This window comes from Talpa occidentalis, unplaced genomic scaffold (genome assembly GCF_014898055.3).
Source record: "Talpa occidentalis isolate TD23 unplaced genomic scaffold, MPIMG_talOcc4v2.1 talOcc4.12, whole genome shotgun sequence".
In the NCBI taxonomy this organism is placed as follows: domain Eukaryota; kingdom Metazoa; phylum Chordata; class Mammalia; order Eulipotyphla; family Talpidae; genus Talpa; species Talpa occidentalis.
In genome coordinates, this window is record NW_023601212.1 from 98,166,866 (window position 1) to 98,298,871 (window position 132,006).

At 51.2% G+C, this 132,006-nt stretch overlaps 2 protein-coding genes and 1 long non-coding RNA gene across 13 annotated transcripts; 1 reads left to right on the forward strand and 2 right to left on the reverse strand.

Moving 5' to 3' along the window:
* The first annotated feature begins 67,943 nt into the window (after positions 1–67,943).
* On the forward strand, positions 67,944–120,623 carry USP7 (ubiquitin specific peptidase 7). 7 transcript variants are annotated; one of them, XM_037507619.2, is made up of 31 exons: positions 67,944–68,046; positions 93,580–93,684; positions 99,541–99,739; positions 101,353–101,491; positions 102,099–102,187; positions 104,397–104,505; positions 105,373–105,503; positions 105,966–106,020; positions 106,981–107,061; positions 107,147–107,237; positions 108,393–108,475; positions 108,958–109,067; positions 110,412–110,568; positions 111,863–112,007; positions 112,297–112,427; positions 113,221–113,355; positions 113,646–113,747; positions 113,892–113,997; positions 114,555–114,647; positions 114,737–114,804; positions 115,078–115,178; positions 115,979–116,132; positions 116,554–116,621; positions 117,048–117,156; positions 117,244–117,321; positions 118,066–118,166; positions 118,839–118,938; positions 119,460–119,579; positions 119,714–119,785; positions 119,889–119,979; positions 120,313–120,623. In XM_037507619.2, the coding sequence occupies exons 1-31, from the start codon at positions 67,965–67,967 to the stop codon at positions 120,417–120,419; spliced, it is 3,312 nt and encodes a 1,103-aa protein (XP_037363516.1). In that variant the 5' UTR covers positions 67,944–67,964; the 3' UTR covers positions 120,420–120,623. The 7 variants fall into 7 exon arrangements, with proteins under 7 accessions (XP_037363516.1, XP_054549824.1, XP_054549827.1 ...); XM_054693849.1 differs by lacking the exon at positions 67,944–68,046 and adding an exon at positions 81,224–81,242; XM_054693852.1 differs by lacking the exon at positions 67,944–68,046 and adding an exon at positions 81,258–81,276.
* Positions 87,885–89,563, reverse strand: LOC119241944 (uncharacterized). Its single transcript, XR_005124403.1, has 3 exons — positions 89,299–89,563; positions 88,621–88,771; positions 87,885–88,190 (listed from the first exon to the last, which is right to left on the reverse strand). It is a non-coding gene; the product is annotated as an uncharacterized LOC119241944 (long non-coding RNA).
* A 5,531-nt stretch (positions 120,624–126,154) lies between the features above and the next one.
* LITAFD (LITAF domain containing) lies at positions 126,155–129,888 on the reverse strand. 5 transcript variants are annotated; one of them, XM_037504574.2, is made up of 5 exons: positions 129,685–129,885; positions 129,428–129,474; positions 128,337–128,399; positions 126,973–127,117; positions 126,155–126,312 (listed from the first exon to the last, which is right to left on the reverse strand). In XM_037504574.2, exons 1-5 carry the CDS (start codon positions 129,699–129,701, stop codon positions 126,204–126,206), a joined length of 381 nt encoding a protein of 126 aa, XP_037360471.1. In that variant the 5' UTR covers positions 129,702–129,885; the 3' UTR covers positions 126,155–126,203. The 5 variants fall into 5 exon arrangements, with proteins under 5 accessions (XP_037360471.1, XP_054549925.1, XP_054549927.1 ...); XM_054693950.1 differs by lacking the exon at positions 129,428–129,474 and having other exon boundaries at positions 129,685–129,888; XM_054693952.1 differs by lacking the exon at positions 129,428–129,474 and having other exon boundaries at positions 128,350–128,394; positions 129,685–129,887.
* Between the last annotated feature and the right edge of the window lie 2,118 nt (positions 129,889–132,006).

Below are 132,006 nucleotides of genomic sequence, written 5' to 3' on the forward strand. Positions count from 1 at the left end.
TCAGTCAGTCTGGCGGTTCTGTTCCCCACTCTCACCACCACCACCACCATCCCCTGCCCCCGCACCTCTGGCCTGTATCCCAGTTCTTGTATGCATAAATAATAAATCTTTAAAGAAAAACAAAACTGAAACTAAGGAAACTAAAGAAAATATAGATTTTACTTAATAATAATGTGTCAGTACTGGTTTGTTCATTGTGACAAAAACAATAATAACGTCAGATACTTATGACATAGGAAAATCAGAGAGGAAAGTGAGCGTGGGGTCTGTGGAAAATCTCTGTACCACCTTTTCAATGTTTCTGTCCATTTAAAGCTTTTCTGGAAAAAAAAAATCAGAGCACACCTAATGGTAATAATTTGTCCCCTTTACGAAAACATGTGTTCTTGCCTCTGGCTATAAGGACACAGGCTGTTCTGATTCTGTCTTCAGGAAAGATGCCCATTTGGAAGCCGAGCCCAGCTCAGGCACGCAAGGTCACGGGGAAAGCTCTTGGCTGAGCTCGGGATAAACACCAGCCACACTAGTCTCAGTGAGCAGCTCTCAGTGTGTCTGTGTCGTTTCTGGACCTGATTTATCCTGCCTGGGAAAGCCCCAAGTCCTGAGGGACTTTGGGTTTGGATAAATATTGGGAGATTTTAGTGGATGTGTCTGAACAGAAAAATCTTACTTTTTCAAACAGGTGACTGACTGCAGCCTTCATGACAATGCTTGTGCATCATCCAATCAGACGTGCCAGGCTGAACAGCAGCTTCAGACGTTCAAGTGACGTGGGGCCTCACGTGACACCCACACACCGGCTTGCAGGCATGCGCTGGTGTCCAGCCCCAAGAAGTTGCTCCAGCAGAAACAGCTTAGGATATTGACATATTACTAGAGAATAACCAACCTCCTTGGACTTGATGTTAGGGTCTGTGAATTTTCTTATCAGGAGATATTATAGTTGAAGAGCTTAAAGCAGAGGATAAGTTTTCCTGTGAGCATTCTCAATCATTTATGTACATTGAAGTTATTTCCACAGCAATAAAAATAGCAATAGGTAACAATTTTTGCACATGTGGCAATATGTTTGTTCTTTTTTAAATTTTTTAAAATAAAGATTATTTATGCATACAAGAGCTGGGGTGCAGGTCAAAGGTGTGGGGTGTGAGCAGATTCACCAGAGACAGAGTGGGAAGCAGAACAGGCAGACTGACTGAAATACACTGCTGAGGGGAGCAGAGGGCGAGTCAGGAGAGGTCTGCTGCGCCATGTGGGTCAGCTCCTGGCTGGGGATCGAATTCCTGTTGCAGTGGCTGCGGATAGCTTCGCAGTGCTGTGTCTTCACCCCTTGCGCCACCAGGGAGGCCACCCTTTTTAACCTTTTTTTTAAAAGAGGTTATTTATTTATTTGTGTAGAAGAACTGGGGTGTAAGCCAGAGGTGTGGGGTGAGAGGATTCACCAGAGACAGGGTGGGAGCAGAACTGGCAGAATGACTGAAATGCACTGCTGAGGAGAGAAGTTGATGAGATAAGAGAGGGAAGCTCCTGGTGGTGATGGGAACTCAGGCCATAGAGGTGGGTGGGCAGTGACAGCTCTAAGGCCTAACCCCTAGGCCACCAGGGAGGCTCTGTTCCCTTTTTTTGAAGAAGTCCTGTGATCCCTGTCCACACAAAACTAAGTATTAAGGGGCATGAATCATTCTGGATGCAGCTAGGCTTCACCCACACCAATTCAAAAACAGAGAAAGTGCCAAAGGCCCCAAATACTTGGCTTTTACCAGTTCCTAAGCAGACTTTTAAAATTCATGGCAGAGATAATAATCTTGAAAGCCAAGGCTTTTTGATTTGCAAGATTTGCAAAAGAGAGGCTTCTTTTTTAAGTTCTTTACTTGGTTTTGAGTATCCAAGGTTTAAATTCAAAAACAAATCTCTGAAGGAATCTTGGAATAAAGCTTATGCCACAAGAAATAGCTGCCAGAGAACCCATGAAAAGTCAGGTTATCCAGTCAGGGAGACCAAAAAATCCTGGGAGGAAAATTAAAAATTCCAGAAGGGGGCCTTCCCGGTGGCGCAACAGTTTAGCACTGGGTTGCGAAGCTACCCACAGCCTCTGCAGCACCGGTTCGATCTCTCGCCACCGGGCAAGGGTCCCACATGGCGCGCAGACCTCTCCTGCCGCCCGCTGCTCCCCTCAACGGTGTACTTTGGTCCTTCTGCCTGTTCTGCTCCCCGCTCTGGCTCTGGTGAATTCTCTCGCCCTCCCGCACTTCTGACCGTACCCAGTGCTTGTATAAATAAATAAATAAATCTTAAAAAAAAAAAAAAAAAAAACTTCCAGGAGGCCTCCCTGATGGCACAGGGGTTAAAAGTCTCAGCACTATCAAGCTATTGCCAGCCACTGCAGCATGAGTTCGATTCCCAGCAAGGGAGCTGATCCACATGGCGCAGCAGACCTCTCCTGTCTCCCTGCTGCTCCCCGCAGCAGTGTATGTCAGTGGATCCACTTGTTCTGCTCCCCACTCTGTCTCTGGTGACTCCTCTCACAACTACCCCCACCTCTGGCCTCCACCCCAGTTCTGGCAGGCATAAATAAATAAAAATAAATCTTAAAAAAAAATTCCAGGGAACTGTGGGTAAGAGGGTAAGATTGGAGTAAACTGGAGCTGATAACATGACATTGAACATATTTCTACTACTCTCTCTACTTCTGTATTAGCTTTTCAGATTTTCCAGAATAAAAATGTTGCTGTTTGTTTTAATGTGGAAGCCAGGAGATCAGCAAGGTAGTCGAAACGTGACAGCAAGAAGCCATCATACCTGCGCAGGGTAGCAGTGATGAAAATGTTATAGGGCAACCCCAATATAAAATGGGTTGCCTGACTGTGGGTTCTCACCTGCATGCTTAAAAGGGACTTATTAATACTCCATTGCAGGCACGAACAAAAGGTTAATAAAGGGTTTATTTACAAGGGAAGGGGAAATGAGGACATGTACAACTCAGGGAGAAAAGAGGGAGATAAAGTTTTAAATGAGTCCTACCCTGGAATCCCTATGGCACGCTGTGAGCTGGCGGAGAGCCAAGAGCTGTGAAGCCAAACGAGAGAGACCCAAGGCCCACGTGTCCGCTTTTATACCAACCCTGGCAGCTTAACTCCACCCTCAGGTCCCAGCAACCCTCTCTTCGGTGATGATGGGATTTCTCATCCCCAATGTCTTGATGGCTTTGGTCTGGAGTGGGGGTGGAGCCCCCAAAGCCTGTGTGGGATTAGCTCAGAACATCCTTTCCCCCTACCAGAAGGATGGAAGAAGTCAGAGAGAGGGATGGATTCAATCTGGTGGTATCCCACTGGGTGGTTTCAGCATCATCCTTTAAACCCCCACCATTGTCCCTCTTCCTTCCTTTTGACAGCTTTCTATACCTGACACTCCAACCCTGGGGAGAGAAAATGATGCCGGTTAGCCCTGGTGACCAGGGTATAGCCCTGGGCCCCCTATTTTATTTTTTAAAAAGATTTATTTATTTTTGCATACAAGAACTGGGGTGTGGTCAGAGGTGGGGAGGTGAGAGAATTCACCAGAGACAGAATGGGGAGTGAGCAGGCAGATAGATCTACTGAAATACACCGCTGAGGGGAGCAGCAGGTGAGACAGGAGAGGTCTGTTGCACCATATGTGGGTCAGTTCCCTGGCCAGGGATTGAACTCATGCTGCAGTAGCTGGAGATTGCTTGATAGTGCTGAGACTTAGCCCCTTGTGCCATCAGGGAGGCCTACCCTGAGTTGATTTTAAAAGTCTCCTTTACTGCATGGAGCAGTTTGCAGCGGGCTGGCTATGGAAATGGGACACGTCAGGCGGCACTGTGGTATTCCAAGTACTTTAGAAATATTCTCATTTATTCCTCAAAGCAACCCTGTGAAATGGGGGTTATTATCATTTTGAAGAGATTGTGACCAGAGAAGGTGAGAGGTGTACCCAAGGTCACACAGCAATTACTTGTAAGTTTGCCAGAAAAAATACAACATGACATGACATTGAACATACTTCTACTAAAAAAAATTATTCGCTGTTTATCTGAAACTCAAATTTAACTAGAGGACCTGTATTTGTACTTGCTGAATCTGGCACCCACCTATCCCAAGTTGCTGACCAGGATTTGAGTCCAGGATCTGACTCCAAAGTCCTGACCCTTCCTCTGTACTTTCGTGACTCCAAGGCAAAGATTTGCTCTGATTCACTTCCCTGTCCCTGTTCATCACTCCACTGGGGTGCTGCAGAGAGACAGCCAATCCCCAGCAAACATTGGTTGAGTGAATACATGTAGGTACACACGCACATGCAGGGGGACATGCAGTGTCAGAGAATTGGGGATTCATAGAGTGAACCTGTTATGGTGGTTAAGAGCACAGGGCCTGATACCAAATCCCTGGGTTCAGATCCTGCAACCTCCCCTTACCTACCAGCTATGTGATTTGGGGCAAGTCATATAAGAGCCCTGCACCTTGGTTTCCTCATCTGTAAAATGGGGATGATCACAGCAGCTCTAATAATAGTACATTCCTTATAGGTCTGTTTTGAGGATTATTAATGAGTAAACTTGTGCAATGTTATGCATCATCAGGAAATGTTGACTATGACTGGGGGTCAGAGTAAGATAAAGAAGTAATTAAAATGCTGAAGCCCTCCACACGCTGCCAAGAATGCATAGAGAATTTCTTCCCAGAGTGGGAACTCACTCCCTGACATCCCTAGGCTGGCTCGGAGAGACAGGCTAAGGTAGGGGGTGCAATACATATGGATTCCATAAATCAGTGAACCAAGAGAAGAGTGCCTAATAGGAACAGAATTGACCTCTAGAAATAACCAAAAAGAAAAAGAAAAAAAAATACCGTAAAATCAAAACTATGTCAGAGAAGGGTGATCCTACAATGTGACAATGAGTCAAGCATCATTTATTGAGATGATTGCATTTGAGACAACTGTTTGATTGGTCAGAAAAAGCAAAAAAGATTTTGGCGGTGGGAAACCATAACAAATATTGTCATAAAGGCAAAATTAGTACAGATCTTAAATTCCAGAAGTTACAAAACAGCCTGGTGAGGTCATTCATGCCTAATTATAGTGCCTAATAATTATCTTGACTAATTAGAGCAGAAGTTTGGAGTATGTTTCTATTCCCAGACATTGAGTCACCAGTAACCCAGAATAAATCATTTTGCTCTATTTGTGTCTTGTATCATCCACATGAATGGCTTTATTAGTTAATGGTTGGAAAACAGCATAATTTGTGTATGTCAGACCTATAGAAACATGACATCAGTATGTTTTGTATGTTAGGTTCATTTATTTAATTATTCAACTATGCTCCACATGCACTTAATATTTACTAAGCCCTTACTTTGAGCCAGACCCTGAGTTAGAAGTTGGGGGTGCAATGGTGAACCAGAGGGGGCCCTGGCCTCATAGACTTACAGCCTAGTGTTGAGACAAATGATAAATAAATACAGGAACAGCCTCTGCAGTGCCGGTTCGTTCCCCAGCCACCAGCGAGGGTCCCACATGGCGCGACATACCTCTCCTGTCTCGCCCGCTGCTCCCCTCAGCAGTGTATTTCAGTCAGTCTACCTGTTCTGCTCCCCGCTCTGGCTCTGGTGAATTCTCTCACCCTCCCATGCTTCTGACTGTACCCAGTGCTTGTATAAATAAATAAATAAATCTTTAAAAAAACAAAACTAAGATTTATGAAAAAATTAACAAAAAAATAAATAAATACAGGAACAGATGAAATAATTACAAACTGTTATGTGCTATGAGGAAACCTAATAGAACTCTGCCATAGATGCAGCTGGAGGGGGTCTACTCTTGATGGGTGATCATGGAAGACTTCTTAGAAGAGGTAATCACCAACTAAGACCTGAAGAATAGGGAGGAAACAGCCAGGGAGACAGAGAAAGGGCATCTTTGCCAGAAGGAACAGAAAGTGCAAAGCACGAAGTGAGAAGAGGTTTTCATTTAGAGCACCCTGGAGAGTAGTGAGTCAGGACAATAATGTGAGGGCAGGACCAGATCATGCAAGCCTGGGAGGAATTTAGAGTTGACCAAAACCTATTACCACTACTTCGTAGGCACACGGTGGGACTACATTTCCCAGAATCCATTGCTCTTTGGGGCACCCACGTGACTGAATTCTAACCAATAGAATGCGGCCAAATCAAGAATTTCTTTTCCAGACCACCTGTGCCTAGCTCCCATGTGGTCCTCCATGCTCCCTTCTCTTACTCAGCTGGCTGGAAAAGATGGAACCATGAGATGGCAGGAGCTTGGGTCATCTAAGGGACTTTGGGTCTGGAGAACCACCTGTTCATTTTGAACTTTACAGCAATAAGAAATAAGTTCCCTGTTGTGTTAAGCCAGTGAAATCTGGGGATCTCCACTATACAAAAATCCCTTTAACAGACTGAGCTCAATAAAATATGAGAGTAACTTCTGCCCCCGCCCCACAGCTTTCAGACTCATCCTAGCAGAATGGTGAGGAAGGGACCATTGCCAGATAACGCAGGCTGCCTAGCTGCTCCTGGATTTCGAGCAGCCATTACTTTAGCATGAGTGTGCCCCATCTAGTATTTTACTTCTTAAAAAACGAGAAACCCAGACCATACTGCTACTGAACATGACTCACTGTTTATCTGAAATTCAAATTTTACGGGGCATCCTGTGTTTTTACTTGCAAAATCTGGCCACCCTGACTTTGGGGAGGGCCTGCGACTGTGGAGGAGAAAGCCTGCCTGGAGGTGGTGCCCAGCGGGAAAGGAAGGCGAGAGAGGAAGCAAACCCCAGCCGGCAAGAGCAGTGACCAGTTGTGAGGAGCACAGACCTGGGTGTGAGCTGCTCTGCCGCTGATACTGTTACAGGGCAGCCCCGATATTGAACGGGTTGCCTGGCTGTGGGTCCTCACCCGCGCGCTTACAAGGGACTTATGAATACTCCACTACAGACACACACAAAAGGTTCATAAAAGGTTTATTTACAAGGGAAAAGGAAATAAGGAAAATGTACAACTCAGGGAGAAAATAGGGAAATAAAGTCTTTAATGCGTCCTACCCGATCCACCGACCTGGAAACCCAAAGTCACTCTCAGAGCAGGCCAGACGCTGCGAGCTGGTGGAGAGTCAAAATGGGGGGACCCCTCCAAAGCCCACGTGTCTGGCTTTATACCAACCTGGCTGCTTAACCCCACCCTCAGGTCCCAGCCACCTTCCCTTGGGTGGTGATGGGATTTGGAGTTCCCAGTGTCTTTGGCTTTGGCCTGGGGTAGGGGTGGAGTCCACAAAGCCTGTATGGAATTAGCTTTAGGACATCTTTTCCCCCTAACAATACGACCTCTCTGAGTTGTTTGCCATTCTGCACCTCGGTTTCTCCGTCTGTAAAATGGGGCAAATAATTTGTGTTTGATAAGGAATCTGTGAATCGATATTTGTAAATCACTCAAAGCTTTGCCCAGCAAGGATTACGCAGGGAAGGGTCCCGGAGGTTACTGATGCTTCACTGATGCTTCACACATCCCGGGGCCAGCCTATCTGCACTCACCTGCGCTCACCTGCGGCTTCTCTGGAGATGGTTCCTAGTTCTCTCAGCGCTTCTCAACGAAAGGGCCTGCACCTCTCCTCGCCTCCGCCCGGGGGCGCTCCTGGCTCACCCACGCATAAGCTTGCCCTGGAAAAGTAGAGAAAGTTCAAGCCCCAGGGCCACCCTCAACCTGGGAGGCTGGAAGTTGGTGGATAAATGCCTCAGATGCTCTGCCCTCCAATGGGGCACTGCCTGGGCCTCCACACAGTCTCTCAGAGGGAGCCCCAGGGAAATTGAGCCTAAGTTGCGCAGCGCAGCAACCTGCTGGTTGACTTAGTCTTTGTTGGTCCTTCTCTATCCTGTCTCATTCTCCTCTCTTCCTGAAATCACCTCCTCACTAGAATGGAATCTCCAAGGGGGTAGGAATCTTGTTTGATTGGTTTGCTACCATATTTCAGTGCCCAACACACAGTAGGTGCTCCATTGATAGTGATGCGGTGAAGGGATCATGCAGGGTAAGCATCTCCAGCTTGCAGGTGGGAAAATGCAAGCTCAGTGATTTCCTGATGACTCATGATCAGTAAGTGGCAGAGACAGAATTTGAACTCAGGGCCATAGGGTGGGGGGGTGCAACCCATTAATGGGGTAGGGGGGAGCTTTCCTTCATCAGCCTCCAATACTGGCTGAGAAGACTTAAAAAATTAAGGGCAGAAAAGCGATGACTCATCTCTTAGGCAAAAAATAGGCGAATCCGGACCTGGAGCTGAGTCATCACTCTGCTTTCCTTATGCTGACTCATACCTCTAGTTCTTGCCCCTATGGCCTCCTGCCATGCTCATTGCTAGGGTGAGGCCAGGGACTGAACACAGACAGGGAACCTTCCTCATCTCAACTCTGCCCTCTGGTCTGGGATGGTGCGTCCCAGACTTAACCACAGATGTACATCCAGGCCAACAGTCTCCAGAGACCTGCAGATCTGGATGCAGGTGTCCCAGGCCTTGCAAAGTCTGGGTGTTGGTGGTGGGCACCCCTCAAAGAGCTCTGCTGCTCTCAGGTTTCATGGGTGGACAGCACCAGCAGTAACCCCAGAAACCTCCCTTTGTTCATTAGTGTCTCCGAGTTCTGGTGTTTTGCTTTGTCCACTATGTAATTGTCCCATATTTGTCTTTGTTGCCCTGCCTTGCTTTACTGTACATCATGCTCTCTAACTACTCCCATTTGGCTGTAAAGGCAGCATTTTGTCTCTCCCTATGGCTGAAGAGTATTCCGTGGGGTGGGTCCTCCCTGGTGGCGCAGGTGTTAAAGACACAGCACTATCAAGCGATCGCCAGCCACTGCAACATGAGTTTGATCTCCGGCCAGGCAGATAACCCACATGGTGCAGCAGACCTCTCCTGTCTCCCTGCTGCTCCCCTCAGCAGTGGATTTCAGTAGATCTGCCTGTTCTGCTCCCTGCTCTGTCTCTAATGAATCCTCTCACCTCCCACACCTCTGGCCTGCACCCCAGTTCTTTTATGCATAAATAAATCTTTTTTTTTTTTTTTAAAGAGTATTCCATGGTATGGGTGAACCACATCTTCCGGATCCAATCTTCTATTTAGGTGGCTTCCACGTCCCAGCTATGTAAACAACGCTGCCACAAACACTGCACAGCATATGATCTTTTTTCAAGTTGATAGTTTCATGTTTTTAGATTGATGCTTAAAAGTGGAATTGCTGGGTCATACAGTATTTCCATTTGGTATTTTAAGGTCAATCCAGATCACTTTCCAAAATGACTCTACCAGTTTACATTCCCACTAACAGTATAAGATTCCTCTGTCTCCACATCCTCTCCAGCACTTGTTGTTAGGGGTCTTTTAATTTTTTTTAAAGATTTATTTATATATGCATACAAGAGGTGGGGTGCAGGCCAGAGGTGCAGAGAGTGAGAGGATTCACCAGAGACAGAGTGGGGAACAGAACAGGCAGACTGAGTGAAATACACTGCTGAGGGGAGCAGAGGGGGAGACAGGAGAGGTCTGCGCCATGTGGGTAGCTCCCTGGCCGGGGATCAAACTCATGCAGCAGTGGCTGCAGATAGCTTCCCAGTGCTAAGACTTAACCCCTGCACCTCCAGGGAAGCCCCAGGGGGCCTTTCTAATATGTGTTGCTCTCACAGGTGTGAGATGATATCTCATTATGGTTTTGATCTTCATCTCCCTCAATAAGAATGAAGTTTTTCCATACATCCATTAGTTTTCTTTATATTCTCTTTGGTGAATTGTCTATTCAGAGCTACTGCCTATTTATTAATCGGGGCATTTTTTTTAATTTGGGGGGTATTAAATTTGTTTAATATCCTTAATAATTCTATGGTTTCTAAATCCTTCCACAGAAGGGCATTCCAGTTCTTCAACCTACTGCCAATATATTTTTTAAAAAGTCAGGCCTAATGTTGAAGTGCTAATACAAATTTTTGATTATTATTATTATTAATTATTTTAAATATGGCATAGCAGACCTCTCCTGTCTTGCCCACTGCTCCCCTCAGCAGTGTATTTTAGAAGATCTGCCTGTTCTGCTCCTCACTGTCTCTGGTGAATCATCTCAACCCCCTCACCTCTGTCCTACACCCCAGCTCTTGCATACATAAATGAATAAAATAAATATATTTTTTAAGATTTGTTTATTCATTTACACAAGAACCAGAGTACAGGCCAGATGTGTAGGAGAGTGAGAGGATTCACCAGAGACAGAGTGGGGAACAGAACAGGCAGACTGACTGAAATACACTGCTGAGGGGAGCAGCGGGAGAAAAAGGAGAGGTCTGCCTCACCATGTGGAACCCTCACTGACGGCCGGGATCGAACCGGCGCTGCAGAGGCTGTGGACAGCTTCACAGCGCTGCGCTCAACCGCCTGCGCCACCAGGGAAGGCCCAATATAAAATAAATATTTCTAAAAAATAAATAAATAAAACAAGGATAATATTTCACTGGGGACTATATCCAACAGAATTCCCCGCCCACCATATCTACTTTCCAAGGTGATATTTTATAGGTTAATTTCTTTAAAAATACAAATTAAAAAAAAAAAACGAGAGCCATGTTTTGCTCAGGAACGCTCTTGTGCCCACAACATTTAGTTAATTTAGAGCAGATACTTGAGTTTGCCAAATTTCAGATGCCAGAATACTCATTGTGAGTTTCAGACAGTCCAGCGCTGGTGATTTGCATCTCCCTGGAGCTTGTAGCAGCTTGCACTGTTCAGAGGCCACCTGGCCACCACCCCCTTCTCTCTCAGGTGACTCCACAGTGACAGAACATTCCTGTGGCTAAGCTGCTCGGCCCAGCACAGAGCTCCCACAAACCCCTGGGTACTGCAAGTTTCTGTTTGATAAATTCTGTTGCGTCTACAATCATATCGTTCATTTCAGATGCTGCTTTATTTGTTCATTTCTTTCTTTTTTAAAAGATTTATTTTTATTTATGCATACAAGAACTGGAATGTAGGCCAGAGGTGCAGGGGGTGAGAGGATTCACCAGAAACAGAGTGGGGAGCAGAACAGGCAGATTGACTGAAATCCACTGCTGAGGGGAGCAGTGGGGAGATAGGAGAGGTCTGCTGCACACTGTGGGTCAGCTCCCTGGCCGGGGATCAAACTCATGTAGCAGTGGCTGGCGATAGCTTCATAGCTCTGAGACTTTAACCCCTGACCTATCAGAGGGGTCCTATTTGTTCATTTCTTAATCTGTCTTTTTGTTTTGTTAACATCTTTTCCAACTTGCTTCAAGTTGATCTGCACACAGGCAGTGTGACTGGCAATCTGGAGAAAAAAAGCCACTGCCTATTACAGTGAGTTTTCCAACTTTCTGGAACAGATTTCCTGCCCACCAGACATTCATTCCACCCGTTACAATCTGGGTGGCTACAGAGGGTTTTTCTACAACAGGTTGAAACTTTGGCCAAACCACCAGGGTGTCTGCTTGCATCCCTGGTTGAATCCAAAGCTTTGTAAGCGTCATCATCACTTTCATATTCTTGGGGAGGGGGTTCCCAGCCACCTGTTCTCTTTTTCTTTTGTTAACTTGAATAACAAATTGTATATCTTGGCAATTAACCCCCGTCAGTGTGTAATATGTGAATATTTTCTCCTATTCAGTAAGATCTTTTTAATCAACTTATGTTTTCTTTTGCTGTGTAAAAGATTTCCAATTTGAGTTCATCTCAAGTGTTCATTTCTGCTTTTATTCCCCTATCCATAGGGGCTGAGTCTCCAAAGACATCTTGATCGTTGGTGTCATGAAACCTATCGCCAGTGTTTTCATCTGTATTCTTTTATTGTTGTAAGTCATATCTAAGTCTTTAATCCATTTGCAGTTTATTTTTGCACATGGATTTAGGCAGAGACCCAGCTTCATCCACCTATCCTGAAAGGGGAGGAAGTTGTAGCCTCTCTCATGATGTAGTTTTAGAAGTTATCTCATGTCATTCCCCCTGTATGCTATTAATTGAGCCCTTGATTTCAGACTTCTGGCCTCCAGACTGTGAGAGAAGACCTTCCTATTGTTTGACACACTCAGCTTTTGCTGTGAAAACCCCAGGGACAGGGCCTCCCCTGGTGGTGTAGCGGTTGAGCGCTGGGCTGCAAAGCTGCCCGCAGCCTCTGCAGCGCCAGTTCAATCCCCGGCTGCTGGGCGAGGGTCCCACATGGAGCGCAGACCTCTCCTGCCACCCACTGCTGCCCTCAGCAGTGTGCTTCGTCAGTCTGCCTGCTCTGCTCTCCCCCCTGGCTCTGGTGAATTCTCTCACCCTCCCACGCTTCTGACTGTACCCAGTGCTTGTATAAATAAATAAATAAATAAATCTTTAAAAAAAAAAAAAAAAAACCCCTAGGGACAGAGTCTGCGTGGAAGCCAGGAGGACAAGACCCTCCAGCTTCTCCTCATCTGCACTCTGAGTCTGTTTCCTTACCTGAACAATGAGGGTATAGGATTTCCTGATTTCTAAGATCCCTTCCATCTCTGGAATGCTTTGATACATCCAAACACCAAAACTTAAAGTCCATTGTCTTCTGGATGTTCTGGGATGGGACTCTGGTTCAGATATAAACATCTGGCCCTTAATTGTGAAGCTGATCTTTCAGGCTTTGGGCCCTGAAAATGCAGTTTCTCCCAACTAACTTTGTTTCCTGGTTAGAAACATTTTCAAATTATTAGGACAGAAGGAATGTAGAGGCTATTTTTAAAACAAAAAACAATAGCAAAGAGTAAAGTGTAAAAGAGCAGTCCCCTGCAGTCACCAATCCCACTCTCACTGATAAACATCATGATAGTTTGACATTTCTTCTCCTGTTTATTTCCATGAACACATTTGACAATGTGTATGTGGGATATATATTCTACAAACAAGAATGTGTGCAGTGTGTGTTTTTAACCATGAGATCATGCTCTTTTAATACCTGCCTTGTTCTTATCAGGGAGATCAGGTGACTGCGGCTAGGGTCGCTGTGCTGCATCACTCCAGAAGGCATCTGTGTAGAGAGGAAGCATCCCAAGAAATACTCAGGCCCTGAAGGTTCAGCACTGTGGACAGGGACACGGCTCTCCTCCATTCCCACTCCTGGTGGTAAATTGTTGGGGTTCATGATGGACAAAGATGACGAAGATATAGACATTGCCTTCAGGGAGCTCACAGTTTTATGGAACAGGTAGATGTGTAGTTGAAGAATGACTTAATAGTTACATGTAGATTATATTCTTAGTCAAAAAAATGTAACAATGGCGGTAATGGTCAACATTTACCAGGTACACTGTGGAAGCACTTTGCTTGAGTCATCTCAGTTAATTCTCACGACCACAACATGATGGAAATCATCTTACGATCCTATTTCACAGATGAAGAATCTGAAGCTCAGAAAGGTGAATAAGTGGGGTCAAGGATGCATGTTGCCCTCTTGGAAAAACTCTAGATGTGGGATTTGGGGAGCAGATGCCAGTGACCAGCGATACATTCAGGCAAACAGTGGGGCGTGGGGTTGGGGGCTGGGGAGTTAAGCTATTCTTGCCACGATGGATTCGTCTTGTCATTTGGCTATATTTTTATTCATGCAACAGTAAGGAACTGCAGCCGAAACTCGTTTACTACTTTGTTGCAGGGACAACAAGCATGTGTGTCTCCTGGCCCAAGTGACTGTCATGTCCTTGGGGAACATGGCCACATCTTGTATTGACTCTGTGTCTGTGGAAGCGTCTAGGGGCAGGGCTGGGCCCTTGTTTGGGGAGTGGGTGGGCTTGCTGGTTTATTTCCCAGAGGGGCCCTCTCCCGGCTCCTCCTTGCCCCCTGCTGTCTGCTTTCCATACTGCAGCCAATGTATCCCCTAACAAATGCCCCTCTGTCCTCTCCAGACATCCTGACTCTTCCTTGGTGGAGTCCCACCATCCCTGGGGAGCAGTCAAAGCCCCTTTCCTGGCCTTTAGGCATCTATTTGCATGCTGACCCTGCACCCCAGTCAGCTCCTTGTTTTTCTCCAACAACATGCCCTTTGCAGGGCGTGCGCCATGCTGCTGTGGGTGCTCCCACCCCACCATGGTTCAGCCTTGTAGAGCCAGCCTGTCTCCTGACAGGGAGGTGTTCCCCGAGGGAAGTAGGTCTGCTTTCTTTGGTTGCTGGCAGGCCTCTGGCTGATCACACCAAGGACCTCTGTCATTGTTCCCCACCCCTCCTCATAGCGGCAGGTGTCAATCTGCAGATGCCTCCCTGGAGCTGCCAATCACTCCCTGAAATCACAGTCTGAAATACAGCCTGACTTCCTTGGGTGGCTCAGTTCCCGAGAAACTGGGTTACGGTGCACTCTAGAGACCCCAGCCTCCCACCACCTCGTCTTCCCCTCTTACCCGTCCTGCTAAAATTCTTCCAAACTTTGTCTCTACAGGTAAGTGTGGAGACCTCAGCTCTTGGCCAGAGCCTGTAGGGTGCCAAGGAAAGCTGAGCCCAAACTCAAGCCCCCGGAGGACAGGAGCCCAGCAAATGCCAGACCTCCCTGCCGAAGCAGGAAAATAAGAAGTCGGACAGGATCAGAACCGTAGGCTCTGTCTTCTGCTTGGGCTGTTGCAATGAGACTACCCTAGTCTGGGTGACTTACTCCCAGCTCTGGAGGTGAGAAGTCCAAGATCAAGCTCCCTGCAGATCTGGTATTTGGTGAGGACCCATGTCCTGGTTCACAGCCATCTCCTGTGTCCTCACGAGGCGGGAAGAGAGTCCTGGGGCTCCTAACCCTAGCCATGACCTAATCACCCTCATGACCTCTGACTTCATGACATAATCACCTTCCAAAGGCCCCACCTCCTAATGCCTTCACATTTGGTGGTTTGAATTTTAACATATGAATTGGGGGAGAGGACAAACATTTAGTCTTTATCAGGCACTGGGAGAGCCTCCAAGTCTCTCTAGTGGAAGACAAAGACCTGGTTTCCTGAGGGGACATGTTAAACTTGGTCATCAAAGAGCTATGGTTACATGGTCAACATCATGGATCTTTAGGAAAATGCACGTCATAACCACTAGCCCCACCCACCAGGATGGCTAGAATGAGAAAATGAAAAGTAAATGTTGGTGGGGCCGTGGAGAAATTGGAGCCCCACTATTGCTTGTGAGGATGTCAAATGGCGCAGCTGCTGTGGAACCTGTCTAGTGGTTCTGGTGGTTAAACGGAATTGCCATATGGCCTAGGAATTCCACTTCTGGATATAGCCTCAAAAGAGCAGAAAACTGGTCCTCAAGTGAGTGTGTGTACATGTGTGTGTATAACATTACTCCTTATCACAGCCAGAAGGCAGAAGCAGCTCCATGTCCATCAAAGGATGAGTGGACAAGCATCTCTGCAGAAGAATATTACTCAGCCAGAAAAAAGGAATGGCATTCTGAAATACACTATATGCGGGCAAAACTCAAAAACCTTATGCTAAATGAAATAAGCCAGACACAAAAGGTCACACATGGTACCATTCCATTCATATGAAATATTCCAAATAGTTAAAATCATAGAGACCAAATGTCTGTCTGTGGTTGCCAGATGCTGGGGAGGGGAGGCAGTGAGGAGAAACTGCTTCATGGCTACTGTAAATTCCTGGATAACCTTATTTTTATTTAACCCAACATATTCTAAATGTTGTCATCTCTACATATACTTGGTATTCCAAAAATTATTAATGAGATATTTTACATTCTTTTTTTTCCCCATGTCAAGTCTTAAAATCCCATGTGTGTCTGACACCATCACACACCTTGAATCGGGGACTCCCCAGCTTTCCAGTGCTCTTCCGCTGCATGTGGCTGACGGCTCCCATGTACCCCCCTCCCAGGGAATATTTAGGAAATCTGAGGAGTCTTTTTTATTTCCACAGTTGTTGGGGAGCTGTAGGCATGGAGTGGGCTATAGTCACAAATGCAAAATATCCCAAGACAGTGCTAGAAAGTAAATAACTATCCTGGCCTCCCAATGGGATGTTCAAATCTCCCACTGAACATTCAAGAAGGAAAGGCTTGTGCCTATGTCTCTTTTATGTATAATCAGAAACTGCCTTTTGTATTGATCTATTGCACACTGGGTATTCCAGGAAGTTCACCGCCATGTAAATCTGGGAAGATGTCACTAGTGTTTTGTTTGCAATTTTACCAGGAGTCACACACCATCCTGGAGACTCATCTCCAGAGCTGATATTTCAGCGCCTATATAACAGCCCTGCCAGCTTCCCTTTGTACACCCAGCTGCTTCTGGAAGTCCTCTAGTGTTGTACCTTTGCATTTACTCATAGACATGCATATTTTGTTTGTTTGTTTTTTTAGCATAAGTGATGTTCTTTTTATTTTTCCTTTAAAACTTGTAATTGGGCATTACATTGCTTTTTAAAAATTACATGTGGTTGTGCCTCTCTGGTGGCGCAAGGGGTTAAGCACCGCACTATGAAGCAGTCCATAGCCTCTGCAGCATGAGTTCCATCCCCGGCCAGCCAGAAAGCAGCCCACATGGCGCAGCAGACCTCTCCTGTCTCTCCGCTGCTCCCCTCAGCAGTGTATTTCAGTCAGTCTGCCTGCTCTGCTCCTCGCTCTGGCTCTGGTGAATTCTCTCACCCTCCTGCGCTTCTGACTGTACCCAGTGCTTGTATAAATAAATAAATAAATAAATCTTTAAAAAAAAGAACCAAGGCCAGGTAGAACTAGGTCCTTGAGTGCCACCTTAACAGCTTTGAACTTAATCTCGAAGGCAGCAGTGAGCCATTGGAAAGTTGTTCTTTGTGTTGTCTATTTCAGAACTCCCATGTCCAAAGAAGCGCTGTAATTTTCTCCACTTTTCTTTTTTTCTTTTTTTTTTATAGAGGCATGTTTTATTTATTTATTTGTTTGTTTGTTTGTTTATACATGCACTGGGTACAGTCAGAAGCACGGAGGGTGAGAGAATTCACCAGAGCCAGAGCAGGGAGCAGAGCAGGCAGAAGGAGCGAAGTACACTGCTGAGGGGAGCAGCGGGCGGCAGGAGAGGTCTGCATGCCAATTTTCTCCACTTTTAATAAAGACTTTATTTAAAAGTAATTTTAGACTTATTAGAGTTTGCAAGAACAGTACAGGGAGTTCCCATAAACCTTTCACCCAGCTTCCCCTAATGATAACATCTTAAATAGCTACAGTCCATTTACAAAACCAGGAAATTAACATTGGTATGATGGTATAAACGCAACTTTATTCAAGTTCACCAGCCTTTACCTGCATGCATGTATGTATGTGTGTGTGTGTGAGAGAGATTCCATGACAGCTTGTCATGTGTATGTAGACCATCAGTACAACCAGCATACACAACTGTCCCATCACTACCAGTGTGTGTGTGTTTAAGACAATTGTGTGCTTTCCTGGTGTCAAGGTAATTGTGCATTATTTGGGAGGTCATAAGAATGATTTAAAATATTCAGCAGCTCATTGTAGAGATTATACAAATAAGAAAGAGGGCAAGACAAACAAGACACGTCTCTTTTTATTTCCTTTTGACCACAAATTTGGTCTAATGTACTTTTTTTAAAAAAAAGATTTATTTCTTTATGCATACAAGAGCTGGGGTACAGGCCAGAGATGCGGGAGGACTCACCAGAGACAGAGCGGGGAACAGAACAGACAGACTGACTGAAATCCACTGCTGAGGGGAGCAGCAGGCGGGACAGGAGAGGTCTGCTGCACCGTGTGGGCAGCTCCCTGGCCCGGGGATCGAATTCACAATGGAGTAAATCCTTAGTGATTTACTGGATCACTAAAGAGTCTTGTTTTGACCTGGACAGATAGCACCAGATTGCCCTGCCAAGGGATTGTGCCCAACCACACTCTCTTCCAGCACAAAATGAGGGTGTCCCTTTCCCTGTAAGCCCTCCACCCTTGCACTGTGGTTGTCCAGTAGAAATGCAGCACTCCGAGAGCAGAGGTTGTCAACCTTGGTGCACATCAGTTTCACCTGGGACTTAGAAGTCAGCAACCAGGTTCTGGAGTAGGGCCCTCCAGGGAGCCCCAAAGCTCCCCCTCACCACCAGAGGGCGCCCTTTGAGCCCCTGGAGCCCAGGAAGCTTGGGAGACCAAAAAGAGAAGGCAGGTCGTCATTTCAGGTCCAGGAATCCAGACATGCTTTGTCATTGACCTCTATTCCTGCTTCCCACACCTGGTGAAGCCACTCCTGAGTCCTGAGAATTCCTACCTCTATGCCAGAGGAGATAACACGAAGCGTCTGATCTGTGGGGAGAGCAGAGGCGGTAAGGAGAAGGAAAGCATTCCAAACAAGGACAAAGGCACAGAGAAACTGCTGGCATTAACCCCAATTTTATAATGGTACTTTCACCTAACAAGTTAACATGGGGGCTGTAACATAATAAGGAGAGGAATCACCAGTAAAAAGGCAGTGTCCATTGTGTTGGGACAACTGAATATCTACATGCAAAAGAACGAGGCTGCTATATATAAAAAAAAAACTACTTCATGCTACATATAAAAAATCAACTCAAAATGCATGAAAATCCTGGACATAAGAGCTAAAAGCATAACCCTCGCAGAAGAAAATGTAGACATACATGTTTGTGACCTTGGATCAGTTAATGATTTCTTAGATATAACACCAAAAACACAAACAACAAAAGAGGAAAGGGGATACATTGGAAGTTGTCAAAATTTTAAACATTTGTGCATCAAAGGACATTATCAAGAAAGTGAAAGGACAACCTATGGAGCTGGAGAAAATATTTGCAAGTCATCTTTCATAAGAGCCTGGTACTTAGAATATGTTCAAAAATGGTACAACTCAGGGCTTCCCTGGTGGTGCAGGGGTTAAAGTCTCAGCCCTGCCAAGCTATGGCCAGCCACTGCATCATGAATTCAATCCCCCACCAGGGAGCTACCCACATGGAGCAGCAGACCTCTCCTGTCACCCTGCTGCTCCCCTCAGCAGTGCATTTCAGTCAATGTGCCTGTTCTGCTCCCCACTCTGTCTCTCGTGAATCCTCTCACCCCCACAACTCTGGCCTGTACCCCAGTTCTTGTATGCATAAATAAATTTTAAAAATCTTACAACTCAACAACAAAAAGGCAACACCTCGATTCAAAAGTGTGCAAAAAACTCAAGTAGACTTTTTTTTAATATAAATTACTGTATTTTTTAAAAAGATTTATTTGTTTATTTATACAAGCACCGGGTACCGTCAGAAGCGCGGGAGGATGAGAGAATTCACCAGAGCCAGAGGGGAGAGCAGATCAGGTGGACTGACGAAGTACACTGCTGAGGGGAACAGTGGGCGGCAGGAGAGGTCTGCGCGCCATGTGGGACCCTTGCCGGCAGACCGGGGATTGAACCGGCGCTACCGAGGCTGCGGGCAGCTTCGCAACCCAGCGCTCAACTGCTGTGCCACCGAGGAGGCCCTCAAGTAGACATTTCTCCAAAGAAGATGTGACAACTGGTCAGCAAAGCGCTGAAAAGGTGCTCAGCACCATTAGCCATTAGGGAAATGCAAATCACAACCACAAGCTAGTACTTCACACCCACTAGACTGGTACTAATTTTAAAAGTGGAAAATAACAAGTGTGGGCGAGAATATGGAAAAATTGGAGCCCTCGAGCATGGCTAGTGGAAATGTAAAATAGTGCAGCTGCTGTGGAGAACACATTTTGGGAGTTTCTCCAAAAGTTAAACATAGAATTACCATCTGACCCAGCAGTTCCACTCCTAGGGTAGACCCAAAACACTGAAAACAGGTGCTCAAACAAATACTTGTAAGTGAATGTAGCTAGAAGGTGGAAACAACCCAAATGTCCATCAAGGGATGAACAAATTATGGTACATATATGCAATGATTGAGAAAGAGGATGTACTGACACATGCCACAACATGGATGAACCTCAAAAACAGCGTGTCAAGTGAAAAGTAGTAAAACACAAAAGGCCACGTATGGTATGATTCCACATATATAAATCTTCCCAAATAGGTAAGTCTGTAGAAATAGAAATAACATTGGTGGTTGTTAGGGATTTGGAAGAAAGGTAGATGGGGAGAAACTGTTTAATGGGGACCTGGTTTTCCTTTGGGGTGATGAGAACATTCTGGAACAAGATGGAGGTGATCACCACACAACATTGTGAATGTGTTACAGGGCCCTGCTCTATAACAAATGCACCAAATGCCAATAGATTATTCACTTTGAAATGGTTAACCTAATGTTAAGTGAACTTCCCCTCAATCAAAAGAGAAAGAAAATTGTAATTCTACCATAAAAGACAAATGAAAAATTAGGCGGGCTAATGGGTAGGTAAGTAGGCAGCTAGACAAGTAGGTACACTGTCTGGGTAATTGAGACCCCAACCTTACCCTCCTCTCATTTGTCCATTTCCAGAGCTTTAAACCAGCACCCCACAAAGAACCTGGCACATAATAGGCGTCTATATATGCCACATGAGTACATTAATCTATAATGATCCCCGTGTACTGACCATGATTTTGAAAGCAAGTTAGCAATCTACTTGGCCAAACTGCCGGGGGTTGAATCTCTCTGACATCTGGCAAGTTAAAGTTCTAAGAACCAAGCACCCCAGTTACCTCTTCTGCAAGTGAACTATGAGCGTCTTAGTAGCCAGCCCCTAAGCTGGCGCCCAGTGCCATGTACTTCCTGCTGCTCATGCCTCTGGACAGTCTCCTTCCCCTCTGGGAAGAGCTGACCTGCATGACCAATAGGCTACTGAGGGTGTGATAGTGTGTAAGTTCTGCAAGTGGGTCACAAGACACTGCAACTTCTGCCTTGCTGTCTGTCATCCCCTGCTCTGGGGAAAGCAGCCACCATGTTGTCAGGACACTCATGCTGCCCCGTGACGACGGCCATGTGGTGAGGACCTGCCGCCTCCTGCCAGCACCCAGCATGGACCTGCCAGGCATGCAAGTAAGCTGCTTGGAAAGAGATCTCCCGGCCCACATCAGCCTTAGAGGAGCATAGCACGGCCACGTCCCAGCTACAACATCAGGGGAGGCGGGAACTGGAACCACCAACTCAGCAGCTCCTGATTTTCTCACCTGCAGAAACTGAGATAACCAGTGACTAAATTGGGGATTATTTGCTTTGCAACCATATATGTGCTACCGCATCATTTTATGAAGAGTAGACGTAATAATATGTGGAATATATGTGTTTGAGAATGGGCTTTACAAACAAGCACAGGGGATTAGAGACCCCTGGAGTGTGATCGGGACCAGGGGCCTTCAGACTGCCTTGACAAGTAAGTGGCTATTGCTCAAAGTGTGCAGAAATGGTTTAGGAAATTAAAGGAAAAAGGATTGCCCTGTGACTTGACATCAAAATTTTGCCCAGAAATATGGAATTATTTTGGCTGGCAAAAAGTATGTTTTGTGAAAAAAAGAGAGTCACCATGTAAAACTCAAGAAACTGTTTAACATCAAACCCCTCCACATTTCCAGTTTTTCTTGAGAATTCCTAAGATATAGCAACACTGCCCACATTTCCCCTGGTGATGAGCAGCTAGAATTCAGTAGCAGCTGCCCCTTCCACAGGAAAGGGGTAAGATTCTAGTTCACCTCAGTCCACACTCCACCCTACAGCTCGCCCCCACCCAGGCTGAGATTAAAATTTGAACACACTTATCATTTGAGCATTTCAGTTACTCTTTTGCTTTCAGCAGGGCAATATTTCTGAGTATCAAAAATGGGAAAGTTAGATCAAAAGGCTTTTTGGCATTTCAGTATTATGCCTGAATACTATATTATGCATCGAAAGATTACTCAGGGCTCCCTGGCATATAGATCCATGAACTTACCTTTTTGAACTTTAGATATGTGATAACACTGTCAGAACCTGATAAGACGAGGAGGGAGGGGCGTGGGCATGAGGGGAGAATGGAAAGCCAGGAGATTCTCGTGCTTTATTTGCATCATAGACACAATCTCAATCATCAGGAATGAAAGAATGTTCTGGGAGATTCTAGAGAAGGACAAACTGCTCTTGTCTTCAGATTCCCAGGACGGCCAGTGTTCTTGGCATGCATGGGATCGTGTGACACAGAGACATACCACCCCCACCCCCATACTTCAGGCCTACGCCCCAGTTATTGTATGCATAAATAAATGAAATAAATCTTTAAAAACAAATAAATAAAAATAAGTAAAATCTTATTGGAAAAAATACCTTTCAATTCAATGATTCTTAGGCATATTAACACAAACTTGTTGGAGAGGGGAAAATGCACTGAATCAAGCAGTTAGAATTTAATGCACATCCCTGAGCACAAGTTCGATCCCCAGCCAGGGAGCAACCCACATGATGCAGCAGACCTCTCCTGACTCACCTGCTGATCCCCTCAGCAGTGTATTTCAGTCAATTTGCCTGTTCTGTTGCCCACTCTGTCTCTGGTGAATCCTCTCACCCCCACACCTCTGGCCTGCACCCCAGTTCTTGTATGCATAAATAAATAAATCTTTAAAAAAAAATCCCTGGTGTTTAGTGATGTTGAACACCTTTTTATGTACCGATTGGTCACTTGTGCATCTTCACTGGAAAAAAAGTATCTATTTCAGGGGCCTCCCTGGCGGCGCAAGGGGTTAAGGAGTTCGATCCCCGGCCGGCCAGGAAACAACCCCTATTGGGTAAAGCAAACCTCTCCTGTCTCGCCTGCTGATCCCCTCAGCAGTGTATTTCAGTCAGTCTGCCTGTTCTGCTCCCCGCTCTGTCTCTGGTAGATCCTCCCACCCCCTGCGTTTCTGGCCTTTGCCCCAGCTCTTGTATGCATAAATAAATAAATCTTAAAAAAAAAAAAAAGTATTTCATTCCTTCGTCCATTTTTAATTGGATTATCCATTGTTTTTGCTATGGAGTTGTGTACGTTCTTTGCATATTTGGAATAGTAACCCTTTACCAGATATATGATTTGCAAATACTTTCTCCCATCTCCTTGGTTGTTTTTTCATGTTGAGGCTTCCTTTGCTGCACAGAAGCCTTTTGATTTGTTATAGTCCTATTTGTTTTTGTTTTCATCACCTGTGCCTTTGACGCAAATAGATGTTTTATTGTGTTGAGGAATGATTGTTAAAATTACTGCATATGATGACACTATTGTCTGAAGTCCAAGTGGGTATCTCCCTGGCCAGGGATCGAACTCATGCTGCAGTGGCTGTGGCTGTGGGTGGGTAGCTGCATAGGTTGCGGGTTTTATTTTTTTTTAAGATTTATTTATTTATTTATTTATTTATTTATGCATACAAGAGCTGGGGCACAGGCCAGAGGCGCGGGAGGGTCAGAGGATTCACCAGAGACAGAGCGGGGAACATAACAGGCAGACTGACTGAAACACACTGCTGAGCGGAGCAGCGGGCGAGTCAGGAGAGGTCTGCTGCACCATGTGGGTTGCTCCCTGGCCAGCCCTAATAGATTGTGCTGCAGAGGCTGCAGACAGCTTTATAGGTTGCGTTTTAACCCCTTGCGCCACCAGGGAGGCCCTGACAAGATTTTGTTTTAAAGTCAAGCAGGCAACATGTTAATTTTAATATTTCATGCCCAAAGTTCTTTAGCAAGTTTTCTTGACTTTCCCTTTAGTGGCACGTAGATACTACAGGAGGTGATAAACACATTAATCATATTTTTATTAGTATGATTGGTATGATTTTGTTAGTTTTTCTAATACTTTAGAATTTTTTTTTTAAATCTACAGACTTTTTTTTTTTAAAGATTTATTTATTTATTTATACAAGCACGGGGTACAGTCAGAAGCGCGGGAGGGTGAGCGAACTCACCAGAGCCAGAGCGGGGAGCAGAGCAGGCAGAAGGACCGAAGTACACTGCTGAGGGGAGCAGCAGGCGGCAGGAGAGGTCTGCGCGCCATGTGGGACCCTCCTCCGGTAGCCGGGGAGCAGCCAGGGATCGAACTGGCACTGCAGAGGCTGTGGGCAGCTTCGCAACCCAGCACTCAACCGCTGCGCCACCGGGGAGGCCCTACTTTAGAATTTTTTTCTTGACACTGTGAGATTGCATAAATACTTGTTAGGATTCTTTTATCTTTTTATTGGTATTGATAGAATGGATGAAATCTCTAGCACAAAGCATGGCATAAAGCAAACAGATAATTGATGTTATTTGTTTCCTCAACAACCCCACCTTCTTCACAATACTCCCCTTCCCTAAAAAGTTTGTTTCTGGTAGTTGGAAATATGCTGAATTTATATCATTGTGATTGTTTTCAAATAAGGAAATACATATTATTATTTTTTGTTAAAAAAAAGTCAAACAGACAAGCCACTGGGAACAGGGTTTATTGTTACCTCTGCATCAAATTAATGGCTGTTAAAGATGCATTAAATTGTCCCTTTGATCTTGTAATTGCCTTCTGCTGGGTGATGCCTGCTTCTAGAACTGCAAGTTTCTATTTGTCCCTCCAACCTAAAGAAAATGTGTTTGTCTTGGAGCGAAGTTCAGGCGATGACAACTCACTCAGACCTGGGTTCTGACTTGACCATTTTGATCCTAGATTCGACTCCCCCTCCGGTTTTAGTTCCTTTTATTGGGCAGCAAAAAACACACACTCTTCCCTTTTCATCCCTGATTCCTGAAAACAACTTAATGTGATGCCAATCAAATTCATTGATGACTCCTTCCTGCCTCCCACTACAAGTCTCCTGACTTCCTTTTAAGTGACTTGAGATGATTTTTTTCTTTGACATTTTTTGCTTGTTCTGGGGTCATAATATTTCAGGAGAGAATCTCTGTAGGTCACTTGGGGGAAGTGAATAAATATGAGAGTGGTGGAATTTTAAGCTGAATCATATGTAATTGACTTTTTGTAAATCAAAAATAGCTGACTATTGGCAATTTTGCATGCTACCACTTAGTATTTTCAGATTCTGGAAAGATCACAGAAAGAACAATGTTCCCAGCTTCTGGACACAGGCAATCAAGGGCTCATTCAGTTAGAAATTGTCCCCAACCCCCCAGCAAGCCCTGGAAGGGGACTTGGTAGACATTGAAAGGCTTTGTAGTCAGTTTAATGTAAATGAAGTCTTGGGTGTAAATGATCCATTTTCATCAAAAGCAAGTGCTATACTTGTTAGGATTCAGACATAAATGATCTGGGTACCTCACCTTGACAAGCAGCTAAAATAGCTTATCCAAGAAAAGAGCATTTAATAGGCAACTCTATTGAAAATGGAGCCAGGCACTACTAAGTGCTTTGTCTATTGACTCATTTAATCCTATAAAGTAGACACTGTAATTAGTATGAGCTTTAGAAATGGGGAAACTGAAGCCCAGTTTCCATGGAGAAGTTAAGTGACTTGCCCAAGGTCATTCAAGGAGTTAGAGTTCAAGCAATTTGGATATAAAATCATTGCTTAACCATTTCCCAGGCAGCCCTCACCCTCTTCCTCCCACCTCCTGTCATCTCTGTTCCCTCTAGGAGGGTCATTCATTCCACAATTATTACATAGGCCCATTGTCTGCACCTGGCTTTGTGGAATGGTACAAGTTCCCCCTCCCGAGGTCTAACAATTTCATATTATAAACAGGTGAGTAAACAATTACTTTCATCTCCCACCCAAACCCAATCTATCACATATAAATAGGTGTTAAAAAATCATGTTTCTTCAAATACTTAATGACATGGGGCTAATGTTTATAACAGATTTTTCATTGTCAAATAGCACTTGCTCAGTATAACAAATTCAAACAGTTAAGAAGTAAAAGGTTTTCCTCCAGTTTTCCAATTCCATCATCCTAGAGGTACATACACTGTTGACATGCTGGTGTGTATCCTTCCAGACACTTCTCAAGCAAGTATGAAATAACAAATATAAAGTAAGTTGTGTCATCTGTGCATTTCACTTACATAGGCTGACTTTACCAGATGGACATTTTAAATAATGGGTGTGATCAAAACTGTCTTCCCAGCTTATGAGTCAGGGTGAGTTAGGGGAGCCTCTCCCTTCCTTGAGTGTGATTCTAGAGTTTAAAGACCTGTGCTTTTTATGGACCACAACTTCTTTTTTCAAAAAAAAAAATATTTATTTATTTATACAAGCACTGGATACAGTCAGAAGGGTGAGAGAATTCATCAGAGACAGAGCGGGGAACAGAATAGGCAGACTGACAAAATACACTGCTGAGGGGAGCAGTGGGTGTGGCAGGAGAGGTCTGCCACCATGTGGGACCCTCGCCCGGTGGCCGGGGACCAGAGCTGCAGAGGCCGTGGGCAGCTTCGCAACCCAGCGCTCAACTCCTGAATGCACATTGGTCACTTCCCTGGTGTTTACCTGGGGAAGTGAGGATTTCCAAAGGGATTTTGACTATGTGCCAGCTTAGTTTTGCATTGCCACTTTGCTAGATATTGCCAAAGAAACCCAAGTTTCTTGTTGAATTTTAGGCCTTCAAACCAAGCTCCCAATCACTATGAGGGAGAAATTCTGGGCAAACAAAAAATCTCTTCTAAGAAGAGGCAATTGGGTTTTCCAGGGACAGAGATCACTCAAGAGAAGCCTTGACTTTTTTCCCTCTATATGTCCCGCGGGCATTAATTTGCTGTGTATATCACAATTATTTTAGTTAACACAATTATTTTAGTTCTTGGATGTCCCTGCACTTATTGCCATCAGTGTCCTTCTCTGCCATACCTAGGGGCACGTTGGTTAAAGTCCACTTCACACTCGTGAGAACACAAATCTCTCTGACCCTAACCAGTGTGAGCTACTACTCCATGGGGGTAGGGGGAGAGTTATCTGCAGCTCCCAGGAGCATCTGTCCCAGGTGTGTCTGACTTCCTTACTGGGCTGGGTATTGCTGGTTGCCTGGAGGCAGAAAGTCGGGGGAATCACCAAAGGAAGATACTTTCAAGAGTGATGAACATATTTATTATCTTGATTAAGTGACAGTTTCATGGGTGCACAGATGTCAAACTCATCAAAATGCAACTTAGAATATGTGCCACTGGGCCTCGCTGGTGGCGCAAGGGGTTAAGACTCAACAACCTATGAATAAATCTACAGCACTAAGAGGGGCCTCTAACATAGACGATGGACTTGGGGTAACACTTGTGTGCCAGTGGTTAACAGTGGAGGGGCACATGAGACATCTCTGTACCTCCCCCTCAATTTTCTGTGAACCTTGAATTGCTCGTTAAGAAATTAAGTCGATAAAAATACAAATACCAAGAAGAAAACAAGATTTCTTTCATGGCTGATGTGACCAGGTGCATCTATCAGACAAGGTCGCAGACACCTGCGGTATTGGGCGCCACCCTCCTTGAGCAGGAGCTGTGTGTGACTGGGCCGTTCTTCTGGGCTGGCGGCGCAGGGACAGCAGGGCCTGACCAGTCCCTGCAGCTGGGCTCAGGCGGGCCTCGCAGCCCAGGGACCGGCTCCTTCCTCCCGTGGCCACTAGAGGGCAAAAGGCCCGGTGCAGCGCGGGCTGCAGGATCGGGGCCGGGCAGGTGATTCAGCCGCAGGGCCCTCCCTGCTCCTGGGCAAGGAGGCAGGTGAACACCCTGTCAGCGCATCTCTTGGCATCTGGTACAGCCAGGCGAGCGGCGGTGGTTCCAGGAGACCCAGAGGATCAACTTGGGGCAGGGGGTGGGGTGGGGGAGGCTTTGCTCCCCCAGGCCTGCGTTCCTGAGCCTTGACCCCAGGGTGGCTGGACACCCTCGACCCCTCTGCAGACAGTCTGGCGGCGTGGGGAGCACACAGGTACATTACCGGCTACAATAACCCTGTAATGGATCAGGCAGCGCTTCCTGGACGAGGCTCGGTTTTCATTTACTGTAAGCAGTCCTGCTCCTCCGAGCAGCGCGAGAGCAGGAGAGGGGCAGGCATGGCTCGGAGTGTGCTCACACCAAAGTAGCTGCAGCCAGAGGGGCCAAGTCGGCCTGAGACCCACCGGGGCCTCCAGGAGACAGCGTGTGAAGGAGGCATGGCCCCGGGAGGTGCAAAGGGCCTGGGGCCCCGCCTTGCACAGACCTGCCTTCACCCCAACTCCCCCATCTACTGACCAGCCGCTCTGGTTACTTCCCTCCGGAGGCTTCACCTACATCTTGAAAGTGTGGTGATAAATAGATTTCTATTCACTGGACACTTTAAGGCAATGTCTGTGGAATGCAAAGGTGTTCCCAAATAGTCTGTGCAATTGAAATCAAGAGTTTATATTAGATCCCCAAAAAGAAAGTGGGGGTGATATTAAAGACAGTGGTATGAGATACTGGTCTCCTATCACTCGCCACTCTCGGTAGCTAAAATTAGACAGTAGCTTGAAACATCTGTTATCACCACCCGGGCCCTGCCTGTGGCTCCCCTCGCTGGGGTCTCACCTGATGGGCACAGAGAGCTGAAGGATGGACACTGCATCTCTGCACACGTGGAGGTGACCTTACCCTGGATGCCTGGGTGGGGAACTGACTCTGCCTCCCCTATCATGGTGACTGCGGGTGCCAGCAGCACCCTCAGTGAGGGAGAGAACTCCCCAGACAGTGAATTGCAAGGCTCGTGGGGAGACCACAGGGAGGGGCGGAGGAGAAACAGAGATGGTGCATTAGCGCCTGGGGCTGCTGTAACAGCCCCCCGCTGGGGCTCTGAGAAGCACACATGTTTTTTATCTGACAGGCTGGGGGTCAGAAGTGCAAGCTCAGTCTCAGTGTTCAAATCAGAGTATGGCTGGGCTGCCTTCCCTGTGGGAGCTTCTAGAAGCCACGTCCACTCAGTGCCTGTGGCTCCTCCCAACCTCTTCGAAGCTCCTCGCGCCCTGCTCCCACCACCCCAGCTTCTTATCCTTCCCTGCTCCTGCCCCCTGCCACACCATTGACCCAGCAGGGTAGCCCTGCATCATCTCCCTCAGGACCCCTGCTGAATGTATCCCCTGTAAAGGCACCTTCTCTCACTTGTAATGAATTACATTATCTAGGGTAATACTTTGAGACTGTGTTCACCTGCAACCCTTCACATACACAACTTTTTTTTTTTAAGATTTATTTATTTATTTATACAAGCCCTGGGTACAGTCAGAAGCGCGGGAGGTTGAGAGAATTCACCAGAGCCAGAGCAGGGAACAGAACAGGCAGACTGATGAAATACACTGCTGAGGAGAGCAGAGGGCACGGCAGGAGAGGTCTGCTGCGCCATGTGGGACCCTCGCAGGTGGCCAGGGATCGAACCGGCGCTGCAAAGGCTGCATGAGGGCAGCTTCGCAGCCCAGCGCTCAACAGCTGCACCAGCAGGGGAGGCTCCACAACTTTTTTTTAAGAATTATTTTACTTATGCATACAAGAACTGGGGTACAGGCCAGAGTTGTGGGGGGTAAGAGGATTCACCAGAGGCAGAGTGGGGAGCAGAACAGGGGGATCTACTGAAATCCACTGCTGAGGGGAGCAGCGGGGAGACAGGAGAGGTCTGCTGCACCATATGGGTCAGCTCCCTGGCCGGCCAGGGGGTGATTGGGACAGGCAGCCTGGAGGAGGTGATGTGGAGAGAAGAGGTGGGGTAGCCTGGAGGAGGTGGGGTGAAGAGAAGCAGAGAGCTCGGAGGCTGGGGAGGAGGGTGCATGCGGAGGCTGCCGTCTTGAGCTCTGAGATCAGAAGTTCTCAGGCAACCTCTCAGCTCAAAAATGGGTTAACATTGCACTTCTGTTGTTGACATAAACCTGACCTCAAGATTTTATTGTCTTCATAATAAACAAAAGGTGAAGCTTAGGAGCAGCTCACTTGGCCCTCCCTCCTCTTGCCTCCCGGCTCTGACTCTAGCATGGCTTCCTGGCTGCCTGCTTGTCCACCTGCAGCAGTATCGGTGCCTCATAGTGCTGAAACTCAACCCCTGGCACCACCAGGGAGGCCCCCATACACAACTTTTTATTTATTTTTATTTATTTTTTATTTTATTCACACACAACTTTTTAAAAAGTTTGTTTGAGTAGGGTGTCTGTCACTTGCAACCAGAAGCATCTTAGTTATGATAGTGTGTGTCAGTTATTACAATTCACCCTTTTCTCCTGCTCTGTGAAAATGGGTCTGGGACCTTTTCAGTATTTTCCCTGTGGTGTGGGCACTGCAGCTTTGTCTGTAGAGGGCGCTGCAGAGTCATTTCAGGAGCAAAGGATTTTTCTGCGTGGTTCCTTGTACTCACCTGGCAGGCTCTTGGCTTGTGCCTAAATATTTCTCCAGTGTGCAGTTCCTGCAGTGCCCGGGGCCAGGCTCCGCCCAGCACACACCTGGGTGGCTTTGTAGAAAAGGGCCTCAGCCTATCCAGTGTCTGGCTCCTGCACTGCCCGTGGCCAGTGGCACCCAGTGGCCAGTAGCTTCTCCAACACCCTCCAGCAGTTCCATAGCAATTGTCCCCAGCTCCCCTGAGGCTCCCGGTGTGTCCAGTGCCTGCCCCTGCAGCACACATGGCTCTCCCAAAGTCCAGCCCTTTCCTGTGGGCAGTTTCTGCAGAACCCTAGAGAGCAGATTTCTGGCAAGTTCCAAAAGGCAGGTTTCCAGAAAGGTCCACTGCCTTACCAAAAGCGCTGAAGGTTGGGTGCCTCTTCCTTGGGTGTTCTATCCCAGCCCTAGGCTGTTGTAAATGAGAAGTTTAAATTAGAAGTCCAGCTCTTCATCACCCCAGCCCTATATACAACAGTCACTTACCCACGTTTCAGTCCGTGATGGACCCACAGGTGAAGTTGTTCTCATAGGCTGAGTCATCTGGCTGTGTGAGATCACACTCTGACATTCGCATGACAAAATGCCCTAACAATGCATTTCTCAGAATGAGTCCCTGTGGGCAAGTGACACATGACTGTAGCTAATCATTTCTGAAGTTGAACTTCCACTGTCCTAATTGCTGTACAAATTCCCTCTCCTGGCTGGAGCCAGGCTTAAATGTTGTGTGTGTGTGTGTGTGTGTTTGTGCACGCGTGTGCACGCATGCAGGCATTTAGTGACATAGGAAAGTGCTAGTTTTTATTTTCAATTTAAACACTTTTACAGGGGCCTCCCTGGTGGCGCAAGGGGTTAAGTCTCACCACTATGAAGCTATAAGCAGCCACTGCAGCACCAGTTCAATCCCTGGCCGGGGAGCTGACCCACAGGGCACAGCAGACCTCTCCAGTCTCCCTACTGCTCCCCTCAGCAGTGGATTTCAGTAGATCTGCCTGTTCTGCTGCGGCCCACTCTGTCTCTGGTGAATCCTTTCACCCCCCATCTGGAGCTCTGGACCCCAGCTCTTGCGTGCATAAAATAATTTTTTTTTAATAATAATAAAAGTAAAAAAAAAAAAAAACCACTTTTACAGTGGTTGAACTTTTTAAAGCCATCACCTATCCCCTTTGCAATGCTGAGGTCATTAGGTTGGAAGCAGCAAGGTTAAGAGGCCAGGCTTCGGAGCTGGGTAGTGTGGGGTCAATTCCAGTCCTGCCCTTTACTCCCCGTGTGCTCAGGGACAAACCCCTTAATTCCTTGGTATCCCAGTTCCTGCTTCTGCAAAAGAAAGGTAATGGTAACCCCCATTTCCTGGGGAGTTATGTATGCAAAGTCCCTAAAAATTTTAGCTGCTATCAGGTTTTAATGCAAATCGGGGTGAGAGGAAGGGGGAAGTCCTGACGGGGAAGAAGAGAGAAGTTGGGGCCCACGGGCTGCAGGGAGCAAGGAGGTGTGAGTGAAGTGAAGCATGAGGGCTCCTGGGACGGGAGGTGGGAGGAGAAAGGGGGTGATTGGGACAGGCAGCCTGGAGGAGGGGGCGTGGAACTGGGTCTCAAGGAAGGGGTGGAGAGAAGCAGAGCTCAGAGGCTGGGGAGCAGGGTGCACGGGGAGGCTGCCGTCTTGAGCTCTGAGATCAGAAGTTCTCAGGCAACCTCTCGGCACGAAAATGGGTGTGACACTGCACTTTTGCTGTTGACGTGAACCTGACCTCAAGATTTTATTGTCTTCATAATAAACAAAAGGTGAAGCTTAGAAGCGACTTCCACCCCTTGCCTCCCGGCTCTAACGCTCGCCGGGCTTCCTGGCCGCCTGCTTGTCCACTGCAGCCAGTTTGGTGCTTTGGAGCCTCAGCTCCACTTTCTCGGCAGTTTTGGCCTCTTCCCAGAAAATTGGCCCAGCCCACCACCCCCCTTGGGGCCTTTCCTGCACCCCCTTGTGGGGGTCATGCTTGCTGTGCTCTTAGAGACAGCCCTGGGGCTTGGGGAATGTTCACCATGTCCCTGCGAGTGTTAAGGGCCCAGAAAGCCAGGCTGTAGTTTAAATGTTGTGCATTTGAGATAAGAGGGTAGACTAAATCTAATGAAACTGGCTTGGCGCACCCAGTGTGAAATAATTTGGAGCCCCTTCCTCCCAAATGTTGGTTGCATCCTAAAGTTTCCAAAATAACCAGATCAGGAAAATATGTGAGGCTCGGGAGAGGGAATGTGGTTTGACGCCCCTGCAACATGTATGTCTTTAGGACATAGAAGCGGTTGCCAATTTTGATTCGGCCTAGTGGGGATTTATATACACTGAGTCTTCAGGAATGAAGATGTTAGGGGGAAAAGGATGTCCCAAAGCTAATTCCATACAGGCTTTGTGGACTCCACCCCCACCCCAGGCCAAAGCCAAAGACACTGGGGACTCCAAATCCCATCACCACCAAAGGGAAGGTGGCTGGGACCTGAGGGTGGGGTTAAGCAGCCAGGTTGAAATAAAAGGCAGACATGTGGGCTTTGGGGGATCCCCCATTTTGGCTCCCCGCCAGCTCTGGGAGTGACTTTGGGTTTCCAGGTCAGCGGATCGGGTAGGACCCATTAAAGACTTTATTTCCCTATTTTCTCCCTGAGTTGTACATTTTCCTTATTTCCTTTTCTCTTGTAAATAAACCTTTTATGAACCTTTTGTGTGTGTCTGTAGTGGAGTATTCATAAGTCCCTTGTAAGCGCGCGGGTGAGGACCCACAGCCAGGAACCCGTTCAATATCGGGGCTGCTCTACAACAAAGACTGCTCCATCCTGTCCCTGCTCCTTGGAACTGTTGACAATTAAATGTCACTGTGTTTGGACCGTGTCTAGGTGTGTTCTCCAAGAGGAACAGCAGGAGCCAGGTCTAGGTGTTGCCCACTCCTTTTAGGGAGCCGGCAAATAATTTGCTTTAAGAACAGAAGAAAAATGAAATATAATCCCACCTGCTTTCTATTCATCTCTGTACCAACTTGTCTATTGTCTTTGTACCAATAGAGTCATAATTTGGGGGATTTGGAGGAAGTACCCACAAAATTCATTGTATGTCCCTGACACTGGCTGGCACAGGCCAAGTCTCGGTCCATGCGAGTTGCTGTGTCAGCCTCATGGTGACTGCAAGGAGGGGCCACTCCTCTGGGCGCAGACATCACCAAAGGGAAGTGCAGAGGCAGCCACAGTGATGACAACGTGGACCAGCAGGGGAGTGGTGAGGACAAGCTCTGTCTCCTCTGCTCCGCCAGCACCCTGCCTCTGCTGCTACCCCAATTTTGCAGGTGAGGCAGTAGAGGCCAGAGCAGGCAGGTGGTTTGCCCTGGATCACAGGGCTCTTGGGAGTGTGTGGGGCTTGGGTCCAGGTCTCTGGGATGCCAGTCGTGCGTTCTCCATGCTAGGAGGCAATGTCATCAGAGAAGAGAGAAAGCCAGGGGAATTTAGATCCGACCATACAGATGACAGCTGAGGAGGCTTCTGGAAGGATGCTGAGTGTCCTGCAGGTGGATTCATCTGGCAGCAGTTCCCGAGGTCCCAGTGGGTTGGCACAAGACTCAAAGGGATATGCGAGGAGGTGGTGACAGGGCCGTGCCAGACAATGGTAGGATTCAATCTGTGGAAACAGCTCGTGGGGGCACAGGCTGGTGCAGTATTAACAGGAAGCACTGCCTACCCAGCCGCCCCAGGAAATCCACCCCTCTCCATCCCTGGGTCTGTGGCAGGCACAACGCTCTCACCCCCCTGGGGGCCCTCACCGCAGCTCTGCTGGAAATGACTTGGCTGTGACAAATGCTGATCCAGTCAACAGACATGTGCTCCGTACCTAGCGTGTACCAGGCGGCGCCTGGGGTACTGAAGCCAGCCAAGTCCCTGCCTCTGGGGCTAATGTTCAAAGGAGGGAATGTGCTCCCCAGGAAACGGATAAGCCAATAGGTGATAACAGATGGTGGCCGGTGCAAAGAAATCAAGAGACTTTTTACAGGAGAGGCAACAGAGATGACTGGTGGTCCCCCCAGATTTCTTCTTTCATTTAAAGTCATAGCTCCCACAATTTGCAGCTGGACGCATGGCCATGCAGCATTTCCCAGGCTCCCTTGCAGCCAGTGTGGTCATGTAACCAGGTTCCCGCCAAGGGGGTGGAAGCTGAGGAGGTGTGTGCCACTCATGGGAAGTGTCCTAGAAAAGCGCTCCTGCATCCTTCCAGCCACAGAGGGACCCGCCCTCTCTCAGGAGGCCACCTGGAGGTGAAGTTCAAGCAGAGCAGAGCAACAGGATAGGAGTCTGGGTTCTGGACATCACAAAGCCCCCTCCCAGCCTTGCACTGTCCACTATCAGCCTTTTAGATGACAGAGAAATACCTCCCTGTGGTTAGGAACTTGGAGAGGGCTCACTCTAGGTGGACATCTAGGAAGGCTTCATGGAGAAGGGGACATTATATCCAATAGAGACACATTGAAAGCATCAATGCCATTTTCTTGTCTTGTCTTTTTTTTCAAATGCATGAGTCTTTTTTTTTTTTAAGATGTATTTATTTATGCATACAAGAACTGGGGTACAGACCAGATTGCAGGGGATGAGAAGATCCACCAGAGACAGAGGGGGGAGCAGAACAGGCAGACTGGCCGAAATACACTGCTGAGGGGAGCAGTAGGTGAGACAGGAGAGGTCTGCTGAGCCATGTGGGTAGCTCCCCAGTAGGCTGGGGATCGAACTCATGCTTCAGAGGCTGTGGACAGCTTCACAGTGTTGTGCTTAATCCCTTGCGCCACCAAGGAGGCCCTCGATGCCATTTTCAATGTCCTAATAGTCACAGTCACAAAGTAAGAAGAAACCAGTGAAAATCATTTTGGCGATCTATTTTGTTTAACTCAACATGTGTGACAGTTTGTTTCATCTTGTAATGAATTGATGCAATCTTTTACTTTTTGTTCATGCTGAGTCTTTGAAATCTGCTGTAAGTTTGATGCTAGGGCACATTTCATTTTGGACCGGCCCCATTTCAAGTGCCCGGTGAAGGTGTGGCTGGGGGCTTCTGTGCTGGACAGCACAGGCCTAGGAAGAAGGATACCAAGAGCATTTTTTTTTTTTAAGTAGGCAGTAGGATATTTTATTTATTTATTTATTTATTTATTTATTTATTTATACATGCACTGGGTACAGTCAGAAGCGCGGGAGGGTGAGAAAATTCACCAGAGCCAGAGCAGGGAGCAGAGCAGGCAGAAGGACCGAAGTACACTGCTGAGGGGAGCAGCGGGCGGCAGGAGAGGTCTGCGCACCATGTGGGACCCTCCTCCGGTGGCCGGGGAGCAGCTGGGGATTGAACTGGTGCTGCAGGGGCTGCAGGCAGCTTCGCAACCCAGCGCTCAACCGCTGCGCCACGGGGGAGGCCCACCAAGAGCATTTTAAGCTAAGGAAGTCCGACTGAACACAAAGGATCAGGATGAGAAGGGTCAAGGCCAAGTAGCAAAAGTCCTCACTTGACAGAATCTTCAGCAAACACAGGCTCAGCCCAGAAGAGGCCTGGCATGCTCTGATATTTTGAAAGTTTTCTAATTGTGTACAAATCTCCCTCCCTTCCCTCCCCTAGTAAGTATAATGCCAGGATCCACCAGAGTGAGTGATGAGTCAGGCCTTCTAGATTCAAATCTTTGCGTTGAGTGGGGAGGGGAGCAAAAAAAAAATCTCTGTTTTCTACTACTGTGTGACCTTGGGAAAATTGCTTCATCTCTCTGTGCTGCAGGGTGGTGGTTGTTTTTTCTATCCCTAAAGCGTGGGTGAAAAGAATAGAATTTGCATGGAGGTTGTTGCAAGGAGTATATATTAAATTGTCAGAACAGTGCTGGACTCGTGGGAAGCATCCACGAGACCCTGGCTATCGACTTGGAATTACTTTCAGCTCCTAAGTTAATAATGTGCAAGAAGAAACAAGTAGGAGATAAACCTATTACCATCTGGGTTTGCTGAGCTTCAGACAGGAGAGGGACGAAGGGAGGTGAATGTTCCAAGAATGTAATTCGTTTAAAGTCATAACATAAGGAAGTGGGTGGCAGTGCAGCTACAAAAGAAAACTGGAAAAACTTAGCCACCAAGACAAATAAACCAGGAAAGAAATGGACACAGAAGAATAATGACTACTGTCTCTGCCTGCAGTTTTTATTCCTAAGTTTGGAAATTCAAATGCAGATAGAAGCTGAACTGGTTTTGCAAATGAGTGAAGCAGCTTGATTGTGGAACAATAGGGAGTGACCGGCTCTGTGGCAACAACTTTCTCAACTCGGCCAACTGCAGTGGGTACTAACATGCCTTTCTCCATTTAGCATAGTGTTAAGAGCATTTATGGTTAGAACCCCATAAGCTGTGTGACCTTGGACAGGTTGCTTAAACCTTCTGTGCCTCAGTTTCCTCATCTGTTAAGTGGGGATAACTATTTAAAAGAATAAACAGGAGTGGGCCTCCTTGGTGGCACAGTGGTTGAGCGCTGGGTTGCGAAGCTGCCTGCAGCCTCTGCAGTGCTGGTTCTGTTATAGAGCAACCCCGATATTAAACGGGTTCCTGGCTGTGGGTCCCCACCCGCGCGCTTTAAAGGGACTTAGGAATACTCTACTACAGACACACACAAAAGGGTTAATAAAAGGTTTATTTACAAGAGAAAAAGAAATAAGGAAAAGGTACAACTCAGGGAGAAAATAGGGAAATAAAGTCTTTAATGCGTCCTACCCGATCCGACGACCTGGAAACCTAAAGTCACTCTCAGAGCTGGCCGGACGCTGCGAACTGGCCAAGAGCCCAAAAAATGGAGCGCCCCCAAAGCCCACGTGTCTGCCTTTTGTATCCACCTGGCTGCTTAACCCCACCCTCAGGTCCCAGCCACCTTCCCTTTGGTGGTGATGGGATTTGGAGTTCCCAGTGTCTTTGGCTTTGACCTGGGGTGGGGGTGGAGTCCACAAAGCCTATATGGAATTTGCTTTGGGACATCCTTTTTCCCCCTAACAGTTCCATCCTGGCTGCCGGGGAGGGTCCCACATGGCACGCAGACCTCTCCTGCCACCTGCTGCTCCCCTCAGCAGTGTATTTCGTCAGTCTGCCTGTTCTGTTCCCCGCTCTGGCTCTGGTGAATTCTCTCACCCTCCCGTGCTTCTGACTGTACCCAGTGCTTGTATAAATAATACTAAAACTAACAATCCTCTCACTGGTGTGATGAGAGGTATTAGCACAAAAGTCAGACAGACCCATATCTGCCACTTAGCAGTTGAGAGACTCATTTATATTACATAACCTCTTTAACTTTGGTCTTCCCAAATGTAAAATGAAGGTAAATATTTACATGCACCGGTCAGATTTTTTTTTTTTTTGGCTCTAAGGAACAGACATTTATATTAATCATAAGAAAAGGTATCATCTTACACAGCAAAAATTGCAGAGGTGGGGTGCTTCCAGGAAAGATTAATCCAGAGGCTGACCCCGGTTATCAAGGACCCAGAAACTTTCCATGTCTTTCCAGGGGTCCCCCTTCAGGCCACAGTGAGGTTTCTCCCGTGGTTGCTCTATGGTTCTGGTGATAGTTGAGGCCACAAGCCTAGAAAAGCACATCCAATGAGCAACCGAGAGGCCTGCCCTGCTCATCGGAGGAAATCCCTTCCTTTCAGTGTAATTGGTCCAATTGAAGACTCACAGCCGCCCCTTGACTGAGCACCCATTCACTGGGGCGTGACTGAAGCTGACTGGCTTAGGCCTGGGCTCCTGAGCCAATGACAGGCCCTAAAACGAAAGTGCCAGTTGAAGCCAATCAGAGCCCAGCCCCGGGCTGGCCAGGTCGGCCTACCCTCAGTCAGGTGGGGTAGGCTCGGTGAGGGTGGACTCCAGAAATTGCAGACTAGATGCGAAGTAGGCAGCCAGTGCACCCCACTCTGCCTCCCGGGGTTATCAAGAAGATTAAATAAGAAAATGTCTTTGAAGCACTTAGCACAGAGCCTCACACCTCTTATTAGGCTTATCTGTGTTGCTAGTGGGAGCTGGATTGAGTGCACGGAACTACTAAATTGGCTTCCAAAGGAAAGAACAAAGAGTACTGGCAGGATCGATTTTTTTTTGGGGGGAGGGTACTGTTAAAAGAGAAAGAGTATAAATATTCCTGACCATTTGCCAGGTATCAGGTGCCTGTGGACAGAGGCCTGAGCTTAATCTGATACGACAGCCAGGAAAACACGGAGCAGAAGCAAACAAATGAAAGACTGATCCCAAGTGGGGACCACCGAGGTGTCTTCATGTGCAGATCATGAAACCTGGACTTTGGGGTCCTTACTGTGTCCTCCTAAGCCCTGGGAGGTGCCCTAGCGACTTCTTGCTTCATGCCCCCCCTCCCCACCCCCCACCCCCTGCTACCCCTCCCACCACCACCTCTTTCCCTGCTTTTTTTATTAGGTCACATGTCAGCAAACTGCAGCTCCTGGGGTGAATCTAGCCTGCTTTTAGTTTTCTAGCAATTTTATAATTATAATTCAACTTTTTTTTTTTCCCTTAAGGAAGGCCTCTCCAGAAATGACATAAACTGGAGGCCCCACAAAACGCTCCTCACGGCTGTGAGTACAAAGCCAAACCCAAAGAATTTAACAGATGGTAACTGCTGGGTGAAGCCAAGGGGACTTCAGGGCAGTGAGTTGGTGCCTGACTCTCTTTGGAGGGATGTTCTCTCCATGTAGCACAAAGACCGCTGGTAGCTCAGGACCCCGGCCTGGCAGCCTCGTTACAAAGAGAACTTTCAAAAGGGGTTAAGATGCAACCTATCAAACTGTCTGCAGGCTCTGCAGCACAAGTTCGATCCCCCACCAGGGAGCTACCCACAGGGCGCAGCAGACCTCTTCTGTCTCCCCACTGCTCCCCTCAGCAGTGTATTTCAGTGGATCTGCCTGTTCTGTTCCCCTACTCTGCCTCTGCTGTATCCTCTCACCCCCCGCACCTCTGGCCTGTACCCCAGTTCTTGTATGCATAAATAAATAAATCCTTTTTTTTTTTTAAACAGAACTTTCGCTGGCCAACATCTACCTATTAGTCCTGGAGGAGACTCAGATCTACCCTACTGGGTGCCTGTCTTGTGAGACAGTCTGGTGACCAGGAGGGTGGGCTGCTCTGGCCAGCCTCACCCACCTGCAAAAAGGAGAAAACAGCCCAGCACACAGAGATCCCCACGGAGGAAGCTGGGAGGAGGGAGGTGAACATACGCAATGGTTAACTACACGATCTGGTCCCCGAGGGACCCAACCACGTACCCCATCCCCGTGGTGTTACCCCTGAGGGTTCTGTGACCCAGAGATGGACATGTCAGTTTATACAAGGTTATGCATGCATCAATCAGTATTATGAAATCATGGACCTGATATAAAATAATCCTACCGCCCGTATACCTGGGTGTTATATGGGGGAGGAGAAAGCAGTGCGTTTGATATGGGACAGGGATTCCCATCCTGGACCTTGTGACCCAGAAAATTGGGAAGGGCTGGAATCAAACTGTCTAGCTGGACTCTTTTAGGGCACGTCAAAGGGATTTCTTTAATATACCCGCAGAGGCTCCTCCTTGTGGAAGCTACTCTCACAGCTTTCCTAAAATAGCTACAGTTCAGGGGGTGGCGGTGCCTGTGTGCTCATCCATCAACCACGGAGAATCAAACGTCATTTTTCGTCACTACCTCCAGGGCTTCTGGCACTACCCGCACGCCCCTCGGTAAACTGGGTATCATCCTAATCTCACCTCCGGGGGTGTTGGGCAAATGTGTCAGCCCAGGAGGGTGGCAGCTGTACCAAATGCTGCCTCCATTGTGAGGCGTCTGCCTCAGCGGGACTGCAGCTAGCTTCAGCAACAGCGAGGCCTTGCTCTAAGGATGCAAAGCATCCTGCAGAACGGAAAGGTCTCAGGAGGGTCCAGAAATGGAAAGCCATCAGAAACGCAGGCTGGATTTGCATTTCAAGAGCCTCTTGGCTCTGTTTCTCACTGCAAGGTGGATCCATTCTTCGTCTGCTCCCTGAGCACCCCCAAGGACTGACAATTCCAGGGCTTAGTCGTGGTTACACCATGTTTTTCTCTTAATGTCTCTTTGTGTCAACTGGTAGAAGATCTAGGGTGGCCATGGATGGTGAGGCAGGTTCCGTGCTACACAACAGCCTCTCAGCAAGGAGGCATGAGGGCTCATCAAGTGGGGTGTTCAGACCCAAGGCTGCATCCACACAGGGTGGTCTTCCTACATACACTTCACACAAATCTGCCATGCAGGTGGCACCTAAAATGAGCTGTTATTTGGGGGCATCCTCCAGCCACAATCCTGGATTTCCCCCTCAAGCAGCTGCTCTTTCCCAGCTACTTGGGCTTCACTGGGATTGTCCATCGAGGTGCCAAAGGGGAAGGTTGGCCAGAGCTCAACCTGTCTTGGGATGTGACTCTTCGGGCCTCCTTGACAGCTGCAGTGCCTGGACAGACTTTGGATCCTACTTCTGGCATGTCCTGGCCCCCTAGTGGAGGCTTGGAGCTGTGTGATTAGTCTGCCTGATGACCCATGAGTGGATGGCCCATTTAGCACTTTCAGCAGCTCCCTTGTTCTTCAGCGCTGCTTCCAGCAATGTTCGCCTGGTCCCCGAGTCACTGCAAAGAACAGAGACTGACACTTAGTGATGGGCACCTGGTCTGAGCAAAAAGCAAACCATTGAGTTCTGGGGTTCACTTGTTACTGCAGCAAAACCCAACCTATTCTGACTAATACACTTCAAAATGTGCTAAGTCCCCTTAGTCATCATGCCCAGGGCAACCTCTGCACCAGGTTTGGTGTAACAAACCTTGTCACCTAAACCACACAAATGTATTATTAAACAACATGGGTCTCAGATTTAGCTTCAAGCTAAAATGCAATTGTCAGCAGGGTTGTGCCTTTCTGGAGGCTCTAGAGGAAAACATGTTTCCTTGTGTTTTCCAGCTTCTCTGAGGGCTGCCTGCAGGCTTTGACTCATGGCCATCTTCAAAACCAGTCGTGACCAGCCAAGTTTTTCTCACCTTGTCCTGTATCTCATCTGACTCCTCTGCCTCCCTCATCCTTCTTAGAAGGATCTTTGTGATTATGTTGGTGTCACCTGGCTAATCCAGGCGAACAGCCCTTGCTTTTTTTTTTTTTTAAAGATTTATTTATTTATGCATACAAGAACTGGGGTATAGACCAGAGGTGCAGGGGGTGAGAGGATTCACCAGATAGAGTGGGGAGCAGAACAGGCAGATCTACTGAAATGCACTTTGAGGGGAGCAGTGGGCAAGACAGGAGAGGTCTTCTATGCCATGTGGGTTGCTCCCTGGCCGTCTGGGGATAGAACTCGTGCTGCAGTGGCTGGCAATAGCTTGATAGCGCTGTCTTTAATGCCTGCACCACCAGGGAGGCCCTACCAACACTTGCGGTAAAGCCAATTGATTAACAATCCCAATTCCCTGTGACATGGAAGGTGACACAGTCACAGGTTCTGGGGGTTAGAATGTGACCTCCTCTGAGGGTCACGAACCTGCCCCCCACAATGCCCCCTCTGGGTAGTGCCCTTGGCAGCTACCCAGCAGATCTCAATTCTATCAACTCAAGAAAAAGACCGGGCTCTCTTGACTGCCATCAGCTGCCCTGTGACACAGACTGCACGTGGCCATCGCTCCATCACACACTGGAAGAGACGAAAGTCAGTGTGACCCCTGCAGAGGAGAGAGGGGGCTGCCAGCCAGCGAGCTTGCTGTTGACGATCTCCATGCCTGAACATTTGCAGCAATAAATCTGTTCTCTTCTGGGTGGTGCTGTGCTGAAAACAAACCTAGTGCTTTTGGGGCCCAACTAGTACCAGAACATCCCAGCCCCATGCAGGAGAGGTCTGCCACGCCATGTGGGTTTCTCCCTGCCTGGCTGGGAATCAAACCCATGCTGCAAAGGCTGCAGACAGGTTCACAGCGCGGGGCTCAACCCAGAGAGAGTGAGGAGCAGAACAGGCAGATCTACTGAAATACACTGCTGAGGGGAGCAGCGGGGAGACAGGATAGGTCTGCTGGGCCATGTGGCTTGCTCCCTGGCCAGCCGGGGATCGAACTCGTGCTGCAGTGGCTGGCGATAGCTTGACAGTGCTGTCTTTAACCCCTGCACCAACAGGGAGGCCCGACCAATTTCCTTTTCCAACTGCTTGGCATTGAAGGGCCTCCAACATAGGTCTCTGCTGAGGCTGGAGAAAAAGACACAAGGGCTCCTGCCAACTCCGTGTCCTTGGCAACATCCAGCTGGGGTGCATGGGCTCATCTTCCTGTGCATCATATCTGAGGGAACCTCTCACAGGATGCCACCTGTTCAGGGTGTCTGGGTTTGTATAAAGGCAGCAAGCCCTGGCCATTATGCACTAGAACAGCCTGAGTTCAAATCCCAGCTCCACCTCATACTAGCTGGGTGACTTTGGGCGGGTTATTTTTTTCTACCTCTGAAAAACAGAGATGATAATTATATCCTGTCTCCTGGGAGTGTTGCGAGGGTAAAAATGCAAATGTGGATGCAAATGTCATGTAAATGTGCCTAGTAAGTCCTAAATAAATGTTTGCTTCTGTTTTTAATGTTATCTCAATAGGAGTGATAGCAAATTCAAGAGTCATATGTTTTCTAGACCCAGGTGATCCCATCTGAATGTGGATAAAGAGAAAGTGAAATTTATACCCAGGTTAGCTAACCCCATGTGAAATACAAAAATTGTATTCCTAGGGTTTCCCAAAGAGAGGCCCCAAACCCACCTCTAAGAGAGTCGGGGTATGTGTGTGTGTGTGTGTGTGTGTGTCTGGAAGGGGAACTGGTAGAAATTCCAGGTGCTGGGCCTCCCTGGTGGCGCAGGGGTGAAAGACAGCACTGTCAAGCTATCGCCAGCCACTGCAGCATGAGTTCGATCCCTGGCTGGCCAGGGAGCAGCACACATGGCGCAGCAGACCTCTCCTGACTCGCCCACTGCTTCCCTCAGCTGTGTATTTCAGTAGAACTGCCTGTTCTGCTCCCCACTCTCTCTGGTGAATCCTCTCACGCCTGCCCCCCCACCTCTGCCTTACACCCCAGTTCTTATAAGCATAAATGAATAAATCTTTTTTTTTTATTTTTTTATAGAGGCATGTTTTATTTATTTATTTTATTTGTTTGTTTGTTTTATTTATACATGCACTGGGTACAGTCAGAAGCGCGGGAGGGTGAGAGAATTCACCAGAGCCAGAGCGGGGAGCAGAGCAGGCAGAAGGACCGAAGTACACTGCTGAGGGGAGCAGCGGGTGGCAGGAGAGGTCTGCACACCACGTGGGACCCTCCTCCGGTGGCTGGGGAGCAGCCGGGGATCGAACCGGCGCCACAGAGGCTGCGGGCAGCCTCGGAACCCAGCGCTCAACCGCTGCGCCACCGGGGAGGCTCTAAATAGATAAATCTTAAAAAGAAAAGAAAGAAACCCCAGATGCTAGGCCCTGGTGGTGACCAAGGAATCGGACTTTTCAAAGTTCCTCAGGGATTCTTGTACTTAACTAAATTTGAGAACTACTTGGCAGAGAACATCAGCAGGAGAAGACAATCTCCATCTGTCAGTGTCTGGGATGCATGAGCATCCTGCCCAGGGCAACCCTGGGGGCACAGGCTAGACCCACACCCTTCCTTCTCCTGGGTGATGCTGCCTCGAGGACTTCTGATGGCAGATGGGCCAGAGGAAGTTGAGTGATGGGTCAGAACCAGCTCAGGTCTGGTCCTGTTAGGGAAAAATGATGTCCTGAGCTAATCTCATACAGGCTTTGTGGACCCCACCCCCACTCCAGACTAAAGCCATCAAGACACTGGGAAAGACAAATCCCATCACCACCAAAGGGAGGGTGGCTGGGACCTGAGGGTGGAGTTGGGCAGCCAGGTTGGATGTAAAAACCAAACACGTGGGCCTTGGGGGGCTCGCTGTCACTCGCCTCCTGGCTTCACCGCTCCTGGCTGGCGGCCAGCTCTCAGAGCGCCATTTTGAAATTCCTGATCGGCGGATCGGGTAGAAGTCATTTAAAACTTTGTCTCCCACTTTTTTCCCTGAGCTGTACATTTCCTCATTTCCCCTTCCCTTGCAAATAAACCTTTTATGAACCTTTCGCGTGTGCCTGCAGTAGAGCATTGATAAGTCCTTTTAAGCGCGCGGGTGAGGACCCACAGTCAGGCACCCCGTTTTGTATCGGGGTTGCTCTACAACATTTCGATCAGGTGACGTCGTGGCCTGTCCTCCAGCAGCTCAGCCCAAGCAGGTCACAGCTGGCCCTCGGGACACCTCCAAGGCTCTGTGACCTGTTGCCACCTTAGGAGGTGACAGGCAGGGCCGGAGGTCAGCAGACGCCTTCTCTCTGCCATTGGCCTGTGTGCCTCTTCCTCTCTGTAGCTTCTCAAGACTTTAAGGATCAAGCAATTTCCAGCCAAGCATCGCCCCATTCCCAGTGGATTTGGATGGAAACTGATGCCATCAAGCACAATTCCAAGGGAAGAGCCAGGCTGGCCAGGGAGGACTCACTTGTGGGGGTATGGCAGGCCTGTGCTGTCTCCAGATCAGTAGCACTGACCACAGCACGCTGAAAACATCGCTGCTGTGGACATGTTTCCTCTTGTCATGTGTCTGCGCCTGGCTCGGTGATAAATATGTGAGCTCTTTGAAAAATATTTTGAAAGGGTCAGTTTCAATGAGAAGGTGGGTAGAAGGACAGCTTCTCCTCCTCCGCTGGGATTGGCTCAAGCTCGTGTCACCTACGGGTGGGTGGCACTAGGGGTGGGGGAAAACCCTGCCCCAGTCTTTCCTTGCCCCCCCGCTTCCTGCACATCCCAATCTCCACTTTGTGTCCCCCCCCGACCCCCCAACTTCTGCAAAAACTCCTACTGCTTTGGTTTTCACTTTCACTTAAGATGGTCTTGAGCACAGAGGGCAGGAGTGTAGATTCTATGGGCCTCCCTGATGGTGCAAGGGGTTAAGTCTCAGCACTATGAAGCCATCGGAGCAGCCACTGCAGTGCGAGTTCGATCCCTGGCCAGGGAGCTACCCACAGGGTACAGCAGACCTCTCCTGTCTCCCCGCTGCTCCCCTCAGCAGTGGATTTCAGTAGACCTGCCTGTTCTGCTCCCCACTCTGTCTCTGGTGAATCTTCTCACCCCCCACCCCCTGCACCTCTGGCCTGCACCCCAGCTCTTCTGCATAAAAATAAATAAAATCTTAAAAAAAAAAAAAAAAAAAAGAGTGCAGATTTTAGAGTCAGGTTCCATCCCAGGCTCTGCTTGGTGCCGTTGGGCAAGTCACCGACCCTCTCTGTTGGTTGTTTCCTTTACAAAAGGGGCATCACCAGAGGCTGCACCTGATTGGATTGGTGTGAGGACAGAATGAGTTAATGTTTATCAGGGCCCAGAACATGCGCTGCTTGGGATAGGGCAGGTGAGAGGTGCTCATGGGTAGCATAGTCAAGACCACTATTGCTAATTAATACTGTTTTTAAGTACGTCTCAACAACCCTCCGCCGCCGCCCACCCCCACCCCCAGCCTATGCTGAAAGCTTCAGGAACGTGATAAAATCTTCCCCAAAATCCAATCGGTTCTGAAATGATTAGACAAAGGGAGGGTCACACAGTGTTGGGAATGTAGCTAGAACCACTGACTGTGAGTTGGCACTACAGAGGTTTGGAAGAAGTGTAGCAATGGTCTGGATAAGTGTCTGCCATTTATTTATTTTAGATTTATTTATGCATACAAGAACTGGGGTAAAGACCAGAGGTGCAGGTACATGAGAGGCTTCACCAGAGACAGAGTGGGGAACAGAACAGGCGGATCCACTGAAAGACACTGCTGAGGGGAGCAGCAGGCGAGTCAGGAGAGGTCTGCTGGGCCATGTGGGTAGCTCCCTGGCTGGGGATCAAACTCAGTGCTGCAGTGGCTGCTGATAGCTTCATAGTGCTGTGTTTAACCCCTTGCGCCACCAGGGAGACCCCATGTCTACCATTTAAAGGCCTCCTTTCCTCTTATTTCCCTGGAGACTCAGCCCTGCATGGTCTTGGGGGTGGCTTTTGCCAGATGCCTTTGAGGTGACTGGATCAGGCTCACTTGTGATAATATTCTTATCATCTTTACCATATTATGTTTTTGTTTAACTACTTCTGGTGACTAAGGAAACACAACTTAACATAATTGTATCCCCTACTGTACAATACGAATGCACACTTCATGTCTCTCCCACCGAGTCCATTAACGTGAACTAATTCGATAACTTAATGCTTTATAGTCTGCAGGAGTTCTTAGCAGGTTACATGGGTGTTTAGGAATGTTTTAATAACATGTCTTGGGAATATATATATTTTTTAAAGAATTATTTATTTATTTATGCATAGAACTGGGGTTTAGGCCAGAGGTGCTGGGGTGAGAGGGTTCACCAGAGCACAACAGGCAGATCTCCTGAAATCCACTGCTGAAGGGAGCAGGGAGACAGGAGAGGTCTGCTGCACCATGTGGGTCAGCTCCCTGGCCCAGAATTGAACTCAGACCACAGCAGTGACAGCATTGAGACTTAATCCCTAGGCCACCAGGGAGGCCCGATTGAAATTCTTAATCAACTTTTCCCAAGTGACCCCGGATTTTCATTTGTACTGGACCCTGCAAATTATGTAGCTGGTCCTGTCTACATGTGTCCCGAGCTAACCTACACATAAAGCTAAATCATCTCATCCTATCTCGATCATAGGGTTTTAAAATATTTATGTATTATTGTGATCATGTTCATTATGTACCTACAGTATTATGTATAATATATCTTAGTACTGTATTAATTATATCATTTATTAAATATATAGATGCATGCATGTCTTTCCATCTCAGACTCCCCCCAACTACAATAGCCACCTAAGTCATTTCCAGTTTCTTGGTTATAGGGTCAATGACACATGTATTTTTTGTCCACTTGGCTTGGCCAAGAACACTTTTGCTTGCAGTATAGAAATAATAGATGAGTCCTCCTCCACTCCTGGCTTCTAGTCTACAATGTTTGTTTTTTTTTTTTTAATAGAGGCATGTTTTTTTTTAATTTATTTTATTTATTTGTTTGTTTGTTTGTTTTTGTTTATACAAGCACTGGGTACAGTCAGAAGTGCGGGAGGGTGAGAGAATTCACCAGAGCCAGAGCAGGGAGCAGAGCAGGCAGAAGGACCGAAGTACGCTGCTGAGGGGAGCAGCGGGCGGCAGGAGAGGTCTGCGCGCCATGTGGGACCCTCCTCTGGTGGCCGGGGAGCAGCCGGGGATCAAACCGGTGCCCATGGCCACCGCAGAGGCCATGGGCAGCTTCGCAACCCAGCGCTCAACAGCTGCGCCACCAGGGAGGCCCATAGTCTACGATGTTTTCAAAGATTCTTCGAGTCTGTTTTTAGCCTAGATACCCCAGTCCAACCAGGGGCCCCTCAAGAGTTGAGCAAGTGGGATGAAATATACCACCTGCCTTTCACCAGCCAGCTCACCCAGCGCTGGTCCCATGTCCTCCTCTGGGGGGAGGTCCCTCTTTGTGGTTCTCCTACCTGGAAGAGTACCTGCGTGGAATTTGCACAGGACACCCCCATACACCAGGTGCAGCCTCAGGGCTCCTGGCGTCCACTCCTCGCTCTTGTCCTCCAGCTTTGGCTTCTTACTTGGTTCCCACTGTGCCTTCCGAGGGCCCCCGCATGTGACCTGCTGGCTCTCCGCCTTCTGAATGCACAGTGTGCTCATTCACACACGCCTGCACCCTTCCTGTTCCCAGCTCTACGGGGCCCAAAGGGAGTTGGGGCCTGCAAGTTTGGGCCAAACATCTGAGAGCCCCTGGGCTGGGTGGTTGCCCCTCCTTTGGGCTCCTGGACTCCCTCATCCCAACTCCCAGACAATTAACCTGCACGAGATAATGTTACCAAGGGGGCTTTTGCAAACTTGGATCACTTCTCCCAACGCTTCCTGGGGCTATTCTTTTTCAAGACAGCGTGTCTGCCTCCAGGGATAATGCTCTCTCTCCTGGGAATTTTCCAGGACAAGAGTGAGGGTAGATTTTAGATTTCTAAAAGTAGGATGGGCTTCTGAGAGAGAGACTGTGTGGTTAAGGGTGTGGCCTCTGCCGGCAACTTTGCTTCTAGCTGTGATGCCTTAAGGCCTGGGCTGCACCCTAGGTGACTTAAAACACTTCTAAAAATTGTGACAATTCTAAAAATCCTATTACCCTTTCCTTTTTAAAAAAGATTTATTTTTATTTATTCATGCATACAAGAACTGCTGAGACCTTTTCAAAATCCTACTGCTCACTGGCAGTGCTGTCACTCACGAGCTCCGTGGGGATGGACAAGGAGATCCATGTGGTTTTCAAGCCTACAGACACAAGCTGACCTGGCAGCCCTAGAATCAAGGAGGAATTTCCACTGTCAAATCTTATTGAATAAATAAACATTTTTAAAAGATTTATTTTATTTATTTATGTTCGCAAGAGCTGGGGTGCAGGCCAGAGATATGGGGGGGTGAGAGGATTCACCAGAGACAGAGTGGGGAGCAGAACAGGCAGATCCACTGAAATCCACTGCTGAAGGGAGCAGCAGGGAGACAGGAGAGGTCTGCTGCGCTGTGTGGGTAGCTCCCTGGCTGGGGATGGAACTCATGCTGCAGTGGCTGCCAATAGCTTCATAGTGCTGATATTTAGCCCCCGAGCCACCAGGGAGGCCCCCAAGAAATACATTTTATAAGGTTATAGTTGCCATAGTGATTCCTCCATGGCTCTGGGCAAAGTTCATTGGAAACCTGTTGAAAGGATTCAGCATTCTAGATGCCCTGTAGGACTTGGCTATTCACGGAAGGTGCAGATATCAGTATTAACAGGATTTTGGAAGGAAGTGATTGCAACTCTGACGGATGACTTTGAGGGTTCAAGCCTTCTGTGAAAGAAAGCACTTCAGATGTGATGGAAATAGCAAGAAAACTAGAATTAGAAATGAATCCTGAAGTGGTACTGAATTCCTGGGATCTCATGGTGACATTTGAACACATGAGGATTTGCTTCTAATGGATGAGCAAAAACAGCGGTCTCTTGAGAAGGAATCTACTCCTGAAGGTGCTGTGAACGTTGATGAAATGATAACAAAGGATTTAGAATGTTACACACACTTAGTTGAGAAAACAGCAGCAGGATTTGAAAGGATTAACTCCAATTTTGAAAGAAGTTCTACTGTGGATAAAATGCAATCAAACTGCATCGCATCCTTCAGAGAAATCTCTGTGAAAGCAAGAGCTGAGCGGTGCAGCAAATTTCACTGTTGTCTTAGAAGAAATGGCCATGGCCACCGCAGCCTTGGGGACCTCGAGTCCCCCACCTCCAGCCCCCCTCACATCCTCTCCCCCCGCCCCTCCCCCAGTCACTAAGCAACCATCAACATCAAGATGAGACTACCAGTAACGAGCTGTGGACTCGCTGAAGGCTCAGATGCTGGTCAGCATTTTTTAGCAATAAAGTATTTTTAAATTAAGGTGTGTACTTTTTTTAGACATACCGATATGGTACACTTAATAGACTACAGTGTCATGTACAAAACATAATTTTAATAGGCACGGGGGAACCAACAAAGTGGTATGACTTACTTGATTGCAGCACTCAATTGGGTAAAAGTCCTAAAATGAGATTTTAGAAGGCGGAGCCTTCCAATGACTTTAGAGTAGTTAGTTCTTTTGGTCTGGAACTCTGCATTAACCTTTTAAGCTATGCAAATGAGCCAGGGTCCACACCCTGTCTTTGGATTTGCCGGGAGAGGTCCCTTGAAAGGCTGGAGGTCGAGATTTTTGGACCAGACTGCTTCCCTGTCTTCGCTGGGTCGCCCTGAGGGCCGAGGGACTCTGTGAGGGACTCTGTGCGAGCTCCCAGAGGACTTGATTTGAAGAAAGTCACTGAGCTTCAATGACGCTTAGAAAATCGGTGGCCCGGAGGCACAGGCAGAGGCGCAAGCCCAGGTCTCTGAGCAGATGGCTGCAGGAGCTGCCGCCCCACGTCCCCAGCACCAGCTTCCAGTCCCTGCTGCTACTCACCAACTTTAGCTGGAGGGAAAAACGCTCAAAGCAAGGTATGTTTTTTAGAATCATGTGTAGCATCGACTTTATAGCTGATGCGTAAGAAAGCTGTTGATTTCAGGGAAATGGAGAGGATTTGGCTGTGACGGGAGTGTCTCTCGCTGGCCTGCAACGACTGGCTGGCTTCTGCTCTGAAGGGTTGTAGGTGCCCGAGCCCAGTGGTTTGCAAAGAAGCCTGACCCCTTCCTTGCAGCTGAGCCTGCGTTGGCTTCTCTTGCCATTAGTGTTGGCTTCTCTTGTCGTTAGCGTTGTTCCTTTGGATGTTGATTGGATTGACTGAAATGCAGCTGCGTCTTTGAACAATTTGTGGAAGATTGGACGGGGTCGGAGGCTTGGTGGCAGCGGGGAGGGCAGAGGCCTAACCAGCGGCTGAGGGAGTCTTACACAGAACAGGCTTCCAATATCCACACAAATGCCAAGGTGATTGCCCCTGAAAATCCCTTCGCTCACCTTTGTGATATTTTTTAATCCAATTCTCTGCAAGGTAGAAATGGCAGCCTGCGCATTGCCAAGTTGACCGTTCGTTGTGTTTAGAAATGTCATGATATCCCCCACATCCAGAAAAAACTCATCAGCATCCCAGAATCACACGAGGCCAGAGCAGAAATGATATACGTTGACATTACAATCCTGGACATCTGTGCTAACTCCATCAACTCAAAGATGCTTTCCCTCCCACCATTTAATTTAAAGCTCTCAGGTCTTTGCCTTCTGCCTCGTTGTGTGCTGCGGTGGGGAGAGCCCCCCACTCATTTTGACGACTTACAGAATCCATCCTTCTGAACCAGGGGCAGGGAGAGGCTTTGTGCTGGGTGAGAGGGGCAGTGTTGGAAGGTGTGGGCTTCGTGGCAAGGACGGTGCTACAAAGCCCAGGCTACCCCATAGCTGTCCCAGGAGGTCGCTGCTTCCTTAAGGATACTAATCTTTCATACCAACTCTGCGTGTATTAGGGAAAGGATGTCCTGAGCAAACTCCACAAACTGGTTTTATGGACCCCACCCCCACCCCCAGCTAAAGAGACCAAGGACTACAAATCCCATAATGTCATCACTACAAATCCCGAAGGGAGGGTTGCTGGGAACCGAGGGTGGAGTTAATCAGCCAGATTTGGTATATAATCAGGTATGAGGGCCTTGGGGGTGCTGGGTTTTTTGCCACCTTTCAGGGTGCTTATTGGTGTTCCAGCTCAGTGGAACTGGTAGGACGCATTTACCAGTTTATCTCTTTCTCCCTGAGTTACTCATTTCTTCATTTCCCCTTCATTAACTTTTTGTGTTGTGCCTGCAGTTGAGTCTCATTATAAGTCCCTTTAAGCACACAGGTGAGGACCCACAGTCAGGCCAACCCATTTCACATCAGGGTTGCCTGTAACACACGGAAGGAGAGAAGGGTCATTCTGTTGTAGAGCAGCCCCGATACAAAACGGGGTGCCTGACTGTGGGTCCTCACCCGCGCACTTAAAAGGACTTATCAATGCTCTACTGCAGACGTGTTTGGTTTTTATATCCAACCTGGCTGCCCAACTCCACCCTCAGGTCCCAGCCACCCTCCCTTTGGTGATGGGATTTGTCTTTCCCAATGTCTTGATGGCTTTAGTCTGGAGTGGGGGTGGGGTCCACAAAGTCTGTATGAGATTAACTCAGGACATCATTTCCCCCTAACAATTCTCTACCTTGCAGAGGCTGCATCCCAAAGCAAAAGAGGGTTATCTTCATCAGCTCACAGAGCACCTCTGTGCTCAGCCCTGGGGTCAGGGGAGCAGTGAAGGGAGGGGCCTGCCTCATTCCAGAACCTCACATCTAGTGAAGACGAGCACACCTAACAACAGGCACAGTTGGCAGGTGGCTGCCGAAGGCACGATGCCGTGAAGAAGTATAAGCTTCCGGGCCAGGTGGCACAGGGGACCCTCAGAAAGTGACCAGAGTCACTGGGACGAGGTTCTATAGAGGGAAGAGGACATGGGCATCTCAGGAAGGACCAGGAGCCAGAGGCACTTCCAAGTTCAAAGTTGGATGGGAAGGTAGAGTGGGAAGGGCCACATCAAAAAGGATCTTTCTCTTCTTTTTTTTTTGGAATTATTTATTTTTTATTTTTAAACACTATTTGCTTCCCCCCATCCCGTCAGATTGAGTCCCCATAGAATTTCCTTCCCCAAGGCACCCGTGCACCATCACCTCAGTCCCCTGTGCTCCTCCCTCCCTCCCTCTGATCCCTCTCCCGCCTCCTCCCCTGCAGGATGGCTCTGGTTTATAATTGCCCGTTTTTGCTTTGTTGTGTTTTATACTGTTATTATTATTGTTTTTTTACACAAATGTCTTATTTGGTTCCCCTATAGTTCTGTTATAAGTGAAACCATCCGATATTTCTTTTTCCTTCTGGCTTATTTCACTGAGCATAATTCCTTCTAGCTCCAACCACGTTGCTGCGAATGGCATGAGTTTATCCTTTTGATTGCTGAGTAATATTCCACTGTGTATATGTACTGCATCTTCTTGATCTAGTCATCTGTTTTTGGGCATTTGGGTTGTTTCTAGGTTTTACCTATTGTAAATAGTGCTGCAATAAACATAGGTGTACAGGTGGTTCTTTTGAATCAGTGTTTTTGTGTCTTTTGGGTAGATCCTAGGAGTGAAATTGCCGGGTCGTATGGCAGCTCCATTTTCAGTACACTGAGGAATCAAAAAGGATCTTAAGGGGATTTGAGGAGGGTTTTGAAAGGATGATATTGGCTGTTTGGTAGGGGAATGGCTTAGGAATGGCTTAGCCTCCAGCCACCTTGGATATGCCAGGGAGTGTCTTCAGGAAACTATCACCCACAGGAGGGCCAGAGGGGAACGGTGGCCTGAACTTGGCAGAGAGAGAGGGTCGGAGACAGGTCGAATTATTTGAGCTGGGACATCATTGGACCTGGTTTTCTTACTTGGCATTTCGCTTAAAGTTGCAGTTTCCAAAACCTATGGAGGATGTTAGCGAGGACTTCCTGTGCTGTTGGAGTGCTGGGCTGGCACGGTGCTAGCCTATATCTGGAGCCGGCCCCCACGTGCCAGCCAAGCCTTTGAAATGTCAGTGGTGCCAGGAAGGAGCTGAATGGCTCCACGAGTTTAATTTTAGTTGATTTAAGTTTTTATTTTTTAGTTGATTTAAGTTTAAAAATCGATAATTCTGTTATTGGAAAAATGTGTTTGGAGAACAATTTGGATATATATTTTTTAAGATATATTTTTATTTATTTATGCATACAAGAACTGGGTGTCGGGAGCAGGTGAGAGGATTCACCAGAGACAAAGTGGGGAGCAGAACAGGTGCATCCAATGAAATCCACTGCTGCGGGGAGCAGCGGGGAGACAAGAGAGGTCTGCTGCACCATGTGGGTCAGCTCCCTGACCAAAGGATCTCACTCACGCCCTACCATTTTGTTTTCAATTAATATTTTACCTTCAAAGGAAATTTAAAAAATACATTAAAGTACCATTTAAACGGCTCCTGGTAACACTTATACTCTACTTTTCAAAAGTAAATTTTAGGAATTATGCAGATCGAGTATTTCCAGTGAAATTTTAACATCTAAATGGAGATGAACCGTAAGTGTGAAAGAGATGCCAGATTTCAAGGGCTTAGTATAAAAAAGATGTAAAATCTCATTCATAATTTTTACATCAATTACCCGTTGAGATGAAATAGCTTGATTATAACTGGGTGAAGGGAAGTATATTATTAAAATGAACATCTCCACTTTCCAACTATTATATATATTTTTAATTGTAATGCCCACCAGTGTCCACTCCTACTGCGCAAGGGCCAGTGGACTTGAGTATGAATCTCAGAGCTGTGTGGTCACCACCATAGTTCCAATCCCAGAATATTTCCCTTTCCCCAAAGAAACGTTCGTCACTCCCCATTTGGCCCAACGCCCACCCCCCCCACCCCCGCCTTGGTCAGTCACTTACTTTCTGGGGGCAGATTTGCCTATTCTGGACATTCTATGTAAGTGGAAACCTACCCCGCCGCCAGCCCTTTATAATTGGCTTCTTCCCCTCAATGTAATGTTTCCAGGCTTCATTCAGGTTGAGGGGCACATGAGCCTCACCCCTTCTTTGGCCCATGATAGTCTGGCCTGTGGATGCCCTCCCGCTGGATGCCCTCCTGCTGTGTAGTCTTGCTGTGTTGTTTTGGCCCTGGGTGGTTATGAAAACTGCTGTGGACATTTGTCTACAAGTCTTTGTGTCGTCATAAGTTTTCGTTTCTCTTGGCTATATGTCCAGCAGGGTTATTGGGTCACATGGTAATGGTTGTAGAGTTGATTTTTACTTTTTTAAAATGGCGTTGCTATGAAATGTTACTGTCATGTGTTCGCACGTCATACTCGTATTGTCCAGCTGGTCCAGGATGTCCACTTTGGGCTCAGGCCTGGAGGTGAAGCATAGGTACAACATGCACTAAAGGCTGTGATGGGGGGGCAGGCAGTGCTGGGTGGTGAGGGTGAAATCCTTCCGTCGCTTTTATTTTTTTTAATTAAAGATTTTATTTTACATTTGCATAGAGGAACTGGGGTGCAAGCCAGAGGTATGTGTGTGTGTTGTGAGAGAGAGAGAGGATGAGGATTCAGCAGGTAGAGTGGGGAGCAGAACAGGCGGAGCTACTGAAATACACAGCTGGGACAGGAGAGGTCTGCTGTGCCTTGTGGGTAGCAACCTGGCCGGGGATCGAACTCAGGTTGTTATGGTGGTAGCACTGGGACTTAAGCCCCAGGCCACTAGGGAGGCCCCCTTTCATAGCTTTTATATTTTACTTTATACACCTTTCTCATCTCTCTTGATAATTGTCAAAGTCTATTAACTAGTCCTACTGCTCCAGGGCCAATCTTCACCCTGAAGCCAGGGTGATATTTTCAAAAGTGTAAATCTGATCACCCTATCCCCTGCTGAAAACCCTTCCATGACACACCTACCAACGCAGTCCTAGCAAGTCCAACTTCATTTCTATAACCTGACGTCCACCTGATGCTCATGAAATATTTCTTGAATAAATAATGGAAAATCTTTTATGTCTTTTTGTTTCAAACCTATAAATTAAAATGTAAAGGCATTTAATATGTATAAAAGGTAAATCACGTAAAATGATTTATGGAAATATCCCATGTGCAATGGAGTATCCATTTTCTTGCATCTTCCCCATCACAGGGTATTCCTCTCTTTAATTCCTTTAAGATTTATTTATGCATAACAAGGACTGGGGTATAGGCCAGAGGTGTGGGGGGGTGAGAGGATTCACCAGAGACAGAGTGGGGAGCAGAGCGGGCGGATCTACTGAAATACACTGCTGAGGGGAGCAGCGGGGAGACAGGAGAGGTCTGCTGTGCCCTGAGGGTCAGCTCCCTGGCGAGGGATCAGACTTATGCTGCAGTGGCTGCTGATAGCTTGATAGTGCTAAGACTTTAACCTTTGTGCCACCAGGGAGGCCCCTCTCTTAAATTCTTTTTTTTTTTTAAAGATATATTTATTTATTTATACAAGCACTGGGTATAGTCAGAAACGCGGGAGGGTGAGAGAATTCACCAGAGCGGGGAACAGAACAGGTAGACTGATGGAATACACTGCTGAGGGGAGCAGCAAGCGGCAGGAGAGGTCTGCGCACCATGTGGGACCCTCGCTGATGGCCAGGGATCGAACTAGTGCTGCAGAGGCTGCAGGCAGCTTCACAACCCAGTGCTCAACCACTGGCCCCTCTTTTGGGTAGAAAGGATCTTGTATTTAATCTGAAAGTCTTTGTTACTATTAGATGGAGAATCTTTTCATTTGTTCACTACCTGCTTTCTGACCAGATCAACAATGATAAACTCAGTTAATCTTGATCCGAAAGTATTTTCTGCACATTATGAATTTCTCCACTGGCTATGTTAGGGGTATTTTTCCCTTTTTTGTTACTTGTTGGGTTAATGTTTTAAAAGTAGAGGAGATGGCGCTGGAAGGGATCATGCTCAGCGAAATAAGCCAAAAAGAAAAAGAAAAATACCGATGGTCTCACTCATAGCAGGAATCTAGAAAACTTAAATAAGGGACCAGGAAAATGAATATAAGAAAGTGAAAATCAAAATCAACAAAAAAACTATGAACCAGAGACACTTTTGGGGGGCGGGGGCGGGAGGGGAGGGATTGGGGTCAGAATGGGGGGGCTGCAATTGTATGGGGAATATAAAAATAAAATTTATTATTTTTAAAAAAATAGAGGAGAAAAGTCATACATAAAGTCTAGTTGCTTACCTTATAGAGGATGTTTTGAAAAGCTTGTGTATTTTTTTTTTAAGATTTTTATTTATTTCTGCATACAAGAGCTGGGGGCACAGGCCAGTGATGTGGGTTGGGGACGGTTGAGAGGAATCACAGAGACAGAGCGGGGAACAGAACAGGCAGTCAGACCAAAGACACTGCTGAGGGGAGCAGCAAGCGAGACAGGAGAGGTCTGCTGCTCCATGTGGGTTGCTCCCTGGAGGGCCGGGGATCGAACTTGTGCTGCAGAGGCTGCGGACTGCTTCATAGTGTGGTGTTCACCCCCTTGCGCCACCAGAGAGGCCCCAAGCTTGTTGTGTATCGTAGGAACATGGTAAGGAGGGATGAATAATAACTGGTACTTAAATGTGCTATTTTACCAGGAGTATCCTTGATCCCTTTATTAATATATGTGGCACATGGAAGTTACTCTTTTATGGAGAGGTTCACAACTTGTCCAAAGTCGCACAGCAAGTAGGCAATGGAGCCAGATGGAACTAAATATTCATGTTTCCTAGCTCAGGGACACAGGTCAGCAACACTCTCTATGCAAGTCAAGCTGAAGAAATCCTTGTTTCAAGATCACTTTGCATGCTGAGTGATCCCGGCCTTCTTTATCAACTCAAAACCTTTCATGGAAACACTGGTTCCACCAGTTCTGTGTCTTACTTGCTATGTGCCTCTGGGCAGACTCATTTCTGTAGGGGTCTGCATGAGCTTTCGTGGCTCAGTCATAGTGAACTTACAGACCGCTGCCACCCCCAGGGATGCAATGAACATGCCCACAACGTGCAGTGGCCGGCAGGTGGCCAGAAAGGCCCATGGCCGAGGTTTCCAGAAAGCCCTGGAAGCCAAGATAGCTATTCTACAATGTCCTTCCACACTTAGAGCGGGATTTTTGCTTAAAACTGCTTTTGGTTCTTTGGCAAAATGAAAACAGGAGATAGTCAAAACAAATGTGGCTCCCATGCTGGAATTTGCCCAGTCTGCTTTATCCCACCTGAACTTGACTGGGTTATAGACCAGAGGTGCAGGGTGGGGGTGAGAAGATTCACCAGAGCCAGAATGGGGAGCAGAACAGGTGGATCTACTGAAATGCACTGCTGAGGGGAGCAGCGGGGAGACAGGAGAGGTCTGCTGCACCCTGTGGGTCAGCTCCCTGGCTGGGGATCATACTCTGGCCATAGTGTTATAGGACAGGGAGAGGGGCAGCCCAAACCCCGCAAACCTGCCTGTTCTAAATGGGTTCTGCCATTCGCCGCATCAACACAAAACATAGGAGACTTTAATGGGAAGGAACTTTAATAAAACTAGGAAACAATACAGGTAAGGCAAAGAGTCTAGTTTCTAAATGAAGCACCCACAGTTACCCGTCCCCTCGTGGGTAAAAGTCCATCCATATGGGATTGGCCCAGAACAAGGCCCCAAAGCCTGCCACAAGTCTAAAGCACCTTCCAGTGGGGACCCACAGCAAAGGGTCAGAAATAACCAGACAAGCCCGGAAGGAAAAGAAACATCAACATCAAGATAAAAGCTGCCATTGTCCCCTCCCCATGGGTCTCACCCACGTCTGTGTCACCCCGTCCACAACCCAAAGACAAGCGCAGTTTCTTCACGTGTCTCTAGGCTCCATGCGCCTCCTCCAGGTCTCCTGGCTCCATCCTGCTTCCTTCCTCAGTCTCTTCCCCAGCTTCTCCTCTCCCTGCTCAGCTCCACCCTCCCTTGGGTGGGGCAGGGAACCTGGAACCTCCCCCTTTCCTGGGGACCACCCTGTTACAATAGTACAGACGTTGATGGTAGCTTGATAGTGCTGAGATTTTATTCCCTACGCCACCAGGCAGCAGGTTTTGGCCCCCCCCCTTTTTTTTTTTTTGACAAATATAAGGTTTTAATGATACCAACTAGACCAAATAGTTGTAAAAAGGCATAACCTGGCCTCTGAGAGTAATTATGTGAACAGTGTTCGGGCTCAGTGGTGTCCCATCCATGGTACCCACTTCACGGTTAGAGAGGACGAGATTTTCACACCTTGGGGTGAGGGTGTGGCTTTGGCATTAGAGACGGATCAGCAGCCTGGCTCCATCACCTGCTGGGCCCCTCTGGACAGGTTGTGAATCTCTCCATAAAAGACAGACTCATACGGGATTGTCATTTTCAATGACAATTTGACTCAATGCAGGAAAAACATGAGGGTTAAGTCTCACACTTTGTGCCTTTTAGTGAAATAATTCAAATTCCTTACACCCTCTTAACACAAGGACCCTGTGACTTCGTGGTGGGACCAGGAGCCTGCAGCCCTCCCTCTGCTCCCTTGTGCTGGTAAATAGAAACACCCACCCTCTGATGTCAAGGTCAGTCTTGAATAATTAGCTTTCAGTGTTGCCATATCTTCAGGAACACACCCTCTGAAGGCACAGGAGCTTGGAACCCAACCTGCCAGGCTGGCGTGAAAAGTGGAGTTAGTGTAAGGGGGTGGCCAGACAACCGGCCAGGCAAACATCGGCTGCAGGGGGTAATCCCGTGGCACAGTATTAATTGAGGAATTCCTTGACGTGGGTTTGGAAATATCATCGACAGGCCTGTCTGGGTGAAAGGGCTGTGTGGAGTGGCCTTCAGGCTGGCAGTGTTGAAATCTGTTTTACTGGAAATAACAGCTTTATTGAGATAATTTATATACTACACAATTCTATTTTGAACATATAATTGGTTCAGTGGTTTGTAGTGTAGACGTTGGTGCAGTAATTCACCATAATCAATTTTAAACATCCTCCTCCGCTGCCCTCACCACCACCTTGGCCCTATTAGCAGGCAGCCCTGTAGCCTTTGGCGACTGCAAATTTCTATCTCCGTGGATTTGCCTATTGTGGACCTCTCATACACATGGCATCACACTTAATATGTGACTTTTTGTGTCTAATTTATTTCACTTAGCATCATGTTTTCAAGATTTGTCCACATTGTAGCATGTGTAGTTCTTTTTAATGTCTGAATACTATTCCAGCGCAGCATGTATTATTTTTCACAGTATGGTATGATTTGATAGGTTATTGGAAGGAGGGCTGGGAACCCTATTACCACTAATTTCTGGAAAAATTTTTGAGCATTCCGATATCCTACCAAATCATATTCTATAGGAATGTTCTACTTTCAGATAGTGGGAAAAACAGTAATTGACTCTGCCTTTGTAGGTTGAAAGCAGCCACAGTCAAATCTAAGTGAATGAATACTGTGTTCCCGTCAAACACTTGTTCCCAATCCGGTAGAAACTGCTGTTAACAGGTTCCTGTGCAAAGCACTCCTTGGGAGTCAGAGTGGATGAGATTTGGGCTCCTGTGTGCTGTGGGTGAGGTGCTAGTATTAAAATGTCTGAGTCATTGGCTCGGGGTAATTATCATAATTTATGGTGAAACAGAAAAAGCCAAACCTACTTCCCAGCCTTAGTGCCTTGAATAGAGTAAACATACAGAAATTTGTCATTGACAAATAGTAGAGACGGCCTTACAAGAATGTACAGGGTAATGACCCACTTATTAGGTGTTCCCAAAATGTTTGGTGTGTTATTTGATGAAAAGTGTTCCAGGATGATAATCCTCAGGAACAAGGGCAGTTCTATCTATTTATTTATTTATTCATTTATGCTTACAAGAACTGGGGTTCAGGCCAGAGGTGTGGGGGGTGAGAGGATTCACTAGAGACAGAGTGGGGAACAGAACACTGAGGTTGACTGAAATATACTCCTGAGGGAAGCAGCGGGCAAGACAGGAAAGGTCTGTTTGCACTATGTTGGTAGCTCCCTGGCCAGGGATCGAACTCGTGCTGCAGCAGCTTGTGGCTAGCTTCACAGTGCTGTGCTTAACAACTTGTGCCACGAGGGAGGCCCAAGGGCAGTTCAATTTAAACCTGACCTAGTAAATTTGAAGCAGGGTAATCACAAAGATGCTGTTTATTACTTGCATATCTGTATTCTTTCTCCTCTTGAATTTCTAATCTTAGATAGTTGACTCAGATTTTAATTCTGTACTTGGTTGTATTTTATCCCTGCCTGCTTTCGTTTTCTTTGTGAATTAGTTCCACAGAAGAATTAATCCCTGAGTAAATAACTGAAAAACACACAAAGTGGCAAAAGGAAGACTCTGCTAATTGGGTCTTTTTAAGGCTTCAATTTTTTTTTTTTGTTAAATTTTTACTTTTCATTGTCATTTTTAATGACCATAACATTGCATTAAAACATTATAATCAGGGCCTCCCCTGGTGGCGCAGGCGGTGGAGCGCAGCGCTGTGAAGCTGTCCACAGCCTCTGAAGCGCAGGTTCGATCCAGGCCAGCCCTCGAGAATCCCACATGGCGCGGCAGACCTCTCCTGTCTCGCCCGCTGCTCCCCTCAGCAGTGTATTTCGTCAGTCTGCCTGTTCTGTTCCCCGCTCTATCTCTGGTGAATCCTCTCACCCTCCTGCGCCTCTGGCCTGTATCCCGGTTCTTTTGTGCATGAATAAATAAATGTTTAAAAAAAAATCAGTTTTTCTTGTAAGAAAAGACATCTAAATAACACCAAATACTAAAATATACTGATCTTGGTCATTTAAAAATATTATCCTTAACAGATTCTCAAGGCTCACTCAAAATGTAGATATGTTATTACAGGCCTCAGTTTCCTGGGTTCTGCTCTAGTAGACAAGGCGGGGAAGAGCAGGGAGTGTTTGTGAACAAAATTACCTTCTGAAAAAATAATGATGGTTATCAATGCGGGGCATTATAACTTGGAAATAAAGTCTTTGAAGATTTGGGATTATTTTTTTAAAAGCCAGAAAAAATACTCACAGGATCCCTAACACATAGTAAGCGCTCAATAAATGTGCCCATTATACATGCATGCTTTTAACACCAGGGATCAAACTTGTTTGTTGCCCTTATAAGGGGAGACAGACTCTTTTCCTATCAATCCCAATATTAAATGCCATTATTTATATTAATTTAAATTCCCAGAGTTCCCTCTGTCAGACAAAATCCAGCTACCAAAAAAAAAAGTCAAAACAAAACAACAAAATCCAGGTGCCATTTGCAACAATCACAGACTTCTTCATGCAGTGCAAGAGAGCTGGAACTGTTGCCAAAGTATTTGTTGAGTCAATAGATTTCCTAATCAAGAGCTTTGGCAGGGACTCCCTATACTTTGAGCTGAGGAAGGTGCCTGGGCCGCATAGGTAAGGGATCCCAGAAAGGGTGTTTCCATAAAGAAGGGAGAGGGACTGTAGCAAGGGACAGGGGAGCTGTCCCACTCCTTGGAGGCACACATTTCCTTTTGTCCTGATAGTACCGTCTCCAGCGCATACTTGAGAGTGGGGCTGGGAGAGGTGCTAGGCCTCTGTTTGTTGAATGAATGAATAAATGAAGTGCGTGTGTGTGTGTGTGTGTGTGTGTGTGTGTGTGTATGTAATTCAGAACTGTTAAATGGATGTTACTTTGAACACATGGATATTCTCAACCCTCATATTCAAATGTCTTTAAGAACAATTTTAATTTCCAGGTCAGCAGTTTATTTTTAGAGTTATTCACAGAAATGGAAATTGAGTCATTGAATAACCCAGCGGCAATTCTGGAGGTATTTTAGGCACAGCTAAGTCTGAGTCCCATTTTCACCATTGCCGATCTGTGCCTCAGTTTCCTGTGGTATAGAATGAGAGTAATAATGCTTTCCACCAGAACATAAAGCATGGCACAGTGGCTAGAGATGCTATGGCTTGAGATATATATACCCCAGTTTGAATTTTCACCTTGTTTGTTAAAATTGTAATAAAATGCATGTAAAATAAAATTGATATTTACCAAATTATGCCAATATCACCACCACCTATTTCTAGAACATTTTCATTTCCCCAAAGGAAACCCTGTTCTCATTAGGCAGGCCCTACCCCAAACCCTCTGCCCAGAAAAATGTTTTCTGTCTCCATGGATTTGTTCACTCTAAATATTTCATTTCCATGGACTCTCACATGCAGTAGATGACCTTTCCTGTCTGGCCTCTTTCACTTACCAGGATATTTCCAAGACAAGGTTCACCTGCCTTGCAGTGTGTGTCAGTCCTCCATTCTTTCTTAACGGCTAAATAATTTTCCAGTTTATGGCTATATAGCCATGTGTTTCGTTTTCTCTTACCCATGAGTGTGCGAGTTGTTTGCACCTGTGAACAGCACTGCTGTGAACATGGGCACATTTGTGCACAAATTCTCCTTGAGACCCTAATTTCAGTTCCTTGGGCTCTGCATTTAGGAGTGGAATTGGCAGGGTCACACCTATGCTAATTCTACCTTTAATTTAGTAAGAAACTCTTGTTATTACCGGGGACCCTGAGCACTGGCCTTCTCTGTGCCTTCTCCTTCACCTACAAAGAGAAGTGCCTGACAGTTCCAGGTCACAGGGCAGCGGAGTCGACTGAATGAATGAGCCCACGGTGAAACCTTGCAAATGCCTGGCAAGGGGAAAATACCAAGAATCATGAACCATCACTCTTACCCGTGTTGGTTATGAGGCTCCAGCAAGACATGAGGAGCACACAGCCCGGCTCTGAGTTACTTATTAATTTGATTCATAATGTGTGCTCAGAAAACGCTGTCCAGGATGTCCACAGTATGTACACTACGTAGTACATAGGCTAATATTGACTGGAGGAAAAGAAAGTTCAGCCCGGTAGTCTCGGAGGCAAAGGATGGTTCCTGAAGACTTTGCAAGATTCAAAGAGCAGTTCTGCTGAAAGGTGGCTGGTAGGCTGTTTCCCAGCAAAGGTGGATGAGAAAATAGTGTAAACACAGCTGTGAAATGATGGGATTCCAGTTCATGCTTTTAACTGGGGGAGGGGCATCTCACATTTAGGCCACAAAGTAAGCCTCTTGTTAGTATTTTTTCATTGAGGTATGAAGTCAGACTGCCTGGGTTCAAATCTGGGCTTTATTTTACTACTGTGTGACCTGGAGCTAGTCGGTTGACCTGGAGACTGCGCCTCAGTGACCTCACCTGTAAAATGGGGATAATAGATCTGCCTCATAGGGTTGTAATACATGCTTTAAAAAGTCCCTGGATTTTTAAAGCAAGTGCTACTTAAAGGAGCATTTAAAAATCCTTTTTTTGAAAATCACATAGTTGAAAATATCTCATTGTCCTATATTCTTACCCTTTGAAGAGGGTGCCACCAAGAGGAGTGGGTAACAGTTTGACTAATTCTCCTAGAAAGAAAAAAAAATAGTGGCTCTGCTGGCTGCCTGCGTCCTTACCACCTCTCATACCACAGCCTTGTTTTTAAAATTGGAGTCAACCAATTTTTGAAATTGGTGACTCTAGTAAAGCATCTTTGTAAGCCTTTTTTTTTTTTTTTAGTAAGATCCCAGCATCCACGCACACACCTGGCCAGCAGTGAGCATCCTTGCAGCAGAGCCTGGTGCTCAGGGGAATTCCAACTGCTTTCTTTCACAGACCAGCCCAAGAGGGCTGCCCATGTTAATTAGCCACCCCTGGCCATTTACCCTCAGGCTGCCTGTCCCTAGCACGCAGTAGGCACTTGGCCCATGCACAGTTTTGTGTGAAAGGGTGGTGAGTGGGCAGCTGGAGACTGGGTCTCAGTTAATCACCATGCTGCAGCCTCTGGATGGTGTCTGAATAAACTTGTATCACTTTTTTAAAATTTCCATCAACCCCTTTAGGTAGAAAAGGTCCTCCCCATTCTCTGATAAGACTCTTGAGTTTGAAGGAGTTAAGTCAACTTCCCAAGTTCAAGTTTGCCAAACTGACCCCCCCCCCATCATCTGATTCTGAATCCTAAAGCCCCCTGACCTGCCCAAGCTGTTTCCCCTTGCATCACTTGGCCGCTGCCCGCGTCCTCTGAGCCCCAGTCCCCCTCACTAACCCCATAGTTGGGGGCTCTGTCAACTTTCCAGGCAGGGATTGGCTAAGAATTTCATCCTGAAAGGGGTGGGGGGGAGCCTGTTATTCCCATTAATTCTGACATTTCCATGAAATTATTTTAGACCCTAACCAAGATAGCTCCCAGGTAGGTAAATATTTTGGTTCTTAAGAAGAAAAACCACCCCACTGTTTATGCCAAGTCATGGCACCGGTCCCAGCAGCAGCAAAAATATGTTTTGCTCAGAGTAATGATAGGGTGGCTCCTCCCTGCACTTACTGACTCTACCTAATGACAAGTCAGCTTCTCCCGGCGTTCCTGTCTCCCCGGTTTTATGTCTCTTCCTAGGTCCCCACTTGATGAACTAGGATAGGGGTTACGAAATTTTTTTAAAAGTTGCCCATGATCAGAAACCGTGCCTAAACCTCTCCCTCTTTGGAACTCCTGGTCCTTTGAAGGCATCTTGGCATTAAACCTCCCAGGAAACAGGGATTACTCAGCTGATTCTCTGCCTCTGTGGAGTGCTTCCACACACACCCCTTCCTTCTCCGTGCAAATGGGCTTCCCAGCTCATGCAGATATAATTCGACCAGGGTAGGAGAAGAAGTAAACAGGCCAGCCGAGCCCTCTGGAGTCAGAGTCCCGGCTTTCTTGGTTGGCCTCACGGATTCTGTAGCTGTGGAGGCCTAGACATGACCTCTCACCTACTACCCAGCACCCCCAGTGCTAGGCAAGGTGGAAGAGTATCTCGCTGACACTGTAGGAAGATTAGGGTATGGGATTTTGGGGGCCTATGGGAGTGTCTCATGGGCTGTTGGCACCCAGTATCAATCTCACAAAACAGCCCCATCTGTTCTGTTCTTATTGGCCTTGGTGGCCGCTAGGCCTTGTCTACACACCTCTACCTGTAGGCCAGACCCCATGGGCTCCGAGGGGAGCCTCTTCAAGTACGCCCTGCCAGCTCCATGTGGATGTCTGAGCAGCATCTCGCACATAACTGTCTAGCCCCTCCTCCCCCCCCCCATGCCTCCCCCAGACACCTCGATGTTAGTGATCCAGCACCACCCGCATCCAGTTAGTTGCTTACATCAAAATTCTGGGGTGTTTCACTCTTTCCACCAAGTCCAGCCCCTTGGACCTGCCCACACCCCTCACCCCATCCTCTCCAACTCTGGTTGAGACCATGAACAGCTTCCCTTCCACTCTGGTCTTCCTCACTCACTCTTGTCCTTTGCGAGATACCCTTTTGTCGAAAAATAAGTTTATTGAGATGTCATTCATGTACGGTACAAGCGTACGACTCAGGGCTTTTAGTATATTCAGAGCTGGCGGCCCATCCGCCAAACCAAACTTTAGGATATTTTCAGCACACCCCCAAAGAAATCCTGGACCAGCTAGCGGTCACTCGGCAAGGCCTTCACCCCAAGTCCTTAATCTACTTTCTGTCTCTGTAGATTGATTTGCCTGCTCTGGACACGTCATGTGAATGGAGTCCCCAGGGTCTTTTGTGTCTGGCTCTTTCACTCCCCACAAAGCTTTCAAGGCTTGTCCACGTGGTTGCTGACCTCCAGGCCTCCTCCTTTTTCACTGCCAAATAGTATTTCACGGCTGTGGGTCCACGACATTGAACTCACCAGCAGCGGGGTATCCTGTTTCCTCCTAACTCCCGGGCTGGTTCAGAGCGTAGCCTCGAAGATAAGGGTGGCCAGGGTGGGACCCCGATAGGCAGGTAATCACTCCCTGACACCCTGGCCAGGCCCGAATGGGCCCGGTCCGCCCTCCCCCAGTCGCCCGGGCTCCAGGGAAGGATCCTTTGCATCTGAGAAGTGTTCATTAGCATCTGTGAGAATGTGTGTGAATAACAACACCTCTCTGGGGTGACCCTGGGGCTGGGATGGATTCCTGGTGAAGGAATTCCAGCCTTCCCGTCCGCACACCTCTTCTGTCTGGCGGGAAAGTCAGGGTCAGGGAGGGCGCCAGCCACCTTGAGATCGTACCTTCTTCGGTCACCCAGCTTCAGGGGGTACGGCTCTGCCCCTGACGTTTGGGGCGCCCCCGAGAAGGATGCTTAGGGCGGCGGGGAGGTGGACCGAAGCGCAGGGGACGCGGACGGCGGGGCAGCAAGACGCGTCCTGCCCTCCCTTCAGGGCCCGCATCTGCCCCCGCGCCGGCCCTGCGGAGGCACAGTGGTGGCGCGGCGGACACCCCCTCCCTGCGGTGACCCCCACCCCGCCGCCCCGTTACCACGAAGAGCTGGAGGAGGCCGGGCCGAGCCGGGCGCCGGGGGTCCGCGGGGTCCCGAGGGCCTGGGCCGCGACGCCGCCTGACGGGGCTGAGGGGGGAGCGGCGCCCCGAGGGAGGGCCGGAGGGGGGGTGCTGGCGGGAGCCCACAGCCGGGGTGCAGCGGAGGGGCCCAGTCCGCCCGCGGGAGGTTGGGGGGCGGAGTGACGGGGGGTGCAGGGGCGCCGAGGGCGCCCAGAAGCGGTCGCGGCGGCGGCCCCGCGTCCACCCCGCGCCGGGCGGGTCCCCCGACGGCGGCCGCGGCGAGAGCGGCGACCGGCCCGCGGCCCCCCGGCCGGGGCGGGCGGGGTCCCGTCGGGCGCCCCCGGCCAGGCCGGGCCGGGCCGGGCCGGGCGGGCGCCTCGGGGCGGCGGGCGCGGGCCGGGGGCGCGGGCCGCGGCGGCGGGCGGGCTGGCGGGCGGGCCCAGGCGGCGGGCGGGCCCTGCTGCTCCGCCTCCGCCGCTCCGCCCTCCCGCTCCGCCCTCCGCCTGGCGCCCGCCGCTCCTGCGCCGCCGCCCGCCGCCCGCCCGCTCTGCTCGCTCGCTCGCTCGCTCTCGGGCCCCCCATGCGGATGTGACATTTCACGCCGCCGCCATTTTGAGAGCGAGCCGAGCCGCGCCGAGCCGCCGGGCGCCGCGTCCGCCGCCGGAGCCCCGACGCCGCCGCTGAGGAGGCGGAGGCCGCAGCGCCCCGAGCGCGGCCGGCCCGTCGCCGCCCGCCGCCGCCCGCCGCCCGCCGCCCGCCCGCGCCCCGGCCCCGGCCCGCCGGCCCCGCGGCCGCCCGCCCGCCGCCGCGCCCGGCCCGAGGCGGGGCTGACGCCGCGGCCCCCGCCCGGCCGCCCTCCGCCCCCGGCCGGCCCGCGGCCCCGCGGCCCCGGCCCCGGCCCCGGCGGCGGGAGGCGGGCCCCGCGGCGGCGGCGGCGGCGGCCCCCGCCCGCGACGAGGCCGCCCGGCCCGGCCCGCCGGCCGCCCGCCCGCCTCGGCGCCGAGATTGGGCGAATCGCGAGCAAGTACGTGCGCGTCTCCCTGCCGCCGCCGCCGCCCGCCGCGGGCCGCCCCGGGGCCGCCGCCGCCGACGACGCGCGGGAGGACGAGGAGGAGGCCGCCCCGCCGCCGCCGCCGCCGCCGCCGCCGCCCCGGCCCCCGGCCCGGGCCGCGGCCGACATGAACCACCAGCCGCAGCCGCAGCCGCAGCCCAAGGCGGGCGAGCAGCAGCTGAGCGAGCCCGAGGACATGGAGATGGAAGGTGAGGCCCGGCGCCGGCGCTCCCATTGTGGCCGGGCCGCGGCGCCACGCGCGGGGCTCGCCATCTTTACGCAGGCCCGGCCGCCCGGGCCTCCGGCCGCCGCCCGGCCCGGCCCGGCCCGCCCGGCCCGGCCCGGCCCGCGGGGCCCGCGGCGGGGGCGCCCGGCCGCCCGCACAAAGCGCCGCGGGCCCGCCGGGGGCGGGCGGGGCGCGGGGCGGGCCTGGCGCGGCCGGGCCGCCGGGGGCGCGGGGCTCGGCCGCCGGGGGGCCCGGGGCGCCCCCGATCGCCCCCCAACCGCGCGGCCGGGCGTCGCGCCCCGTCGGGAGGCACCTGCGAGGGGCGGCCCGGGCGCGTCGCGGCGGGGCCCCGGCCGGGTGGGTGTCGGGGCTCCGGGGGCGCCCCGCCCCGGCCGGGGGAACTTCATTCTGGCCCGGGGCGCGGCCGGCCGCCTCCCCGGCCACCCGCCCGCGCTGTCGGGGCCGCGGGGAGAGGGCCCGGCGCCCGGCTTTTCCCGCGGGCCGCCTCGGAGGCGGTCGGGGGAGCCTGAAGGAGAATTTCTCTCCCCACCCGGAGGGTCGGCCGGGCAGGGTGGCCGGGGGCACCTGAATGAATGGGGCACGGGGTGCTTTGTTCCTGTTTGGCTTTTAGCGAGAGGTCAGGGGGTGCAGACAGGAGTAGCGATGCCGGGGACGCTCAGGTAAAGCATCGTCTGTCCGGTAGGGAACGCTTGGCCTTACCTGGTATTCCCCTGTGCATCCCTTACTGCCAATAATTGGATGGTCACTGAGAAGCACGGCGTGCCAGCCTGCAGAAGGCAAAGCGGAGATGCCTGCAGAAAGCCCTTGCCGGTGGTCCTCAGCGTGTCAGTCAGTGGGGGACAGGAGAGGCCCCGCGGGGGGCCGGCCCATCTATTTCACTTGGCCCCAGAGAGGCAGCCCCTTCGCAGGGCTTGGCAGGTGCGATGAAACCAGCTGGCTGCAGGGGAGTGCACTGCCGAGTTTTCTCTGTCTGCCTTTCATGCCACACAACACACAGCCTCGCTTGTCAGCTTCCTTCTTGAACATCACCCGGTGACAACAAAAATCCAGCCAAGAGGGCCAGCCCGCTTCCCACGTGTGGCTTAACCACTTTTCTCAACACCAAGGAGAAGTCACAGACACGGACATCACTGAGCGTATTGAGAGACAGGACCGGGGCGTTGGGGAGAGGAGAGTCATGTCCACAAGTTTCAAGGACCTTTCTAAGAGAACAGAGTGTAGAGAAGTGGTGGAAGACTTCCCAGGAGTGTGCGCGTGCTTTCAAGACACTCGGTGCTCGCGACTCGTGGCGTCTCTTGGAGTCTGTGTTGGGAGGTGATCCCTAACTGAAACCGCTGATTGTGCCAGTGCCTCTGACGGGATAGCAGAGGTTTCTGCTACTAATGATGATTCCTTAAACTTCAGAAATTCATTTTCTCTTTTTCAAGTGGGGCTCTGTCGCAGGGATTCCGCATCCTGAAGTGCCTCGTCTTTCTCGGGCTCCTGGTTGGCCACATCTGCACCCGTAGATGTGTAGCTTAAAAAGCTGCTTGTGTCTTAGGCATCCTCTTTCAGCCTTTCCTGCCTTCCCTGTCCTAACGAGGGGCACTGGGTTTCTGTGTTGTAGTTTAGGATCAGGAAGAAGGAAAGAATTCTTCCCACTGAGAAGTCGGGAGGGTGGGATTTAGTGACTATCAGCCCTGGCCCGACCTTGGTAGTGGTTTGTACCTGTTTGGTGTTGGCTTGCGTCTACCCCAGTAGAATCACCTGTCTGGGTTCAGATCACCTTGAGGAAGGCAAGGCTTTGTCAGTGAGGAGCATCCCGCCCGCCCCTCCTAGGCAGGGTGGTTTCGGAGGAGCCTGGGAGACTGGTTTGGTGGGTTGTTCTTTCCTATCAATAGGGCAGCGCTGGTTTGCTCTCCTCCTGCTCCACCTTACTGGGATCGCCTTTGCTTTTGCTTGGACGCCCCAGAATCCTGGCATGTGTGCTGGGGAATAACAATGCTGGGATTAGTTGTTTAAAAATATACCTTGTTCTGAGCACTTAGGAAAGTTATGACGGGTGCAGGGAGAAGATGGGGTGGGGGAGCTGTTGGCAGTTCATTGGGTCGGAACCACGTGCTCCCTGTAAGGCCAAAGTAGCCAGTTCTAGTTGGGAGGCAAATAGGACTGTGGAGGTGGCGGTGTTTGGGTTTGGCCTGGAATGAATTTGCTTGGCACTTTGTTTATTCACGGTGAACTCCCAGGCGGTGCAGGCCTTGCGGAGGCCTCTGCCCTCAGTCCTGGGAGAGGTGCTAATCTGGTCTGTGTTTTAGGCCCCGCCGCACCAACAGGAAGTTTTCCTGAGGCCTTGCTTTGCGGCACAGACGCCAGCAGCTGAGGTTGGTCCCTGCTCTGCGGCTCTCCCGCCCAAGCATGCATTCTGTCAGCTTGATCTCTCCTGAGACAGACGGGACGCACCGTTCTGTTTGCCTCTTACCATCCCTGGGCCACTGCTCTTGGGACCACGAGCTGTTGGGGGCTTGGGAATTGTTGGGGGGCTGCAGTGGTGGGTTTCTTCTTTTAATCTCGAGGTGCTGGATGGAACCTCAAGTGACTGTGGCACTGAGGCAAGCTCAGGAGTCAGAGGGCGTTCTCTTGCATGCATGTACCCATCAGATTGAGCTTGCCTGGCTAACACGTAGTCTTTTCAAATAGCACGCTAACAAGACAAGGATGAAATGATGTGAGAGTATTGATTTTCCTCACGTGAGCATCAGTTGGTAAAAGAACTCTTGCTTTTGTGAAGCAACAGAATGAGCCTTGACTTGGGAGAGCTGGAAAAAGTGTAGAAGAAATTAGGCCAAACCTAGAAACAACCCACTCCAGTGCCGTGTGGTCCTGACGTTCTGATGGGCCAGGCTGCACTCCCCACAGAACCGTCAGCGCCTGGTCCTTTGAGGCTGCTGATTTTGATTACCTGTCATCAAATAAATGATAGCAAATGTGGGAAGAAGCATGGGCTTTCCTTTTTACTTCCCGCTTTTTTGTGGAATCTCTTGGGGAAAGGAGGAACAACTATGGCGTAAAGTTAGTGAGGCAGGTGGATGTGCCAGCGGAGGGCCTGGCCTGACTTTGAAGATGGACTTTGCCTTTTTTTTTTTTTTTTTAAAGATTTTATTATTTATTTATTTATACAAGCACTGGGTACAGTCAGAAGCGCGGGAGGGTGAGAGGATTCACCGGAGCCAGAGTGGGGAACAGAACAGGCAGACTGACGAAACACACTGCTGAGGGGAGCAGCGGGCGCGACAGGAGAGGTCTGTGCGCCACGAGAGGTCTGCGTGCCACGAGAGGCCTGCGCGCCATGTGGGACCCTTGCCAGCTGCTGGGGATCAAACCGGGGCTGCAGAGGCTGCAGGCAGCTTCGCAGCCCAGCGCTCAACTGCTGCGCCAGCAGGGGAGGCCCTGGACTTTGCCTTTTGATTGTTGTGACTGCTCAGACCTTGCTCAAGCTGTTGGTGCCTCAGTTTCTGCATCTGGAAAATGAGGTCAAGCATAGCCTGTGAAGTTATCGTGAAGTAAAGACACAGCATGTGGGAATGTGGGCTCAGGGCCGGGGGGCCAAGGGCTGCTGTCATGGTGGTGAGACCGGGGCACCCAGACCGGGCTATAGCCCTCTGGGGCACTGAAGTGTGGCAGGCCCCACAGGTGGGGTGAGTTGCTGTTGGGTGGCATGCAAAACTACCCTGTGGTGAGTGTGGCCTAATTATACCCTGGGTTCAGTAGAGGACCTCGCCAGCCTCACCCACAACCAGCTTCAGTCTGAGCTGTAATCCTGAAATCCTGGGCTTGGTGCCCTGATAGGTGTGTAAGGATGAGGGTCTGATACTTTCAGCCAGAGATGATGGGTAATCGAGGAGGTGCCTGGTGAGGCAGCTGCTGAAGTTTGCTCAGCTCCTTCCTGCTCGGGCACCGCCAGGGTGGGAGCAGCTAGCCTTGGAGCTGACAGATTGTGAGGCGGGTTGGAGCAGGGAAACCAGGTCACGGAGCCTGCAGGTTTTGGGAGTCAGTCTTGAATTCTTGTCCGGGTCCCCACATCCTGTTACCTAGCCACCACCCCGCGGAGGCTCCTGTTGCCTCATGCTGGGACGTTGCAATCGCTTTCTGCTGGTCTCTGCTTCTCTCCACCCTGACCCCCTGCAGTGCCAGACAGGTCAGCCTGGGCCTCCCAGGACTGGAGGGGAAGTGGTGCTGCCTATGCTGGGCCTGGGCCCTGGGGTCCTCGCGATGGCCTCCTGTGTGCTGTGGGTGCCCAGCACGCACGCACACTGCAGGGGTGCAGCCTGGGCTTTTGGTCTCACGCTTGGCAGAGCTGGTGGCGGTTTCTCCCAGAGTGCAGTCAGCTCATGAACCCCGGGGAAAGGGGTTCAGACCCACTCCGACGCCCCTTCTCCCAGACCGTGCTGGTGGACGGAGAGCCGAGGGAACCTTGGCCCTGCACCTGCCTTCCCCGCTGTTGGGTGCGCGCCCCGGTAGTGAGACTCTTACGCCCCTTCGTTGTTCAGTTTATTTGCGGGGGATCGTGAGTCTAAAACAGGAATTCGAAGGCTGAACGGCAGTACAGGAGGTGGCCTGTGCAAGGGGGTGTGTGAAAGCAAAGGTGCCGCAGCCATAAACCAGCATTGCTCCGAGAGCTGCTAATTCGGTTTATTGCTTGTAACGTCCGTTGCTTCTAACGGTGGGTTTTGATCCCATTGGAGAGAAAGGCCTGTTTTCCATGCAAGGACTGGGCAGACCTTCATAAGTGACTTTTTAAAATTCTTTTTTGTTACAGTTGCTGGGTTTTTGGGTGAGCGATGTGGGCTGGGTACTCCTGCTTGATTTCCAAGGCAAGCCAGTGTTTCTCTGGCCACCGAGAGCCCTAACAAGGCATTTCTTGACTTGCGCTGTGGCAGAGCTGAACTTTAAATGCCACCTGCTTCACAAGCTTCTTGTTTTGAACTACTTTGGGCTTAGGAAAGTTGGAGGAAGAGCAGGATTCCAGTGTCATGCGTGGGCAAGAAAGTCAGTTAGGCCATTTTTTCGAGTAAGTCAATACATGCCTTGGCTCGTGAGCAGTCAGACGTGTTGCAATTCTCTTGAGAAGAAGCAGGCCTGCTTGAGGGTTGGTAATTTCAACCTGGAAGTTGGGGATGGGGCGGGGGGGGGGGGAGGGGCACACTACAAGTTGTACCTGGGGAAACACTCTGGCCTGGGCCAGGGTGGGATTATCCAGACCAGAAGGAAGGCAGCCCGAGCGCGGCACTAGGGCAGCCACCTCACCGAAGGCGCTTAAGCTCGCCTGTCGTTTGAAGTGTGGGATGGTGTTGTGTCTGAGGTGCGAGATGGGAGGCCTGCCTGGCTTTTTGGATAATGAGAATCTAAGAGTGGTTGAGGAGGAGCTTCCCTGTGTGACCAACCACAGCAGTGCTGAAGTTTTGCCTGCCTGGCAAAGAATATGCTGAACTTGGTTTCAAGTCCATGCCAGTGACTAAATAAAGGGGCCTTCCTGCCATCCTGACACTGGCAGGCCCGAGTCCTGAGCAGGGTACCAGCTCCGGTTCACTCAGGGGAGGCCAAAGGCTACTAAAGCTCTCACAATAAGTAGCTGGACTGACCTCCGGTGTGGAAAGCGACTGGAGAGTGTGCTCACGGCCCAGGGCATAGCCACCATGTCTGGGTGGTGACCAGTCTCTCGTGGCTAGTCTTCTGCCTCCCGGCAGTGGTGCTTTCCCGGCTGCAGAGAGGCCGTGCGGCAGAGCTCTGCTGTGAAGGCCGAGCGAACCCTGCAGCCCTCCTGAAAAGATGGTGGCCATGTAGCTGGAGTTGCAAGCACGTTTCATCAATGTGACTTTGGGGAATAAATTATATTTCAAGGCTCTTAATTGCTGTTTTAAAACAAGCCACAGGTATGCTCCTCAGCACCCTCATGTGGTGGGCCTTCCTGCCCTCCTCTTTTTGAGTCGTGTGAGGGGGTCGTTTGAAGCGCCTGCTCTTTCTTATAGCTGGGAGAAGATCACCTTGGAGGACAGATTATTCGACCACGAGCTGTGTGAAGTGCATAAGGACACCCTGCATGCCATAATCTCGGCCGTGACTAGCCATCTGACCCTTCTCCCCAAAGGTTCTCACCCCCTCGTCTCTTAAGAGCGGGTGAGGACTGAGCATGAACACCGGCTGGAGTGAGGGGCGGGGGTTCCTGTGGCCCCCTGGGCTGCTCCCTTTCAAAAATGTGGGTGCAGTCGTGACAAGGGGGTGTGTCTCCTGACTTGTGTGGCCTCCTGGTACTGACAGGAGCAAACAGTTTGTCTTCCAACTTGATTTTTTTTAAAGATTTATTTATTTATGCATGCAAGAGCTGGGGTACAGACCGGAGGTGTGGAGGGGGGGGGGCGGTGAGAGGATTCACCAGAGACAGAGTGGGGAACAGAACAGGTAGACGGACTGAAGTACACTGCTGAGGGGAGCAGCGGGTGAGACAGGAGAGGTCTGCTGCGCCATGTGGGTTGCTCCCTGGCTGGCTGAGTGATCGAACTCGTGCTGCAGTGGCTGTGGACAGCTTCACAGTGCTGTGCTTAGCCAGCCCCTTGCACCACCGGGGAGGCCCTGTCTTCGGACTTTAGACCCATCTTTTATCAGAAGGCCACTCATCTTCAGGGATGAAGGCAGACAGGAGATGATGATGATGTGTGTCTAAGAAGATGGGGGACACCCTGTATCTGGCAGCAGTTTTTTAAGTTGAAAGTTCAAAATCCCCTTCCTCGGCTGACAGGCCTACTTGCAGGCGTCCATGCGCGTCCACTTGGTGCCGCCACAGTGGGCAGTGTAGGCACCGTCGGCCCACGGGGCAGAGAGCGACGCTCCAGCTGTGGATCTGACCCATTTGGTCAGGCCCTTGACTTAAAGTTCTTTCTGGCTACCTTGGAAAAGTACAGTGTGTCCTGGAAAAGCAAAATTAAGATGAGTACGAGCCTTAGAAACTTTAGGCTAGTCTGTAGGCAGACGCTGCAGAGCATGGCTCCTGCAGTTGCTGGTGGCCAAAACCAGGTTTTCTTTCCTGTTCAGCCCACTGAGGGCATTATTTTTGTAGAAATTTAGAGAACAGATTCTTTAATAAGTGAAATGAAAGACAGACGAGATAAATCCCAGTTTATTATTAAATTCAGAAAATGTAAAGGTGCGTGTCACTCGTTCTACTCAGAACAGATGAATGTTGATGGGAAGAGAAGCTGCACGTCCGTGTGTGGCCGCTCGTACCTGGTGACCGTCACCCTCGGAACGTCATCCTTTGCCGAGGCAGCTAAACAGAATTTGTGTGACATAGAAGTTCCCATGTAAAAAGCCCTGCAGGTGTGTGCTTGTGAACGGGGCACACAGTTTCTAAAATAACAAATAATGTCGCTTCTTGCGCACGTGAATGGCATTCCTGTTGCACAAAGGATGATGTTTATCCAAGCCCTTTCTGTATTTGTTTTGCTAATACTCCTATGAATCCAGTGCTACAGAGGTTTGCTGCGAAGAATGCTGAAGACCTTGAAAGCGATTTTTCTAAATTATCTGTAGACAGCGTCCACAGTATATCCAATAACTTTTGGCTAAGTCATCTTGCATTGAAAGAAACAGGACTCCGGATTGTCTGCTGCTGCGTGGCAGTTAACAAAGTAACCCTGAACTCTCACAGTATGTAACCTGTCCCTCAGCCAGGCCACACCAGTCTGACAACACCCTTAGACACCCAGGCTGCTTGCATGTTGAGGAAAGCGGGCTGCTGTAAGTTCCCAGGCCTGGTTCATACGGGTGAAGTGCACAGAGGGGCACCTGTCTGCACCTGTTTTTAGCTCCGCCCCCTTGGCACTGTGGTCTCAAGTCCATGTGGCTGGGGATCGGGCTGCTCCTGACTCCACTGCGCCCTGGTGGCCACAGAGCTCCCTCACCCGGGGCAGGGTTTTTGTTCCTTATCAGACAGCCTCAAACCTTCCTGGCTGGGCAGGTTGAGGGCGGGCCCCGGACACCACCGCTGGAGCGTGAAGGAGCCTCGTGCAGGGCTCCTGATGCCCAAGGAGAGAGGTAGTGGCCCCGGGGATGGGTCAGCCGAAGCTTCCTAGAGGGATGGGGTGGGAGCAAGACTGGAGGCGGGGGGGGGGGGTGAGGGGGTTAGGGCGGTGCAATGGCTCAGGATCTAATCTCTGGGGCTGGAGGTTTAGCAGGCAGAATAATGACCTCAGGGATGTCCGTCCCAGCCCTGGGCCTGCAGCTGTAACCTGACTCAGCACAGATGTGATGAAGTTAAGGATCCCCAGATACAGCGAGTTGGTTCCCCAGAGGCACCCAGCAGGTCTAGTGGAATCACCAGGTCCTTGCCCACGAAGGAAGGGAGGACAGAGGGCACGCTGCGAAGGTAGCTTGGGGAGGTGAGGAAGACAAGGACACAGATCTTCTCTGGAGGGACTATGTGCTGCCGGCACCTTGAGCTTGGCCCAGTGAGACCTCAGACTTCCAGAACTGGAAAAGAATAAGTGCCTTTTAAGTCACCGAGTTGCTGGTAATTTGTTCCAGCAGCACTTGGAAACGAATAGCCCAGACAGCAGACAGGAGGCAGCGGTGGGCGCCCAGTAAAAGCCTTGAACCCGGAGAGGGCTGCCTCAAGGCTGTGGGTGGTGGCCACTCGCCCTCACATAGGACCCTCACTCTGCCCGAGGGGTGGGGGGTAGGGGGGCTGCCCTTGCACTGCCTGCCTCCCTGCAGCTGTCTGACGCCCTTCTACAGCAGGGCAGCCGGGGCACCAGGCAAGTGAAACACTGCCCGGCAAGCCGCAGAGGCTCCGTGGCGATCTCCTGTGAGTTTACATCACAGCCGGTGGACCCAGTGGCCGGGAGAGCAGTGTCTCTGCCGTCAAGTGAAACACCCCTCCTGTCTTTGCCCAAGTTTCTTCCCCCCCCCAAGATTTATTTATTTATGCATACAAGAGCTGGGGTACAGGCCAGAGGCACGGGGGTGGGGGTGAGAGGGCACTCTGGGCAAGACAGGAGAGGTCTGCTGCGCCATGTGGGCCAGCTCCCTGGCCAGGGATCGAACTCAGGCCACAGTGTCTGCTGATAGCTTTATAGTACTGAGACTTAACCCCTTGTGCCACCAGGGAGGCCCTGCCCATGTTTCTTCTCTGGCCTTCCCAACATGGTGAGCTACAGTTGGGCTTCCTAGTCTGGGTGTTTCTGTGTGGTTCACCACAGGCTTTGATTATAGAAAGTAGATTACTGCCAAGAACAGCGGGGCCACCTGTGCATTCAGCAGGTGTAAGTGGTGGCAGAGAAGACACAGGACAAAAATACTCTATCTTAAAAGTTGGCGCTTCCCTCCTTTGAGATTCAGGTCTTTAATAGGATCCTGAGCCAAAAGGAATCGTCCCAGAAGCAAACCCTTCAGGCTCTGGGTATGTGGAGAGAGGTTCCAGAAGGCCAGGTCTTGCCCCCCCACCCCCCCGGCCCCCGCTGCTCAGGGCACAAGCAGCACCTCTGGCCAAGAGGACCTTAAACCCACCCAGATCAGGCCCCTCCATACCACGGCACAGGTGAGCTTCTCCCGGCCCCTGGAAGGCCCAGGCATGATTGCTCCTCTGTGTCACCCTGAGCAGCTGTCTCCTCCCTGTCACCTCAGTCTCCTCGTTTCTTAAGACAGCAGCTTTCACAAAGTGGAAGGAAAACTGGGTCAGAGGTATTGGAGCCTCAGGATTCCTACACTGGGCAGAGGTGGGAAGAAACGAGGCTGCTCTCCTCATTCCACTTGGCCAGGGCACCTGGCTTTTGTGGCATCTTTTGAATATTTTCCTTTGGGGTCTTTCCCTGAGCATGATTTAAAAATACGCTATTGTCACAGGTAACCTTGGGGAACATACTTAGTTTGTGGAGTGATCGTGGCAGTCAGAAAGTACAGACGCGCATGCCTGCTTTGCCTCAGGTGCGCGCCTGCTCATTTGCTGACGGAAGAAAGCATACGTGAGCATGGCCTTTTCCCAGTGTCTCCCGTGCACCCAGTGCAAGGCCCAGCCCTCCCCTCTCCCCTGTGCCAGCAGGGGGCTCTGCATTTCTGTCAGCTCACAAAAGCTCGCCTTTTTGGACATGAGATGGGTGGTTGCAGGTGCACCCAGTGGATCTGGGAGAGTTACTGTCACGGCTGTGTCTGAGAAGGAGATGAAATAAAAGATGAGTCAACTTTTCCCTCAGGAGCTTGGTCAGGAATAAAAATGTCTGCAGAACAAATGCCCACACACCAGTAACACCAAACTCCGCTGGGGAGGTGGAAGGGGAGGTCCCCGAGCGAGTTGATGTGGGGTGTCTGGGGAAGACACAGATAAGCGAGGTCACCTGTGGGCCGCCTGGTGGGCAGGGGCAGGATGCACGTCAAGTGCAGAGGCAGGGCTGCCAGGCCCGGGTCCTGTGGATCTGTCGTCTCCTACAGTGCTGGGTGCCAGTACGATGGGAATCGGGGTGTTCAAAGCCTGGTCCCCACCGAGCTGTTAAAATTCCCTGGGGTTGTTCTAAAGTCGGGGGAATGAATCACCCTGTGGAGCATGGGGAGAGGAAGAATTAGTACTACAAATCTGGACTTTTCTGTCGTGGCCAGTATTTCCTTGGGAGCTGGAGGCTATTTAAAAAAAATTTTTTTTTTTTTGAAAAGTTAAGTCTTATAATTTTTATTTTATTTTTAAAGATTGATTGATTGATTGATTGATTTATACAAGCACTGGGTACAGTCACAAGCATGGGAGGGTGAGAGGATTCACCAGAGCCAGAGCGGGGAACAGAACAGGCAGACTGACTGAAACACATTGCTGAGGGGAGCAGCGGGCGAGACTGGAGAGGTCTGCGCGCCATGTGGGACCCTCGCCGGTGGCCGGGGATCGAACTGGCGCTGCAGAGGCTGCGGGCAGCTTCGCAGCCCAGGGCTCAACCACCGCGCCACCACGGGAGGCCCTTATAATTTTCAAAAGGTTGTTTTTGTGCCATTAATATCAACGGGCACCGGATTATATAATTTTATTTCAAAACAAAAACGTGTTTACTTTGCCCCTGCTCTGCTGGTGAACTGAGGCTCTGACGGATGGCGTGATTCGGGACTGCTGTCAAGTCACTGCTGTTGCCACCAGTCATGCGTGGCTGGTTAGAATTAAATCAAGTCAAGAACTCAGTTCTTAACTCTCACTAGCCACAGTTCGTCTGCTCACCCACATGTGGCTAATATTGTATTTTATTAAAATTAAGATGTAAAAATCCAGCTCCTGTCACACCAGCCACATTTCAGGAGCTCCTGGGCACACGTGGCTCTGGCTTCCGAACTGGACAGACAGCCGAGAACACCTTCCTCATAGGAAGTTCTGTGGGAACTGGGGTCTAGCTTTGCCTTTCTGGCTGACTCACCATTTAGAATAATGGAAAACCGGGCCTCCCCGGTGGCGCAGCGGTTGAGCGCTGGGTTGTGAAGCTGCCCGCAGCCTCTGCGGCACCAGTTCGATCCCCGGCTGCTCCCCGGCCACCGGAGGAGGACCCCATATGGCGCGCAGACCTCTCCTGCCGCCCGCTGCTCCCCTCAGCAGTGCACTTCGGTCCTTCTGCCTGCTCTGCTCCCCGCTCTGGCTCTGGTGAATTCTCTCACCCTCCAGCACTTCTGACTGTACCCAGTGCATGTATAAACAAAAACAAACAAATAAATAAATAAATAAATAAAAAACATGCCTCTATAAAAAAAAAAAAATAGAATAATGGAAAACCAAGCTTTTCTTCCATGATGACCCAGGAGGTAGGGCTCCCCACCACCCCCCAGCTCAGCTGTCTGGCAGTCACCGCTCCAGGCAATGGGTGGGAGTCTTGTTCCCAAGAATGGGGAGAATAAAGCCGTCTCTCCTGGAAGGGCTTGAGGAAGGTCTGCAGCTACAGCCGGGTCACATGAACAGTCACCTCGGGGCAGAAAGTGAGGAGGGAGAGCCCCGGGAGGAGAGCAGGGAGGGTCCTGCAAGTGAGGAGAGGCTGAAAGAGTTGTGGGGAAGGCATGGTGAGGAAGTTCGGGGCCTCAGGGGCCTTTAGGGGTATGCCCTGGGGATTTGAGGAGATGGGCTGGGGAGTAGCAGCACCAGCTGCTCTCCCAGCATCTGACCATTTGGAGGGTCTGGCGGGGTGGGGGGGGGGCTTGCTGTGTTGCTTCCTATATTGTGAACAGTGCCGTGTGCCCCCCCCCCCCCCCCCCCCGACCAAACGCACTGTACCGCTGTGTCCTGCTTGCTGCCTGGCGTAGCAGTGTTAGATGCCAACTAGCTTTAACTTTACCTGCTTTGGTGACCGGGTCAGATTTCCATGCAGCCTCCTGTAAGTCTGTTAAATGCCTTCGGAATCACCATGATTTTCAAATTAGCAACTTTATTGAGACATGGTTCCCAAACTTCACGACCACCAGGTTAAGGCACATAGCTCAGTGGGTTGGTGAGGTCAGAGCTGTTGAGACTTCATGGCATCAAGTTTCCAGCATTTCCATGAACTCGTTATTCACTGGGGTCTCTCCCCACCCCTGTCTCTGCTCTGCCTGGAAGTGGCGGGACCCTACAGTAGGTGGCTTTTTCTGTCCCCTGCTTTCTCTCAGCAAATGTCCTCCGGCTCGTCCCTTTGTGGGACACTCTTCACACCTTCACCCCATAGGGGACTTTCGATTTATATTGGATTCAAGCAAGGCATGTTCTCATGGTTCTAGAATGTTCTCTGCTGCTAAATTGAATGAACTGGCAGCCCAGGGCAGGTTGTGTGTGTCAGCGAGTAGCAGCACGGCGCAGAGAGGTCCACCTGCATGGGCGGGGCTGTGGCAGTGGGAGCTGCTCACACACAGCCTGGCCATTCTGGGTCTGGTGCTTGGTGTCTGCCAGGCCCATGGGCTGCAGGGAAGGTGGTGGGAGTGGGGAAGGCAAGGCTGAGCTGGAATGGCACCACAGGGGCCCGCACCACTTCCAGCCTTAGCCTGTAGTGGAGCCCCTCCCGAAGGGACCCCTAAACTGTAGCCAGTTGGTCAGAAGCACAGACTCCGGGGAGACAGTTGGAATGACTAGAACTCTCAGGCACCCCACTGGAGTCCCGGAATGTGTCAGCAGGCACCGGGGAACCTTGGCACCCATTGAGTCGGGTATCAGCCTGTGGGGCCCACCCCCCATGCGCAGGTGTCTGCAAGGCGGTCTGTTAGGATGAGTGATGCAAGCTCAGGGCTTCTGCTTTAACTCAGCACCGTCGCACATCTGGCCTGGACATTTTCTGGGCTGGGTGTGTGGAGCAGGCTCTGCCACTGAGGTCTGTGCCAGGGTGACGGCCACACGGGGACCCAGTCGCCTGACGACACTTCTCAACATCTATCGTTTGGTGACCGTAATTTGTGATCTGGGTTATTTGGCTAAGTCTTCGTCTTGGCCAATGTTCCATTTATTAATACTTATTCTGTTTCTCTCCCCCACCCCCATTTTCTCCATTTCCCCTGTGTGGGGACAGTTGGTGCTCTGGGAGATGGGTCTGGATTTGAGCATTGCTGTGAGCAGCTCTCCTGGTTTATGTGCTTGACTTGCAGAGCAGACGTGTGTTACTAAGCCAGAGCCTCGGTGCATGTCTTCTTTAGTTTGATTCCGACCTTGCGTTTTCCTGGTTCCTTAACATCCGCAGCCCCGCTGCCTGCTTCCAGGAAAACACTTGTTCTCAGGCAGGCATTTGTGCCCGGCCTTGTACAAAAGCACCCAGAGTTGTCAGGGCGAAAAGATCCAGACCCTACATAGAGTCAGTCCTTTCCCCCCAAATCATTTAAAGATCTGAAAGGAAATCTTTAGTGGAGGTCATCTCTCCTCCCTGCCCCAGAAAAGGTGTATGACCTCCCCTCGCCACCCCCACTCCCTCCTCCCCCTCCGTCTCCTCCACCCAGCTCCCTCCCCCCCCACCCTGCTCCCTCCCCCTCTTTCGTGGTCATTCCTGCCACCAGCCCTGCCAGCCCCTGAGCTTCGCCATCTCCTTGGACACAACCAGTTTCACGGGAGACTGACGGATCGAAAGAGGCCGGTGTCCTGCGGCGCGGTCCTGGTCCCAGAGCCACCAGCCAGCTGCCCGCTACTGCGGCGCTTGCAGCCGTCACCTGTGCTCACTCATCAGCCCGCCTGCTTGTGCCAGTCTAGGGTTGTGGTGACTGGGGCCTCTCCCTCGCAGCTTGGGGCATGAGGCAGCGCACCCGCGCCCTGCCGGGGCACCCTGAGCCCAAAACGCGTGTGCCTGGGGCAAACCCCACGCTCCCGCCAAGACGCTGATCCACCCGCACAGCAGCCTTGGCCGGGATCCCTGGCTTTTTCTCATCTACCTTCGAACAGAACAAGTCCATTTGCGCGCCCGCTGTCTTCACACCCACCCCCCAATATGTAGTTTCTCTTTTCTGAGGTTTCAGTGACCCAAGGTCAACCGTGTTCTGAAAATCTTAGACACAAGACGATATTTTCGAGAGCCACAGTCATATAACTTATTACACTCCAGTCTAGTTCTGGTTAATTATTGCTAATTTACTGCATCTCATTTATAAATTAGACTTTTTTATAAGCACGTAGAGGGAAAAACCAGAGTATATACCAGCTTGGCTTTCAAGCTACTGCTTGGTCCGCGCCCCCTGGAACGCGGTGGGGCCGCAGTGGTCTTGGTGCACACTCCAGAGCGGCCCTCCTGCCGGCGGCCCTGCACACGCAGCAGCGCCTTTGGGATGCGTCCCGGAGGCGGAGTCCTTGTTCAGTCCTTGTCGTGCTGGCTTGTGCGGACACTCCACAGCATCCTTCTCCGTTTGCCTACTGAAGCTGCGGGTCTGTCTCCGGTTTGGGGCACTTGTGGTAACACGACTATAAGTACCTCACCTAAGGCTTCCCTGTGAATGTAAGTTGTCGTTTCTCTAGAGTTAAGGTTGGGATTGCAGGGTCCACTGGAAGCGTATGCTTGACTTTGTGAGAATTGCCAAGCGCTTTCCAAGAGTGCCTGCACCATCTTGCATTGCCACCAGCCAGGTAGGAGAGGGTCCATCAACCCACGTCCTCGCTAGAGCACTGGATATTTTGTCAGGATTTTAAAATTTTAGTCACCCGAGTAGGTGGGTGGGGGTATCTTGCTGTGGATTTCATTTGTGTATGTCTGAAAGCTAGTAGCATCTTTTCGGGGGCTTGTTTGCTACCACTGTACCCACCTTGAAAGATCTATTCATGTCTTTTAAATTTAATTGGGTGGTGGTTATTACGGTCAGGTTTTGAGAATTTATATATTGGGATACAAGCCCATGATCGGATGATTTGCAACTATTTACTACAAATCTGTAGCTTATCTGTTTATTCTCTGATGTCTTTCCGGAGGAAAAAAATTCTGAGTTAATGAATTCCACTTAGAATTTTCTTTTTTTTTTTTTTAAAGAGTTACTTGTTTATGCGTACGAGAACTGGGGTACAGGCCAGAGGTGTGGGGGGTGAGAGGATTCACCTGAGACAGTGGGGAGCAGAACAGGCAGATCTACTGAGACACACTGCTGAGGGGAGCAGCAGGAAGACAGAAGACGGTCTTCGGTGCCATGTGGGTAGCTCCCTGGCCAGGGATCGAACTCGTGCTGCAGTGGCTACGGACAGCTTCATAGGTTGAGTCTTAACCCCTTGCGCCACCAGGGAGGCCCTATCAGAATTTTTTTGCAGATCTTGCTTTCGGTGTTCTGTGAAACCCATAAACTTGGTTTTCTGGCCTGAGTGGTTCTATCTGGTTTAATTCAAAGGAGCCCATTTAAAAGTGGTCGTGTTAGGCTATTTTTTTTTTTTTAAGTTGTAATTAGCATAGTAAGAATTTTTGTTTTAAAACTCTCCTCGCCCTCATGACTTCATCCCTACTCCCCCCGACCCAACCTTGTCTTTTAAGAAAAATCCAGGCATTTTGGAGCGGTGGATGCCACTTGCCGAGCTGTGGACAGACCCTCCCTGCTGCAGGTGGTCTCGCGGTCTCCTGTCGCAGGTGTGTGCCACCTGAGGCCACAGGACTCTGAGGTGCTGTCAGGCCTTTGCCAACATTCAGATGCTCCATGGCTTGCTTTGTTTGTATGTAGGTGTGTTTTCACTTTTGTATAAAGGTAATAAACATATTCATGAGATTCTCAAACAACATGGAAGCAAACAGGCAAGACAGACAGGCTCCTTCCTCACAGGTCAGCCCTCGCCGAGTCTGTGGTGGGCGCCGCCCTGGACCACACGGCAGCCAGGCCCTTCATCTTGCTGGGCCTCCGGCCCCTGCCCCGCTCTGTCTCGCCTCCATCAGTGGAGCTGCATCCATCAGTGGAGCTGCACAACCTGGGCCTTTAAGTTGTTTTAGTTTTTTCCTGTAAAAAAACTATGCTTTAATGTAAGAGATGTTGTTGGCTGTCTTTGGGCGTGTGTGCTGGTTTTCTTCGGAATGGATTCCAGGAAATGTCATTTTGAGTGAAAGGATATCTGACTTTTTGGTATTAGATAATACTGCCTCTGGGGAGAAAAACCGACAGAATTTACGCTCCAGCTGCTTTTGACACTGCCCTTTTTGCAGACCCTCAGTGTCAGTGGGCATTTCCAGGTCTTTTTCACTTGTCTTCTTGGTCAAAACCAGTTAACTAGGGGAGATGCGCCTATGTCTGCACACCCGCCATGCGTGCTTCCAACAGCTTCTCCATGCTGTAGTCGGATTGGTTCCGTGTGAACTTCAGGAACTCTCTCTGGGATGCCAGCCGTCCCTGTCGCCTGTTGAGTGCCCATGCCCTCCTGGAGCTCCGGGAAGCTGTCTCTGCTGGCCCTCTTCCCACGCACACGGGGTGAGGCTGCCCGGGAAGGGCCATGTGGAGGGAAGCCGCCCAGCGTGATCTGGGCTCCTCGCTGGGTCTGTTCCCCTCTGTCTGTGCCCAGCCCCGCCCCGTAAGGGATCGGGGCGGTCCTCTAGGGAACAGGTCACGTTTACATACTCACGGCAAACTGTGAAAGCCCAAAACAGTTTTGTTTAAGGAACGAACGTTTATGTGTGGCCATTTGGGGGCCTTTATTTTCATATAACTAATTTAAATCCGGAATATTTCAGATTCTAGCACTAGCTGGTGGGTTTCAGTCCAGCGGGTCTGCTTTGAACCTTTAGGCTCCACGACTTAGCAGCTGGGGTGGCCCTGACCCACCAGAAGCAGGAGCGAAGAAGAGCTGGGTCAGGAGGACAGGGCTGTGGCCTGCGCTGGGGTCCCAGCCTAATTGTGTGAAAATGATCAAAGCAGAACTCGTTGGAGGTGTGGTGCTGTTAGTGAAGGGCAGAGGATTTGTGGATGCTGCAGGCAAGAGAGTAAATGAACCGCACACCGTCCTCCACCACGCCGCTCTGCAGAACACACCGGCTTCTGCTGGGCCGCTCCAGCCTGATGTGGTCAGAGCAGACGTGCCAGTGGGTGCACAAGTGGGCCAGGCGTGCGACCTGGGTCTCGGCTTGTGATGGGAGAGCTGGTGGGATGTCACCGTGCCTCCAGCGCCGTGGGTCACTTCACGCTGGAAGGGACCCATGCCCAGTGGGAACTTTTGAGAGTGAAATTCAGAGTCCTCCAGTACTCTGTGGCCATGGCCCTGCCCACCTTTCTCCTGCCTCGTCTCCAGCTGCTGTCTGTCCGCAGCCTTTGCTCCTCCGTCTAGAATGTGCTGCCCGGGATCTCCGCCCGCGGGATACTCTTCATTCTGTGGTCTCAGCCCAGGTGTCACCTCCTTCCCCTGGCTGAGGGTGCATGTCTAAGCAGGGCTGTGCTGCTTTGCTGTTTCCCCTCACTGCAGCCATCTCCGCCTCTTCTCCCGCTCTGGGCATGTGCAGGGCGCTTGATAAGTGGTTGACTAACTTCTTCTTCTTTTTTTGATATTTATAGAGCAGGTTTATTAGAAAAGGGATAGGACAGTAAAAGAAACTTGCATAGACGGAAGTGGGTAGGAAGAGCTGCCTATAAGTGATGGACTAACTTCTGAGAGGGGTTGGCTCTGCCCAGCCTCCGCTGCAAAAGCGGGCCTTCCCCCATGTCCCTACCTGCAGAAGATGTGTCAGGCCAGTAGGTGATCAGAATGTCTTAGAGCATTGTTACTGTAACTGCACCATAAATGCGGGGTGCATGGAGTCCTTGGTCATGTAAGGATAATAGACTAGAAATGATCTTTTTGAAGCAGAGCTGGAGTTTTCCACTTCGAACACATTCAGAACTTGCCTGCTTCTGAAGTGAGGCCCGGCGCATTTGGCTTTCTGGGGGCCGCGAGTGGGGCTTTGTCTGTGATGGAGGGGAGCTAGTAGTCAGACAGCACCTCTTCCTTCCCCGCAGGGGTGGCTGAGTGTTGAAGGGAGGACAAGTCCAGCTCCTGGACCTGGGGAGAGCAGAGGCGGCACAGACCTTGCCTTCTCTCCTTTTCAGAACTGTACCCCTCTGTTGCCTCCAAGTTCTGTCCAGCAGTCTACTCTGTGGTCCCTTCTGAGGCCCAGCTTTGCCAAAGAAGAATCTCAGTGGGGCTGGAGTGGACTTTACTACAATAGCTTTCCCCAAAGAATTGTTATGTTTCCTGGATGTCCAGAAGTGTCCTGGCTCTTAGGATTCTTGGGGCAGGTCCCATTGCCAGCGTGCCTGTTTCTGTGGGTATCCACCAGCCAGCCGCTGTGCTGGGTGCCTGTTCAGAGCACCCCCTCCTCTCTCTTTGTGATGGCCAGTGCCCAGTTGTGCTAAGTCTGGACCTGTCAGCCATCCTGCCTCTCACCTTGGGGTCTGCTGCACTTGCCACTCTCAGCGCTAGGTCTCCGTGGGTGGATTTTTTTGTGGGCCAGAACATCAGGATATCGATTTATTTGAATCCTGACAAGTAAATGTGAGAGTCAGGGTTCTGAGGGCAAGTGAGCTTTGCAGAGGCAGGTCGTGTGGCTGCGCTTGCCTGCAGAACTGGGGGGCTGCTTTTGGGAAGGGTGTGGCAGCCACTGGAGAAGACTTAGACAGTACGCAGCCAGACAGAAATCATTGAGAGCAGAGGCACGTCTGCTGTTGGTTATTTAGAGTGGCCTCCAAAAAAAGGTAAATAAAGTGGCTGGGACAGTCTCTGCGGGACAGTGTGAGGGAGTGTGAAATGACATGGCTGCGGTCGTGGGCCATCCGGGGCGAGTGTGCTGTGCTCTGCTGGTGAGAAGTGCGTGTACTCTGCGAGTGCGCGCCTCAGGAGACACGCAGAGAGCGGCAGCCACGGCAGCAGCAGCTCCGCTTTAGGCTCGCAGCGGGAGGCCATTCTTTGCCCTCACTCATCTCTGCACCCAGTGTCTGCCTTGTTGCAGGGGGCTTTTAGTCTTTAAAATCCAAAAGTGGAAAGGAGAGGCCAGGACCTGTACAAAAATGTTGATAGCAGCTTTTGTAGCGCCTCGCCAGGACTGGACAGAGCCCGGAGGCAGTGGGTGAGTGGCGGGCCTGGTCCTGTCCCCCCAGGGCCGGCTCTGAGCATGTGTGGAGACCGGTGTGGGCTCCAAGGGGACTGTGCTGAGGGAGAAAAGGCAACTCCAGAGGTTAAACATCACACGTCCCTTCACGTGGCAGCCTTGATGCAAGAGAATCAGCGCGGGAGCTTGGGGTGATGTGAGGGCAGCCCAGGCGCTTGTGCTGGAGCCGTGAGGGTCCCGGCTGGGGGCACAGACGTGGCCGAGTCACAAACAAGAGCTGCTGTCAGGGACAGAATTAGTGTTTCATCCACGGCTGGCTCCTGGCTGTGGATGTTGTTCCCTGGTTTTGAGAATGGTACTATTGTGGGGAAACTGGGTAAAGCAGAAATGAATCTATCATTATCTCAAGTTTAATCCAAAAAATGAAATTGGAGCGATCCTGCGCCAGAGTGTAGATTAGGCATCGTGAAGGCTGTTCTGAGAGGAGGCATTTATAAAAGCAGACGTAGTGAAAGAACTTTAGCCTTCTTGCAGCTTCGGGGCTTTTTCTTTCTCTTCCTGTCCAGAGTCTCTGGTCTGCTTGGAGCCTGCAGCTACGCAGCCACAACAGCTTTCCTCCTGGAGAAGATGGCCACAGGGGCGCACACACTATCTGTGGAGCAAAAGCAGAGAAAGTGGAGCGGTTGCTTCAGTGCCCTGCAGCCCTGGCTCCCTCTGGAGTGCCCCGGGTGCCCCGCGGGGACCCTGGTGTGGTGGTGGCTGCTCCCAGCCCGCGGGGGCCTTTGTAAAGGGGGTAGATGGCTCCCTCACTCCTCCCCCAGGGCCTTGAGATGCTTTGGCGGTAACATCTGTGCTGGGGCCTGGCTGTCACCAGCGTCCAGTGAGTGACCACCCGGGGAGCTTTCCTGTCCTGCTGCTGTTCGGGCCCCTCGTGCTCCTGGAGAGCTGCGTGGGGGCGGGGGTTGCATTTCATGTCCCAGGACACGTTCATGTGAATGTTCAAAATTTTTCCTTAGAGATTTTGTGTCAGCTGAGGGTTTTCTGTTTTCTTTTTAAAAAGCTTTTCTTTGGCTTAGACTTACAGCGAAGTCAGTGCCGTGTGTGCTCTGCACCAGCTAGGGGCTGGTACCCAGACTCCAGGCTCCCGTCGAGGCCCTTTTCTGTTCTTGGACCATGTAACATTTTGCAGGTGACTGTGTAAATTGAAGACGTTGCTTGAGTAAGTTTCTAGTCCTAAAACAAGAATTTTGTGGGGAGCTTTAAATCAAAAGGAATGCTGAGGTTGGGCGCCCAGAGGTTCTATGCAGTCACTCTGATGTGGAGAGAACCCCCCTCCCCCAGCCCCAGCAGATTCTGCTGCAGAGCCATGCAGACATGGCGGGGATCCACAGGCTTGGACGAGAAGGTGACTCAGGAGTTCAGAGTGGGGTCCCTGCGCTGCTGACGGATTTCCAGAACCAATACCGACCCTTTAAACTGTTGTTCTGAAATATGTTTGGGATTGCCGATTGAGAAAAGAATGTGCAGAAAGATACTAATGTTCTAACTTAACCTCAGTAGCCTCTCTTTAATGTAGTAGTCTTTCAAATGGGTTCAGCGCCAGGGGAGAGAAGAGACTCTCCCAGGGGCTCTGACTTGGAATTCGGGGCTAATGGGTGAGACCAAGATGTGCAGGTCAATCTCCAGGGACTGAGTTAGCCGTGTGTTCTTTGTTGGGATTCCCTGTGTTTTGCCCCTTTTGCCCAGTGGATTTTGCTCACTAGGTTGTAGGCACTGGTTGGAAAGTTGGAGGAACCCGAGGTGCGGCTGGTCTTTGTGGCTGGGGTGCCGCTAGGTGGCAGCGCATGGGCTGGAGGGCTGTGGGGTTTATTGTGGTGGTTGTGCTATCCCCTCCCCTAAACCCCAGGCCTTTTCCAGAGAGGTTTGAGAAATATTTGTGCAAGTAATAGAAAATGTCAAAGCCAGCAAATGAGAGTTGTTCTGCCTCCTCTGTTATCTCATCCAGGGGTGAGATTCAAGACCATCATTTCCATAGTGATTGCCAGCGCTCTTGGGCTAGGGGTTCTGTGCTATGACGTCACAGATGGAAGTCAAGGAGAAGAAAAACCAAATACAGGCATAGGCCCCCTCAGAGAGGAAGAAATACAGCCTTATAACTGGCCAGGTGGCCTTTTGTGTTTCTAAAGTCACTCTTTAAAGGTGGTGCTCTGTGTGTGTGTGTGCGCGCGTGTGCGTGCTTTATGTATGGCTGTATATACACATACATGTATATAAATCACCTCTCGAAGGGCCTGCTAATCAGGAACAATGCACGTGGCCTGTCTTTCTGGGAGTCATATGTGTATTTGAGAATAATTTTGTTTTTCCTACAGACATGTGGCATATAGGACCTTATTTTTGTCTGTTTATTTGAGGCATTCTGTCTTTTCATTGGTGCTTACGCCAAAGACATCCCCAATTTTGTTTGAGGTGGTTACGTCTAAAAAATAAGTGTTGTAGTTCATGTTTGACCAAATGAGAACTAATGCGTCTGGGGAGATTCAAGGAGGTGGTTCATCAGATTCTATAGCACCAAGTGGTGTGTGGGTGGGGGGGTGTGTGTGTGTGTATGTATGCGCGCGCCACACTGCACACATCCTTTGATGCGAAGGCAGTCCCTTGTATTTCTGGAGGCCCAGTGCAGACTTCGGTGGGTATTGGGTGATTTCATCATTTAATTCTGGTCCAGGGACTTACCAAGTCTTAATTAAATTTTTAATCCTCTTGCTTCTGAACCAGCTCATTTATAAGGATCCTGTTGTAACTGGATCTTCTGTCCCTTGGGAACTAGACTTGGGCTGCCAACTTCTGCAGAGGCCCTGTGGCCGATGACTGGGAGCTTCCCAGGGCCTGTCTATGATCAGGTCCCTCATGTACATGGTGGACAAACTAGTGCCTTCTCGCCATTTCACTGCCATGCCTGTGACAGGGAGAAAAGCGCAAATGGGCCCGTCTAGCACGTGGCCGTGGCGCGTGTATAAAGGATGGGAATTGCTCAGGAGAGCCCAGTTCTCACCTGAGAGGTCTTGCCTGGCCTCTCAGGGGGCAGCTGCCAGGGAGACATCCTGTCCTCACACTAGAGTGGGTTTCCTCGTAAAACACTAGGCTATCTCCAGTCACCATCTTCAATGAGTCCTGCAAGCCAGCGAAACAAGCTGCCTTCTCTCTGCTGTCATCTGAGTTCACTTGTATCAGGATCTTCAGAATTATGGATCAGTTGTAATTCTGTCTTAGCCTGCTTTCATTTACATTCATTACCTCCTAGTTTTAGGAGCCACGCTTTGTTTCGTATACAGAGAATTGTGTCATTCTGCATTTGTGCACTACAAACTATACATCAATTCAAGATTTGAACTGACACTCTAAATGAAAAATACCAGGCATACATCAAGCAAATTTAAGGTTAACAGTCCATTCATGGGGGGTGGGTGCATGTATCAATGGAGAAATCACTCTGCTGCTTCTAAAAATCCTGCTTTCTTATACCCAGTGTTTGACCTATGTAGGGGGAAATGTATATTTTCTTATCCCAACCTATTCTTCTTCCTTTATAACAAAGGTTATATGATCATATTGTTTGATGCCTTAATTTAAAAAAAAACATAAAGAACTTTGCATATAGTACCTTGAGAACCTTTTTAAGAAACTGCTAGGTTGGAATACACCATTTATTTATTTCATAGGTCTTCAGGGAGGTTTTCTTCAAAATATTTATGATTTGATTATTTAAGGAGGATAAATGTTGGTGAAAGACATTTCAAAATACTTTTTTTTTTTAATGTTTGAAAGTTGACCAGCGGCAAAAAAGAATATCTCTGTTTTCTACTCCCCCAGATTTTGTGTCAGGATGTGGTAATCAAGGGGCCAGTTTAAAAAAAAAAATGTACATGTGGGGCCTCCCCGGTGGTGCAGCGGGTTGAGCACAGCGCTGTGAAGCTGTCCACAGCCTCTGCAGCGCCAGTTCGATCTCTGCCGGCCAGGGGGATTCCCACATGGCGCAGCAGACCTCTCTTGTCTCCCCGCTGCTCCCCTCAGCAGTGTATTTCAGTCATTCTGCCTGTTGTTTTCTCACTCTGTCTCTGGTGAATCCTCTCACCCTCCCGCACTCTGGACTGTACCCCAGTTCTTGTGTAAATGAAAATAAATCTTTTAAAAAATAAAGAAATTTTAAAGAGTATATTCTTTAAAAAATGTACATGTCTTTGATAGCATTTTTTTTAAATAATTATTTATACAAGCACTAGGTACAGTCAGAGGCGCGGGAGGGTGAGAGGATTCACCAGAGACAGAGCGGAGAACAGAACAGGCAGACTGACGAAATACACTGCTGAGGGGAGCAGCGGGCGGCAGGAAAGGTCTGCGCGCCATGTGGGGCCCTCGCCGGCGGCCTGGGATCGAACCGGCGCTACAGAGGCTGCAGGCAGCTTCGCAGCCCAGCGCTCAACTGCTGTGCCACCAGGGGAGGCCCTGTGTTTGATAGCAAGTATATTGGTATTTAATAAGCAATAAGCAATGTAAGAGTATCAAGATTGGAAATGGCCTGTCTAAATCTGGCGGTAATACCTGGTTCTTGGCTTCCCAGGATTTCTGAGATATGCGTAGAGATGCTTGGGGTGAAGGGTAGTTGATATAATGTGTATATAAATGTGTGTGTACAGTGCCCTTGGTAGTTTGGGTTCTGGAGAGTGTCTAGTGAGGGAAAGGGAAGAGCGCTATCCGTGGTGCTGAATCAGATCACTTTCCCCCCCACGTGGTGGAAAGGTTCTGAAATGTTGGAAGTCAAGGACCCAACTGTGTAACTATTTTAAAAACCACATCTGGTTTGTAGCTGAGACCGCTTTCTATTGGAATGTCTGTGTGTCAGGGAAAGCTGACTACAAAGGCAGTGTTATGGAGGCCAGTGATAGTTGCAGCTAGCTGTTCTAACGTGTGGAAGCAGGAGGTTGCAATGTGAAGTGTGGCCTTCTGGCTGCTTATATCCTAACTCATTTCCTTTCAAATCATGCACCTTGTCCGTATAAGACGATTGTTTTTAAGTCAGTGGAATAGCGATGAGAATGTTACAGTTGGGGCCTACACCTTATATCTGCCATTTCTGGTGTTTAAATTTTGAATCCATGTGTCTGATTATATGTAAATGTTTTTCAGTCCAAATTTCCACAGTCATTTACAGTGACAAAGCCATTTTATTAGTTTCTTGATTCTTTCTAGATGCTCCATACATGCCCGTCTTCCCCAGGACCTTCCCCTGTTTCGCTTGTGCTGCCTTTCCCAAGCCCCGCCAGTCCTGCCTTGGTGGATTTATGCTTTGTACAGCAATTGTGCACCTTGTTTTAAGGCACTGACATTTGTCTACAGGAAAAGTTCTAGTGTACACTGAATTGTACATATTTAGTAAAGCAAAGTTTTCCCTAAGATTGAGTTTTAATGAATAGATAACCAATTTCAAAATAAATATCATTGCAAATGGAGCAGATTATTGTGTGGTATAGTATATATTCAAATTCCATTTAGCATTTTGAAAGCAGAAGTTCACTGTTAAATACTTTTGGATTGACTGAGTTTATTTTGACACAGTTGGAACTTATTAGTGTCTCGGAGTTATCAAAAATAAAAATGTTTTTTTGCTTACAGATAAGTCTCTCCTTATCCTTAGAGAATGTGTTCCAAGACCCCAGTAGGTCCCTGAAAGCATGGATGGCTTGAACCCTATTGTATAATTTTTTTTTCCTATTCATACATACCTGTGAACCAGTTTAATTTATAAATTAGGCAGAGTGAGAAATTAACAATAGGAACAATAACAATATATGTACATTCACATAATTCACATAATTAAAAGCAAATATGGTCTCTTTCTTTTTTGTATGTGTGTATGTAGTATTTTTGGACCAGTTAAACAAGGATAACTGAATCTGGGAGGGGAACGGCAGGGAGGGAGTGCTCTGTTTAATCCAAGCTAGAAAGGTAAAAATCATGGAATTTCTTTGCTTCCTTTAAAGCTGGAGATACAGATGACCCACCAAGAATTACTCAAAACCCTGTTATCAACGGGAATGTAGCCATGAGCGATGGGCATAACAACACAGAGGAAGATATGGAGGATGGTGAGTACACACGGGTTGCTTTCTTACGTTGGGCGGAAAACTGTCAGAAACACGAACAGATGCGATGCACATGCCTTGAGCATTTCTGAGTCTCTTAAGAGTAGGTAGATTTCAGAAGGTTGTATCTGAGGAAAGTGTAGATATTTGTTTTGGTTTTGAATTTAAAGATTGCCCACAAACTTCAAGGTCAGTTGATTCTCCCCGGCTGCAACGAAAGGGTTTACAGAAGTTTGTTATCAATGGGTATTTACTCATGCCTACAGTTTTCTAGCCACTGTTAGTTTCAGAACAGGTCTGCCGTCCTTTTCCTGTGAGTTTGTGGCAGGACACTTAGGCATTGGAGCTTGGCTTTCCATTGCGTCCTCACTGTGGGGGCATCACGTCAGTGTCTGTAGCTGGTGATTCCTCTTACTCTCCCCTCAGGTATGAAATCACATTTGAGTTTTGGGCTTCATTCTCCTACACTTAACTTTTAGTCTGTATCTTCTATGTGAAAAAGTGTATGCATGGACATTTTGTGCCTAGGAAATCACTTTCTTTCTGGGCTATTTCTTCTTTATAGTAATTTATCAGATCGCATGACCTGTGCTTTTGCACGGTCCAAACTGAAGTGTGAGATGGTAGCGTGGCGGCCACAGCCGCTTTATGCAGCCCTGGAATCTTGCAGTGTAATATGAAACCGTGTTCTGTCAAAAGCATGTCCATCCATCCTCATGAGGGTTGTGTCCTTCCCAGGGGAGTAACGGGGCAGTTGAAAGAGACCATCAGCCACGGGCTGCACCACCAGAAGGACTGCTGTTCAGACCTCCTGCCAAAAGTTGAGCCTCCATGAGAAACTGCAGCCGTAGCTGAGAGTTGTCTCACAGTGCGGCTTTCCCCCTGGCAGCTGGCTGAGGCAATATCTGAGGAAGGTAAAGAGGCGTGGTCTGAACCCCGCTGCTTTGTTACCTGTGGAGTGCACTGTCCACGCAGACCCAGGGCAACGTGTGGGAGTGGTCTCTGTGGTTGCTGGGCTCTTGGTTGGATTTTAGGCACCCGAGTGCCAAAAGTGACTCAGTGCACTTGGGGAGGCAAGGCAGGTCTTAGGCGCCAGGTGTGAGTCGGAGGCCTCTTGAATGCACTTTTGGGTCCACCCACCCTGAGCAGCTCCAACTCTTCCCAGAGTAAGTGCTGTGCTAATCTTCCCACGGGAGCTTTTAGGCGAAGGTCTCAGGAGGAGGTGTAGGTGTAGATAAAGGCACCTTGGCTCTGTTGCCAGGGGGGGCTGTCCCTTGCTTTATAGGATGCCAGTGTCCCCCGCTTTGTCCCAACTACTTTTAGACGTTGCCACCTGCCTCCTGGTGGCCTCATTTGAGATCTGTGGTGTACAGAAAATAACCCATCTCCCTTTGAGGCAAATTTCACTAAATTATTCATAGAAAATAATGGTGCTAAATCATAGAATTGTGGCAGTGCCCCTGTTGTGAACTGCAAGTGGTGCAAGTACGAGAAAAGGTTGAGTGGTCTCCAGGAGTACTTTCTCCCTGGTCTGGAAGATGGGGTGCCTTTTCAAAAGCCCGGGAGCATGACACTGAGAAGTCTTACCCATTTGATGGCGAAGGTGGGAGGGAGGGGACTCTGGTTCTAGGAACAGAGGTCTGAGACGAGGGCAGCGTTTCCCAGTGTGTCCAGCAAGTACTCAGGAGTCTGGAAGTTTGAAGAGTGCTGGTTCATTCAGCAAGCCGCTTTACTGCAGCACGGCCCCCAGGACTCTGGACTTTAAACACCACCCCCCCCCCCTTTACTGAATCTGCTTTTAACATCTTTTAGCAGGGTGAACACCTGGATCGCACTGGGTTGGGTTGGGGTTGTCGATGATCAGCTGTGCAGAATGGGCCCCTTAATAAGGGACATTTCTTGTGCCACAGTTTAAATGGTCAACAACCCAGATTACAAAAAGTGTTCAGGGCCGAAGTTCAAAAACCCTGCTGACACAAAAGGGCAGGCAAGTCTTAGAATCACTTTCTAGTTGTACCTACCTGCTCTACTTTGATCTTAGTTTCTTTTTTTTTTTTTTTTTTAATAGAGGCATGCTTTATTTATTTGTTTCTTTTTTTGTTTATACATGCACTGGGTACAGTCAGAAGCTCGGGAGGGTGAGAGAATTCACCAGAGCCAGAGCGGGGAGCAGAGCAGGCAGAAGGACCGAAGTACACTGCTGAGGGGAGCAGCGGGCGGCAGGAGGGGTCTGCGCGCCATGTGGGACCCTCCTCCGGTGGCCGGGGAGCAGCTGGGGATCGAACCAGGGCAGCAGAGGCCGCGGGCAGCTTCGCAACCCAGCGCTCAACCGCTGCGCCACTGGGGAGGCCCTGATCTTAGTTTCTTAATTCTTAATTCTTAGTTCCTTAGATGATCCCAAGAAATTTTAGAGCAAAGGCAGTAAACTCTGCAGGTTTTGATGGGTCTAGATTTAGATCGTTGGTAGCCACAAAAGTAATTCCTGGTAATTAACTAGGACTTGAGAAGCAAAGTCTTCTTAAAATGAGTAATTAAAGTTTGATAAAATGATAAGCATACCTTTGAGAAAATTTCAGCGAAGTGTTCTGATTTTAAAAAGCCCAAAATATTATTTCTTCTACTTTTTCATGCAAGGGAAGCCCAGGCTGGCGCACCTGCCTCTATCCTGTGCAGGTTCGGTTGGTATGCTCACAGGCACGCTGCGGGCTGAGCACCGCTGCGCCTCTGGAGATGTCAGAAGCTGCTGACAGAGGTTATGGTGGCTACATTTGGCACAGCCTTAGGCCTCCTGTCCCTTAAGTAGAAAGATACATGGTGCGGGCCTCCCCGGTGGCGCAGTGGTTGAGAACTGGGCTGCGAAGCTGCCCGCAGCCTCTGCAGCGCCGCTTCCATCCCTGGCTGCCAGCGAGGGCCCCACAATGCGCGCAGACCCCTCCTGCTGCGCCCGCTGCTCCCTTCTGCAATGTACTTGGTCAGTCTGCCTGTTCTGTTCCCCGCTCTGGCTCTGGTGAATTCTCTCACCCTCCCGTGCTTCTGACTGTACCCAGTGCTTGAATGAATGAATAAATAAACAAACAAATAAATAAATAAATCTTTTTTTTAAAAAATAGAAAGATACATGGTGCAATGAAATAAATGCTGGCTAATGTCAGCGCCATCCAAGCAGGTAGCGTCTCTGGATAAAATAGTTCTGCACCATGTGTTGTGACCTTCACAATGCCAGTTGTATTACTTATTAGCAAAGTAATTTCCTACTTGAAGTAACACAGAAGTTGCAGAAATCACACAGAAGCCCCTGAGTCCTGTTTCTTGGGCAGAGACAGTGACCAGGCTCATGCGGTTCCTCATAGGAGGATAGTCAGGCCAGAGGTCGGCCAAGATGGGTGCCAGGGCTGATGTTTTGGTGTGTTAATGTAACTTTTTCAGTCATTGAGTTAGTAGAAGAGTTTTGATTCGAAGAGCTGCGTTTTCATTCACATGAAATCTCATGCTGAACTTTTTTTATTTTTTAAAGATTCATTTATTTATACAAGAACCAGGGTACAGGCCAGATGTGTGGGAGAGTGAGAGGATTCACCAGAGCCAGAGCGGGGAACAGAACAGGCAGACTGACGAAATACACTGCTGAGGGGAGCAGCGGGCGCGGCAGGAGAGGTCTGCCGTGCCATGTGGGTATCTCCGCGGCCGGTGGGAATAGAACCAGCTCTGCAGAGGCTGCGGACAGCTTCACAGTGCTGCATTCAACGGCCTGCGCCACCAGGGAGGCCCCGCATACTTTTTGATCTGCTTATTTTAGAAGGTAATTCCTGGTGTGGTAACTGAGCGCTGCGTCTGTGTGCCAGGCTGGCGCCAGGTGCGGCACCTTTTCTCTGTCTCCCAAGGGCTTCCCATAGCATTGGCTTCAGTACCTGACTGAGTTCCATTTAATTTTTAATGATTAAGGAATTTGACTAAAGCGTGGGATCGAAGAACAAAAAAGTATTTTATTATAAATTTTGTATGTATAGAAATCTAATCCTGCAAAGAGCTTAGTTGTGTCTGAAAATGAAGTGGGCCAGTTGTCAGAGAGCCGGGGCCGGCCTGGGCTCTGTGGTGTGTGAAGTCAGACCGTGGCAGTGTGCAAACCAGAGGCAGCAGAGTCAACAGGTCTTAGCTACTGAAGTCCTCTGGGGTGAGCTCTCGTTCTGTAAAATGCCCACACATCCTCAGCGAAGCCTGCGTTCCTGTCCTGCAAAGTGGGCATAGCATAAGTGCCCCTGCAGTGCCTACTTCAGGGTTTAAATGCTGCTCTCAGGTGTCACTTGTGTGTAAGTAGAAAATGGCTCCTGTTTGTCCTGAACTATTCTAGACATTATCTAGAAAGTTTCTTACTTTTTGGTAGACTGTTACCCACCGAGGGGATTGAAGAGAGACCCCCTGCTGGAAGAGATTACAATCAGCCCACGGTGCTCTCCCATGTAATCCACACTGGGCTCTGTGACCTTGTGGGGCTGCGCGTATGTCATCTGGGGTGAGGACTGTCTGGCGGGAGGGGAGGTGCTGTCACTCATGCCCTTGATCATTCTTTCTTTGGTAAAGACCACCCCCCTCTCATGAGGACCGATGGACATGTTTTCTCAAGAACAAATGCAGAGAGTCACGCGCTCCGGCTGTTTCTGGACACTGAAAAGTCTGTTTCAGCCCTGGGTCGTGTCTGTGAAGTTTGGAGACTGGGAAGAAGAGAGGGAGTGTTTTTATGAATGAACACCCCCACCCCCACCCCACCCTGGCCCATCTCATCCGTGCTTCAGCAGCCCTGGGGGCAGGATAGCACGGATTCCAACCCAGAGGAGCCTTCCAGACACCACTGCCAGTTGTTCTGTCGGCCGTGGCTCTTCCACGTGTGTCCTTGGTCCCCTCCAGTCTGCAAGAAGACAGGAGCAGTGAGGGTGTTTAGAGAACCCATCGCTGTTGGCCCTGCTGCTGTGTTCTGGGCTGCTGCTCTGTGAAGGTGCAGGAGTCAGTAGCAGAGTGGGAGGGGTCCCCTCGGGGAGTGTTTGAGAAGCATGGAGCGACACCACCAAGGTTAGTCAAAGCTGGTTGACAGTGTCATTAAAAGGTGGAACTCTAAATTGTGGCTTTTTAGGTGAGTCTCAGAGGCACTGTGTCAGCACCTGGCTTTTGATCAGTGGAGGGCCTGGTCCTTCAAATTTGCCTCCAGTCTTGTTTAATTTACTCACACAGTTTACGCTGTTTATGTTGAAGAGGGCACCAGCTTCTTTAGAAACAAAAACAACCCATTCCCTTTAGGGAGTCCAGTCTGGCAGTTCACAAAACGCTGAACTAATCCAAATGACATTTATTTTTAGGCTAACTTCCTAGCGGTCTTCTTGCCTCTCAGTGGCTGCGCTTCCGTGGGCATGGCTGCCCCCCCACGCCCCCCAGTCATCGCTCTCCACTCTCCTCCATCTCTCTCCTTTAGATGCAGCCTGAGTCTCAAGCCTTTTTCCCCTCCAGAAGTCCTGCCCTTGAAAAGATGTTCCATGAGCTGTTTGATTTACTCTCTCGAAAGTCTCTACACTCACGGAGGATTACTTGGGAATTGAGAGAGAGTAGAATAGACAGTCTCACCCACCAAACTCTTGACTCCAGGAGTGAAGGCATGTGACTGTTGTCAGCCCTGAGATTGGGATTTCATAGGGAAGGGCTCATTCACACACAAACTATCACCTCACCGATTGTGGTTTTTAAGAAGGTGGAAACGTGTGTTTGCTTTTCCAGTTGTAGCCGTTAGTTTGCGGCGCTATAGAATAGTTTATTCCAAGTCTGTTAGTTCTGTTTCCCAGCGGGCTTTGTGACTGACAAGGTGTTTTCTTGCAGACACGAGTTGGCGCTCCGAGGCCACCTTCCAGTTCACTGTCGAGCGCTTCAGCAGACTGAGTGAGTCGGTCCTTAGCCCTCCGTGTTTTGTGCGAAATCTGCCATGGAAGATTATGGTGATGCCACGCTTTTATCCAGACAGACCACACCAAAAAAGCGTAGGATTCTTTCTCCAGTGCAATGCTGAATCTGACTCCACGTAAGACGGTTTAAATGATGCAATTACAAACCCACAAATAGTTACAGTGCATTAATCGGAAGCCAAATTTGATCGGCCTCTCTTTGAATTTTGCATTTCTTTTTGAATTTCCTTGCTGCCTTCACATAGTTCTTTGATTTTAAATTAAATACATTTCGCTCTATAAAACTCACTAGTAGGTAATTCTAGCCAAACTAGAAAATTGTCTATTTTTCTTGAAATGAAAAGCTGAAGTCCCTGTGAAAGAAGCAAGCAGCCCTGGGGCATGAACCAGAGCCCGTGTGGACTTGCTGACCATGGGAGGGGCTGGGGTGGCTGTGGCAGGGACCGCAGGGGGACTGTCTCCTCAGGCCCTGCCACCGCCTCGCTGTGTGTTGACTGATTCCTGGGGAGGACAGTTAGTTTTTATACATGGAATTTCTAAAAAGAGTCATACAAATGTCTTAAAATTGGGGAAAGTTTTTTTTCTCGATGAAACCAGATATTAGAGACTTCACATTTTCTACTTACTGATTTAACCTCAAAATCAGTTTAACTTCTGGCTCTTCCTCCTAATCTGTCACTGTTCCTGATTGGCATTGATCAGAAGCTCAGTTGACAGAGTGTTTGAAGGGCCCAGAAACACCTTGTGGCCCATCTGTCGCGGCCTGCCTGCCACCCCCGAGTGGGCCACCGTGGGCCTGTGGCTTCTGCTTCCGAGGGCACTGGCGCTGGCTGTGCTATCACAGCACCAGGGGCCACCATCCAGTTTCAAGAAATGCCATGTTAGTTTAGAGTACGGCCAGGCCTGGACCTTTGGCCACGGTTCTCTTCCTGCCTTCCCACTGTGATCTGCTTTGATGAGGGAGTGTTTGCGTCTGATAGACAGCTTCAGCCTTCACAGTGCCTTGGGGAGACTGAGCTCTGCCTGGCGTCATCCTCCTGCACAGGCAGAAGGTGTGGCACCCGAGGGCTGCAAGCACCTTGGTTCAGCTGTGGGGTTTCCTTGTAACTCCCCTTCACTGCGGACCTTAGTAGGGTACAGTGGGATGTCTTTCTGGTTTTTAAAAACATTTAAACACTGATCCGAAGGCCCTTTGTGGTCTGCCCCATACTCGGCCGCATCTGCCATCACCCCTATGTGGGCTTTGGGGCCCACGCCCACCCTGTGCACAGAGGCCACGGCAGGGGCGCTGCGAGGCCCGTGTTACTGGTGATACCTTTCAAGCCCAGATATTTAAGTCTGTTCCTGTAGAGAAACAGCACCGTTGTCGTGTTCCCTTTCTTTGTCATGAATGCGGGCCCTACATTCCGCTGTGCTAATACTAGACTGTTGTCTGGGCCTTAGTCTTAGAGCTATGGCCAGTGCTGAGAGCTTAGAAACTGTTTTATAGTTGCAAACAAAAAAACTTAAAATCTTTTGGAAATTAAAAAAACGCGCGTTCTTGCTCTAGACCGTGCGTGTGAAGGGGCGCGCCACACCCTTGCAGTCCTCTGTCTCCTGGCCACCGGGAGAAGAAAGAGGAAATAGAAAACACAAGTGCCACGTCGTGTGTGCTGGTTTTTAGTGTCCTTTAAAAATGTGTAAACATCCGTTAAATGTCCAAAGAGGCTTAGATTATTGTCTTTGACAGGTCGTGGTCTTGTCACGCGCAAGCTGTGCTCAAGATAATAAACTACAGAGATGACGAGAAGTCATTCAGCCGTCGAATTAGTCATTTGTTCTTCCATAAAGAAAATGATTGGGGATTTTCCAATTTTATGGCCTGGAGTGTAAGTAACCTCATATTTAGTCTAAGCGTCATTGCTTCTTCCCTCCTTCATTTACTCTTTAGACCCTTCTGTTCATTTTAGAATCCAAGTGTGTGTTTTCTGAAGGGAAACGGGCGCCTGTGCAAATGTGTTCCCAGCAGTTTTAGCAGCACCTGAACGCCAGTCTCCACTCTTGCCAGACACAGTGACATAGTTAATAGCTTTCCTGATAGATCGACTTTCCCTTAAGAGAAATAATGCTGGTTCTGGGGCCTTCCCCCAGCTTGGCCTGTTGCCATGTAACTGAATGGATTCCCAAGAAGTCCGCTTGGGCTGCTGGGACAGGGGACGCCAGTGGAAGCTTTAGAAAGGGGGCTCCTGCCATCCCTGCTGGAGGACCTCACATTTTCTTCCTTCACACAGCTTCCTCCCGTCATGCTGCTGCCTGCCTGGGAGAGCCTCAGCCTCTCCCAGAGGAGCAAGCAGTGAAATCAGAATTTAGTGGCAGTTTAGTCTGTGAAGTACAGGGAGCTAGAGTGAGCATTTGTGTCTTAGGCAGTTCTTGAATATTCCCTCTTTTCTTAATTGAATTGCTATAACTGACATGAATATTCTCGTTTTTTTATAGGAAGTGACTGATCCTGAGAAAGGATTTATAGATGATGACAAAGTTACTTTTGAAGTCTTTGTACAGGCAGATGCTCCCCATGGAGTTGCGTAAGTTTTTCTTTAATTGGGCGCTATTAACAAAAGGTCCTGTGCTGACTTTCGAGATGCACTTGCCTATGACAGATGGGGACCCAGCAGGCCTCACCCCCTGTGCTCGCTCCTGGGCCCACGTGGCACAGGGGGCGCGTGCCAGCCTCACCCCCGGTCCGTTGCTGAGCAGTGTCTGCCCGAAGGCCCTGTGCCCGGGGTGCAGCTAGGTCAGGACTGCCCTTGGCTCTGTCTGCAAGGAGCGACTAGTCGGGTGGCCTTGTTGGGACCCGCGCTGAGCAGTGACAGTGGGACACATCTGGTTGGATTTTGAGGAGGGCAGAGGCTGAACGACTGGGAGGTGCACCAGTGTGTGGCGATGGGGGGCTCAGGCGGGGACCTGCTCTGCCACTGGACACGGAGTGCTGACGCCATGGGATGTGTTTGGCCTTAAGGAATTTTGGGATGGGGTTGTTTGTTAACAAGGAGAGACAACGCAACTGGAGTAGGGAGTAAAGACACTGGTGGGCAAGTCTGGGGTTGGGTGGAGCACCAGGCACTTGTGAAGGGCAGATGGGAAATAGGGAGCAGGTGTGTGGGCCAGCAGACTTCCGGCAGGGCTGCAGGTCCCCTGCTGTGCTCGGGGTGGGAGGCGCTAAGCAGCCGGCACCCAGCCTCACTTACTGCCCACCAGGATCCATGGCACCCTGCTCTGGCACAAGTGCCAGGCTGACCTGGGTGGGGCGGGGAGAGAGCACTAGGGTAGCCCAGGTACTGGGGCATCAGGGGCAAAAACAGTTATGTCTCTAAAATTTGTGTAGTTCCTCTCCCCACCCCATTTTCAAAACCTATTGTTTATGATCCCATGTCTTTAACTAAAAATGTGTATCGGGCTTTGGAGTCTTCAGGGTCAAAACATTTTGGTTCAGTCTCAACTTGTCAAAAATCTGTTGTATCATTAGCACCTAAACCTTTATGACTATGTTTTGTGTTTTTTTAAGATTTCATATATATATATATATGTATGTATGTATGTATGTATGTATATATGTATATGTGTGTGTATATATATATATATATATACACACACACACACACACACACGCAAGAACTGGGGTGTAGGCCAGAGGTGCCGGGGGTGAGAGGATTCACCAGAGAGTGGGGAGCAGAACAGGCAGCTCTACTGAAATAACACTGCTAAGGGGAGCAGTGGTAGGGAGACAAGAGAGGTCTGCTGCACCATGTGGGTAGCTACCTGGCTGGGGATTGAACTCGTGCTGTAGTGGCTGCAGATAGCTTGCTTGATAGTGCTGAGATTTAACCCCTTGCACCACCAGGGAGGCCCCAATTATAGTTTTTAATAGCTGGCTGTAATTGAGGATTCTTGTGATTCTTGCCAATTTTTAAAATTATTTACATCCACACAGGTGCATTTTAACCAGAGCCAGTGCGTACACCTGAGTATATTTGCCAGGCCACGGGCCAGTCCCAGGTCACATTCCCGGTGGCCACAACATGCAATAGTGTTTCCACCAGTGTTGTCTGCTGAGGGTGGTTGTTCTTGTCCACGACTCTGAATCCAGCGCAGAGGGAGATGGGGGTTCTGCTTTCCAGTGGCATTCTGTCTTGTTTCCTGTTAGTATCTGGGGGGGCAGTATGGGGACTCTTAACTCTGGCCTTTTTCCCTAACCCACCAAACCACAATAGAATCAAGTGGAAAGACTGTAGCTTCAGAGTCTCGAGTAAAACTTGCCAGGTCCACGTACATGCCCGCCTTTTCCTGTGTGTGTGGCTCAACAGAGAAGATGCATTTCACCGTCTTCTCCTGCTCTCTGCACCTGGCACCTAAGGGCATGTCATACCCAGACCCACAGGGTGAAGCAGTGTGACAAGGGAGGCAGCAGGGTCAGCACCTGAGGGCTCGCCGTAGTCAGTGGTGGCCAAGTGGATGTCAGCAGATGTGGGCTTAAGTTGCTTCTGGAGTGTGCACCGGTGGACGCGCTCGGCGAGCAGCGCTGTGACCGCCACAGGGAGCTGGTGATGAGCGCTCCTGGCCGTGCTTTCCTCGGTGCCCCAGGCCAGCGATGGTCACTAGCCTGGAGGGGTGTCAGGCTGGTGGGGAGAGGGGCCATGCACAGCAGTCAGGTGTCAGCCACCACGCTCCACTCACACTGCAGGAGCAAGGAGCTGTCCTGTGCAGTTTTCCCTCAACCTCGAACTGATCTTGTAGGTGGGATTCAAAGAAGCACACGGGCTATGTCGGTTTAAAGAATCAGGGAGCGACTTGTTACATGAACAGCCTGCTGCAGACTTTATTTTTCACAAATCAACTGCGAAAGGTAAATGGATGGTATTTCTCTCCCTCGACCTTCCACCCACCCCTTTCTCTCACGTGTTCAGGGCCAGGCTTTGCCATGTCTCTTCCTGGGGCACAGAGCTCTGCTCAGAAAGGGCCCCTCCTTACCATCTGGACTCCTTGGTGCTTGGGCAGTCAGGACCTGGTGCTGGACATTGACTGCAGCTATTAGCCTTAACCTGAATTGCGCCAGAAATAATAAAGGTTAAAAAAAATACATGAGAGCCTTCAGCAGCAACATTTGAAAAGTTTTGTATCAAAATCAACTAGTTGAAAAAGCATTGGCTGTCAAGTCTTCATTTTCACTTCTTATAGAGACTACTTACTCCCGTCAGAATACCGAGACAGACAGTAGAGCCCTTGACCCCGCGTGGACCGCCATTTGGGTTCCAGGAACACCGCGTGCACATGTGGAGAAGCAGGGGCCACTGCCCTCCTGGTGGGGGACATGGCTGATCTGCTGGCCTCCCAGTGCCGCTGTGCTCCCCTGCCAGACAGCGCTGGCCACCCAAGAGGGGCCTGCCGTGAGGGGGGTGGCTGGACGTGGCCACTTCAGTCACATTCAAGTTTTCATCAAACTTTTTGTTAGAAAGTAATATTCATTTAAAAATGTTGCTCCAAGAAGTATGAAATGAAAGTGGTTCTCTTTGGATGGGGAACTACAGATAACTTCTAAAATACTTTATTTCCCAAATAAAAGTCCGTAAAGACTTTCATGGTTTGAAAACAAACAGACTTTGACTTACAACCTGGGATAGGTGAAAACCCTAGCCACTGCCGTAGCACTGGGATATTAGAAGTGAAGCTTTCCCATAAGATTCTATTTTTATTTCTGAATCAATTCTTTTAGGCTGTTTACATGATGCCAACAGAGGGCGATGATTCATCCAAAAGCGTCCCTTTAGCTTTACAAAGAGTGTTCTACGAGTTACAGCACAGCGATAAGCCGGTGGGAACGAAGAAACTGACAAAGTCATTCGGGTACGTCCCCGCTGCTGCCCTGCCTGTGTCTCCACGCTGGACAGCGGCACCGAGGAGCTGGAGGCAGCGTAGCGCGGGTCCCCCCGTGTTGCCGCTGGCGGCGCCGTGTCATGTCCCATCTCTTTGGAAACAGCGGCTTTGTGTTAGCACTTTGCCTAGGAAATAATTTGCCACCAGAAAGTTTTACTTGCTAAAAAAGGACATGTATAGCTGTCAAATGAATTTTTGTTTACTCGAGCAAACACCACCTGCTCTTGCAGTGAGATTTCAGAAGTTTTAAATTAAAAGTTGTGACCATTTTGTTGTCCTATTAAAATTCCGTTTATCTTGGAATTACAATCTCCAAAAATAAATTTTAAATAAATGGCTGATGATACACAGTATAGTTTTTTTTTTTAAGTTGCTTTTTAATTAACTTGAATTTGAAAGTTGAAATATAAATGTTCATTTTATCTTTCTAAGGTGGGAAACTTTAGATAGCTTCATGCAACATGATGTTCAAGAGCTGTGTCGAGTGGTAAGTTCCAAACTACAATTGTTTACTACTTTACATTTAATATTTCGAAGCACTCTCAGAAGCTGTTACACCGAGTAAAACCTTAGCCCTACTTCACATCATCCTAATTCAAATATGCCCAAAACCAGGCTAGAAATAAAATGTAGTATCTGTGTAGTATAAAAGCCAGGGAGAAATGAAAGACAAAAAAAATATTTGAAAAGTGTAATGTGAAGAGGAAGTTTGAATTTAAATAGTAGTAGGTAATATAAGCCCAATTTGTTGATTTGTTACATCTGCCCGAGTTATTAGTCAAAAAGCCACAGATTGGCGTAGGTCGCTCTCCTCATTCCATCTAGAGCAGTGACTTCTGTAGCTTGGCAGACCCCTCCTTTACACAGAAGTATGTGGGTGATTCTCCTCAGAACTGTCTTTAGTTACTAGCGAATTACCGTTCTTGCAGTTGTGATGAAAGACGTGCGTACACGTACACACACACGTGCACACACACACAATGGCGATTCAAGGTGATTGGCTGGGCAAGGTGTGTTTTCTTTTTTGCAGCACTAGCTGGATTGAATCCAGTTCATTAAATATCCATGGACAAACCAGTCAATCCTGTTGACAGGCTCAACCTCATTAATCTCTTGGTGTGGACCAATACGAGTTAAGTTTAGTGATCAATTTACATGCTTTTCCACAGAGGTAAAAATGAATATAAAAAATGCTTCTAAAGGCACTACAGATTACTAATTCATTCCAAAGGCTGTGTAAAGGGTTAATCTCAACTGTTGCATGTAGATATTTTTGTAAATATCCAAGCAAGGAAGAAGATTTTGTATGTTTTTGATAATTGCATGCCAAAGGTCATAATATTTATAGTCTAGCATTTCTTTGAGCATTGAAATTTCCTTGTCAAGTTTCAAATGACTTGAAACGCTCAGCCTAAAGTTTGCTTAAAACCAACATTTTCTCTTTCAGTTGCTGGATAACGTGGAGAACAAGATGAAGGGCACGTGTGTGGAGGGCACCATCCCCAAGCTGTTCAGGGGCAAGATGGTGGTATGTGCCGGCGCTGGGGGTACAGAGATGGGCTGTGCTGGTGTCTGCCTGTTGATACTCAGCCACCTTGTTTTCCTTGTTTTAGTCTTACATCCAGTGTAAAGAAGTAGACTATCGGTCTGATAGAAGAGAAGATTATTATGACATTCAACTAAGTATAAAAGGAAAGAAAAACAGTAAGTTCTCTGTGTACACTGGCACACCCTCTTGATAACTTCCTGATTGGGGTTAGTGTCTCATTTACACCGGTGATCTTTACTGAAATTTGGGCTAGAGACAGAACATTGCTCAGATCACAAATGAACAGTTCCCTCGGGTGAACCCAGCCAGTGAAGAAGTAGAAGCGTTGCCCATGCCCCTCAAGCCCCGCCTCAGGAAACCACGAGTGGGGCTTCTAATGTTTGTAATTTTAAATGTTCGTGTGGAGGAATAGCTGGGGTGTGGCCCGTCTCGCCTTTCTTTTGCTCAACCCTGTATCCACGGGAGTCGTTCATACTGCACCTACCAATCGCTTGATTCATTGCTTTGTAGCATTTTTATTGCTTTGAATATATCGTCTCTTTACGGAGCCGCCTTTTCTTCATACTTGTGTGGTTTGGGGGTCGAGGTTATCGGGCATGCGGCTCCTCGACCCTCCTGCGCACTCCCGGTGCCCGTGTAGCGGCCTGTCAGAGCTCTTCCTTTGTCTGCGTGTGCACCACTGACACCCTGTTGCCCCCCAGCTTTACTGAGGTACACCCAATGAAGTCGTGGTATTTACAGTGATACCCGCATCGGAAAGGACTCCTCATCCAGTCCGTGAACACATCTGTCACCTCACATCTCTCTCTCTCTCTCTCTCTCTCTCTCTCTCTCTCTCTCTCTCACTCACATTGTTTTCGGTGCCTGTGTGAGAAAACCACTTCTTCTGGCAAATTTCACTCATCGGTGCAGTCAGTGTTAGCAGCTGTCACGCTAGCCCCTCGGCCCTGGCGAGTCCACAGCCGCCCCCTCCCTCCAGCCGTGGGTCCGCTCTCACATGGTCTTCATGACTGTAGCTCTGTCACACGCGTCTGGACAGAACTTGTACTTGATTGTTATTTGATTCTGTTAAAGTCGTTAAAACGTCAACTCCCATGTTGCCATTTGTGGCCCCTGGTATCCTTAGAGTGGTCACCTCTTTGCTGGCGCCCTGGAGGGGACTTGGCGCATTCGACAGTTTGGGTGGAGACTGAGTCCTTGCTCAGAGCTGGTCTCTCCGCCCTGTGTCCCGCTCCAGAGCTGGGCGGCCATGTCATCCTCAGAGCTCTAGTGGCCACTGGTGTTGACTTTTTTCCTCTTTCTCTTTAAAGTCTTTGAATCCTTCGTGGACTATGTGGCAGTCGAGCAGCTGGACGGGGACAACAAGTACGACGCCGGGGAGCACGGCCTGCAGGTACCGGGCGCCTGTGCTGCCGTCCCCTGCCGCGCTGCCCTTTCTTTGCATGGTTGTCCTTTAAAGACCCACTCGTGCCTTTTTTTCACCTGCTGCTGGTATTGAGAACTTACAAGGATGTTATTTCTCGTCAGGCTGTTCTATCTCAGAGAGCTCTGAGTGTGTTGCTGCTGCCATAGCTGTGTTTCCTACTTGTTAATGACTGTGGTGTGGCCCCCAGTGGCCAGTCTTACTCCACCTCACCACGCCCTGCTGCTGGACTAGATGATAAAGTCCGGAGTAGAGATTTCTCACACAGGCTGCTGTAGCAGTTCTGTTAATGGCAGCCCAGATACTGATCCAATCAGAACCTTTGAAAGGCACCAGATGGAGCCTCTACCCCTGCCTCCCCCACCAAAGTCCCTACCGGGCAGCAGAAAAACTATTGCCTTCCTTGCTGGGTGTCAGGCAGAGGAAAGCAGCGCTTCTTCCTTGTCATTCAGGAAGCAGAGAAAGGAGTGAAATTCCTGACGCTGCCACCAGTGTTACATCTGCAGCTGATGAGGTTTATGTATGACCCTCAGACGGACCAAAACATCAAGATCAACGACAGGTGAGCTGTTGTGGGCTGGACCTCAGGTCCCCGTCGTCCTGGGCGGGGTAGTCGGTGCTCTGTGGAGTCTTTGGAGTTTAAGGGCGTCTCTGATTTATTGAGGTTTCCCTCTTGCCCAGGTGTCAGCACTGTAATGCTACAGGGGTCGCTTCACCCAAGAGGTTCCGGATTCTGTGGCAGGTTAGGGTTCCTGCAGGCGGAGCTCTTGCGGCTCCTCTGGGTCAGCCGTCCTCAGGATTTCCAGTCAGTGTGGTCTTGGCTGGAATGTACACGTTACCTCCGAAATGGAATTCCATGATAGATCCTATTTAAATAGGATTCTCCGGTATTTTGTAGTTTCTATTGATGTTGACTCTAGAAGGTGTTAGAATTTCCAAGAATGCAGAAGCAGTGGGGCTCGTGTGCCCCGTCCCAGGTGTCTGCCACTAGCTTTCTCTCCTGTTTACTTTGAGCCCCAGCTTTGACAGGATAGATAGAGGTTGCTCAGTCTCCCTTCAGACTTGAGGGAGAGCGCGGCCTGGCCCAGCCAGCCAGGTGACACACCGCAGGTTGGGCCTCTGCTCGTCCTTTGTCTTTTGTCTTTTATGTCAGAAACTGTCTACCAATCACGACCAGCAACCTGCAGACTAAATCCATTCTGCAGATGTGTTTTGTTGGTTCCTCACCTTGTTTTCATTGGAATTAGTCCCTAACATTTTAAAAAATCACGAGATTTCACGTTGAAGTCTCGGTCTGTGGCATCTTTTAGGAATTTAGAACATTTGGCAATGCTGGGCCAGGATTCCTGAGCGCCACGTGGGCACTGGCTCTGTCTGCACTGCAGGCCTCCCCTGACTTACTTCCTCTTCATGGGTTTCCACCATGTAATTGAAATATTTATGGAGCCCATAATTTAAATACAGGTCAGGTTCGGGATGTCTTAGGAAATCACACTGCGGAGTTTCCTTTCCATGTGTCTTCCTTCCCCAAATTTGATTTTTTACAAATTTGTGTATTTCTCAAACCTGCAGTGGCCTAAGCCCTGGACCATCAGAATCACCCGGAACTGCCCACAGTGTACACGGGCTGTAACACTGACTCGCGTCATAGCGTTGAATTTGAAGTTGTTAGGTATCTCAGTGTTGAAGGCGTTTTCTCATATCTGGCTTTAAGTCTTGTACTAGTAGATGCAGAAATATTTGTTCTAGTAAGTTGCAGCTGCCTTAGTAGTAGTACATCAGACTTCCCTTTCCAAATCAAGAAAAGCCAATAAATTAGAGATCTAACAACAAATAAAACCCAGTGATGAAACATGTCACATGTGACTAAAACCTGGATTTTTGTTTTTTTAATGTTTCTAAATAGGTTTGAGTTCCCTGAACAGTTACCACTCGATGAATTTTTGCAAAAAACAGATCCTAAGGACCCTGCAAATTATATTCTTCATGCAGTCCTGGTCCACAGTGGAGATAATCATGGTGGACACTACGTGGTTTATCTAAATCCCAAAGGGGATGGCAAAGTAAGTGTGGGAGGTGGCGGGGGGACCCTGAGTGGGGACTGCAGCCGTTTCAGCTGGGTGGGCTTGCTGGCTGCGGGGTCCTTCCTGGCTCTGGTGTTTCGATGTGTGTTCATTGCTGGTGCTTTTAAGATGAAGAGTGGGTTCATGGTTGCTCTTGTGCATCTCTTTGTCAGCACTGAGTGCTGGACCTTAGAGAATCCCTTCTGGCTAGTGTGAGGCACGGATCTCCCACTAAGGCTAATAGCAGCATGGTCTTCCATGGCCTGGTGGGGGGCAGCGCGGGCTAGAAGTCACTCTGCACTTCCCCCAGCTGTAGAATGCTTCCCCTGCCTGTTCGCCTACATCTCTGTGTGGGGTTTTCATCCAGGGGAGCCTGCTGTCGGGACCTGATGTCACCGGGTGGGATAAGAGGGCCTGGTCACTTTGATAACCACACCATAGGATCCCAATTCTGGGCCTCCCTGGTGTGGGGTAAGGGTTAAAGTCTCAGTGCTATCAAGCTTTTGGCAGCCACTGTGGCCTGAGTTTGATCCCCAGCCAGGGAGGTGACCCACATGGCGCAGCAAACCTCTCCTGTCTCCCAGCTGCTCCCCTCAGCAGTGTGTTTCAGGAGCTCCACCTGTTCTGCTCCCCCTCTGCCTCTGGTGAATCCTCTCACACCCTGCACCACTGGCCTACACCCCAGTTCTTGTATGCGTAAATGAATAAAAATAAATCCTTAAAAAAAGGAATCTCAATACTACTGGCTTCTTTAATTCTGTAAAAAGTCGGTAGTTTCAGGAGATTGGACCCTAAGTTGAAAATGAGCTATTTGAGGGCCTCCCTGTTGGCGCAAGGGTTAAGACGCAATCTATGAAGCAATCCGCAGCCACTGCAGCGCGGGTTTGATTCCTGGCCAGCCAGGGAGCAACCCACATGGCACAACAGACCTCTCCTGGCTCTCCCGCTGCTCCCCTCAGCAGTGTACTTGGGTCAATCTGCCTGTTCTGTTCCCCACTCTGGTGTCTCTGGTGAATCCTCTCACCCCCCGCATCTCTGGCCTATGCCCCAGCTCTTGTATGCATAAATGAATAAATCTTTTTTTTTTTAAAAAAAGAAGATGATGAGCTATTTCAGTAGATTACAAAATTGCCCATGGATGAACGCTAGCAATTTCCCCAGACCATTGAGTGAGGAAAGGGGAAGTTCTGACGAGTCTCTGAGGCAGGGCCAGGCCTTATCACATCAGGTATTTTAGAATACCCGTGCGTGCTTCTTAGCTCCGCCTCTGATGTCTCCCGGCTCTCCTCTGCAGTGGTGTAAATTTGACGATGACGTGGTATCGAGGTGTACGAAGGAGGAAGCCATCGAGCACAACTACGGGGGCCACGATGACGATCTCTCCGTGCGCCACTGCACCAACGCCTACATGTTGGTTTATATCAGGGAGTCAAAGCTGAGTGAGTGGCCAGTTTCTGTTCTTCCCGTCTCCCAAGTCTCCCAGCGCCTGGGGCTCTCAGCCCGCAGAGTGGGCCCAGGCGCGCCACCTGTCCAGACACGTCTCCCGTCCTGCCTTCCAGCATCAGAAGCAGGCTAGGATGGGCTTGGGCTTTCGTGTAGCTTCATGCTCCCGAGTGGTTTTTCTGTAAGAGAGGAGTCTGTTGGTGGTGATGGACAATTGAGGCCTTCCCCGGCGGGGAGGCAAGTCCACCCTGGGCAAAGGCAAAAGAAGGTGCATTTGTCCTGCAGGTGAAGTCTTACAAGCCGTCACCGACCACGATATTCCTCAGCAGTTGGTGGAACGATTACAAGAGGAGAAGAGGATCGAGGCTCAGAAGCGGAAGGAGCGGCAGGAAGCCCACCTCTACATGCAAGTGCAGGTCAGCCTCCTGGGCCCTGGGGGCGGGGTCCGGGGTCAGCTGGGAGCCTGCTCCACACGCCTGGCCCGGCCTGGCCTTGTTCTAGAGGCGCTGTTGGTCGACTCGGGCTTGCTCCCATCGTTCCTGGGCAACTCCTTGAGTGCTTTCCACTCACAGTCAGGTCAGGCCCTGACCGTCTGGGAAACACGCCCCAGCTCAGGGTAAAGACTGGGTGGAGAAGCGCTGAGGTCATCCGGCAGCGGCTGCCGCCTGTGTGTGGCGCGTGCCTCTGAGTGCAGAGGGGAGGAGAGATGCAGGGGCCCCCAGGACCGGCAGAAGAGTGCACAGGAGGGAGGGCCGAGTCCCCGGAAAGCAGGACACAGACACGGACAGGAGGAAGCAACAGCGGGGCGGGGGCGCCCGGGGAGGTGCCTGTCCAGGTTGCGGTTCATAATTCACTCGCAGTGTTAGGAAACAAAGGAGGCATTGGTTCTAACAAACTGACGGCATGGAAAAGAGAGGCCCACTGTGCACCTCTACTTTATGGTATTTGGAGACCACCCCACTTGTAGCTCACGGCCAGTGCTTGTGGATGAGTTAAGAGCAATCCCATTAAAGGTTGTGTCTTTTCTGAAAAAAATACCTGGGTTAGTCTCCTTGGTCATCGGTCACTCTTCTTGGATTTTCTAGGAAAAGGCCATTGACCTGAGTGGCTGGCTGGTTGCTTTTTATGTGCCTAAACCTAGACGTGACCAGCGGGGTAGACTTTGTTCATGCACCATGCGAACTTGTGTGTCGGTGTGAATGTTTTCAGATCGTGGCGGAGGACCAGTTTTGTGGCCACCAAGGGAATGACATGTACGATGAAGAGAAGGTGAAGTACACCGTGTTCAAAGTGCTGAAGAACTCCTCGCTGGCTGAGTTTGTTCAGAACCTCTCCCAGACCATGGTGAGTGCCTGCTCACCGCACTGGCTTGGCCATGCAGGACGGGCGCCTTCGTGCGCCGCACCCCCAGCCCCCCCCCCCCCCCCCGGGTTGCTGTGAGGCACACGACCGACCCCCTTCTCTGACACACCCTTCGTGTCTGAGCCCCAGCTGGCTGCGACCTGCAGATGGGTCTCCTGCCGCACCCGTACCCGCAGGGGGCTGCTTGTGCTGTTTTCTTACTGCAGCCTCATTGCCGCTGCAGAACTGAAACACAAGCCGATGTTGTTTTAATTAATTTTACTTTTTTCCAGGGGTTTCCACAAGATCAGATTCGATTGTGGCCCATGCAAGCACGGAGCAACGGCACCAAGCGGCCGGCGATGCTGGATAACGAGGCTGACGGCAACAAGACGGTGGGTGGCACGATGCAGGCGGCTGCGGCCCAGCTCCTTGGGCCAGCTTCTCCCAGCTGGACATTTTCCTCCGTTCTCAAGTATAGATTTCACGCCTGCTTAGCCATTAGAATCTTCTAAATTCAGCATCTCTTTTGGGCACAGATGATTGAACTCAGTGATAATGAGAACCCTTGGACAATATTCCTGGAAACAGTTGATCCAGAGCTGGCTGCCAGCGGAGCCACGTTGCCCAAGTTTGACAAGGATCGTAAGTGCCAGCCCCCGGCCCCCTCTGAGGGCAGCGATGGGCGAGTTCCTGGGCATGGCACCTCCCTTGCCTGGACGTCCTGCTACTCCCTGAGGGTTTCAGGCTTGTTGGTGAAAGCCCTGGGCCTTCCTGGGCAGCCCCATGTGGAGGAGGAACAGTGTGACTGACCCCCTTGCTCCTTGGGGGTGCAGGGGCCGTGGCCTTTCTCTCAAGGGTCAGAGAGTAAACACCCCATGCTTTGGGGGCTGCACGTTCTCTGCGGGCGGAGGCCAGGGGCCTGCACACTGCTTCATCTGCACGCTGTGGCTGCGGAGATGCAGCTGCAGCTTACATTGCCCTGGCAACTCGCCATCAGCAGGCTGGCACCAGGGCAGGACCTCGGGTCCCTCGACTCACCCCACATCAGCTTACCTCTGGTTGCCGCAGCCATAGCGCCAGCCTCTTGAGCGGGCCCCACCCGGCTCAGGCTGCCGCGCCCGCCACCCTCACTGTCAGTGTCTCTTAAGCATGATGTGGCGTGTTCAGGCCCTAACCAAACCTGTTCATCGACTTGGCAGATGATGTGATGTTATTTCTGAAGATGTATGATCCCAAAACTCGGAGCTTGAATTACTGTGGGCATATCTACACCCCGATATCCTGCAAAATACGTAAGTCCTCCCTGTGCTCAGCTTTTAAATCAGTTTCGCTGAAGTCTCGGTGTGTTACAGATTTGGGTTTCTCATTTTTCTTGAACCAGGTGACTTGCTCCCGGTTATGTGTGACAGAGCAGGATTTATCCAGGATACTAGCCTTATCCTCTATGAGGTTTGCGTGGCTCATTTCCCTTCATCTGTATGTCCTCGGTGCCTGGGGGGGGTGTTTCGTTAGCCCCAAATTTGTCACTGGGTAAAGTCTACAACTAGGTGGGGCTCAGGGCGATGTTGGGTTGAGGATCACATTGTAGATTTGTGACCTTTACCAATTTAGGGCCGGTAATTACCTTATTAGAAAAGCGGGGCTGGTTTGGGACTCCCAGGAAGTGCCCTGTCAGGCATCAGACGAAGGTGCATTGTGACCATTTCGTTTCTTTGACTCTAGGAAGTTAAACCGAATTTAACAGAGAGAATTCAGGACTATGATGTGTCTCTTGATAAAGCCCTGGATGAACTAATGGATGGCGATATTATCGTGTTCCAGAAGTACGTACTTCCCAGCGGGGCGCTCACTCTGTCCTCGTGTCGGGAGCCCCAGGCGAGGACGCAGAGTTGTCCCTCGACACCCCAAGGCGTGCTGAGATGTTTCTCCTGCAGCGTCCTAGAGTATTAGCACAAGTGGCCTCTCGTTTTGGAGTCAGTGGCGATGAACTTGTCATCATTTCATGCTTCTGTGTCCTTAAAATGTCTGCAGTGAGGTTGAGAACTCTTGGCACGGTGGCAGTCATTGCTGGATTCTAAAAGGGTTTTCCTTCCCTTAAACCATGAAATTCCTTAGAAGTTAAATCTGCACATAACCCTGCGGGTCTGGCCTTCAACTCTTGCTGTTGTACCTGCCAGGGCTTTGCTCTTGATGCCTCCTGGCCGGGGCACACCTGGACACAGGTTGCAGAGCCCACAGGGTGCAGCGGCACCGGCAGGGGTGAGCAGGCTCTTGAGGCCCAGGAAAGGGACTATCTAGGCTGAATGACTCCTCGGTCCCCTGCCTCAGCGCGGATGCTGGAGTCTGCCCCTCCTGCTCCAGTTACAGGGTGCCCTGCCGGCGTGGGCCCAGCCCTTTTGTTTGTTTCTGTGTCGAGATGAAGACTGGGAGTCCAGGGCACAGCCCGGGCGCAGGGTTGTCTCTCTTCTTGTCCCGGTTGACAGGGTGCGAGGGGCTGCCGGCACCTGGGAACGGGAGCCTGGGGTCATGGCTGCGCCCATCAGCCTCGATGGTGCCATCAGCTGCCCCTGGTTGCCGGCCCGCCCTGTGATTCAGTCTGCAAATTCTTTTTTTTTCCTCCCAGGGATGACCCCGAAAATGATAACAGTGAACTGCCCACCGCAAAGGAATATTTCAGAGACCTCTACCACCGTGTGGATGTCATTTTCTGTGATAAAACAATCCCTAATGATCCTGGATTTGTGGTTACATTATCAAATAGAATGAATTATTTTCAGGTATTTGAAAAGTGCTCTTTTCTCTTCAGATCTCACATCAGAAAGACTGAGTCCTTTTGAAAATTGCTTCTCTCACAATCCTCTCTATTCCTGGTATAATTTGGCTTAAGAGGTCATGGTTTCAGCAGTAACTTGGCTCCAATAATTACATACCGAAGGGGAAACCCCCCCCTGCCAAACAATCAGAAAATATAAAAATCTATAGACTTCATCTTTACAGTGATTTAAAAAAAAAAAACTCCTTTAAAAAGTCCTTTCAGCAGACAGGCTGCTGGCGCCGGGGAGCTGGCTCCGTCCAGCAGTATTCCCCTGTGGCGCGGGTGCGGCCTGCTGGCCTCTCTGTGAGCGGCTGGAGTGCTGAGTGATAAAGGCTATACGCAGATTTCAGTTCCCTTCTGACTTCCGCTCCCTCCCTTCCCAGGTCGCAAAGACAGTTGCGCAGCGGCTGAACACCGACCCCATGTTGCTGCAGTTTTTCAAGTCTCAAGGGTAAGCCCACCCCGCTCACAGGCGCTCCCGGCATCTGCTCTCTGCCATCGGCTGCCCAGGCGTTTGGAATTGGCTGTCCTCAGTACGCAGCCACTTCACCCGCCGTGCCGTCCCCTAGTTTCAGATGTAGACTTGTCACGTCGTCTCCCACACTGCTCCAGGCGCCCCAGTCACCAACAGCCCTGGCCAAACCAGGCTGGCTTGGCTCCCTCGTCAGCCCACCCGCTGGGCATCCCCGCAAGGCTCTCTGTGCTGGGTCACCCTTGGGGCAGCCGCCTGGGGACTCGGCGGGTTAGGGCACGGCCTGGACCAGGTCACACTGCGAGGCTGGGTGTGAGGCTGGCGGTTGCTTCCGCGTGCAGCTCGTGGGCATCTGTCCTAGGCACACGGGGCAGGGTGTTGATTTCTGTGCTCTTTCCGGTGTAGTTACAGGGATGGGCCAGGGAATCCTCTTAGACATAATTACGAAGGCACGCTACGAGACCTTCTACAATTCTTCAAGCCTAGACAGCCCAAGAAACTCTACTATCAGCAGGTATGGGTCCAAATTGCTGGCCCTGTGGCCGCGGGAGGACGCGGGGCCTGTGGGAGCCGGTGTGCAGCCCGTCTCTTCTCTCAACAGCTCAAGATGAAGATCACAGACTTTGAAAACAGGAGGAGTTTTAAGTGTATATGGTTAAACAGCCAATTTAGGGAAGAGGTAAGTGCTTTTTAATGATAGGAATTTTTTTGGAGCTTGGTGGTGGTTTCTCTCTTCCCAGACCTCGAAAACTTGAGCAGCAAGATGAGGGGACAACACGTTAGTGTCCCTGAGTCCCAGTACGGGCTCCTGGGCCCTGACGCAGTCTGCCTGCTTCCTGCCTGCACCACCTCTGCGGTCTGGGGGCTGCGTAACCAAGACCCCAGCGACCCTGCTTTTACCAGCGGGAGACCTGGCAGCTCCTGCCTTGCTGCTTGGCCTGGGGCAGAACTGCCCTGGCCAGACGTCTGTATAGTGCGGACACCTCCCAGGTTACTGCTCACGGCCACTCCAGTCACGGGTCCAGCCGCACTTCTGCATGGTTCTTCTAGAAAAAGTCTGACTGCTTGTACCCTGAGCCTCCCACCTTTCCAGAATGGAGGGAGAATTTGAGACGCAGGCCAAAAATATCCCTACCTGGTGGGCGAGCTGGGCCTCCCCCACAGAGCCCTCGCCGTCACGTGGTTGGGGTTGGGGAAGGCCCCGCCTGACCCTTCGGGACACTTGCGTGAATCACAGGCTTTTTGCTTCCAAGTGGCATTTCTGAACTCGGCTCGGTCCTGGGGGTTGCAGGCCATGGCCGTGGGGCTGGGGGGGACGGTTGGGAATAATTACTGTGGTTGGTTTTTCTCTGCAAGCAGAGTAGTTTATCATGGCAGCCCTGGGTGTCTTTTTGAGCGTTTGTTCTCTCCTGTCATTCCTCAGGAAATAACACTATACCCAGACAAGCACGGGTGTGTCCGGGACCTGCTGGAGGAGTGCAAGAAGGCTGTGGAGCTGGGGGAGAAGGCGTCAGGGAAACTTAGGCAAGTACAGGGGCTGGACAGGCCCCTCGGCGGTGCCTGTGGGCCAGTCTCCTAGCTGGAAGCCGCGCCAGGCTCCTTGCTGCCCCTCCCTCTCAGCCGCTTAGGTTCCTCAACCGAGCCACGTTTCCCTTGTCCCCTCCTTACCTCTGGCTCTTCATCAGAGTCGGGAGGCAGCGCCCGGCCAAGACACAGCGGGGCAGAGGGGAGGGCTGAGGCTCGGGAGGCTGCCCTGCTTGCATTTGAGAAGTGGCCTCTTCTCCCTCGGCCGGCACCGTGAGGCCGAGGGGATGCCGCCTCCGCCTGGCAGTGTGGACTCGGTGCCTGTTGCTGCCTGACACGGCTGCCAGGGCAGAGCCGCCCTGGGCGCAGCTTCCCAGAGTGCTTGCCGGGCGATACTGGTGAAAGAACGCGACCTCTCGTCCGAGCGAACCTGAGGACACAGTCACACGGCCCGCCTGGCTTGGCGGAAACCCAGTTCAGACTCCCTTTGCCTCCGCCTCCCCCCAAGCACTCCAGGCCCTCGGAGGCCAGCGTCAGGCGTTCCCTGCAGACTAGCCTCCCAGCTGGTGCCTCTGGGCCCCGCACACCTGCGCACCTCGATCGCGTTTCTAGAAGACTCTCCGTGGTCAGTTTTTCACATTCTCCCCCCACCCCCCTTGTTTTGTCCCTCAGGCTGCTAGAAATTGTAAGCTACAAAATTATTGGTGTGCATCAAGAAGATGAGCTATTAGAATGTTTATCTCCTGCCACGAGTCGGACGTTTCGAATAGAGGTAATGAGCCACGGCGGGGGGCGCTGCCTGTTGGTGCAGAGGCCCCGGCCCGCAGGCTGTCTGCTCTTGTGCCGGCAGTCGGCGGAGTCCCGGGGGTGACTCTTCCTCTCAGGGAGGTTGAAAAATTCATTGTTTTATTGTGATAAAACACAAAGGAGACTGGCCTCGAGCCCGCAGCTCAGTCTTTACGTACATTCCGGGCAGCCACCGCTGCCCCTGTGGCCACCTTTTCGTCTCCCCCAGTTGGTCTCCGACCCGTGGGGGGAGCCTGTGGTTTTCGTTCTTAGAAATGAAATTTGAGCCTGGGCCACCGAGCAAACTGGTCAGAACTGTGGTCCCTGTTGGCTTTGGAGCCGTTCCATGTGGCCTCCCAAACCCGAGCTTCGCCTAGAAGCTGAGATACCTGCTGACAGGCTTCAGCTGCAGGAGCACCGGGCCGCCCGTGGGAGTTGCGAGTCGGGAGCGGACGTGGTGTTTGTCCGCAGTGACAGCACTGACCCAGGTGTTAAATGTGTCCCCAGGAGATCCCCTTGGACCAGGTGGACATAGACAAGGAGAATGAGATGCTGATCACAGTGGCGCATTTCCACAAGGAGGTGTTTGGGACATTTGGGGTTCCTTTCTTGCTGAGGATACACCAGGTGGGTTCCGCGGCATTCGCCCTGCCGCGCCGGCTTGGGTCACTCTGGGCTGGGGCGGGTGCCCGCCCGGCGGCTGCCTGGGCCCAAGCGGCAGGCGAGCGTGAGCAGCGCGGGCACCATCCTTGCCGTTGCAGGGCGAGCATTTCAGAGAAGTGATGAAGCGGATCCAAAGTCTGCTGGACATTCAGGAAAAGGAGTTTGAAAAGGTACGCGTGCCTCAGACACGCCGGCGGGCTGCGTGGGGTTGGCTGGGAGGCCGGACTTCTGCTGAGAGGCAGCATCGAGGGAGTCTCCCATCTTGTCTTTTAGTTTAAGTTCGCCATTGTGATGATGGGCCGACACCAGTACATCAATGAAGATGAGTATGAAGTAAACTTGAAAGATTTTGAACCTCAGCCTGGTAAGAGCCTCCTCGGTCCCCCTCACCGTGGGGTCACTTCTCAGCAGCTGATGGTAAGAGGCGGGAGGCCGCGGCCCTGGGCTGGAGGCCAGTGCTCCCGTTCCCACCGTGGGCCGGCGGCCGTCCCCCTGCTGCAGCGCGCCGTGGGTTCTGGGGAGGGTCGACGCGCTCAGTCCGGCTGCGGTGGCGGCTTACAGGGGCCGGGATGGTAGAGGGCCCCGGGATGCTGAGTCTTGGGGCGCGAGGCTCAGGCGCTGGCCCTCATGGCTGCGGGCGGCTACGTGGGCAGGGCTCTGGGGGCCGCCGTGTCTCAGGTTTCTCTCTCCCCGCCAGGTAACATGTCTCATCCTCGGCCTTGGCTGGGGCTCGACCACTTCAACAAAGCCCCAAAGAGGAGTCGCTACACTTACCTTGAAAAGGCCATTAAAATCCATAACTGACTCCTCCCCGTGTGCGAGGCGAGGGACAGTGTGTGGTGCGGCCCTTTTAACAGCCAGAACTGTGGACACTGCGCTCTAGCCGGTCTCCAGCAAGAGGATTTGCTGCTGATGTTAATTTTATTTTGTTGAGGCTGTTCAGTTTGGCTTCTCTGTATCTATTGACTGTCCTTTTTGAGCAAAATGAAGGTGTTTTTATAAAGCTTGGATGCCAATGAGAGTTATTTCATGGTGACCGCAGGGCACGGCAACCGTCGGCAAGCGGGGGAGGCCGAGGTTAGTGGCACGCGGGTCACCTGTGGGCGGAAGGGGTCTCGTCTGTTCTAGTTGGCACAAGCGGCCTGGCTGCTCCCTGGGGTCCCGGTCACCAGCCCTGCAGCTAGTAAGTCTTACGTTTAGGCTCGTCTGACGTATTTCCCTCAGTTATACTTTAAATGACCTTCTGTGCATCTGTAAAGGCGAAACGGAAACTCACAACCTAATAAATAGCGCTCTTTCTTCACCGCGTGTCCTGTCGCCCCTTCCTCGGTCCTCAGCTGCCCGGCTCTCCTGCCGCCAGCCGCCACGGCCTGCAGCCCGTTTGCAGAGCGGACGTGCTGACCACGGTCCCGACAGCCGCCGGGGCCTGTGCGCGAAGCGGGGGCACTGTCAGTGCAGAGGAGGCGTACCCCGGCTCGCAGCTCACGCAGGGCAGGTGAAAGCATTATAAATACTCCCTGACGATGGAACAGACACATAGGAGAGCCTTTAGCAGAGGGCATGCTCGCTAGTGGCTAGTACGCTGTTGACTTTGTAAAAAAGTTAAAAGGAAAAAAAAAAAGAAATGAAATTGTATATTTAACGAATGAACATGTACAATTTACCACTGGGAGGAGGTGACTTTCTGTTGGGTGAATCGGCAAGTGACTCACTGATGTTGCTCTTCATCGTGTGCAGTTTTCTTTCCGTCCAGCCTCGTCCCCTTTACTTTGGCGCTGACGCCAGCTGCGTGTCCAGTTTGAGTGCAGTGAAATAGAATCAGCAGCTCACACTTAGTTTTCATCCTTCCCCGGATCTTTTGTTGTTGCTGTAGCTGCAGTGTGCACCGACTCTTCCTGTATATTGCCTTTTTGCTGGAAAATGTTGTATGTTGAATAAAATTTTCTATAAAAATTATAATTCAGTGAGTGCCGTGGAAGTTGAGGGAGAGTTCTGCTCTCCCTGGAACTAGGCTTGGGAAACCTGCCCTTGATCACCCACCTGCCCCTCCCAGCATCGCCAAGACTGTCCCGGGCCGGCTTGGCTGTGGCCGATGACTCCCCCGTTGAAGCTGAAGAGAGGCTTTTCCGGGAGGGGCGCTGTGGCTGCAGGTGCTAGGGTGGTGGAGGCCTGGGGAGGCCCCCTGCGTCCCGGTCCTGTGCTGGCTGGCGCCCCTCCCCGTGCCACTCTGGTCTCCGGGCCCCTGTTCCCTGAAGCCCGTTCCCAGGCACTCTCCTGTCCTGCCTCCAGTCTGCAGGCGCGCCCACCCCTCCTCCCACAGAGGGGCCGCGGCCTGGCTTCTCTCGGAACGTCCAGGCTTGGTCTTCTGTCTTGGCTCTGGGCTGAGGCTCTGTTCTCGTCTCAGGGACTGAGTCTCGCCAGCGACTGCCTGTGAGCACTCGGGGGCAGCGTGTGCCGCATCACGTGGCCACTTGCTGCCAGTCAGGGTGTCGCTCTGGGTCCGAAGTGACCGGAGGACGGTGGCGGGGCTTGGAGGAGGAACGGCTGCCTTTCTGAAGGCCCCCTCGGCCCCCAGGACGGGCCCCTGGGGACCCCCTCTTGGCAGCCGAGTGGTTGCCTGCCCGGTCCCCTGTACCCCTTCCTGCTGCCCCTGCCCGTGCCATTTGGGGACCGCCTGTGGGAGCTGCGAGGCCCCCGCAGTGAGAAGGCATCTAGTGGCGCAGGCCAGGTGCTAGTATATTAATAAACGTGATTATGTTTTAAAATGCGGCGTCCCGTCTGCATGGGGTGGGGAGGGGGCTCAGGCGGCGGCCGCGGGCCTCAGCAAGACCTGCCTGTGGCTGGCTGCAGGCTCGGGGGGTGAGACGTGGGGTGGCAGGCTTGGGTCTCACGCGTGCCGGCACCTTGCTGCCTTGTGCTGCCCTGGCCAGCCCCGGCTCTGCTGCCCACGCAGCCGCAGACACACCGGCGGGCAGGAGCCGGGGCCTGCAGACTCCGCTTAGAAACAGGCCTCACAGAGCCCGTTTGCCAAGCCTTGCATCGGAGGGAGAAGGGTGGCGTTTGCCGGAGCCGTGGAGTGCGTGGTGCGTCCGAGTGATGTGGCCAGGCCGACCCCCCACCCCCCAGTGTCCCCGGAGCCCTGGGGTGGGCCTGTCACCTTAGCTGCCAGTCTGGCCGTCGCAGTTCTGAGCCTGCTCTGCCCCACGGGCCGTTCTGTGGCTGTTTTGCCCACACGGGCTACCGTGCATGGGGGGCAGGGAAAGTGGGGGTGCGCTCAGTTGCCATGCGTGACTGCATCTCCCCACTGGATAAAGCCATTCTCGCCAGCTCTTGGTCTCAGCTGTTAGGTTGGGGGTTCGTTTGCTGTCCTTGTCCCTGAAGGGAGCCCTCGTGGGCGCTCTCCATGGTGGGCACAGTGCGGAAGGGGGGTCCCCCATTCCCTAGCCTTGGCGCTGAGGGCCTGTCCCCTCAAGTGCAGCCGGCTGCCGCGGGCCCACACGTCAGGCGGAGACTGGTGGCTGCATCTGGGGGTTCCCACCAAGGCCTTTCAGGTGTTGAAGGTGCCAAAGTTTCGCGTTGAGAGGAAAGATGGTTAGCCGCCCCCTTGCTGTTACTGGGGTGGTTCCGCCCCTCGCCCCTTTCCTCACCTGCACCCTCAGGGCACAGGCTGGCACCAGGTGAGAGCTACCTGCATTCCCTCCACCACAGCTCTGGAAGCAGGGCCCAGGGCACCCCCTGGGTGGAAGGGCAGGGGTGGCCCCACTTCCTGATGGGAGAGCAGCAGGAGTCTGGGGCGAGTCACAGGCTCCCCTTGAGCCTTGGGCCCCCCTAATGGCCGGTCAGAGGCACAGGGGCGGAGTCAGAAGGACCCCGGGGAAGGAGCCTGCTGCCCCCGCCCGCCCCAGTCAGATCACCCCGGCAGGGAGTGGGGAGCACAGCAGGGCCTGGGCCAGGGGCACCGTGTCACCGGCCTGATGAGCCGGGTCGGGTCCTGTGGGGGACGGTTGTTTAACTGCTCCGAGCGGCGGACAGCACATTCTTTGTTCTCACCAGGCAGGGAGAGGCCGGTCGCTGATGTAGGTCCTGGAAGGGGGCTGAGCTGGGTCTCCCCTGGCACCTCAGTGGTGGCCAGGCCAGGCCAGTGATGGGGGGCAGGGGCTCTGGTGCCGTGACCCGCGCCACCAGCAGAGCCGTGGAGGACCAGGCGTCAGGCTCTGAGTTGGGATGTTGCCGTCCCAGAAGACCAGCTGCTGGCGTCTCAGCTTTGCCGGGAAACAGAGTCAAAACCACAAGTTGCCTAGTGGGTGTGGCCTTGAGCTGTGAGCCCTTTCGGGCCAAAGGTGGCCCCTGGCCTCGCCAGCAGAGCCAGGGGCACCCCAGACTTACCCTCCCGCTGGGCCTCGGCCAGGCCCCCACCGGTCACCCACGCTGCTGGACACAGCCAGGCCCGCCTTCGGACTCAGGACCAGGATGGGGAACTTTCTGGCTCACCGGGACCTTGCCCTGCTTTATTCCAGAGGGGAGGTTGGCGCCCAGGGCCCGAGGCTGGTTTGTCAGAAGCTTCATCCTCTGCTCCGAACTCGTTAGGCTGGGTCCCTTTAGGCTGGGTCCCTGTCTGGCTGTGGAGGCGGAGGCTGCGCCCCCTGGCCGCTCCTCGCTCCCCGCCCCCCTCCTCCAGGGAACCTGGGGGTGAGGGGGCAGTTACCTGGGGAGGAGAGGAAGCGGACATCACGTTGGAGAAACCTGTCCCCAGAGCTGAGGGGGCTGTCCCCAGAGCTGCCTTCCGGGGTGCAGCCTGCCACTGCCACATTTTAGGGCCAAACACGCCGCTCCCTCCCCGCTTCTCGATGAAGCTCTGACTGAAAACATGGACGGAATAGTATTTTTTTATATGTTACAAAATAAAGATCCTTTTTCGTTCATCCCTTCCCCCGCTGGCTGTCCTCTCCAGGTGACCCCATTTAGCCAGCAGGGACCCCATTCATAAGCCAGCTCAGGGCCTCAGCATTCGCTAAATTCCTGCACAACAGCCGGGGGAACTGCTGGGGGCCCTGCGCTGTACCGGGAGGAATTGTGAGCATCAAACCTCTTTCTAGGGATCGGCAGGCGCAGTGATTTGGGAAGATTTGCTCCCCCACCCCCAGCTCCCACAAACCCACCGGTCTCAGCCAGGTCCTGGGGGCCCCCAGCGCCTGGGGAATGTGACTCAGGAGGTGCAGGCAGGGCATTGCAGGGAGAGGCTGGGGAAGGGTCAGCCCCAGGGCGAAGTCAGCTCCCCGCTGGCCCAAAGCGCAGCGCAGAGCTGGGGGTGGGGGGTGGGGACAGTGGAGGGCATGGCGGAGCCTGCTCAGCAGTGGCCTCCAGCGCGCCCCACCTCAAAGTCTGGACTTAGAAGCAAGTATTTGGAGGATGCGGAGCAAAGGGACCCCGGTGCGTGTGGGAGTATTAGGTGGTGCAGTAGAAGACAGCCGGAGGCGCCTCGAAAAATTGAAAATACACATTTCACATGATCCAGTTCCCCGCGCCTGGGTGGCTACCCGGACAGGAAGACACTGACTGGAAGCCTCGTGCCCTGCGCCCTCGCAGCGCTAGGCCCAGCGGCCGCCGTGGGCAGACGGCTTCAGGGCCCCGGGGCCTGCGTGGGTGAGGGAGACGCGTCTCGTACACAAAACAGGACACGCGTGAGCTCGGGGGAAATCGCTTTGCCACTTGATCAGCGTGGAGGCCGCTGGAGGGAATGAGGCTACGTGAATCATCAGATGGAGGAAGGCAGACAGGATCCCCTCCTGCGCAGGATGAAGGTAACGAGCGAGCAAAATGAACCCTCAGACCTGGCACGAAATGGTGGTTCCCCGGGGCGGGCGTGGGAAGTCAGCTCAGAGGGTCGGTGGTGAAGGATGGACACTGGGGTCGGGGGGGGTGAGCACCGCGTCGCGCAGACACGTCCAGCTACACGGCTGAACGCCCGGGACAGACGCCCGGGACACCGTCACTTCAATACGACGATTTATTTTTTAAGCCTGGGCTTGCCCCCGAGGCGGCGTGCTGTGGGCAGGGGTCTCGCCCAGCCGGGGCTGAAGCCACGGCCCCTTGCTCGTGGGTCACGCGGTGTCTGTGCCAGCCGCTGGCTGGACTGAGAGGGCAGGGGACAGGGCAGGCCCCTGGGGAGCGGCCGTCTCCCCAAGGAACCCTGGGCGGGACAGTGGGAGGAAGAGAGGGCGGCACTGTGGAGACGGTCGGGTTTGCGGGGCCCTGGGGCACCCAAGGGAGAGGCTGGGTGTGCAGGGGAGGAAGGAGCTCCGGGGCGGTGCGAGCGGAGGGTTTTCCCGGGAGGGGCCCTGGGGCATCCCAGGTGGGGCCCACAGAGCCGCTGTGTGAGGGGCGTCAGCGGGGGTGTGGGGGTCTCCCACGGGTGCTGCACACAGCGGGAGGTCACGGCCGCCCGGCAAGGGGCGGGCGGGGGCTGGGGCGGGTGGGGGCGCCGAGGGCAGGGTCCTGGGCAGGCCGCGCCCTGCTCTGGCGGCGCGACCCCCGGCGAGGAGCGCAGCCGACAGCCCCGGGGCTTAGGGAGCTTTATTTCACGGAGGCTCACAGGCGGCGGTAGCGGAAAAGCTCGCTGCCGCACACGGGGCACAGGTGCTTCACGTCCATCAGGCTGTCCACGCAGAAGGGGATGAGGCAGCAGCCCAGGAAGCACCTGCGGTCTCGAGGGCAGAGGACGCTGAGCCGGGGCGGGGCGGGCGGCCGGGGCGGGGCTTGGTTGGGGGCGGGGCCTTGTGGGCGGGCCTGGGTTGAGGGAACCTGGGTGGGGCGGGGCTTGGAGTGAGTGAGGGGCGGAGTCTGGGTTGAGGGAACCGGGGCGGGGCTTGGTCCGAGGGGGTTCCCCGGGTGGGCGTGGCTTGGGTTGAGGGGCGGAGTCTGGGTTGAGGGGACTGGGGTGGGGCTTGGGTTGAGGGGTGGAGTCTGGGTTGAGGGAACTGGGGTGGGGCTTGGTTGTGGGGCGGGGCTTGGTTGTGGGGGGGAACTGTGTGGGCGGGGCTTGGGCTGAGGGCCCCCCCTGTGGGCGGGGCTTGGTTGGGGGGCGGAGTCTGGATTAAGGGAACCGGGGCGGGGCTTGGTTGAGGGGTGGACCCTGGGCTGAGGGCCCGGGTGGGCGGGGCTTGGTTGGGGGCGGAGCCTGGGTTAAGGGAACCGGGGCGGGGCTTGGCTGAGGGCGGGGTCAGGCTCGTGGGCGGGGCCTGGGCTGGCGGGAGGAGCTGGTGGGCGGGGCCGAGGGTCCTGGGGCTTGGGGTCGGCGCCCCGCCAGTCAGCCCCGGCCCGCGGGGCCCTTCCGCGCGGAGGCGAGGGAGCCACTCACCCGAAAAGCAACAGGCCCGTGCACAGCAGCCAGGTGAGGACCCCCGGCACCCGCGTGGGCACCGTGATGATGTAGTTTCCGCAGTAAGGACACATGGACTGCAGGGGTATGGCAGACCCCATCCTAGGGAAGCTAGGGGGCATTGCTTTGGGGGAGGGGGGAAGGGCGCACATTCAGACCCCTCCCCATTCCCCCGCCCCGAGTCCTCGCTGAGCCTTCCTGAGACCTGGCAGGTGCGCCCCCAGCCCCCCAGGCCCACCAGGTGGGCCCTCCTTCCCCCCAGCTCGCCTCCCCCCTCCCCCTGCCTGCCTCCCTCAGTCACGACTCCCTGTCCTCCTGGCCCAGCGTCCCAGGGATTTGGGGAGCCTCTCTGGGTTAAACTGGGTGCTTCAGTTCACCCGATGATGCCTGGCTGCCCAGCCAGACAGCTCCCTCCGGGGCTGGGTTCCGTTCCCAAGCCTGTTTCCCCCTGTGGTGGGCAGGGGCTGAAGGCCCCAGAACCCCAAAAGCCTTCCTGTGCCCTCTCTCTCCCTCTGCACAGTGGGGCCAAAGGAGTGTGCGTGGCTATTTTAAACCCTGCAGCCATTTCCAGGACCTTGCGTGTGCAGAGAAGGGAGTGCCTTGGTGGTGCCGGGATTTGTTAAGTAAACCGGACTGCAGGGGACTCCCTGGTGGCCTAGGGGTTAGTCTCGGTGCTTTCACTGCTACAGCCTGAGTTCCATCCCCGGCCAGGGAGCTGGCCCCCATGGCGCAGCAGGCCTTTGCTGTCTAGCCTGCTGCTCCCCTGTCTGCTCCCCACTCCGTCTCTGGTGACCCCTCTCAACCCCACACCTCTGGCCTTTTTATGTTATAAAAAAAATTAAGATAAAATAAGCCCAGCTGCGGCAGCCTGAACCAGGGTCTGGTCTGCATGCGTTGTTCCGAGTGATAAGGAACCAGGACAGACCTCGGCTTCCCCTGGGGCCTGGGGAGAGGGGTGTTGGGGTTCACCTGCTGAGACCTGATTGTGGGGGTGTGGACTACCCCAGCTTGGCAGGGAACTAAGGGAGGGGTGACCCAGCTGGAAGGGCACTTTCCAGCAGTGAGGATGCCCACTGGTTATCAATCAGCCAGCCCAGCTGCTCCTAAAGTTCACCCCCGGTTGGGGGGGCGGGCGCGGGGGCGGGGGAGGCCTGCATTGGTTCCTGCAAGGTTGGGGCAGGTCTTTGCAAGCAGAGAACAGGACATCTGCTCTGTGCCAGCCCCTGCCCTCTGGCAAGAGAACTCATGGTCATGGGCTCTGTGGGGTCACCAGGCTGTGGAGTCAGGGGCTCCCCGGGAGGTGCTGCGTGGCCAGTCTTGGCGAGAGGAGGCAGGGCACTCACCTGTGTTTATTACCTGGGAATTTGGGGGGTAGGTCTCAGGACGAGTCCAAGAAGGAGACTGCTCTTTGGGGGAGAAGGAGGACACACTGTCAGTTCTAGGGCTTCCTCTGTGCCCGACCGACCGGCCAGCCTGAAGGAGGCACCCGCTGAGCAGGAGGGAAGCCGAGGCCCAGAGAGTCACGGGGCCACTGGATGGGCCACAGGGAGTTGCAGGAGGCGGAGGGCGCCAGGTGGAGGGCGCCAGGCGAGGCTGATGCTGCCGGGGAGGGAGGACTCCACGGAGGGCCTGAGAGTGCAGGAGCGGGGCGCGGGGCCACAGCCTTTTTTTCCGCATCAGGCATTTATTACCTGCCAGCCTCTGGCTGAAAATATGTCCCTGCCTACTCGTGCCAGACACCATGAGGCAGCTACTGGGTGGCCTCATTCCTATTTTGCAGACACGGAGACTAGTTCAGAGAGGTTAAGTGACTTGTCGGAGGTCACCCAGCGGGCAAGTTTCAGAGCGAGGAGGGACCTCAGCACGCCTGCTCCAGGGGGCATGCGGCCGAGGCCACGCCTGCTGCTGCTCAGGACAGAAAGGTGCCCCAAGGGGTCCTGGATACCCAGAGTACTGACCTGGGAGGGGGAAGGATAAGAGCCCCCTACTCTTAATGATGGTGTGGGGATCCCCGCGTCTCTACTGGGAACCACAGGGGTATCTGCTCGGGACCTGCCCCTCCCAGGAAGGGAGGCTTGCGGCTTGAAAGGGGGTCTGGGAGATGCCCCCCCAAGGCCTCCCCTCAGAGCGGGCCGCCCAGGCTAGACTCCGGAGGTCAGGAAGCCTTGTCCTGCCCACCTGAGCGCCCTGGCCTGCCTGGGCGGCTTCTCACCCCAGACCTCAGGACTCCGCTCCCCTGCCCAGGCGTCTGGCCGGCGAGCGCTGCCCGCACTGAGCCCCGCTGGTCCCTCGCAGGCGTCTCTTTACACCTGGGAACTGGCTCTTGGAGAAAACAGACTCCAAGAGCCTCGGGCCGTACCCAGATCTCGGCAGCATGGCCCGCCAGTGTGGGGCCGGGCCCCCAGCCCCGCGGTCTCAGCACCCCTGGCCATACCTGATTTGGGGGAAACTCTGGTCGTGTTCCACACTCTCCTTCTCACACTTTAAGGGAAGGTACAAGAGGTCAGAGCTCTACTTGGTCCCCTTCAAGTCACAGGGCCCCCTGGTTGGTGGGGACGGTAGGACTTGGGGGGTCGGCTGGAATCAGCCCCAGCTCAGAAAGGGAAGCCAAAGTTTCTTCTCCGGCCTCCTGAGGACCCTGAAGTCCACCCACACCTCCCCGCCTAGGCCCCTGCGCGCGGGGACCCTCACCCTGGGGAGGTGTCCATCTTGACATCCTGAAGGTGCTTCGTAATCCAGCAACAGTGTCCAGGCGGCGGCTTGGGGTTCCAGGCTCCGCGCGATCGAGTGCTTGTCTGGGGGTCACTGCCTCATGGTCCAGTTGCCAGCCAGCGGACAGGAGTGCTCCCTCCCACCCCCAGCCCTCCGGACACCCCACTCACGCAGGGGCCATTGTGATGTGGGTGACCCGCTGCCGGGCTGGGCTGTCCCTGGGTTCCCCTCGCAGGGCCCCAGGCTGGGGAGCCGCTCCAGCTGGCCCTTCTCCGCTCCGTCCCCGCCTTGCAGGGGGAGCGGGAGGTGGGGGGAGAGGGGAGAATCCACCCAGAGCTTTAGAAATACCAATCTGACTAGAGCTGGTCTCCAGATGCTGCCTGAGGCGCTGCCCCCAGTGGCTGGTGTCGGTGCCCGGGGGGTGTCCGCGCACGCAGGGGGGGCACACTGGGGACATGTATGTGCGCGTGTCTCCTCCCAAATGCGTCTCCTGCTCGCTGGGCTCAGGCTGACCCTGACCCCCCAACCCTCTGGCGCCCCCTCCCTGCTCTGTTCAAGGGGGTGACGATGGTTGACTGCGGGGTGGTTGTGAAACCGGCTGATGTAAGCCCTGGAGCGCGGAGCCAGCACTTGATTGTGAAATGATCAGTGACTCGCTCGGGCGGGAGGGCTCCCCGCGTCTGCGCCCGGCTGCTGAGGGCCCACCTCCCGGCGCTGCCCGGCCCCGGGGAGGCCCGCGCGCTCGGCCGATCCAGCCGAAACTGCCCAGCCCACCAGGTTGCCAGAAAGGGGACATCTGGGCACAAATGGGGGAACAGCCTGGTCCACGCTGAGGGTCCGGTGCTGCCCAGCGGAGTAGCAGAGCCGGCTCTTTGCTCCGGCTATATGGTCTCTAGAAACCCGCCCCGGCCGGCAGCAGTGTCGGATGACGGAACAGGGCTGTCGGGTGCAGCTGTGAAAGACGAGAAGTAACCCAGGTGTCCATCCACGGAGCAACTCCGCAGCCACCAAAAATACAGGGCAGGAGAGAGAGGGAAAGAGAAAAGAGGAAAATCATTGCAGTCCTGGAGCCTCTCTCAGGACGTAACACTAGCAAAGACAGGTGGGTGATGGCAGACAGACAGACAGACGGACAGGTGATAGATAGTGCACCGCTTTTTGTGTAAGGAAAAGGGGAAGAAGATCTATTTCCAAGGAGAAAACAAAAGAAAAATGAAAAAACGCTGGGGCCTCCCTGGTGGCGTAAGGGTTAAAGTCTTAGCGCTGTGAAGCTATCGCCAGCCGCTGCAGCGCAGGGAGCTACCCTCATGGCACAGCAGACCTCTCCTGACTCGCCCGCTGCTCCCCTCAGCAGCGTATTTCAGTCAGTCTGTCTGTGCTGCTCCCCACTGTCTCTGGTGAATCCTCTCACCCCCACACCTCTGGCCTGCACCCCAGCTCTTGTGTGCATAAATAAATAAATCTTCAAAGAGAAATGTGTGTGCATTTGATGGCAGAAGACTAGGATGTGGCGTGACGCTTACGGCATTTATGCCAAAACCACATTAACCCACGGCCACGCTTTTGCTCTCCCGAGCCCCGGGCTGGCCCTCAGCAGCCATGTTCTTACTCCATGCCCCGGGGGGGAAGGGGGGGCCGGCATATGTAGGTCACATGAAAGCAGGCATGGCGGAAGAACTGGGGTCCTCACTGCCCTCTAGACACACCCAGCCGACAGGGAGAAGAGCAAGTGCACAGGCAGCACCTGCTTTGTTACTGCCGTTACCTGTGCAGGCCGCAGCAGCGCTGGACCCGGCCCCGCCCACAGCGCCCTTTGCTGGCCACAGTCACCCCAGTCCTCGAGTGACCCAGCTGTGGGAGGGGGCGGCAGGGAAGGCGCCGCCTGCAGGGGAGAGGCTCTGGGCGCCTGCAGGGGAGAGGCTCTGGGTGCAGGCAGGTGTGTGGGCGTAGCAAGAGCCGGGCCAGGCGGGCTTGTGCATTTTTACAGCCCTTTCTGCCCGAGGGGGAAGAGCAGTGTCTCCAGGAAGGCCTGTCCTGCTTCCCACGAAGGCGTTGTCCTCCTGGAGGAAAGAAATGTCTTTTCCCAGCGGGGCCAGCGCCTGCACCTCTCAGATGACCTCCCGCCTCCTCGCTCTGCCTGGGATCCATACCTGGGGCCGCAGCGTTGCGCCCTCCAGGGCGGCGTTCCCGCCAGGTGCTCAGTCTCCTTTGCCTGAACGCGGTGAAGTGCACCCCCACCCCCCAGGCCTCTGCCCCCCGGCCCCTGCTGCGTGTGAAGTGCACCCCCACCCCCCAGGCCTC

Excerpts from the sequence above, each read along its gene's own strand:
- USP7 (XM_037507619.2), top strand. The coding sequence starts at position 67,965 with ATGAACCACCAGCCGCAGCCGCAGCCGCAGCCCAAGGCGGGCGAGCAG. Across the intron at positions 108,476-108,957 it reads CCGGGGAGCACGGCCTGCAG|GAAGCAGAGAAAGGAGTGAA; the intron begins GTACCGGGCGCC and ends CTTGTCATTCAG. Across the intron at positions 110,569-111,862 it reads ATCCCAAAGGGGATGGCAAA|TGGTGTAAATTTGACGATGA; the intron begins GTAAGTGTGGGA and ends TCTCCTCTGCAG.
- LITAFD (XM_037504574.2), bottom strand. Across the intron at positions 127,118-128,336 it reads TTCCCAGGTAATAAACACAG|CAATGCCCCCTAGCTTCCCT; the intron begins GTGAGTGCCCTG and ends CCTCCCCCAAAG. Across the intron at positions 126,313-126,972 it reads ACGGGCCTGTTGCTTTTCGG|GTGCTTCCTGGGCTGCTGCC; the intron begins GTGAGTGGCTCC and ends TCGAGACCGCAG.